General features: G+C 34.2%; 1 protein-coding gene and 5 pseudogenes across 3 annotated transcripts; 4 read left to right on the top strand and 2 right to left on the bottom strand.

The window, feature by feature from the left end:
- Window positions 1–55,208: 55,208 nt before the first annotated feature.
- Window positions 55,209–56,188, bottom strand: LOC149527917 (formate--tetrahydrofolate ligase pseudogene; annotated as a pseudogene).
- An 11,752-nt stretch (window positions 56,189–67,940) lies between these two features.
- On the bottom strand, window positions 67,941–70,038 carry LOC149527916 (formate--tetrahydrofolate ligase pseudogene; annotated as a pseudogene).
- On the top strand, window positions 69,907–82,597 carry LOC149527914 (uncharacterized). Of its 2 annotated transcripts, none has more exons than XM_089812020.1 (4): window positions 69,907–70,331; window positions 70,464–70,774; window positions 70,879–71,054; window positions 82,501–82,597. In XM_089812020.1, the coding sequence occupies exons 2-4, from the start codon at window positions 70,638–70,640 to the stop codon at window positions 82,533–82,535; spliced, it is 348 nt and encodes a 115-aa protein (XP_089668146.1). In that variant the 5' UTR covers window positions 69,907–70,331; window positions 70,464–70,637; the 3' UTR covers window positions 82,536–82,597. The 2 variants fall into 2 exon arrangements, with proteins under 2 accessions (XP_089668146.1, XP_089668145.1); XM_089812019.1 differs by lacking the exon at window positions 82,501–82,597 and adding an exon at window positions 71,363–72,064 and having other exon boundaries at window positions 69,912–70,331.
- LOC149527915 (uncharacterized) lies at window positions 72,214–75,883 on the top strand (annotated as a pseudogene). The gene is made up of 4 exons (XR_016359613.1): window positions 72,214–72,945; window positions 73,069–73,356; window positions 73,473–75,045; window positions 75,153–75,883. The product of XR_016359613.1 is annotated as an uncharacterized LOC149527915 (transcript).
- Window positions 82,598–102,227: 19,630 nt separating the features above from the next.
- On the top strand, window positions 102,228–106,913 carry LOC149527913 (uncharacterized; annotated as a pseudogene).
- A 983-nt stretch (window positions 106,914–107,896) lies between these two features.
- Window positions 107,897–138,746, top strand: LOC149527912 (uncharacterized; annotated as a pseudogene).
- The last annotated feature ends 5,433 nt before the right edge of the window (window positions 138,747–144,179 follow it).

The following is a 144,179-nucleotide window of genomic DNA, read 5'->3' as shown; positions in this document are numbered from 1 at the left end:
AGCACCCTCTTGTTGCTTTTTAAATTCAAAAATGTCATGGGACCCTTAAGAGATGAAATCTATTTACGATGGTTGTATGTATGTGAGTCATTGTTTCCTCTGTATTATCTATTGTTGTTTTTTATCTTTAAGAAAAAATGCTAGACAAACTTAGTGAAACTTTAGGTTAATTTCTTTTGCCCCCTAGTGGGGCATTACAATGAAAGCTTTTGGAAACATTTTCCACAACCACTTCTAGCAAAGAAATCTCTAGGCTAGAGTCCCCATGCAGGATAGTAGGGATAACCTTCAGGGTGGATTTGAAGTTTGTTCTGCCCACCAACATGCCTTTCCAGCTCAGTTTAGGGTCAACCATGCCTGGATCTAACTCAGGAGCCTTGGGCCTAGAAGATTGCAAAAATTTCAGATCCTCTGGCAGATTTGATTAAATTGAAAATATCAACTCCTTCCCACCTAAGGTACCCCTAGTATCGAAGACTTTTCCATTTGAAAAAACTAGCTATAAGTCTGGGAAAACCTTCTAGGTAGGAGGGGCCATGTTTTCTCATGTAGTAACAACCATTAACCACCATTAATGAGCAGAGCGGAGTTGCAGAGTTGTGTAGTGTGCCACTTGCATTGCAAAGTCTGGTAATGTAAAGATGTTATCGTTGATATCCTTTTGTGTTTATATATAATATATTATTTCTTCTATTTTTATCAACCATGACCTTTCTAAGTACATTAGATCCTTTCCTATAATCAAATCCTCCTTTTCATTAACAAATTTTATATTATGAAAACAAAATGTAAATGAAAATACATGAGTAATTAGAACTTTAAAACACAAATACTATTGAAAGTTTTCTAGAGACATTTTTCTCAAAACACTAAGCCTACTTACTTATTCTTTGATTAATTCTTCAACTGCAATTATTAGAAACCCAAATTAAAAATGATACTTATGTGGCACTCTTATAATAGGCCTGATATCTATCCCATCAAATAATAGAAGCACAAAAATAAATATTTATAAATTAAAGGAAAAAACCATTATAGGGTGATAAAAAACAAATCTACAATAATGAAACCCTATAAATCTAAGAATCATAATATATTCCAGGTAAGTGTTATGTAAGAGTGTAAAGGAAAGCTACAACCCTATGGCACCCTCCTTTTAATTTGTGAATGTTTTCAGCATTTTTTTTAAAAATGCAATGTTTTGATAGCTTGTGGACAAAATTAAAACATTTCTTGATTAAATATTTAAATTAAGAATGTTAGTAAAACTAATGTTAGAAAGTGACATTAGAGTTAATACATCTCTATGAGACCCTATTTTTATCATTAAAATTTTAATAGTGTTAGTCGTCTAATGAAATAAATTAAATAATTATAGAGACTAAATGAAATCTCATCAATAGTTTATTAAATATCTCACATTTTATAAGAAATAACATATTATTCTATTTGGATATTTCTTATTGTATTTATTGTATTTGTATAGTTATTAAACATTACTTATGTTATCGTAATTAATGTAACCCTAAACAGGGCTTCTTACATGTGAGCATTTCTCATTATTTCTCTTTAATTTTTGGTGCAAGATGGTGGGTGATGAAAAGAAAATTATTCATTTTTTCTTTTACCAATATGTAGTGAGTTTACAATTAATTATTCTTAACATGTAAAGTAATATCAATTAAATTGGTTTAAAGATAATATATTTACAATAGATTCTAATTTATACTTAGTTTTCTTTAAACCACGGATATTAGTAGTTTAATTTCTCCAAAATGCTAAAACATTTGGTAATTGATCTTAATATAAAAATAACTAGTTGCATGTTTTTGTATGTGCAACAATAAGTCGATAGGAGTGATATGTTTGGTGAGAAAAAAAAGTTGACATAACTTAAAATTAGATTTTGATTAAAAAATAAAAATAGACTTGATATAATAATTTGAATGAAAAAGAATAAAATTATATAGCACACATCTTTAGATCTCATTTGAATATTATTTGGAATGTCATTTGTAACAACTTTATTTTAGAATTCATTGTAGAAAATGCAAAAAACAATTTTCATTCCATGTTACAAAAACATAGTGATAAATGGTATGTCATATGTTTTAAAAATTGCAAGGTTCTTTGAAATTTATTTAAATTGAAAAAAAATAATTTGAAAACATAGTGAAAGTTCTTTAGTTAATTTTGATGACACATCAATCCATATTACTTTCTCCTCTATAGAAAATATGGCTAAAGGAAGACATAAAAATAGATCTTACATCTTCCTTAATGTGGAAAAGTTGGCTTTGAAGAATTGAGAAAATGAAAAAATTCAATCTAACAATTGAACTTGTGTATAATTGATAAATAAGCAAAGATGAATGTAATCCATTTTTCTTTAGAAGATGAAGGTACATGAAAAACTTTTGTTCAAGAGCTTCAACCCACAAATTTGTTGATCATTAAAAGTAAATAATTGTATAAATTCTCCATATAATTTGGACATTAAATTCTTCATATTCATCTTCTTCAAAATCACATTCTTCATGATCTCCCTAGTTATGATGAAGATCTTCTTTACCATTTATATTTTCAATGACCATCACAAATTAATCATAACTTCATCAACACTATAAAAGCAGAGACACAAATTAAATATTATGCATCAATTTATAGATAAAGACCAAATTTTATTGCATAATTTCAATTAGATGTTCTATTCTATTTTTAGTAAAATATCAACTTCAATGCTTGAAACTTTTGAAACATCATATATAGTAAAAATTTCAAGCATGAACTACTTTAATAACTAAATTTAAGTAAATATTATAAAAAAATCTAATCTTAAATTATATTAAAATATTATGTTCTTAACAATGAACTAATAGTTGCATAGTAAGGAAACTATTTATAAAAGAAATTTCTTTTATGTAGCATTTAATAATAAAAAATTAGTATATCAAATAAAATATCATTAGTCATTGGATAAGAATGAATAATCAATAAATGATAATTTAAAAAATATATATATATTAAGCTTGAAGTTATTAAATATTTGATACAAGATTTGTATAAGATATTTTTTATTTGCATTATGATATTTTGTACTTTTAATCTTACACAATAACATCAAATTCATAGAGAGATATTTGAGAAAATAATTTAACATAGAAAGATAAAATAAAAATTAACAATAGATCTTATATAATATTTTACTTATCATAGAAAACAAGATTAAAGACTTTAACTTTGAAACCAATTTTAGAGTCATTAAATTATAACCTAGACATTGGCAAAATTACTTCCAAAGATGTGTCTTGATCTTGTATTATAAACAAATTTTTGAGTCAAACCAAGCAACATAATCATTACATAGAGAAGCATACTAATAATTAAATTTGTAAATAAAAAATAATTCTTATTTACAAAATAAATCTCATAAAAAAATAGAAATTTCTATTAAAAAATACAAGTAAAAAGTTAGAACTTTCTATTAAAAAAAATTCAAAATTTATATTTTGAATAAAAAAAATTAGTTAGAACTTCTTATTCAAAAGAGAATGACATTAACAATAATTTTTCTCACCACAAACTGTAATATAGCTATGATATTGCTATCAATATTTAAATGTTTGATTTTGAGTCAAACTCATTGACCCATGTTTCATGAGTAGTGATTCAACATGAATTCTCTATGAGAATAAATGGAACACTTAGCAATATCATAATTTGACTTGGTGTGGAAATTATCTCCTCCTAATATAGTGTTTTGGTATTATTTGGAATAAAGTTGGAAAAAAGAAAACTTTATATTTCTTATTTTAGAATAGTTCATTAATTTTAAGTTTCCAACAAAACTCAAAACATTTAGAAAAGCTTGAAAGAAAAATTATAAAATCTACATATAAGCCTATCGGCTTAATCATATATATATATATATATTCTACAATGTTTGGATACATAATTATTTTTTTAGAGACAAGTAACATATCATGAGAGTGAAGATAGATCAAATTGTTTAATAGAGGTTTTAAATCAAGTAATTTGTGCATGCATAAAAGTAGCTAAAAAGATAGAAGATACTTTTCAAGTGGTAGTACATTTTCAAAGTATTTTTTATTTTTTCATTGTAAGTGTTTCCAATGCATTTTGTAACTTTGTTAGCATTTTCATTGTGTATTGTGTCTCTCAAAGATCTATGCACAACTTGTCTACGCTATCTAAACTATTTTATTTTTCACATTTAATACACAAACAACTTTTAAGATACCACCACCTTCTTTTTTCCAATAGAAGATACGTTGCTGGGGTTGAAGAGATTTGGTCTCGACATAAGATTTTGAAAAATACACTTTTAAAAAGGCAGATGATTCACATAATCCACCGGAACGGCTAGATCCTAGTCAATAGTAAAAGAAGGAATCCATTTGAAACGAGGAATCCATTTGAAAGGGATTCAATTATTTTGTCTGTGGATGGGATTCAAGGAAACCTATTTTTGTGTTGACGATGTAAACAAGATGAAAAAACTTACGAACCTCCGAATAACTTATATTTTAATATAACGGCTCTCTTCCCCATTAAAGACACGAGATCTCCCACAATTTTTCTTACATTCATTAATACTACGCGACAAACAAATAGTGGAAATGCAGTTCAACGGCCACTGGTGCAGAACACTGTACCGATTTATATGGCAAGTTGCAGAAGATGCTTTTCGCACATGCTTTTGTGCACATGCTTTTGTGCACATACACTTGTTTAACCCTAAGTCATATCTTGTTCAAATCTCATTTACACAACTTCCCTCTTTCATAAATTCAGTGAGATTAAAATGTGCAACACTTGCTGCTGCTGTTCATGCCCTGCCCTTTGTCAAGTAGATTATCAAGATTTTTTTGATAATCAAACTTGAAGATATGAGTCACATTGATGAACTTATTTCTTACATAGACCAGCTCTTAACTGTCATTGATCAGGAAAACCTTCAATCAAATATTGCCGGCCTTGCCAAGACCAATCGGATGACTGCTTCCCTCAATTCGAGCGGCGGTTTACTGGAGAAGATATTGAAGGAGAAGATATTGAAGCGATCTGAACACATATGCAAGGTATGAAGCTATTCTAATTCATAAAATTCATTTCCTTATCATAGTTAAGCTTCTTGATGTACACAATTGAATGTATTGACGTACAGAGAAATTACAATTTAGTTTTTTAATATCTTTTTGGGTGCAGAAGAGTATGTTTCCAGTTTGGAAAGTCTTGCAGACAGTTTTGGTAGTTTGTCTTGTTTACAACGTTTGGATTTCTGTTCTTGTTCCAACTTGAAGAGCCTTCCAGACAGTTTTGGTAGTTTATATAAATTGTTGAAACTATCTTTGCTTCCCAAAAGTTTTGGAGATCTTGCTTCCCTAAAACGATTGGAGTTGCAAGACTGTGAGAAGCTTATGACCTAGAAATTTTGGTCAGCTGAAGTATTTAGGGAGACTAAAGTTTTTACTTTCTTACTTTCTATTAATTCATGTTTCCAAAAGAGTACAAAATCATTTTAATCTATGTTTATTACAAATTCTACGATTAAAATTGCATTTTTGACATTTATTCCCATTTTGTAACTAGTTGCTCCAATTTTTCCGTAGACTTTTTCATTTTCCAATTTACAAAAATTAGTAAATCAACCACAATCTGCAACATTTTTATGACATATTTTTTGTGAGAAATATATTAAAATTAAACTTAAACTCACAACCTTAAACCTAAAATTTTACTCGGCACTTAAAAGTTGCTCTACACATGAAGGTGCCGAGTGCCAGTTTTACTCGGCACTTGAAGTTGCCGAGTGACAGGCAACAGGTGCCGAGTTAGCTCAACACTCAAAGAAATAATACTCGGCAACAATGGATGCCGAGTAAGCTCAGTAAATGAAAAACTCGGTAGACACTAGATACCGAGTGAGCTCGGTAGTGCGGATGCCGAGTGAACTTGGTAGCCACAAGAAGGTGGAGCTCGGTAGATGAAGATACGGAGTGAACTCGGTAGACACTACAGAGAAAGGCTTTAACAAGACTTGACCGAGTGGAAATATATAACGTGAACAACTTCCACCATTAAAACCAGAGAGCCAGTATTTGAAGCTTCCAAATAAAACTTTTCAAATGCAATGAATAAAGAAAGAGCAATGGATTCAAATATGTATGCTTGCTTTCTATTCAACTTGGATTTAAAACATTACAAAATCTGGGAGCATTTGCTTCAACCAAAAAATCCTAAAACTTCAAACTAGAAAAACTTCAAACTTAGAAACTTTAATCTTGCAGCTTTAATGGTTGCATACAATAATGCTTGGAGCAATCACTATTTCAATAAGATGAATAAAACAATAAACTATGAACTTACAAAACAACAAGAAGAAGCACGTGCAATTGCAAGCACGACAACGATTCCTTCTGTCTCTACAACAACTGATCTGCTGATCACCTTTTTCTTTCTACCTTCTCTACTCTGCAACTTTTGAGCTTTTCTTCTTTTTCTCCTTCTACCCGTCGAATGAATCTAATCATTCCTTTTGTTATACTTGCAAAATTTTTTCCCCATCATTTCTGAATTCAAAAAAAATTCACCTACCATGCAATAAATTTATTTGATCAATCTGCAAGCCATCAGGGAGGTAGGTGGGCATTTGGCTCCAAGAAGAGACGACCAACCACAATTAATATTCCAACACTCCCCTTTTATCACGAGCCAAACAAACAAAGATCACTACTGATCCAAATCAACTACACCAAGACAATCTTTTAGATGTACAAAAGTTCCAATGCCTAATGGCTTGGTAAAAATGTCTGCTAGCTGCTGCTCAGACTTACAAAATTCTATCTTGATATCCCCATTCTCCACCAACTCTCTGATGACGTGATATCTAATCTCTATATGTTTGCTTCTCCCATGGAAGACTGGATTCTTAGACAATGCAATTGATGAGATGTCACAATAAATTGTGGTTCCAACGTCTTGCCTTTCATTCAAATTTGTCAAGTTCCTTCTTAACCAAATAGCTTGACATGCTACTGCATTTGCTACTATGTATTCAGCCTCTGCTGTAGATTGAGCAACAATAAGTTGCTTCTTGGATGCCCATGAAATTGCACCCAATCTCATATGAAACATATATCCGGAAGTGCTCTTCCTATCATCTAAACTTCCAGGCCAATCACTGTCAATGTATCCAACCAACTTGAATTCATTATTTGCAGTATACAAAATTCTAAATCCCTTGGTGCCTTTCACATACCTTAAGATCCTCTTTCTCATTTGCCAATGGGAATTCTTTGGTGTTTCCATAAATTTAGAAATTAGACTTATTGCATGCATTAGGTCTGGTCGAGTTGCAGTCAAATACATTAGACTTCCAACCATACTCTTGTATAATGTTGGATCCACTCTCTTGCTAGAGTCTTCCTTGCTCAACTTCAGACCTACTGTTGTTGGTGTGGGGGCTGCCTTACTGTTTTGCATTTTGAATCTCTCCAAGATCTGCCCTACATATTTTTCTTGAGAGATGAAAATGCCATTATGCATTTGTTTTACTTCTATTCCTAGAAAGTATTTCAAGAGACCTAGGTCTATCATTTCAAATTCACTTTTCATGGCCTCTTTGAACTCACCAATTAGAACCTTGTCATTACCAATAAAAATTAAATCATCTACATACAAGACAACAATCAATACATTACTATCTACTGCCTTGATGTAAAGAGTGGGCTCACCATTACTTTTGCTAAAGCCATTGCTCATAAAATATGAGTCAATCCTACTGTACCATGCCCTTGGAGCTTGCTTGAGCTCATAAAGCGCTCTCTTCAATCTATATACTTTGTTCTCTTCACCTGCAACTTCATAACCAGGTGGCTGCTCCACATATACTTCTTCTTTCAATACACCATTTAGGAAGGTGGATTTCACATCTATTTGAAATACCTTCCACTTGTGCTGAGCTGCAATTGCTATGACAACATGCACGGTTTCCATTCTTGCAACAGGGGCATATGTCTCATCATAGTCTCTTCCATACTGCTATTTGTAGCACTTGACTACTAGTCTTGCCTTATGCCTATCAATCTTGCCTTCAGCATTGCATTTGGTCTTATGGACCCATTTCACTCCAATCACTTGCTTCTTGGGAGGCAATTCAGTTAGGTCCCATGTCTCATTCCTTTCTATAGCATCTATCTCCTCATCCATGGCCTTACATCATTTCTTCTCCTTAATAGCTTCTTCAAAATATATTGGATCACGATGAGAAAATAATGCAAAATTAACACTCTCATCATAATCTTCATACCTGTCATGTCTTGGTATATCTCCCTAAGACTCTTGGTCTTTCTTGATAACAGGGAGGAGAGTGTGGGATCAGAATCTTCACCGGTACTGCTTGACATTAACACTAGGTCATGCCTAGAGGAGCTCGACAATGTCTGAATCTGCTTGCCTTTTCTTCTATCTGCTCCTTCTTCTTGTTGTTCATCAACATCCTCTTCACTCATAATTGGCACTTTACTTGAAGTGCTTGGTGACTCATCAATTTGTCCATACCAAGACTGATTTTCAAGAGATTTCACATCTCTTGAAAGCATCATCTTGTTGTTCAATGGGTTATACAATCTGTATGCCTTTGATTTTGAGTTGTACTTTGTGAAGATGCATTTCACACCTTTGTCATCAAATTTTTGCCTTTGCTCTTCAGGCACATGTGTATATTCAACACATCCAAACACCCTTAGGTGTTCAATTGTCCATCTTCCTCGTGACCATGCTTCCATTAGAATTCTATCACAGACTGCCTTTGTAGGACACATATTAATTAGGTAAATTGTTGTTGCCATAGCCTCTCCCAAAAATTCAATTGGGAGACCTTTCTCTTTCATCGTGCTCCTTGCCATTTCAACAATAGTCCTGTTCTTTCTTTCAACCACTCCATTCTGCTGTGGTGTATAGCTGGTTGTGAGCTCTTTCTTTATGCCATGTTTCCTGCAAAAATTTACAAAAGAATTGGAGGTATACTCCCCTCCTCTATCTGATCTGAGGACCTTGATATAGTGTCTACATTCTCTTTCAGCCTGGACTTTAAATTCTACAAATTTATCAAATGCTTCAATTTTTTTTTTAAGAAATACACCCATGTTCTATGACTGAAATCATCAATGAATGTCATGAAATAAGTACTCCCCCCAATGGAAGTAACTTGCATAGGACCGACTAGGTTGTTATGCACTAACTCTAATGGATATCTAGCCCTCCTAGAATTTTTAAAATTAAAGAGAAGCCTATGTTGCTTACCCAAAATACAAGCCTCACACTTGTCACAAGAATTTCTTACACGTGGCAAACCATCTACCATTCTTTTATTTGACAATAAATTTAAACCAGCATAGCTAAGATGACCATACCTAAGATGCCATAGCCATGAGGGGTCTTCAATCACACTCCTTAGAGCTGATTGTGTGGGAGGTGCAGCACCAATTTGAGATGAGAAACATGTCTCAATTCTCAAGGGAAACATTCTATTCTTTGTCATTTGAACTGTTGCAAGTAAGTTTTTGCTTCCATCCTTTTCTTGAATGACACACCTGTCATTCTCCATCAACACTTTGTATCTATTTTGAATGAGCTGACCAATGCTCATCAAATTGTCGTTCATACCAAGGGCGAAATACACATTTTGTATTTCTTTCTTCTTACCTTTTTTGGTACGGACCATAATAGATCATTTGCCCACAACTGGTAGGGTTCCATTGTTACCCATCTTAATCTCAAATTTGAAACTCTTGTCAATGAATGAAAACAAGGTTTCATTACCACTCATGTGGTTTCTACATCCACTGTCGAGATACCAAACCTCAGGGCTTTCTTCTTCATCAACATTACACATGATGAAGGCAGTGTTTTCACTTCCCATATTCACATCAACCACATTTTCTTGTCCTGACTGATCTTTCTTCTTATTCCAGCATTCATTTGCATAATGCCCATATTTATGATAGTAGTAGCATTCTACATTACTCTTATTACAGTAGTAGCATTCTACATTACTCTTATTTGAGTTGTAGTTTTTTTACCTCTTCTTGAAGTATTTTGTGAGCCACTTGCTCCATCTGCTCTTCCTAAGCTTTCTGCTGCAGCATTTCTTTGTCCTCCATTACTTCGGCCTCTACTTCTGGAGTTTCTGCCTGAGCCATTTCTTCCTCTCCCCCTTCCTTTTGGATTTGACTAAGCTTTGAATGCTTGCTCTTGGGAAGATGAAGAAGTAGATCTATTGATCCTATGCTCATGGGTTTGAAGAGTACCCATCAACTCATCCATTGTCAAAACAGTGAGGTCTTTTGCCTCTTCTATGGTCATGACCAAATTGTCATATTTATGAGGTAAACTCCTCAATATCTTTTCCACTATCCTATGCTCTTGATAGTCTTCTCCATTTGACTTCAGTTGGTTAATCGCATTGGAGGTTCTTGAACTGAAATCTACAATTGATTCATTTTCCTTCATCTGAAGGTTCTCAAACTCCCTCCCGATGTTCTATAGTTTTACAATACGAACTTTATCAGTCCCTTTGAAGTTCGTCTCAAGGATATCCCATGTTTCCTTTGCATAATTTTCTACTGCAATATTTGGGAATACTGTCTCTGTCATTGCTACTTCAATAAGACTTAATGTCTTAGCATCCATCCTCCTTGACTCTTTCAAATGAGTCTTCTGTGCATTTTGTGAGAGTAGCATACTGAGTTGGGTCTATCACATTATTGAACTCATTAACAACAAACTCTCACAAATCGTTTGCAACCATAATGGTCTTCATCTTCTTTGCCCATGTATCATAATGTTGTCCATTAAAAGATGATGGCTGCTGCCATATCTTTCCTGCATCTCCTGCCATGATAAATATTCTAAAATAAATAAATGTCCTAACTCACTGTGGATGTGGGGCCTCAAAGCTCTGATACCATATGAGAAATATATTAAAATTAAACTTAAACTCACAACCTTAAACCTAAAATTTTACTTGGCACTTAAAAGTTGCTCAGCACATGAAGGTGTCGAGTGTCAATTTTACTCGGCACTTGCCGAGTGACAAGCAACAGATGCCGAGTTAGCTCGACACTCAAAGAAATAATACTTGGCAACAATGGATGCCAAGTAAGCTCGATAAATGAACTCAGTAGACACTAGATACCGAGTGAGCTCGGTAGTGCAGATACCGAGTGAACTCGTTAGCCACAAGAAGGTGGAGCTCGGTAGATGAAGATACCAAGTGAACTCGGTAGACACTGCAGAGAAAGACTTTAACAAGACTTGACCGAGTGGAAATATATAACGTGAACAACTTCCACCATTAAAACCAGAGAGCCAGTATTTGAAGCTTCCAAATAAAACTTTTCAAATGCAATGAATAAAGAAAGAGCAATGGATTCAAATATGCCTGCTTGCTTTCTATTCAACTTGGACTGAAAACATTACAAAATCTGGGAGCATCTACCTAGAAAACCCTAAAACTTCAAACTGGAAAAACTTCAAACTTAGAAACTTTAATCTTGCAGCTTTAATGGCTACATACAATAATGCCTAGAGCAATCACTGCTTCAACAAGATGAATGAAACAATAAACTATGAACTTACAAAATGACAAGAAGAAGCACGTGCAACTGCAAGCACGACAAGGATTCTTTCTGTCTCTGCAACAACTGATCTACTGATCACCTTTTTCTTTCTACCTTCCCTGCTCTATAACTTCTGAGCTCTTCTTCTTTTTCTCCTTCTACCCGTCGAATGAATCTAATCATTCCTTTTGTTATATTTGCAAAATGTTTTCTCCCTCATTTCTGAATTCAAAAAATTTTCACCTACCATGCAATAAATTCATTTGATCGTTCTGCAAGCCGTCAGGGAGGTAGGTGGACATTTGGCTCCAGAAAGAAATGACCAACCACAATTAATGTTCCAACATTTTTTTGTTCTTTAGAGTTTTATTCTTATCAATGAAATTACTGCCAACATGATTGTTGTGAGAGTAAATAAAGCTCTGGATACACCAAGTGTTTCATTAGACTCTTTTGAAGAAACCAAGGTGGACCATAGTGCTTCATATATGATTTTTATTTATTTCTGGATGCAAATCATATTTATTCAGCACATTCATTATTGAATATTGTATTGCCATGATTTAAATTAACTATGTTTTTACTTCTGATTTTTATTTTCTCTGCAACAATAGTTACTAGTGTTTCTTACACTCCTCCCGATTTTTATAGAAATGGTCTAGTTGTCAATTAAAAAAACTTCAGAATTTGTAGATCTAGATGTGGAAAGGTAACCAGACGGATAGTGCCTATCTTTATTGAAAATAAATGCACCAATCAAAAGTCAGAGGATATCGCCAATGACACCAATTGGTATAATCTCTTGCCTAATACATTTTACATAATTTTTTTGTTTTGTTTTATTTTCTTCTAGAAAACTTATGGTTCACATTCTGTTCATAAGCTCTCCAATTCGTTATGCCTTTTTTTTTTTCTGGAGGTTGGCTTGTTCTTTGATGCATTCTTTCTTCTAAGCAGTTGGCCATGCAATTGTTAGCAACAAGATTTGTAGGTGAAAATCATATTGTTTTCTAGAGTTTGATTTTGAGAATGAAACGTGAAATCTATACAAATCATCAATTTTTTTCAATATATGCATATGGCCACTATTATATTCTGCGGATTAATTGGATAATTCACACTAAACCAAGATCCGCCCATAGCTTTGGAAGATACGCCCATGGCAGAAGCATGCCAATTGTTGCCAAACAAAAATGCTCCTTGCCCACCAACTGCAGATCGAGGAAGTGAACAAAGAAGGCGGTGGGAACAGCGGGGAATGCGGTGGCTGACATCTCTGCTTCCTCATGTCAGATGATTCATGGAAATAATGACGACAACAGTAGTATTTATTTAGAAAATAGAGAGCTGTAGATGCAGAGGAGTTGTAGACTTTGCAGGTAAGAATGCTGTATGGCTGTTAATTACATCTGGGTATGGCTGTCTACTCACCCTACTCCTACATAACCTTGAAAACTCTCTCAATCTGCATTGCTTATTTGCCCCTGAACATATCAAGTTCACTTTACTTACTCCATTTGACATTTGATTGTGAATAATCCCAACTTGAGCACTTCTAGTTATGGCTCCTTCTACATTCACAGTACCTAACTTGTGTGCAGTGAAGTCTATAGACATGTCCTCTTAGCTCTCCTAGACATCCACCTCATGGTGGATTTTTGGAAAGGACTCTTTGGTTATTGTTTCCCCAAAATGTAAATCCCAAAACCATAAACATAGGGGCTCATCTCGCATACAATAATACCATTGGAGAAGTTGTTAAAAAAGTCATTAAGGCCACTGTGGAAGATGTGAATCAAAGGCTTCTCAATTTGGATTAAATTGATTATCAAATTGATGATCTTTGTCTAATGATGGTCAATGTGAAAACTTATAGAGAGACCTGAAACACTGAAACCTGCACAACATATCAAGCATTACCTAAAAGAGTGTTCCAATTTTTTTTCTTTGTTGGCGATATTGCTTATTTTCAAATTTTTTAATTTTTACATATCTGTTCCCCACTCTTGGTGCAGCTTGGTATGGATGTTACCGTGGATGTATTGTGTTTAACATCATTCAGGTTGTAGAAATTATAAAAGATTTCACATTTTTGTTTCAGTATTGCTGATAAATGGGTATAGTGACTACATTCTCTATCCGTAATGTAGGAACTGCAACTGTTGAGATTTTATATAGGCAGGTTGCCTAATTTGCATCAAAATTATTGCAGATGATGCTCCAACTAGCCTAGATTGATTTTTGCTCTATCATATAATTTTGTGATGGAAGATGACAATCTTGTGGAAGGTAAATTGAGATCACATTGAGATTTGAGTTCTCAGCACATTGAGATCTTACTTGTACTATTCACTGATTTTCATACCCCATCTTATAAGGAAAATCTAGGCATGCCAAAGTCAAGTTATGTAATAGGATAAATGTTTCAAAGTGGATATTTGATTTGATAATGCGAAGGTGAAAACTCTATAATTCATATTGTTGAACTTATAAATATGGAGGCAGGGAGGAATCTTCTGAGAAATCTGCGGCAAATGAATTGTTATAACTTATCTCAAATATTTTGGAAGTCGGACTAATTTGTTCTGAATGAAAGTGACTAGAAATGACTCAGCCATGGAGTGTCCTTGAAGTACTTTTTACACTGTATGTATCATCTGCCACATTTCGAAAAGAACCACAATGGTAGTAAAGTCATAAGTTACTATCATTTTGTAGACATAATTTGTTGAAATATATTCTCACAATCAAAGTCAATTTCATTCATATTCAACACCACAACTCATCACAATTCTTTGAAGGTATCTAATTAGGATTTGTTCTTTAATATGAAGTTCAAATCAATTAGTATTTCCCAATAAGGCTTTGAAAAGGTTGGGCACACATGAAATTTCAAGTGATAGGGTTTTTACACGGGGAAGTTATCCTTCTATTGTAAGTGAGTTTCCTCATTGTGAGACATGTCTCTGTTAGAAAAGTAAATCAATTATGTTAGTGATGTCTACACAAACCAACCAATTGGTCAAGTAGGTCTACCTCCAGCTCAGTCTTATCTTCTTTATCAGCTCAACCTTATCTCCAACTGTATGTCATGAACCTCATGACCAGTATTTATTATGTAATTGGCTATAAATTGAATTCTAAGAACCTGTGTTCATTAGTACTCCTTTTCGAGTATCTCGGCCAGTCCATGTTTTAACAGTCTCATCAATTTTTACATGTCTTATCAGTTTATATGTCTATATATTATGGTTAATTGATTGTTTCTTGGATAATAGGGGTTTTAGTGAGGTTAATGGCTTTACCAATGAAACTTGGTCTTGCATATCTTGCAATATCTTATGAGCTTTTTTATGAGGGGGTTACAGATAATTAGAGTTGTGCATTCTACATTTTGGCTACTAATACAGAGTAAGCCCCTTGAAAAACAAATCAATAGGACTTGCCAATCCATCATACACCACTCAATAGGTATGTTAGTCCATATGTCAAAAACAAGTGGTATACCAGAAACTATATCACTTTCTACATCACTTTCTTGTCGAAAACAAATTGAGTTGAACACTGTTTGGGCCTGGTACTAAATAAGGGATGCCCAATGTTATGGTGACTCTCAGTCTCTCCATGTTTGGTAGATACAAAAGCTCCCCCTCTCTTTGTCTCATCTGCTATATGTGCATCTCTTGTTGTTCGAATAATGAATATCTCCACCTCATGCTGCAGCTGAACTGTTGTTCTATTCAATGATTGTTGTTGACTAAGTAGATTTGTTGGGCAAATTCCCTATTCTTCAGCAAAAGGTTGATTACAACTTCAGTGCTATCAGCAAGATTGGATAGACAACTTCCTCTTAAGCTTCTTTCTATCCACGTGGATGGAAGATAGTTAACTATTTGTTTTAGTCAACAATCTAGAAATCTCTGCTAGTATAGAGGCAGTGAGAGCTCTCTATAAATAGAGAGAAATTGTAAAAAATTGTGTGCAACCATATCTATATGAATATTAAAGATTAATAAAATACTTTATTATTTGTTTTCACCACTTTCTTTCTTAGTTCTATATTTTGTAACACTTATTATCGTACTTGCCCAGAATCTCCCATAGTGAAGCAGCCTGCCTTTCAAAGCATCCACTTCCCATATGACATCATCGCTTCCATTTTACTCAACTCGGACCCGTGATTACACATGAATTGCAAGCCTTTATAATAGTATTGCCCAACTATTGGGGAAAAGGCTGATCAAAATGTCCATTGCATGGAACCCTTCATTTGCTAAAGAAATCATCTAAGAACACCATGAATACTAAATTTCAATAAAGCTATTAAGTAGTCGTACATCTGGCCCTGTAATAAATCTCATTAAGACATGAACATTCATTAATAGAACAACAAGCTAAAAGCAAGTTTAGAGACCCTCAACTAAGTATGAGAAACACTTGCTACATCTAATTTTAGTTCACCAACATCAATATGCTTGTGTTGATTTTCTCAAAAAAAAATGTTCCAAGTGAAGAAAGTCCTTTATTGGAAGCATGCTTAAAGATTTTATTAGTAATCGTCAAAACATGAGCATTGGTTTAAAAATAAAAGGGAAAGTCCACAAATAATATAGATTCGCCTGAAATGCATTTTGAATAGTTTTAAATAGTGTTACATGAGTAAGAATAAAAAATGATGTCTTTGAGAAGATTTAAAATAGGATTCTATCTAGTGTGTGGAGGGATATGGTATGAGTTCCTGAGAGGTGATGGGGAGAGATGGATAGAGAAAAACTAATTAAAGAAGATTCATTTTGGCAAAAAGATCTAATATGGCTAGGAACCCTTCTCACATGTCTTACAACTAAGATCTATTAATGCTATGTGCTACTTTAGAAGCATATATATGGACAATAAATCAACAATTTTAAAAAGAAAAGAATGAATCATATAATAATATTGAGAAACTATTTCTTTTCTAATGAAATAATCATTATAATAGTTCACTATGCTCTCTGTAGATTATACTTCTTTGGAGAATGAACCGTTTGATATTCTCTGGAGGAAAAATCATTGAATATCATTTCAACTAGATCATGAATATTGAATCAAATTTTTTGGAAATAAAAAATTATTAAACATGCCACAAACAAATTGCATCACATGTTAATTTTTTTTATGAAGCTATGGATGGCCCACACAGAAACTATGCTAGAAATTTAAATCTCTATTGTGTGTCTTAATTTTGTGCAAGGCTTTTATGTCCAATACTAAGTAATGTTTGTAAATTATAGACATGCATCTTATTATCATTTTTAAAGCTATATTTTTAGAATATATTTTTAAAACTATTTTTAGAATATTTTTTAAGGAATTGGAGTTTCCATAAAAGAACAAAAGTCATGAAATGAAGTCAAGTTTTATATCCTTCCATCTATCCTTGTACACTCTTTCTCTCTTCCATCCCACCTCTTTCACCCCACTTTTTACCCATAATCTTATTCCTCTAGGAAGGTCAAGTTTTATATCCTTCCATCTATCCTTGCATGTTCTCTCTCTCTCTCTCTCTCTCTCTCTCTCTCTCTCTCTCTCTCTCTCTCTCTCTCTCTCTCATCCCACCTCTTTCACCCCACTTTTTACCCATAATCTTATTCTTCCAGATAGGACTTGAGCTGCAATGCAACTCTTGTTTAAGACATAACTAGTCTGTTGAGCATGGAAATTGAAGAGTCAAATAAACCACTTAAATCAAGTTTAATAAAAATAAAATATAGGAGCATTTAGTAGGGTCAAAGGACATTTTTACCTTTGCGACAACTTATTTAAGTTTTCTAACTATCTAGCATATAATTTAATAACTTTGTCATCTATATCAAATTAGTTATTGTCAATGTTTTAGATTTCATTTATATCTTATTGGGAAAAAGTGTATTGCTAAGTCTTCTTTAGATTTCTTTTGTTTAAATATTTTTTCCGACCTATCATATCCAAATGTATACTATTTTCCTAATATCACTTTTTGTAAAAAAAATTTCCATCATTTCCATTTCCTCAAAGATGGTGAACGTTGGGAGAGTTTGTGGATTACAATTGTTATTTAAAAATAAATAAAACTAGTTAATTAAAATTATGTTATTTTTTATATAATCTTTCTAAAATTTAACAAAAGTATACATAAAATTTATTTAATAAAAAATGTTTACAAAATTAATAGTTTTCATTTGATTGGCTACAAATTTCCAACCATAGATGTGGTTTTTGTAAGTAATTAGTTATCACAACTTAATATGCAAATATGAATTTTGAATTTAATGTTTATGCTGACATGTATTTATAAATTGACACAACATTTCAATTTCAATTTCAATTTAAATGAATTATAGAAATTATTACAACAATACTAGAAAATATTGAGCTCAACTCTGATCCCAATGATATTTACCCTTTATTTCCTAGGCAGGGACTCAAGCTCGTCATGGGGACCTCGTTCTTTATATTTTTCAAATTCTAGCATTAACATGTTATTCTACTACTTTAACACCCTTCAATTCCTATAGTAAAATGTGTGTTTGTGTAAGGATTTCTTATTATATATACCTACAAGTGATGGAATAGTTGCAATGCCATTAGGAGCGTAATGACGTCTTAAGTTGCATTTGCACAAGATCTTGAAAATGTTATTTTATGTTCATGTTCAAGAAATATGAAGGATGGATGGATAGAAGATGAATGTAATCAAGCTAGATCCTTACTGTTATACTTTTCCATATGTAATCTAGCAACATAAAATTCTAAGAATAGATATCTTTTGGTCAATTTTTAAATATGACTTTGTCACTTGTAATTAGGAAGTAAATATTTGTAAGAGGTACAAGTGTTGTCATTATGGATATTACTACTATATTATTTTCTAAATTTTTTTTTTAAAAAAGGTTTTGTTGATTAGTCTTGTATTATGAAGGAATACATAGAATAATCTTTTAGTCAAATTATTATTTTCTTTTGCATGGATGCATCTTTTGCGTTGTTACGAGAGGAGTGCTAAATATGTAATATCATAAAAGGGTAGAATCTAAAATGATGTGATTGATTGATGTATGGTTCAAAGGTTTTTATCCATATATGTTGATGGGGTGTCCATGTAGGATATTATGTAACTTCAAGTTTGGTGATAATTAAGAAAAGGTTGATCATGTTATCTTGTTGAGAACACTTGTGTATTCTTGACATTATTTTACTCCACAATTTCATTACTCCTCTTAGTTTTGATTATTTAGACTTTTGCATGTCCTTCACGTCTTGAAAGATTTCGGAGAATCATAACAACTTTGTGGTAGGGTAGAAAAGAACTCCTATAATATTCTCACCATTGGTGTTTCTTCAGTAGTTTTTGAGCTCCTATTAGAAAATTTATCATGCTCAGAAGATTTCAGTATAATTAAGCCAATAGGCTTCTCCTATGGAGCGAACACTCCAAAATAAATTAATTTATTGTCTCACACATAGTCAATTGTCTCACACAATAATTAGAATGTATTTGTTTCTATCAACACATTTTCCCTCGTAATTGCATTCCTCATCATTTACAAATAACTATTTAAGACTAAGTCTGCTAATGACTCAATGTTACAAATGTCGAGTGGGATTCTCCACATCATGTGCAATTCTCCACTGTCTCACAAAGGGAGTTGGATTTAGACATCTGCTCAATGACACGCCTTTTGACAGTTAAGTTAGTTGACTGAATGTAATGTACTATGATTTCTCACCTTATTTTTCTCCTCTACAATTAAAATCACATTGCAATAGCCGAAGTTATGGTTATTATTCTACTCATTCAAATATTCTACAAATGGCTCAGGAAGTTGTTCTGAATAGTCTTGTTGCAAATGTACCCATAGTAAGAACATTATAATCATTCTTGCATTAAAGCAGTGCAGAAACATGTTTTCTTCTATACAGTGTCATTACCATTAACTTGCCCTTTAATGATTGACAAGTTGTGGTGCTCTGCCCTATTGAGAAAGCCAAAGAGGAAATGCTGACTCAACCTTATAGTTTTGTCAGGTGGCTAACATGGTCAATAGTAGCTAGATGCCTCTAACCATGCTCATACCATAGCATCATCCAACCTATGTTTTTTGTACTTTCTGTCACTTCAATAAATAACATTGTCAAATCCTTACATATTTTTAAAAATATTTGAGTAATGGCTATAGTTTATGAATTTTTGTACTCAATATATATATATATATATATATATATATATAGGTCATTTCAAAAATTCTTTGGCATCTTAAAATTTATTTAGTTTAAAATATTTTTAATATTTATAGTATATTTTTGGAAAATGCATTGTAAAGTAAAGTATTGAATGAAAATAAGAAATTGTTAAGTAAGTTATTGAATAAAAATAAAAAATTACACTAAAGTAAACTATTAGATTAAAGTAAATAATTAAGTAAAAATAAAAAATTGTTAAAATAAATTATTAAATAAAACTAAAAATAGTTAAAGAAATTATTTAAAATTACATATATGTTTTTACTTAGATTTGAATTGTTCATGACAAATTCTTTTTATAATATATTTTTTACATATACTTAAACTTTTCCATCTTTTTATTATTTTTTAAGATTTTTTTTATGAATAAATTAAATTAGATTTATGAATATTATAAATTTTGACATTTCTTAAATTTTTTTAGCTTAAATTATAAATTTTCTAATTTATATTTTACATAACTATAATTTTGTTTTGTAAAGTAACTTTTAACAAGGTTTTTTAACATATAAAAATAAAAATAAAAGAAAATAAAGTGAAAATGTCATTATGCAGATACAGGTGCAAGCTAATAAACTTGCCCTGAAAGTTTCGCACTTACAAGAATTGTTAAATCATTGGGGCAATGCTCCATGCACCATTGCCAGAGTGCCTCTGGATGCCTCGACCAATGCCTCTTCATCTCGTGGTCATCGTTCCCGACACCAGTCCTCTAGCTGCCATTCACACACACCGCACTCCCAGGGTCCCCGCCACCGCTCTCCTAGTGGTGGACATGGCGGTTGGAGGCGCTGCTCCGCTTCCCCACCGCGTGGTAGTTTTGGCTGGTCCCCGGCTCCTCCCCTTGGGCGGGCTTCTGGCTGGTCCCTGGCTCCTCCCCTTGGACAGGCGCACTTTGGCAAGCTTCCTCGGTTGGCCTTGGCAATTTCTCCTCCACAGCCAGACAAGAAGGATGCGGAGACTGCGACTACCCCAGATCCTGCTGATGCTGTTGATGGCTGGACTATTCCCAGTCCGCCCCACAATCCCATTGATGTGTGGGGATTTCTTGATAAAGATGATCCTCCGTCTGCTGGTACTACCTTGGCAACTTGAGGTTGTTAAAAGTTTTTTTTTGATGAATAGTGAATAGTTTTTGACTGAGGCCATGTTGTTAATTCTAGCTTCGGCCATGTGAACTCATTCGCGGGGTGATCTTGTATCCCCCGGCCCCTTTTTTGTGAATTGTAAACTTAGTAAATTTTATTAATTGAAAAGGACTATTCATCAAAAAAAATATTAACTAATTTAACATACAAATTTTTAAAATATATTTTAAATTAATTAATGTATTAATTTTATAGTACTAAATTATTGATAATCAATTAAATAAATTAATATGAAAATATAATTAACTTTGTTCTATAGTTTTTTCTAATATAGATCATATATAAATAGTAATCAAATTGCTTAACAATATTTCTTACTATAATATAAATATATATATATATATAAGTGAATGTATTTTTTACTATTAAATTTAAATAGATCTATGAATATAACGAATTTTATCATTTTATAACTTTTTTAATCTTTATTTTCTATAAACATTCTAAATATTATAGGGATTTTATTGTTTTTATAAGAAATATTTTTTAATTTAATAAGTTTAATTAATAATCTAAATATATTTAATTAATAACTATGAAATACTAGCATATATTAAAAATAAGAGAGATGTTCAGTCTAGATCAAGTTTGTGACGTTGTGGAAAAATCAGTTTCTAAGATGATCAATGCATATACATCCAGATCTGAGTCACTATCTTCACTTTTCTCCTCTCATGATTCCAAGGTGCTAAATTGGTGGCCACTCATTTATATCCCCTTCAAAGGAGTGTTAATTGGAAAACAAAATAAGATGGAGAGAAGAAAGGACATTAAGTGCAATTTTCCTGATAATTTTTTTGTTAAACTAAACTTTGATGAAGCTTCAAAAGGAAACCCTAGGATTATAGGGGCAAGTTATGTCTTATGAGATTCTAATTCCCAAATTATTTAGGAAACATGTTCTAGGATTCCAATTGGTTCTAATAACATTGCCGAGGCAATGGCTTTACATTTGGGAATGGGTCTTGCAATTTCTAATGGCATTCGAAGAATCCACATAGAAGGGGATTCTCAAATTATAACTTCAGGCATTACATTAGGACACTCTACTAGTTGGGAGATCCACTACATTGTCTAAGAGGTGAGGGCATTACTTTCTAAATTTTTAGAATTCAGAATTTCACATTGCTTTAGGGAGGCTAATAGGTTAGCTGATTGGCTAGCCAATTAAGGGGTTGCTTTGGATAAGGGTCGATTGATTGGTATTCAACATCATTAGCCAGTTCATTGATAGTTGATAAAGGTTTAGAATGGGTTTGGGTGAAGTCTCTTCATTTAGTATCTGATAGATTGCTAAGGGGTTTTACGCTACTCACATAGTATTTTGGTTTTGAATCTACTCCCAATTTGTTTTTTGGGCAAATTCTAGTTGTTTCTCATTGAATATATATTGTTCATTCAACTGTCAGGTGAGGTTTTCTTCACTACTTCTTTCCTCCTAGAGCCTCTTGAAGTAGTTTATAATAAAATATAATGGCTTCATCCATTTTTATCAAAAAATAATAATTTATTTTAAAATCTAAAAATTTATATTAACTTATTTAAAATATTCAAATTTAATAAAATATCAAAAAAAATGTTACAATTTATATAAATTTAAAATTTAAATGAAACTGACTAAAAAAAAAATACTAGAAATAATTAAAATAATTAAAATATTTTAAATTAAATAAATTTTAACATATGATAGGTTATTAAATTTGATTCATTAAATTTATCTCTAGTCCCATTAATTTTGGAGTAAAAACTTTATAATAACAATCATCAGTGAAACATTTTTCAAAATTATGTCATGATTTGACATCTATTATTAATTATATTGACAGAAGTGACCAAGAGATGGACTAATAATGCTATGGTATGAGCATGGGGCATGGGGCATCTAGCCACAATGAATTTCATGGCTAGATTAATGCTTCCAACATGGTCATGGTATTAGTTATATTTAAAAAACTTTACATTCCTACTCGAGACACCAAAGTGGAAGCACCATAGGACACATGGAGAGCTATAAATGGAGGAAGTGAATTTAAGCAAGTTGGATCAATACAATTTTCCTTTCTTCAGTTCATTAAACTAAGAATGTCGTTTGTTTTTTGACAATTTTATATACTTCTCTTTTACAGGTTCACTAGTTGGAGCAAAGAGATGAACAAAGTCATTTTGACTTGTCATACACAAGATTTACTAATGAACTCTAAATACTTGCACTTCTCAAATTTTATGGGAAATCCTACAAGTTTTACCCATACAAAAATATTGTACTATCAAATTTGGCACACTTACCTTTACTTACATACAATGCTTCTATCAAACATTATGCATGCTTCTAATGGCAATTTACAATTATATTGATAAACTCCTATTCAGCTTCAAAATACCTTTGTTGTTAAGCACTTTTGGACCACCCTAGCCATTATTGTTTCATGACCAAAAATCTTATATATCATAATAAAATTATGTTTAACCCTTTAGTGACCTATGCAATTTCGTACAATGATAATATTCCTAATATACTCTACCGGTTTATCCCTTGAACTTCTTACATGTATAAGTACTAGTTTTAGAGTCTCTTACATATAGTGGTTAGTCGGTTGTTAGATCTTGCTAAAAATTGTTATTTCTAAATATAGAATATGTTGTTTTTTTCTTTTTCCATGCTTGTATATATTCTATTAATTAAATAGAAATTGTATTTATTGACTGAGAAATCTCTATAATGACCTTGACTCTTATAGAGTTTTCCACTTTTTACGAAGATTATTGATGTCGCTCTTATTTTGTAATTGCAATCATTGCATAGAATTGGTAATCTAAATTTAGTTATATATCTTTAGTCCATTGATATTGATGATTAGTTCTATAGTATTTATCAAAAATATCTAATGATATAGCTCTAAAATATATTTAGAAAAGGTAGTCATCCACAAAATATTTTTAAAAAATCTAGATGTTTGCACTCATAAAACATGTCACTTACCGATAGTAGAAACAACCCTTTATTAAACCCCATCTTAATATAAAAATTAATAGGAAAATATGCCTTCCAATGGATCTATCTTGACACTGTGGATATTCATCAATTGATTAAGTACCAGGACATTATTGAAAATTTTAATTTATTTATGTTTACTTGTGTAGATACGTTTTCTTTCAACTAATTTTAACTATTAACTACTTGCTTCCCTCGATAGTGCATTACCAACTTTGTCTTCCCTATTAAGTTTATTGAATCATATTGCTGATTGTGGTAACAAAAGGTTTTATACGATTTCTTTATTTGTGAGTACAGGTGGTTGAAATGTTATGAATTTCATTAAGTTTCTCGGAAGCATGCATGAAATTACAAGCTTCATCAACCCATTAACTATTTAAATTTAAAACATTTGTAATCTTCTTTCCTTGTGTTTACACTTCAAAGGAGCCAAGCTTTCACAATTTCAAGGGTTGAGGAGCCAAATTTTATACTGTTGAGGAGAGTAGCTTAGAATAGTTTTCTAGAAAAGGTCTTGTAGAATCTTTTGGTGAGTAGTAATGTGCTTATTGTTATATTCTTCTGAGTTATTGTTAGTTCCAAACTTAAATAATTATATGAAAGATCTTAGATAATAATTCTAAAATTGATTGAAATTGATGTCATTATTAATTATTTTATACAAACTATTTTATTTATTCAATATCTACCAAAAAACATTTTATTTATTCAGCATCTACCACTCACACTTCAAATTTTGATTCCTTGCTGGTTGCAGGGAGTCCTAAAATAGAGTTTCGAGAGAAAAAATCTCGTGCCTAGAGATTACACCATGGGAAAAAGATAAAATTTGGTGAAAAGAAAGGGAGAGGATTTTTATTTTGAGTATATGGGTCTCATAATAGGAAGCAAAAGATGTTGGGAGAAAACACTAAACCCTCTAGACATGCATCTAAATGTGGGTGTCTAGATTTGGGTTTTTGAGGCACAACTTAGCCTAGGGGTGTAATAGAACCATAAAAACTTGGACTTAGGTGTTTTGACATGTCCCTAATGTATTCCAATGGGATTGGTTAGAAGATGTTTTGAATTTCTTGTACTTTCTTTGGAAAAGATACCTAATTTTCACTATTAGGCCTTGGAGAGTTTTGCAAACAACTTGAGTTGGGAGATTGGTCAAGATGTTCGAACTTGGCATAGGTTGTTGATTTAAGGATTGGAGAGTTAAAGGTGTTTAATACTTTCTATGGTGGAGTTAAAATAAGGTTTCCTTCACAAATCCTTAGTTTCTCCTTCTAGCCCTACTTGGTGTTTTATGTGAGTAAATTGATTTTTGAAGTTCATGGTTGACTTTTGAAGTTCATGGTTGACTTTTGTAGTTCATAATTGATTTTCTGAAGTACATATTGGCGGGATTTGTGTATGAGAACATTTGGAACTACATATAAGGTTGGAAGAAGACCTTTTTCATCCCTAAAAAACTTAGCTTAAAGTTTGTGTCTTATTAGGCCTCAAGGAGGTGTCTTAGACTTTGAGTTTGATCTAGTCTAAGGAGTGTGGGTATTGGGAATCACATAGTGGAGTCCAGTCTTGTATGGTTGTGAAATATTTGTACAAATATAAGGGGCACACCTTGGGTATATAGAAGGGGACTCTTCTCCAGGTGGTATCATAGCAACTTAATAGATCTTTGGAGAAAAAAAATTTGCAACCATGTTAGATGGTGCAGAAGAAAATGAAAATGAACTTCCCACCAGAATGAAAAATGTTGAACTAATGAGGGCGGTGAAAGAGCATGATGTTGAGAGGAATCAAATGAAGAGAGAAATGGAAAAATTAAAAGAACAAGTCAAGAAAGGATTCAGTGGTAACTCTAAGAATGAGGAGGAGGGGAGTGATGAAGAAACCCCTTGGCAAGAGGAAGAAGAAGAGATCCTTGAAGAATAGAGGTTGTTCCTTATGAAGTTTGAAATCCATGGAGAGAAGAACCATGGACACTAAACTTGATCTTCTAGTCTACAAAGGGAAGACAGATCTAGAAGAAATGATGAATTGGATTGATGCATTCACTAGTTTCTTTGACTGTGAAGATATACTAGAGCATCAAAAGGTGAAAATAGAAAAATCCAAGTTGAAGGGGTCTACTTTAACTTGGTGGAACTTCACTCAAGTAGAATGGGTGAAGATGTACAAAAACCAGATCAGCACATGGAAGAAGATAGTGAACTTGATAAAGGAAGCCTATGTGCCAAAGGACTATGAGATTCTACTTCAAAAAAAGAGGCAAAGTCTAAGACAAAAGGAGATGGATGTCTCTAGTTACACTGAAGAGTTCTAAAAACTCACAATGAAGTCCAAATTGGTGGAACCAGAGTGTGTCAAACTTTCTAGATATATGCAAGGGTTGATGATGAACATCCAAGATGAAATGAGTCTTTGTTCTCCTAACACAGTCCAAAAATGATTTGAAATTGCATCGAAGGTAGAGGAATTGATTAAGAGAAAAAAAGACCAAGGAGGGAAAGGAAGATATCTGAGAGATTTTGGCAATAGAGGAAGAGGAACGAGTGGTGGCAGAGGACAAACTGCCTTAGAGGAAGAATTTGTTTAGAACCACATGCAAGTGTGGGGAAAAACTTTGCAAGATGCTGATTGACAATGGATCTACTGATAACTTAGTATCTAAGGAGGTAGTAGAGAAGTTAAAATTGAGGAGATTACCACATCCAAACCCTTATAATGTGTCTTGGCTAAAAAAGAAGAAGTATACCATCATAGAGGAACAAGCTTGGGTAAAATTCTAGATTGGAAAGTGCAAGGACAAAGTTCTCTATGATATTGTACCAATGGATGCCTCTCATTTTCTATTAAGGAGACCATGGAAATATGATGTGGAGACACATCATGATGGTAAGTTGAACACTTACACCATCAACCATAGAGGTGAAAAGGTAACTCTCTTACCCTTACCAGATTCTACAAAAGAGCATAAAAATTCTAAATTTTTGTTTTTAGATGGAAAATAATTTCTAAAAGATATGAAATAGGAAAAAGCTCCATGCTATGCCCTAGTCATTTTGCCTAAGGATGATAGACCTAAGAAGGTTGTGAAGGAAGTGAAACTCTTGAGACATGTAGGTCCTAAGGAGGTTGTAGACCTATTGGACCAATACAAAGACATTGTCACCAAAGAATTTCCAAGTGAGTTTCCCCTAATCCGAGATATAAGTCATAACATAGATCTAATCCCAGGAATAACCTTGCCTAAAAAAGCATCATATAAGTTAATCCTAGAGAAAAATCAGGAGATGGCCAGATAGAAACAAAAACTCCTTGATAAGGGATTGATCTCAAAGAGCCTCAATCCTTGTACAGTTATTGCATTGTTGGAACCCAAGAAAGAAGGCACATGGAGATTGTGCACTAATTCTAGAGCAATAAATAGAATCACTATTAGGTATAGATTCCCTATGCCCAGGATAGAAGATCTATTGGAAAAACTTAGGGGAGCAAGGTACTATTCCAAGATAGGCCTAAAAAGTGATTATCACCAAATAAGGATTAGGGATGGTGATGAATGGAAAATTTCCTTTAAAACAAATGAAGGCTTATATGAATGGAGAGTGATGCCTTTTGGCTTGTCTAATGCTCCGAGCACATTCATGAGATTAATGAATGAGGTGCTGAACCATTCCTTGGAATTTTTTTCATAGTATACCTTGATGATGTCCTTATTTTCAGTAGAAGTAAGAAGGAACATATAGAACATCTTAACTTGGTGTTGAAGAGATTACATGAAGAAAAGCTTTTTATAAACTTAGACAAGTGTGTTCTTATGCAAGGAGAAATTGTTTATTTGGGATTTGTGAACTCTGAAGGTAACATAAAATGGATCTTGAGAAGGTGGAAACCATCATGAGTTGGCCTTCCCCTAGGACCATGATAGAAGTTAGAAGCTTTCATGGGCTTGCTTCTTTCTATAGAAGGTTCATCAGAGGTTTCAGTCAGTTGTGTGCTCCTATCCTTGAGATAATCAAGGGTGGGCAAAAGTGCAAGTTTGTGTGGAACAAGGATGTAGAGGAGGCCTTCAAAATGCTAAAGAAGAAGGTAATGGAGAAACCTATCCTAGTGTTCCCTAATTTTTAGAAAATCTTTACTGTTGAATGTGATGCTCCTAATTTGGATATAGGGGCTATCTTGAGTCAAGAAGGGGCGCTAATAGCCTTTTTCAATGAGAAACTGAATGAAGCCAAGAAGAAATATTCCTCTTATGACTTGGACCTATATGCTTTAGTATAGTCATTGAAGAAATGGAGGCACTACCTCTTTCCAAAAGAATTTGTTGTTTTCATAGACAACCAAGCCTTAAGTTTCTTGAATAGCCAGAAGAAACTAAGCCACAAACACATGAAATGGGTAGAAACCATTCAAGCCTACACCTTTTCAATAAAACACAAGAAGGGAGTTGCCAATAAGGTGGCAAATGCACTAAGCAGGATAAATCTAGTTGTGCAAGAAATCCAACTCCAAAGTGTAGGGGTCAATGACTTAAAAGGTATGTATAAAGATGATAGTGACTTTAAAAACATCTATAAGGTGTGCTTTAACTTCTTTGAGGCTTATCACATTGAATATGTTGACTACTTGATTCAAAATGGACTACTATTCAAGGGGCATCAACTTTGCATTCCCCAATGTTCTATGAGAGAGAACATCATTAGAGAAAAGCATGTGGGTAGCATGGGAGGACATTTTGGATTGGACAAGACCTTGGAATAGGTGAGAAGGTTCTAATTTGGCCAAAAATTTAGACTGAAGTGAGGAAGATTGTGGAGACATGTACAATCTATCAGAGGGCCAAGGGTACATCCACTAATGCAGCACTATACCAACCTTTGCCTATTCCTACAAGGCCTTGGGAGAGTTGCAACATGGACTTTGTGATGGGATTGTCTAGATTATAGAAGGAAAATTATATCATATATGTTGTAGTGGAGAAATTTAGTAAAATGGCCCACGTCATCCCTTGTAAAATCACCAATGATGCATCAACAATTGCAAATTTTTTCTTTTATGAGATTGTCATAATTCATGGTTTACCTTTAACCATACTATCAAACAGAGATGTGAAATTTATTGGTCACTTTTGGAGGACCTTATGGAAGAAATTGGGAACTAATATGTTTTTTTAGCTTTGCTTACTATCCACAAATAGATGGATAGAAAAAGGTGGTCAACAAGTCTCTTGGAAACCTACTTAGATGCTTCACAAAGCAGTATGGAGACAAATGGAAGTCAGTCCTACCACAAGCATAGTTTACATTTAATGAATCTATCAATAGAAGCATAGGGAAGAGCCTTTTTCAAATAATGTATGGGTAGAATCCAAGAGGTATCCTAGAACTTAGGGAACTACCTTCCAATGCTCCAGTCAGTGCTCATGGAGAGGAGTTTGTAGAAAGCATGAAGGAGATTCATGACTTAGTAAGGTTGGCACTTGAGAAGAGTATAGAGAATTATAAGCAGGATAAGGAAAAACATAGCGAGCCCAGAAATATTATTTGGCCAATTTACAAATAGAAATCCATTTTGAAATATAGCAAAAAAATAAATCTTGAAATTACCTTGAATTCTAATATATAACCCACCATACTAGATTATGAGTCAATGGCAAACTAAGATATAAAACCTTTTACTTCTTAGTAACATGTCTAAAGAAAAAGAAAATAAATCTCATACCAAGTACATACTAAATTGTACAAAATAATATCTCAAGGAGTTTGCAGGAACATGAAATTTTTTTCTAACTATTATGTTTTTATAATTGTTGACTTAACAATCATATTTATTACTATCTTCCTCGTGCTTTTTACCTCTCAATGCACATATCTTATCAATATCATCATTTCCGGTCTTTTTTTTTCTCACCTTCTATTATGGTTTTGGGAATCTCTCTCATTAAATTTAGTCTTACAAACATTCCCACCACTCTCTTCTTCATATCTTTTTGTACCATCATGAGAAGTTCAAGGTCTATGATCCACATGCCTACAATCTATACTATAATTTCACCTCTCACCCTTAGCATCTCTACCCCAACTACTTCTTTCTCCCACTGTCTCAACCCTTCTAGGCACTGCATCATCTTGACTTTTTACAAAGGTACAATGCTTACTAGTTCTATGATTAGAAAAATTCTTTTCAATATCTATGTTCTTGTATTTTTCCATTGCATCATATACAATATCATCATTTTTGGTACCTCCATAAATCTCATTCCTCTGATTAGAACCGTTCACAGACTTTCTATTATATTTCTTTGAATTTATGCTAGTATGTACATAGTTTTAATTTTCACTATCGTGGTCATGATCATATCTTCTCCTTTTTCCCTTTTTTCCTGGTAGCCTCTCAAATGATTCATTATTTGAATCTCTTTTCTTATGGATTGAATCTCTTTCCCCTACATACATAAATTATATATATATATATATATATATAGCCCATTAACTCTGCATTATTTGTGTGCAAGATTTTGAGGTAAGTCACTTAGAATGGGTTGAGTGAGTTTTATTATTTTATTATTTGGATTCTAGAATATGTATATAGATAGATCAATTTTTCTATTGTGCTAAGATGTAATAAGCACCTTAATAAAGATCTCTTTGTATACATACATACATACATACATGTGTATGTATGTATGTATATATGTATGTATATATGTATGTATGTATGTATATGTATGTATACATGTATAGGTCTATATGTAGATATATATGTATGTATGTATCTCATTCTTTTTATTGTACCTAATCTGATGACAATTCTATAGGAATTTGTAATCAGCCTAGTAGTTAATCAACAACTAGACCCATTTAAATGGGTTATGGCTTGTTTCTTTCTAAAAATATCTGCTATGATCTATTTTTGTGAAATTTCTTGCAAGCTCTGCCCATTTTTCCTATTTTGCATTATTTGTGTGCAGGATCTTGAGGTAAGTCACTTAGCACCTTAAAACAATCTCTCTGTATATATGTATGTATCTGCCCTTGTGATCACTACATTTTATTGTTGTGCCCTTGTGATCTATGTATATGTATGTATATATGTTTGTATGTATACATATGTATGTATGTATATATATATATATATATATATATATATAGATACATACATACATACATACATACATACATACATACATATATATGTCTATATGCATTTATGTATGTATATAAAAAAAGAGATCTTGGCACAACAAAAAAATAATAAAACTCACCAACATGTACCATGTCCACAGATGCGAGGGCAACGGCTATTAGTAAGTATATTCCTTTTTTTCTCTCTCATTTTTCATGTGTTTATTTCACTTAAACTATTATTTCTTTGGGGGCATTTTATAAAATTCGATTCATTTTATGCAGGAGGCTATGAGGACATTCCTAGATGTACTTGTGTTATGAATTGTTTGTGAGAAATGAATATGGACTTGTTAGAAATAGAGATTACTGAGAGAGGGGGGTGAATCAATAATGTAAAAACTTTAGTCATCAAATGGATGTTATTGTTTACTTTAAACCATACATAACAAATTAATAAGGTAATGCTAAATAGTAATAGTAACCATGCACAAACATAACTCATAACACCATATTTTGTTAACTAGGGAAACCCTTGCCAAGGGAAAACCTCGGTGGGGATGATACCCACTAGATAATATACTGATATATAAGTTCCTTGTTAGAGGATGGACCCTATTAGGAGTCAATGAAAAAATTCAGTATAAGGAGTCCTTTTTAGGAGACTTTGAATCCCTGTGAGGAGATTCCAACCCTATTAGGAGTTGCAGTATAGTAGATGCATGATGAGCCCATTGCCCAAAAATGCCCTTCCAATTACAAGAAGAGTTCACTGCCCAAACAAGTAATCATACTTCTAAAATATAGATTCTTTCTCAATTCGATCTCAGATCTTGAAATAGCTTCACAAACTTTGCATATATCACTTTCACAAAAGTTCACACACTATTGCTCAACACAACTTACATTTTATGCATTTACACTATAAATTGCTACTAGGTTAGCTAAGACCATAATACTCTTTTCTAACTTAGAGTTAACATCCAGGATGTCATCACTAATTGCACAAGTAATTATTTTGTAAACAAAATAATTCCTTTCCTTTAATTCCATTGTCTTGTTACATTAAAACATGGATAACTCTTTTTGTATAGTCTGTACTAACTTCCAAGGTTATACACATCATCATCAACATGTATACAATCTCCATTTAACTTTGCTAGTCATAATATGATGTCAACAACAAGTTACATATAAAACAATACACTGTTGTATACCAAATTCATACTTAGACAATTTTCTTGATGCCAAAAGCTAAGTATCTTTATTTTTGAGGTTTCTTGTAAGAATGTACATCATGTGTTGCTATAAATGATAACAATTACAAATTTTCATTAGCCAATTGTCAACAATCCCCCCTTTGGATTTGATGGCAACAAAATAAGAAAAATTGGCTAAGTGAAAAAAATTAACAAAAATAATATAGTAACATTACATCTATTACAACTTGTTCATTTTACATATGCTTCCACTTAAAATATGATTTTGTACTTTACAATATTGTCTTCTCTTTACCTTATTTACGATTTTATCATGCATTTTCCAATTTTTTGCAACTTCTCCCCCTTTGACATCAAGGACAAAGGTTAAAATGTCAAAAATTGCTATCAAAATGTTGTACTTCTACTTTAAGCTAATAAAATCTTCATGCAATCATCAAAATTTTCTTTTAGACTGTCCATACCTTTAGTCCATATATCCTTTGTTGATTCAGTAGAGGTGAGAATTGCACATAGGGCATATGATGCAATCTCAACTGTAATAAGGTTTGAATACAAAAAGTTAGAATAAGTGTCCTTGGTCTTGACACATTCCTCCAATTGTTTCTCTATCATAGATATTTTCAGAGAAATAAAGTCTCTGAAATCCAATATTCTCTTCAAAAAAATTCCTTCCAAAGTTCCAATTTCCTAATATCATTATGATTATTTGCCACTTGTCTTTCAAAATCATCAATTTTACAAGAAGGATGTTGAATTTGGCTAGCTAGAGCTTCTAGCTCAGTCATCTTTCCCTCAATCTGACTATCAATATCTTTAGTTAGTTTGTGAGATAGAGTACACTTAATGTACAATATCTTACCATCCTATTGACATTTCCAAAGTTCCTTGATACAATTATCAAGACTTATCAAATCATTCTTAATATTCTGACAAATGGTGCTAAACAAATTAGCATCATGTGAGATTTGTACCTTAGATTTTGCAACACTCAACAAATTAGTAAATTCTTCATCAAATGACTTGGCTTGTGCCCTCTATTTTGGATCTGACTCTATGTGTTGTACTACTAGAGTACTATGTAGTCTATCGGTAACCTCCATCAAGATTTTTTGCAGGCTCTTCACTATTTTGTTCTTCTGAATGATTTTTCACAAAGATGAGATCAAATCAATTTGATCATCATTGTTAATTGTTAGGCTAGCAAGTGAAAGCAGAGTAGATGAACTAGAAGGTTTAGTGTCATCCTCCCTTTGCTTCTTGGCTATCTCTTTGACTCTTCTTTCTTCTTTTTCTTCTATTTCCTTCCTTTCTTTTTCTCTCTTCTCTTCCTCCTCCAATATCTTCTTCTTGTCTTCCTCTATTTTCCTTTTCATTTCTTCTTCAATTAATATTTTCTTTTCTTCCTCTTCTTTTCTTTCCTTCTCATCTTTAAGTAATTTATGCTTGGCTTCTTCAATTTTCCTTTTCTCTTCCTCTAATAGCCTTTTCTCTTCTTCAATTTGCCTCAGCTTGTCTTCAATATCTTTGGAATGAGATTCAATGATTTTGAACTCTCAAATAGATTAGTATCATTAATGTTAATGGTAACATTGGTCTAATCTATCTACATAGTGTCACCGCTCACCGTTCACTGACACTTTTGAGGTTCTAGGTGTTGGTGAAGATACTGCTTTGGACTTAGCCATCACCTAACTTATAGTTGCCATAGTTTCACTTCTTAACTTGTCTTTCTCACCTACCATAAACAAAAATGGTCTTACCTTGTTCCTCAAATATAGTGCTAGATTTTTCAACAATCTCTTGAGTTCTTCTTTGTCATCAGTCTTGCAAATAGTCCTTAGCATAGACTTTGAAAGTTATAAATCTTCTTCTCTAGCTAGTGCCTTTTTCTCAATAATTCTATCATAGACCTTCTGGTTCACCATGCCTTCAATGTCCTTGAGCTTCAGACTATTAGCTATTATGTATCTCATGATAGAGATATCTATCTAATCTTTCTCAAAGTTATTATACAAACCATAGAATTTTTTCATCTAAATAAAGTTTTCTTCATTAGCAATAGCTGAATTTATTTTCTCTATCTTCGACTTCTAGGGTTGTCAAGATTTTCCTATTGATTGCTTAGAAGTGGTTACCTTCTCTATTTGTTTAACTTCCTTTTCTTGTTCTTCTTCTTCTTAGCTAGACTCAACAATTGTCAACAATTTCTTTCGTCTCTTGCCTAGTCTAGTGGCTTATTGCTTGACCCTTTTAGACTTTGTGGTCACAACTCCACTAATCTCTCATATTATATCTTTGTCTCACTAGGTTTCACATTGGATATTGTTGCATAGGGAATGCTTTGTTTTGAGGATGTCTCTACAATAGACATTGATAATGGTTGCACATTCATTATACCTTGCTTCATAGTTTGTCTTACTACTTGTGACTCACTCTCAGTCATACGAGGCTCTGATAAATCTTTCCTTAGTATAGGCTCTATCTTCTTCTGTGATGCCTTTTCCAAGGATGCCTGATGAGTTGACTAGGTAATCTCATCATATGTTCCAAATCTGTACTCAGCTTGATCTTTCTCTATTTTCAACAATAAACCAATGTATCCAATTGATGTTTTATAACTCAATTCATAACCTAAGGGATCAAGAAATGTTTCCTAAGGTTCTACTACTTGTATATAAGTAAAATTTGTATCAGCCATAACACAAATTTCATCTTTAAATCTATCTACAATTGCATATGCAATTCTAAATCTATGTCTCGTTTCATTCTAAAATGTCTTTATTATCAAGTTTCTACTATCCAATATCTTATCTGTTGGATGTCTTTTGCATACTTCTATGATCTTTTCCATTGTGCATCTATCACTACTTATGATCTTTGTGACTAACAAATATGGAAATCTTTTAAGCACATTAAAGAATATGTGAATGATTAGTGACTAAAATCTAAACACACCAATCTTAGTCCAATTGATCTTTTCTAGGTTCTCAAGTAGTTGTATTCTTAGAATCTCACTAGGGTTAACTTGTTCCTTCTCTACACATATCTTGTAGGCTACATAGATGAATTTGGTTAACAATTCATCAAATTTTGAACTTGCACATAAGGAGTAGGTGATGATTCTACTCAAGAATCTTACATCATCTTGTTTAGTGGTTTTGATCACCATAGCCTTTCCATTATACACTGCTTTGGTATAACTCTCAACTTTCTTCTTGACCAATTTCTCTCCTATAGGTACATTGCCTTGTTTACTAAGACCGATTACCTCATGAATAAGGTTGGCTGAAATATCAACTACACTATCTTCCATTGATAATTTTCCATAATCTATCCTACTTAATATGATCTGTGTCCACTCATCTTTGTCCAATTCATGGTAGAAATGATATTTAAACAGGTTGAATTCCTCCAAATGTTCAAATTTGGGCTTAATATTCATATTGTGGTTAAAGATTAATTCCATATCCTTACATTCATATATTCACTTCCAATAGATTCATATTTACTGTTAAGATAACTTCCTAAATCTTCCAAATAAACTACATTGTTCAAAGTAATGGATAATGCTAAACTAGGGTTTCCTTCTATGGGTTTCACGCAAACAACCTTCAACTTAGGTCTCTCCTCATTCTCAACATTATGAACTATAAACATATCCATTCTTCTAATAAATATAAACTTTTATTGAATGAATTATGCAAATAATCGATAAAATACTTTTTCCAAAAATAGGATTTTCTTTGAAATCACCTTAATAAGTCACTTTTGTGTGCTCTCTACTTTGGATGTGATCATAATGAAGTAGTAATCAAGTCTATACTCCATTTTGTTCATCCAACTTGAACTTGCATTAATTGCATACTTTGCAAACATGAAGGAGCTATCAATTACATTTGAAATCAAATAATTGATCAAGATCTTCTATCTGATCTTTAGATGCTACCTGAAGTTTAACATAACCTCCTTCCATCATGACAACATTCCTTAAAACTTCACTCCACAAAATTCCCTATAAAAATATAGTTTTCATCTTCTACTACAGAATTAACTTTTTGTGTAATAATAGTAACTCTTAATTTCTTCATAGCTAGTTTAGATAAGCTCCAAATTACAAGAGAGCTTAGATACCATCTAAACTTATCTTGATACACTTTTTCCCAACTTCACTATCTCTAGATGAAGTTATCAAATTCTGATGTTGTAAACAAGCTTAATTCAATTTAATTGAATCAAACTCGATGGCTAACTTCAATCTTCCAATCTCATCATCTTCTACCTTTTCTTTTGAGATGTCTAATCATTTTACAAATGCCTCATTGAATTCTTCTCAAAGTTCATTGACTACATTTCTTTGTTCCTCACTATCTTTGTTTGTTCCAAAGTTCCTCTCATGGTTCCTTTTTTTTCCAAAGTTTTGTCCATTATTCCTTCTATCTTCAAAGTTTCTATCCATTGTTCAATACTTTGTTGTATGTCCAAAATTTTTACATAATTGACATATTGGAGTTCTGCTTCTAGGATTCTATTGATCATCAAGTGCATGAAAATCCCTAGCTATGTGTCCAAAGTTGTTACACTTATAACACATGATTTGTCTTCTTTCTGCATTAGGTCTTCCTTCACTTGATGTCCTTTCATTAGATCTTCTTCTATCTATAGGGTTAGTATTTCTAGACAATCTACTATTCCTTCTATCATTATCATACTTAGGTTTCCTACAATCAATTGATTTATGACCCCATACCATGAAAATTATGATAACAAAAATATTTAACATGATTAAATGACTTATTTGTAAAATTTCTTTTTATATGAACTATTGCATTACATAAAAAACACTTACCTCTAAATTCATACCTAGTTTCCTTAGGAGATTCCACTTGCTTTGTTTCATCCAAGATTCCAACTTCTTTTCCTTTTCCAACTTCTTTATGTTTATAAGAAGATTGACTAGATTCAATCTTATCATTAGATTGACTAGATTCAATCTTATCATCATATTTTTCATTTTTTTTTTTGGATCAAATCTAATCTCAAGTTTCTTCACAGACATGTTAAATAGATAACCAAGACTAGTCTTATCATAAATAGGTCTCTATATTGACATAGAATCATCAATTTTTTCTCGGCTAGAACTAAGCTTCTCAAGTTGCTGCTTGCACTGGGTTAACTCATCTTTCAAATAGTGTTGCACTTATGGGGTTCTTCATGATCTTCTTTCAATGTTTCAAACTCAGATGTTTTCTTTGCCAGATTTTCTCTAAGATTTGCATTCTCAGTCTTCAAATTAGATTCAACTTTGCTAGGATCACTCCTCAAAGTTAACTTTACATTTGTAATCTTCAATTCATACTTCAAAATTTTATACTCTATCTTCATCTTTGAATAGTCATCATCACTAATTTCATATTTAGTGGATTCAAGTTTGGATTTGAGATGTTCAATCTTTTCCTTCAATTTTTCAATATATACTTTGGAGTCTTCATATCTATCCTTCATCTTATCTCTTTCTTTGGTAAGGAAATCAATTTGTTCAAGTGCCTATTCAAGGTTCTTCATCAACTATTCCATATCCATAAGGATCTTAGTCAAGTTGTTAAGCCCCTTCTAAGAAACTGTGCTCTAATACCAATTGTTGGAAATAGGGATTACTTTGCAGGGGAAGGTGAATTAGTAATATGCAAACTTTAGTCACCAAATGGATATTATTCTTTACTTTAAACCATACATAACAAAGTAATAAAGTAATGCTAAATAGTAACAATAACCATGCATAAAGATAACTCATAACACCATATTTTCTTAACTAGGGAAACCCTCGCCAAGGGAAAACCTTAGTAGGGATGATACCCACTAGATAATATACTGATATATAAGTTCTTTGTTAGAGGATGGACCTTGTTAGGATCAATGAGAAAATTCAATATAAGGAGTCCCTGTCATGAGACTTTGAATCCCTATGAGGAGATTCCAACCCTATTAGGAGTTGTAGTACAGTAGATGCAAGATGAGCCCACTACCCAAAAATGCACTTCCAATTACAAGAAGAGATCACTGCCCAAACAAGTAATCATACTTCTCAAATATAGATTCTTTCTCAGTTTGATCTTGGATCTCAAAATAGTTTCACAAACTTCACATATATCGATTTCACAAAAGTTTGCATACAATTGCTCAACACAACTTACATCACAATTGCTTCCCAATGAATTTGTAAGATGTCCTTTGCATAAATATCATGCCTTTACACAAATTGCTAGTAGGTTAGCTAAGACCATAATACACTATTCCAACTTAGAGTAAGCATCTAAGATGTTAGCCCTAATTGGACAAGTAATTATTTTGTAAACAAAATAATTCCTTTCCTTTAATTCTATTGTTTAGTTACATTAAAACATGAATAACTCTTTCCGTACACTCCATATTGACTTCTAAGGTTATACACATCATCATCAACATGTATAAAATCCCCAACTTCACTAATCATAATATGACATGAACAATAAGTTACATATAAAATAAAACACTATTGTATACCAAATTCATATATAGATAATTTTCTTGATGCCAAAAGCTAAGTATCTTTATTTCTAAGGTTTCTTGTAAGCATGTACATCATGTGTTGCCATAAATGACAATAATTAAATATCTTCATTAGCCAATTGTCAACAAGACTTCCCTTGAGAGTAGCAGGAGGTGATGAGGTACTTTAAATATTGATCCTTTCTTAAAGATTTTAGATGTTAATGGGGAATTTAGATGTTGTGGGGGGGGGGGAGAGGGAGGAGGAATGAGCTTCCATCTTCACATGGTTGGCCCTGATTAGTAGAGAATATTAAACTATTTTTGAAACCAATTGAAGCTCAATATTAACCTATGATTGCATGACAACTAACTGTGTGTGAATCTACTATGATCTATGAGAGCATCATAGCTATTCAACTTTTTTTGCCAATTTTTTCATTCATATAAAAAGTCATCACAACTCTAATGGCTAGTCATTGGTTCCATAGCATTTTTGCCACATACCCATCGTTATTACAACAAACAAGTTTGAAAGCTAGCCGTTAGGTCCCAGAATATTGTTGTCTCATAAACATTGCACCTATGACAGCCTCTACGACGGATAGCCATTGCATTTGTAATAGTGTAAAGATGAAATCTTGGACTATCTAGCTTCAATTCATGACATCTTTAGTCATTACAATTGTGATGGAAGCCCTTATTGTCACAAGTTGCGACAATAAAAGTCTAAGGCCCATCTGACAGGAGCTAATTGTTATTGGTGCCACTTAGGCGATAGGTGGCCATTATAATTGTGACGGCCTACCATTGCAATTCAGGCCCAAATGTAGTAGTGAATGTGTAGAAATGGATTAAGTTTAGGATTACTATTTTTAATGATTACTTGGAATGAGAATTGATATAATTTTCTAATTTTTAAGGATTATTTTTTTAGTCACTAGGGAATGCTAAAAATTAGGGGTCTAGTACCCACCACAAAACTATATTTAAAAATAAACCTTTTCTCTTTAATCTTTGATTATTTAATGGATGACATTTATAGCTAGATCAATAAAAAATAAAAAATAGTTTTTGACCTTTACTTTCTCTTTTATAACAATTCAAATTTCAACTAACCTGAAATCGATATTTTTAATCTCCCACCACATTTTTCAAAACAAAAATCTTCTTACCAATTTAGAAAAATTATACATTGTGGAAGATGACCCTCTCCTCTATACATCATATGCTTCTTTAAAAAAAATTGATATAATTTACAATTTTTTCTTTCTCAAAAGCAACATCTACTAGAGTGTTAAAATACATATTTGTAGTATTTTTTTATTATGTAATATATAGATATCTAACTAAAACACATTAAACTCTATATGAGAATATTCTTGACTTTGAACTTAACAAGATGGTATTTATATGCTATTAAAAATATCATTAAAAAGAGTAAAAGTTTTTGGAATGTCACTTTTCTCAAATAATTATATTTCTTTAGGAATTAACACAAGTTAGTATAAAATACACATTTAATAGAAATTTCTAATTCGAAAAATGTGAGAACTTATATAACTTAGCTATAGTAAATTTATCTAGATTATATGTTGAACAAAATTTATTTTTAGATAGAAATACTCAATTCAATTGTTCTAATAAGTCAACCTAAAAGGTGAAACAACTATGTACTTTTACCCTATCAAGTCATTATTTTCAATCACTCAGATACCATCTATTAGCTACATAATACTTGATACCAACTTCAATATATCTAAAATATTCTTTAGCCAAGATATTTCTAGATTTTGTTTCCTTCCCAACATATTTGTTCTTTTGTATTTCCTAGTTTGTCTTTTCTTTTCTGAAGTCTTTCATGGGCTAGGATTGATCTCAATAGGTAGCTCAAAAGCCTTGAAATTTCACAATTCAAATTGATTGTCGTTCCAAAAAAATTCTTTGGAGAGGACTTCTTTTATTTTTAGTAATTACGATAGTTGAAGTGATTAAAGGCTTTGATTACAAGAATCAATTATATTGGTAACTGAAAGGTTATGGGTAGGAAAAGATGTTAAATAGGAAGTTGAATATTGGTAAAGAGGTTCTTCTTTTCTACTCTGCAAGTCTTGAGGCTACTGCAAGGAAGAAGACATTTATGTTTGTAAAGGGAATAGATGAGAGTTGTTTTATTTTCTACAAACTGATTGTAATAATAGGGATGGAATAATAGTATTATTTTTTATTATGTTTTTGGAATAAAAGGAAATATATTTGTATACCAAATCCTGAGGTTTGGATACTTATTTTTCTAGATAAAATAGATCATACAATCTTTTCTTTCCTATTTTAAAATTTAGTCCTGCTGCTCATAGTTTGTAAAAATCAAACATTTAATTTCTTACATTTCCTTCTTTACATGAAAGGTTCAGTAAATGGCCGTCTTGCTATTTCATATATAATTTCTTTCTTTGTCTCATTCTTAAAACTTGTAATCACATTTGTGCCATGTTGATGGTCGGATGTGAGAAAACCTTCATGTCTTTAGGTAAAAGACATAACAATCATTTATTTCATTATAAATATTTATAAGAGGGATTTCTACCTCTCAATTTATAGGATAGTTATCAATCAATGATAACTCATCCAAGTGTTAGTATCTTTTTATTCTTTTGATTGGGTGTTTTTCTTCATATATTGTATTTCTTTTCGAAGGAAAAATCTATTTACTAATATGCATAATGCCACTTAACATGTCTTTGTTATCAAAATGGTAGTAACCAAAACTACCATCACTCTCAAAATAATGAGAGCTTACATTGTAATCCAAAACTTTGTATACAAAACACCCCATTCATGAAGCCTTGTTTGGCCATAGGAATAGGAATTTTTTATCTCTATTTATTATTCTAGAATTTTTTATTCTTGATTTACTTGGTTCAGCTAGAATTTGATGGAGAATATGTTTATCTTGTGTTTGGTTGTCCAAAATTACAATTAGAATTACAATTTGAAATCACCTAAACATATGTTGTATTTCTTTTCGAAGGATTACTAACATGCATAATACCACTTAACCTTTCTTTGTTATCAAAATGATAGTAACTATAACTACAAGCACTCTCAACATAACAAGAGCTTACTTTGTAATCCAAAACTTTGTATACAAAAAACCCCATTCACGAAGGGTTTGTTTGGCCGCAAGAATAGGAATTGTGAATAGGAATTTTTTATGTATATTTATTAATCTATAATTTTTTATTCTTCATTTACTTATTTCAACCAAAATTTAATGGAGAATTTGTTTATCTTGTATTTGTTGTGCAAAATTACACTTAGAATTTAAATTTAAATTTAAATTTGAAATTGCGTGGACAGTTGGAACAAATAGTGTGTAAATAAACTAAGAATGCAAAAGAAAATAGAGAAAAACAAAAGCGCATAAATACAAAGTTTATCATTGTTCACCACAAATCATGGCTACGTGCACACTAAGAGTAGAGGAATTATATTAATGAGAAAACAAATTAAGTTTACAATACATGCCATCAATATTTATAGATCACAAACGATCAATTGAATAGAAAAAATAATATGGAGGGAAAAAACATGTGTTTGTTGGCCTTCACAGTTCAACAATCTCCCACCTAAAGACAATAGATACACTAGCTGATCATCCATTCCCCTGCTCTACATGCTGACTTACTTCTTTTTAACAAGGCCAAGAGAAGTCCTGGCACATTCGAACTTCTCCTTGGCAACAACCTTTGTCAACATGTCTGCCGGATTGATCTTGGTATCAATTTTGGCAACCTTTAGTTTACCTTCTGCTACAACATAACAAACATTGTGAGCATTCTTGTCAATATGTTAGGAGCATCACTAAGAGGAATGATTGTGAACCATAAAAATTGCACTCTAACTATCTGAAAATAAAACATAATCATCTTGTTGCCAATGTAAATTGTTGAATAAGCATTGCAACCAAATCGTCTCTCTAGCCCCTTTGAAAAGAGCCAAGTATTCGGATTCAGCAGAAGAAAGTGCAACACAATGTTGTAGTCTTGAGGCCCAACTAATGGCAACCCCGACAAATGTGAAAGCATAACTAGTAGTAGACCTGCACTTTTCTCGATCTCTGGCAAGATCTGAGTTGCTAAATCCTTGCAACTGAGCATGATTTCTACCAAAACATAATGCATAATCAAAAGTACCCTTGAGATATCACAATATCCATTTCACTACTTCCCAATGAGGTTTCCTAGGATTGCTCATGTATCTACTAACTACTCCCACTGCATGAACAATGTCAGGACGTGTAGAAACCATAGCGTACATTAAGCTACCAACCGCTGATTTATAAGGAACATTATTCATAAAATCCTTCTCATCTTGTGTTTTGGGACAAAAATCAAAACTTAGGTGGAAATGAGGAGCAAGAGGAATAGGAACATGTTTAGCTTCAGCCATGCCAAACTGTTCTACAACTTTGTCAATGTATGATTTTTGTGACAAAGTCAACATCTTTTTCTATCTATCTCTTGTAATAGTCATCCCAAGAATCTTTTTGGCCACCCCTAAATCTTTCATGGAAAATCGAGAAGCTAACTCTTTCTTTAGCTTGCTAATTATTTGAGGAGAAGTACTAGCAACTAGCATGTCATCAACATAAAATAAAAGAATAACAAACTCACCACTAGGAAGTCTTTTATAGTAGACGCAAGGATCTGATTCGCATCGGGTGAAGTTATGTTCAGCCATGAACCGATCAAACTTAATGTACCATTGTCTTGGAGCTTACTTGAGCCCATACAAACTCTACTTCAGCCGACAATAGAGATTTTTCTTTCGCTATCTCTGAATGTGTTGTTCAATGTATCCAAAGATGACTTTGTATATTTCATCGAAGGAAAATCTTTTTAGAACATCTTGTAAACATGATACCAAGTTCAAAAGATCTCAAATTTTGAGGTACCATGAAATTGTAGCACTCTAAGTCAGGGCGATTGGCACAAGTTTGAAACCCCTCACTTATAATTGACATTTTCGATGTGTCAATTTTGGATGCATAAAAGACGTGATACGGCTTATCGAGTTCTCTGGGTTTGAGCTCGAGTTTTACCAATATAGAGTTTTTACAGTGAAAAATCTGAAAATAAATAGAGCCTTGTAAACAGAAGTCTAGATTGCAAGTGAAAATGGAGCAAATCGACCATGTTGAAAAATGTTGTTCTTCTTTTCCTGAAAATGACTATTACAAACAATTTCTCTTCTTTCCTTGAAAAGGTCCATTTGATTAAGAGGATTTATAAATTTAATCAAATAAGAAAAATTTAAAATTTAAAATGGGACTTGGAATTGTAATTCTAATAACATTTTTTTTGGTGGAGTTGTAAATTCTCATTTGTTTTCCGTTATCAAAAGACCATTTCAAACCCCGAGGAATAAGATCTTAGTGTGACAAATGTGTTTCTACAAAGCTCAACAGCCTTCTGCAGGTCTTGTATTCATCAATAGAATGGTGATAAGTAATTTTAGTTCCTTCACTGCTTTTTGGTTTAAAACATATTATATTAATCTTAATCAATGATGATAGAATCTAAAGTTGATAAAATTTTTTTAAATGATCATTTTTTTAAGGTAACAAAATTAATGATAAATTTAAGACAAATTTTTTTGGAATCTCTAATCTAGAATTATATTAGGAAAATATCAAAAAATTATTGAGGTAATGTGATTTTTTTAAATTTTAATTGTTTAATTTCGCTGACATAAATATATGATAATAAACATTGACGAATACAAACAAGCAATTATTAGCTCAACCCACATGTGAACATGTTTTAAGACAACTGGTGCAAGCGCCAAAGTTCCTTCCTTGTATGTGGTGGATTTTCAAGTAAGAGTTTCAAAGAGTCAAGTTGTACTAATAATTGTGAATTATGAATAGAATGTTGAATGCTATGGAGAGCTTCCAATTTGTGAAGACCAAATGCATCAAATTTAATTTTATAAGTTATATTTATAGGTAGAAGTTGTGGAATCAGTTCACCTATATATGTGTATTATCTACTCATCCATATCTTACAACCAAACAAATTTCCTATAGATTGGTGTTAATATTTTCTTTTGAAATAAGTATGATTGTTATGTTTGCCTCCACAAACTTAGAAGTAATATTTTCTCTGCTCTTTACAATCTTGATTTATGTTTATTCCCTTCAAACATACAATATACATCTTTTTTTTGTTCTTCTTATACTGAATTAGCTTAAATCTATGCTAATTGAGATGTTAATATTGTTTATATACAAACATAATTTTAGTAAATCACTTGAATGATAATGCATAGAATTCACTCTTTTATTTTAGTACGTGTGGGGCTGCAGGAAAAAGCATTTATCTTGTTGCAAAGTTCTTTCTTTCATATGTTCTAAAGACATTAATAAACATTAAAATTCTATTGTGGCCTGTTATATTTATATTTTATAATGGGCTAGTATATGTGTCAATTACCATGTTAAATGCCTTTACATATAATTTATTTTCTAATTAGAATGGGTTGATTGTTGGAAGCTATGTACGTGGCATGTTGAATGCCTACATAATTTGTATGCAACAAACCTGTGTTGTCTCGACTTCAACATTTTTATTTTATGAATAAAATTCTTTACAATGTAGTTTGAAGAGAGAGTTTTTGGGGACGTGATATGCAGTTGCAAGGAACGCCAATGTTGATGATTGTGATGTAGGGGAACTCTGACATAATACAATTGGTTCCAAATTTTCAACTTATAGTTTTGAGAATGACAACATTTCTGAATATTGTGAGAGCTCTAGGCGATCTTGTGGGGATTTTTCCTCTGATAATTATGCCTTACAAAGCTCTTTGATAATCAGGACATCTAATCCTGAGTTTGACAGTACATGCTTGGTTTGAAGTTGCATGTCTTGCATATTTAAGAATAGAGTGTTTCTCCTTGTTGTTAATTATTGTTAGTTGGATAGCTATTATTTTTGACCTGGAAATAGCAGTAGTATTTATGGGTAGCTTGGACAATTGTTCGTCCTTATCTATGATTAGCAGTAGTATTTATGGGGTGGTTTGGACAGTTGTTTGTCCACTTGCCAAAAATTAGTAAATGGTTATTATTTACTAATTTTAGTGATTCCCTTTTGGACACTTTGCAACCAATTCTATTATTGGCTGTCGAGTTGTCTTAATCTCAGCCGTTGGTTTGATTTAATCTCGGTCATTGGTTTACCAACAGTAGTATAAAAAGGGGTCATTGGGTCATTTGGAAGAGGAAGTTTTGGGAGAAATGTTTGCAGTGTTAGCAAGGGTGCAGTGTTAGTGCGGGAATAGCAGTGGGGAATATCAGCAGGAGAAATTAGGAGGTTGTTGGAGTTCTGCCAGTGTGAGGCAAGGAATTTTGTATCTCTTGATTTGCTGAAGTTTAATATAATTCCTCATCTGTAGAACTGGTTTTCCCTTAGGTGTTTTTCTAGGGACAATTTGTCTGAAAATATTGTGTTCCTTGTGTTGCACATTTCTTTCCATATTTTATAAGTGAAGTTGCAGTTGTGTTATTTTTCGATATTAGCTGGGAATTTGTTTTCAGCAGTTTAATAATCATTTATGATAGGAGATTAATAATCAGTGATTGCAATAGTTATATTTTTCACATGGTATCAGAGCATTGTTAAGGGTAGAAGAGTTTTTCCCTAGGAAATAAATTTTGATCTCTTTAGATTTATTATTGCTTTAAACCCTTGAGATGGCTTCAGCTGGTTTGAGAGATCAGGATAGATTGGATGGTGCTTCAAATTTTGGTGTCTAGAAGGCCAGAATTTCTTTATTGTTGGAAGAGAATGGTATCAAGGATTATGCTACCAGTGGTGTACCTGTACCAACGGATGCAACACAACTTGCATCATATAAGAAGGACGATGCCAAAGCGAGGAGGATTATCCTTGATGGTGTCAAGGATCATATTGTTCCACATATCTCAGAGCTAGATACAGCAAAGAAGATGTGGGACGCCATTCTAAATCTGTACCAGAATGCTACCACCAACAGGAAGTTGATTCTCAGAGAGAAGCTAAAGAATACCTGGATGAATCAGGGAGAAGACGTCACAAGTTACCTCACTAGGCTCAGACTTGTCAAGGATGAGTCAGCAGCTGTTGGAGATAGCCCTAGTGATGATGAGCTAGTGAGAATAGCCCTAAATGGGTTTACTAAACAATGAAGTGTCTTTGTTCAAGTTGTTAGTGGAGGAGATACTTTACCGAGTTGGGATCGACTATGGACTGATTTCACTCAGGAGGAGTTTAGACTAAGTCTTGTCAATGGGGCCAACAAGAGTCAGAAAAATGAGGTGGAACAAGAGAACGTTGCCCTAGCGGGTAAAGGGAAAGCAAAGAAGGGATCTAGTAAAGGATCAAATTCACAAAGTGAAAAGAAGAAGAAGGACCTTTCTAAGGTCAAGTGCTTTGGATGTCACGAGTTTGGCCACTATGTCAGTGATTGCCCAAAGAGGAAAAAGGGTAAGAAGCAAGTGGCAGCTTTAGCAAGTGCAGAAGAACTCTCTAGTAGAATGGAAGATGAGTTTGCACTCATAGCTTGTATGGTTAGCTCAACCTCACAGTGTGTTTGGTATATAGATAGTGGGGCGTCATTTCATATGATAGGAGTTAGAGAGTACTTCTCCAGTTACAAGGAGGAGGACACCAACATCCAGATTTCTATGGAAAACTTGTCCAAACTCAACCCTATTGGGAAAGGGACTGTTCAGTTTCAGAGAGAGAATGGAAAGATAATTCCTCTTCATGATGTGTTATATGTGCTAGGCTTAGGTATGAATTTTATTTCTGTATCTGTTCTTCAGGATAGGGGGTATAATGTACTCTTTAGAGGGACACATGTGTTGATTAAGCACAAGGATTGGAAATCACCCATAACTATTGGAGTTAGGAGTGGTTGCCTTTATAGATTGCTGTTTGATACTCCTAAGGCACTTATGAGCAATAGTAATCCTAGAGATCTTGGAGAGCTATGGCATAGAAGGATGGGCCATATTCATCATGGAGTACTTAGATTGCTTCGTGAGATTGTGACAGGTGTTCCAAAGGTGAGCACAGAGCATGATGATGTATGTAAGGGATGTGTGTTGGGGAAGTTTGTGAAAGCATCTTTTCCAAGGAGTGACACCAGATCTAAGGGTGTTCTTGATCTAGTACATTCAGATGTTTGTGGACCAATGTCGACGAAATCTCTCAGAAAATATGAGTACTATGTTACTTTTATTGATGATTTCTCTAGAAAGACCTGGATATACTTCTTGAAAAATAAGGATGAGGTTTTTAGTCGATTCTAAGAGTTCAAGGCTCTTGTGGAGAACTCGACAGGAAAGAAGATAAAGGTTCTTTGGTCAGACAATGGAGGCGAGTACAAAGGGAATGTCTTCCAAGAGTTCTGCACCAGAGAAGGAATCAAGAGAGAATGGATTGTTCCTTACAATCCATGGAAAAATGGAGTTGCTGAGAGGAAGAACCATTCTATATCAGAGGCAGCAAGAGCTATGCTACATGGCCAAGACATGCCCCGTTACTTATGGGCAAAGGCGTGTAATACAGCAGTCTACATTCAGAATAGAGTTCCACACAAGGTGCTAGGGAAGATGACACCAGAGGAGGCTTTCACAGGGAAGAAGCCAGATGTTAGTCACTTCCGGATATTCAGGAGTTTGGCATATTGTCATATTCTTGGAGATACACGTACAAAGCTAGATCAGACTGCAGAGAGGGGGTTCTTTGTTGGGTACAGTGAGACCTCAAAGGCATATAGGATTTTCATTCTAGCGACTAAAAGAATTATTGTCAAACGGGATGTCAAGTTCATGGAGGACAAGGCATTCTAGAGATCCAGAGATTTTCCAGCAGATGATCAGAGTGAGCAGCCAACAGAAGCTCCAAGACCAAGTCAAGGGCAGCAAAGCTCAAGTACAATTACCAGTATGAGTGTAGGCTCAGTTAGTGAAGATTCACAGAGTATGGAGCAATAGGTGCAATAGGAAATGCATCTAGAAGACTTAGAGGTTGACATTTCATCCTCTACAGTTGGCAGCAGGAACCATGTGGTTCCAGATACACAAAGGGATACTCAGGAGTTTGTGGGAGCTCCTAGGAAGAGTACTAGACAGCGAAGAGAACCAGCCAAGTTCAATGACTATGTGGCATTAGTTAGTCAGTTGGTAGATAGTGAGCCTTCTAGCTATCAGGAAGCTGCAGAACATCAGGTATGGTGAGATGCTATGGTTGAGGAATATTCTTCAATAATGCAGAATGATGTGTGGGAGGTAGTACCTAGACCAATAGATAGGGCTATAGTTGGATCACGTTGGATCTATAAGATAAAGCACGGTGTAGATGGTAGCATCGAGAAATACAAGGCTAGGTTTGTGGCAAAGGGGTTCTCTTAGAAGGAGGGAATAGACTATGAGGAGAAATTTGCTCCAGTTGCAAGGTATACTTCTATACGAGCTGTAATCTCACTTGCAGCACAGATGGGATGGCTGATCCATCAAATGGATGTCAAGACAACATTCCTTAATGGTGAGTTGAAGGAGGAGGTATACATAGAACAACCAGAAGGCTTTGTAGCACACAACAAAGAGACCCACGTGTGCAGATTGAAGAAAGCATTATACGGACTCAAGAAGGCTCCTAGAGCGTGGTATGAGTGCATTGATACATACTTGCAGAAAATGGGCTTTGTGAAGAGTGAAGTAGATGCTAACCTCTACTACTTGATGGTCAGGAGTGAGATTCTCATTCTTGTTCTTTATGTGGACGACCTATTTCTTACAGGTTCACTAGGGCTCATAGTGGATTGCAAGAGGAACCTTGCAAAAGAGTTCGAGATGAAGGATTTAGGACTTATGCACTACTTTCTAGGCATGGAAGTGTGGCAGACAGATGGGGAGATTTTTCTTGGTCAAGGGAAATATTGCATTGAAATCTTGAAGAAATTCGGGATGGAGGATTGCGAAGCCATGTCTACACCCATGATCACGAATTGGAGGAAGGTAGATACAACTAAGGAGAAGGATGTAGATCCCACTTTATATAGACAGTTGATTGGTTTGCTTATGTATTTGGTCAACACTAGACCAGATATAGCATTTGTAGTAAACTCTCTTAGTCAGTTCATGGTTGAACCAAAGAGAATGCATTGGATAACGGCTAAGCATGTGCTACGTTACTTGTGTGGTACAGTCGAGTATGGGATCAGATATGTTCGAGGTGAAGGTATCAGGTTGATAGGCTATACTGACGCAGATTGGGCAGGAAGTACAACAGACAAAAGGAGCACTTCAGGGTGTGGTTTTAGCTTGGGATCAAGAGTTGTATCTTGGTTCAGCAGGAAGCAGAAGTTTGTGGCTCTAAGTTCAGCAGAAATAGAATACATAATAGCTAGCATGGCGACATGTGAAGCAATATGGCTTTGAAAGTTGTTAGTAGCCTTGTTTGGTCAGAAGGTTGAGACTACTGTGATACATTGTGACAATCAGAATTGCATCAAGTTGTCTGAGAATCCAATGTTTCATGATAGGTCTAAACATATAGATATCAGATATCATTTCATTAGAGATTGTGTACAAAGGGGAGTTGTTCGACTACAATACATACCTACAGATGAGCAGGTAGCAGAAATTCTGACGAAGGCTTTGGGAAAGGCCAAATTTATCTTCTTCAGAGATAAGATGGGTGTCATGCAGAACAACTTCCTCGCTAAGAGGGAGTGTTAATTATTGTTAGTTGGACAGCTGTCATTTATGATTCGGAAATAGCAATAGTATTTATAGGTAGCTTGGATAGCTGTTCGTCCTTATCTATGAATAGCAGTAGTATTTATGGGGTGGTTTGGACAGCTGTTTGTCCACTTGCCAAAAATTAGTAAATGGTTATTATTTACTAATTTTAGTGATTCCCTTTTGGACACTTTGCAACCAATTCTATTATTGGCTGTCGAGTTGTCTTAATCTCAGCCGTTGGTTTGATTTAATCTCGGTCATTGGTTTACCAACAGGAGTAGTATAAAAAGGGGTCATTGGGTCATTTGGAAGAGGAAGTTTTGGGAGAAACGTTTGCAGTGTTAGCAAACAGTCTTGCAGTGTTAGCAAGGGCGTAGTGTTAGCGCGGGAATAGCAGTGGGGAATATCAGCGGGAGAAATTAGGAGGTTGTCGAAGTTCTGCCAGTGTGAGGCAAGGAATTTTGTATCTCTTGATTTGCTGAAGTTTAATATAATTCCTCATCTGTAGAACAAGTTTTCCCTTAGGGTTTTTTCCAGGGACAATTTGTCTGAAAATATTGTGTTTCTTGTGTTGCGCATTTCTTTCCATATTTTATAAGTGAAGTTGTAGTTGTGTTATTTTTCGATATTAGCTGGGAATTTGTTTTCAGCAGTTTAATAATTGTTTATGATAGGAGATTAATAATCAGTGACTGCAATAGTTAGATTTTTCACACTTGTTAGTGAGAGTTGTAGTATAGCGTGTGGGTATTTTGCACACGATTATTTTGTCAAAGGCATGGGACAACCCATTTGATAAGTAATTAAAACAAAGTGCATTTATCATGTTCTCTTTGGAGGTCCCAAGTCTTTCACTTCAACATGGGCTCATTGAACACTATCTAACTCTGTTCATTCAATTGGTGGGTGGGAATTCTGAATGCTTCTTTGCAATAATAGATCACAGGTAGACTAAAAGTGGGATGGACTTTCAGGGGACAAAAAGTTCTACATCGGATTCCCATTACATTTTTGGTGTGTGTGTGTGCATATACATGGTGCATTGAATGAGCGTGTTATTCAGATGGACTTGGGGGTTTCATTTGTTATCTAGAAGTCATCCCGAATTGCAGTGTTTGATATTATTATCATCATCTTTTATTGTTGATTACTGATTGATTCTGGGGTTTGTAAGTAGTACTACTCGAGATTGGCAGGGCAGGACCCTGGAATCTCTACTTCTCATCACAGCAACCGCATCTGTTGATCCTACAGTCTGCTTCAGAGTATTTTCAAGTTCCATTGTGCTTCCGACATTCCAGCCTACTCTTTGTGCCTTCATATTTAGAGAGGACTTTAATGGAGAAGACAAATGACTTTAATGGAGTGGTCGATGGAGACTCTTAATTCATAAATTTGTGAGCTACATAGTCTGGAGAAATGCAATGTTTTATTTATGTGTAGAATAGGCAAAGTGGTTTATTTTAGACAACAAAATTACCATTACCATTTGCACTATCTTTGTTTTTTTTATCTCGAGACGATTTTCTTAGGAAATAAAATTGGAATGATATTTTAAGAAATGCTAACTGCAATGGCAAATTAAATTTAAAATTAAAATTTTAAGAACAGATTAGCCCTTCTCTGAAATTAATGAAAGGAAAATAAAAACATAAACAACTTTAAAGAATAAAATAAAAAATAACCCACTGTACAGCATCAAGTGGATCTGCATATGACTTTAATTTGTTTTGGTGAACAAAACAAATCTGCATGTCAAGAAGAATAGGAAACTTGAGGCTTCAAATCTGTACAGCTCTGGCCTCAATTTTTGTCCTAATATTCCCTAATAATGATCTTTATAGCTTTCTATGAAAAATGGAGTTACAATGATGTAAAAAATGATCTGGAACTACAATAACACTGTACACAATAAATTTGAAATAAATGAGGTCGATGAGAATGGTGCAGTGTTGCCGAATTTGAGGTGAAGCTTGAGGATGAAGCAAAGTCAGAAGCTTCGTTAATGTTTAAAAGTTTGGTATTCTTTTCAAACAAAATTTATTTTTCTGCTTGCTCCAAGGAATCAAAAATCAGAAAAGGTCATATTTTTTAATTATAAAAAATAACTATTAATTTTTAACTATATTAACTTTGTATAATAGAATTTAATACTAAAATTTCATAGGTAGTTTGAAAAGTCAAATTGAAAAAAATGGTCTTAACAATTCCGTTAATTACATAAGTATTAATTTTTAACTATAGTAACTTTGTATAATAGAATTTAATATTAAAATTTCATTGGTAGTTTGAAAAGTCAAATTGAAAAAATTGGCCAATTCCATTAATTACTTGCAAGAACTAATAATTAGAAAACAAATTAACAATTTCACTGTCTATGGAAGGAACTAATAATTACAAAACAAATTAACAATTACATTAGTTACCTGCCTAAGATAGGAACTAATAATCACAAAACAAAGGAAGGAAGGAAAGTATGGACATTGCAACTAATTTGAAAGCCCCCCTCTAGATTACTAGAGTTTTTCCTAATTTTTTAATCTCACCTAATTTTATCTTTTTAGTCTTTGGTTAATGTTTTTTGTAGAATTGTCTTATTTTACTTTACTTGTACATGTTCTTGAAGTAATAGATAGTAGTCAAAAAGACGAAGGGCTAACCTTGAAGTATAGAAATGCTGAAAAGTCAGCCAAAGGTTACCTCCCAATCCTCTAACCGATAACTGATACCAACTTTAAACTTCAAAAAACATATAGTGTCCATAGCCGAATTAACAGTATCATCAATCCTGAAACTAGTACAAAGATAAAACTGAAAAATAAACTAGAAGCACTTAAATAAATCGCTGCTATCTATCCCACATATCAACATAAGCATTGTTGGTAAATAGATTTGTCACTTAAAAATGGCCCTACAGAGTCTACGTGGCAAATTGTTCACAACAATTGGATAGGCCCTTGATATGTAGCTTTCCTTTACATTTAAAGGGACAACTCCCTCGTATGATATAATTTTGAAGTTTTTCAAATAAAAGTGAAATCAAACTTTAAAAGATAAATAGAAAGCTATTGATGACGAATACACCACATGACTTCAAAGCTTTCCTAGACTAACTCAAAACCGCTAATAACAACAATTAAGATCTATGCTTGAAAACTATTACTAGCACAATGCTAATCCAAAGATTCATAAACATCTGCACAATACCATGAGAATGCTCATTGCAAAGAGAATCAATATTTCTAACAATTTAGATTTGGAAGGAGAGAACTCAAATTGCACGTTCCTTTATTTTCTTGCACCAAGAACCTAAGAGGAATTTTTTATTACAAAGACAAAGTTCGTACACACTTTCCAAATATCATCGTCTAATCAAAATTTTAGCATAGTGTTCCCTTTTCCTAAAATCCAAAAGGTCTTATTACAAAGCCAAAATGATCCCTTTTATAGACACTAAGGTTAACAACTACCCTTTTGTGGTTAATAACTACTTCCCAAATACATGATTTGGGTGAGGTTAATTGACCTCTACAAAATTAACCCAATATGACTTGAAATTTGGATCTTACACTTTTCGAGAGGAAGATTGAATAATCAATCATTGTTGATCTCCCTTTGATATTTGAATGATTTATTCAAGTTACATCACTTATTAATGAGCATACATCCCTCTTTTCATGAAGTTTCTCTATTGCTTTTATATTCTCTCATTGTGTAGCATAATGAAGAGCTTTAAACCCTTCTCCTTTTAAGCAATTTGCTAGGGTAGCATCCAACATGACCTTCTCAAAATGGTCTCTCTTCCCAAGGGTAAGATATAAGCTAATAGTTGTTTCCCCGTTCTTATTCTTCAGCCCAAAATCAGCTCCTAAATATAACAACTCTCTGAAGCATTCTAGATGGTTAGATTTTATGCTCAACATAAGTGCAATTTCACCACTTTTTGTCCTTGCATTCAAATCACATCCATGTTCTATCAACTACTTTAAAATACTTTGATAACCCATTCTTAATGCCATGTGAATAGGTTGAAATTCATGTCCATTTGTTAATCTTACATAAAAATCAGCATTAACTCCAGCATCTAAAAGCACTTGAGTAGCCCTTGAATTACGAAAAAGGATTGCATGAAAAATTAATGTTCTTCCATTATTCTCATTATCAAGGCTTAAGTGTTTTAGTAGTAATCTGAGAATAGTGTCACTTTCTTCATAATATTCAATAGCACACCATGCTTCATTATATGGTTCTGTTAGACCTGCCCCAACATGCAACTCTTCACTTGAATTTGTATCCTAGGACCATGTGCTCCAAGGCTCACTTTACAGTCTGTATCTATGCCCACTGTCAATGCCTTGCATTGATTGAATATTCTAATAAATGTCCCTTTATTCAATTTAGCTATTGATCATACCCCTATTCATCTTAGCATTCCAATGAAATGAACTTTGAGTGTCACATACAAAGCCACAATATATTTTACACATCCCTATGATAGAGCTAGGACCCTTCCTCTTACAATGTCTACATCTATGTCAAAGAAGCAAGGTCATGTAGGCAGCCCAGGCATTGCACTCATAGTTCCTATCAAAGGATAGATGAATCCTACCCCAATACTTGCTGTTACATCTCTAATTGGTAATGTTAAACCAAAAGGAGCCCCTTTTAATGAAGCAATATGTGAAAAAGAATACTATATCTTTGGAAGTCTAGAGAACCCTTGCAAGGTGTATGTTTCAATCTACTTCTCAGCCTGCTCTAAATATGTGACTGCAACTGCTCCATATGACTTGGCAAACATATTAGTTTTTTCTTTGATACTAATGTTCAAAGGGTACAAAAACTACAAAGATCTATTGTTCTTCTCACAGGCCCTCTAAACTGAAACACCAAGATCTACCACTCCTACTGCACATGTGCTTAATGCGTACAAACAATAGCATCAAAGGCACTAGGTTCTATTACAGCATTTCTCATAGCATTGACCTCAGCCTCTATGTCAGATGCAAACATGTTGATAGAAATGACAACATTAACTCCATATGATTTGATGTTTTTTAAGTGTTTGGCTAGATTAACACAGCTTGCTTGAACTAATGCTACATTCTCTGTTACATAAGCACGATTTAGTGGCTTTCTTGCAGACACGTCTAGTCCTCCACCATGCATTTTGAGAGCTCTTACTATGGCCACTAAAGCAACACATTGAGGCTTCAAACCATTGTATCTGCACTTTATATTCATGAACTTCTCTGTACCAATATCAGCACCAAACCCTACTTCTGTCACAACAAATCCTTCTAGACCTACTAGCTTTAGCGCAATCTTGTTGATTATACCAAAAAAAAAACTTGGTTAAACAAATTATATACCTTATCTATCGTCAAATTGGCTATGGGCCTGTCAATCATGTTTTTCTCAGTTGTTCAACATTCTTTATCTATTCCCCAACATTGGCATCATGGTCATTGTTTCTTTGCATTTGGCACAAACATTTAGGACAACTTTCATGGAGGCTAATTAACCTCTTAATTTTTAACCTTTTTCAAATGGGCAACAAGGTAAGTTGATAACTATCTTTAAAATACATGTTTTGGAATCAAACATTATCCTCTTTCTAAAAAGGGTTAATGATTAATGATTTGGTTTGGAATACATGTTTTGACCCCCAAACCTTAACCTTTTGAAAGGTTAATTTTGCAAACTTATCTTAACCTTTTAATAAAGAGGTTAATGGTTAAGCTTTCAAAGTGAAATACGTGTTTTGAAAATTAAGCTTGACCTTTTTAGAGGTTAATGGTTAATGATCAAGTTGAAAATACATATTTCGGTTCCTTTCATTAACCAGTGAGAATTTTTTGACTCGAGAGCCAGATTTTAAAAATTTGAAGTGTTGTATGGAGTTGAGAACTAGTTGAAGATATTTGAAGGGCAAAATTTTTCAAAAACTCTAAGAGTAAGTGACCATTTTAATGCTTAAAATGAGGCATATTCTGAGAATAACCATAGCTCAAAAAAAAGGAGGAAATGAGGCAATTTTGAAATCCAAGCAATAGCTGGCTCTATCTGGGGACAAGGACTTTGTAAGGATGAAGCTCAAATCCAGATAAACTAGAACAATGATTTATCCATTGGGTTGTAGAGTCACACGAGGAACCACTTTGCAAAAGGGAAAACAAACACCAAAAATAGGAGAACTAAAAGGAAGACCAGGCACAACAAAAAAACACAACAAAAACTCCTATCTAGACTATATAAAAGGTAGGTTTTCCTACCTCCAGTGAGTTCAGGTATAATCATGCAAACCCATTCACTGGTTGGGGAAAATGAATACCATAGCATGCTAACATATGGAAACATTCAAGTTTCTGTGGACTCAAGTATAGGTTCACTCTTTGAATTCCAATTCTGAGATTCCTAGTATGCTTCACATCACTTGATAAAGAAATTTATCCAAATAACCATGTCTCATCAAAAATATCTAACTTTGGAATCAACTCTACTTCATGTTGCATGCCATTCACAAATTCACTTTGAAAGAGTTGAAGTATAAGGCTCTCAAGTTCCTGAATGCATCTCTAATCTTCTCCTCTATTTGGCAAGCCCTCTACTTGAATTTCTAGTGATTGGTCATCATGAATTCCTGAACTTATTTTTTTACACCAGACACTCTTTCTTTTCCACAAGAATGATTTTGTTTGTATTCTCTATGAAATTATTCCAATATGAATGCACATACTTGTCACATTGAATCTTCCCATGATGTATTTCTTCCTTTTCTCCCATCAAATTGCTCAAAGAATAAACACTCATCTTTTCCATTTTGGTGTACACATGCTCTAATGAATCTATTTGATCAGGAGAATTGATTATCAATTGATATTTATGTAAGGGAAATTCTTTTAAAAGAGCATCATCATCTATGCCTTCATCTTCACATTTTTAAATCATTAGATTACAACACATTTCTTCAAGGCTAAGTACTTCTCTAGTGCGAGATACCATCACAATGTTTTCTTCATTGTAGTTCCCACTTGTGAACTTGAATGCTTCAAATTCAGGTTTCATGCATGCGAAAGAGTGAGAAATTGAAGTGTCATCTTCTCTTATTTGAAGGCTATCTCTAATTCTTATTTCCATCGTACCTATTATTAAGTTTTCATTAATAGTTTCACAAACTTGGTTGATTGATTCTTTTTTATTACCATCTTCACAAAATGGGAAAGCTTCATATTCCACTTGCATGTAACCTTGAAAAGGATTTCTTGAAAACTCATCATATTTCTCTTGAAAATAATCTTCTACTATTTTTATGATCATACCACTTTCTAAAAACTCCTCAACATCCTCAAAAGTAAAGACTTCAATCTCAAGAGTTAACGGAGATGTCTGCAAGATTTCACTTGAGGTTATTTCTTCATCAGTGGCAATGGTAGAAGATTGTGAAAAATATTCTAAAGAATCAACTTTAGTAATAGAGTTCTCATCATTAATGATTAGGGGTGAATGAATAGGAAGGTTTTCATGTCCCCTATTCAAATAATTTTAAAAAAATAAACTTTGTTAAGGCAGGCAGGCTCCAAAAAGGTGAAATTTCAGAAAAAGGGGTTAATCTTTGGAAACCAATGGACTAATAAATAAAAATTACTATTAAATTATATTTTATTAACCCCTCTTGGACGTGAGTTAGGGTTATGCCCTCTTTAAAAGGGGTTTGGAGGCATTTTGGGCTCATTCTACATCTTGATTCTTGCTAATTTTCTTGTTGTTCTTCAGAGGCTGCCAAACCTATGGAGAAGGAGACCCAAGAACGGGAGTTTGTAGGTTTTCAGGAAGGCTAAGGATGGGATTTTGAAGCCATTCCATGTGCATGCTCATACAGAGTTTGCCTTTGTGCTGAATAGTGCCGATTTGGGTGTTTTCGGGGTTGTTTTTGGTTTGAGTTTGGGTTTTCAGTTGAGTGTTTCATATCAGTTTGGTTTGCTTCTGTATTTCAGACTTTATGATGTTAAAATAGAGCTAAATATATGTATTGGGTCGTGATTAAACTTTTGAGATATTTTATGAGTGTTTTGTGGTGTTTCCGGACATTTTTGTGTTAATTTCGGGAGCCCGATTGAGCATAGTTTTGCCCTACATTTGTGAGTTGTTGTGTAAAGGCTATACAAATCTGAAAATGTCATTTTGTAAGCTGCTATGCTGCTGAAAATTCTGTAAAAATGTCCATTTTCAGATTTATTAATAATTTGTGAAGTTGTGAAGTTTTTGGCACTAATTTGGACATACCCGATTTGGGTTTTATTGAGAAATTGGCAGATCTTTGTAATATTGGTTGTTTGATTTTAAAGTTCTGATTTGTGGCTGGAAATATCAATAAAAATCAGTAAAGGGACATTTCAGTGGTATCAGAGCCGTGATCTTGCCAGCCTGAGGGTTTGTAGAAGTTGCATGTCAGTTTTAACAACTACCTAGATCTTGCATATCAAGTTTTGATAACTACCCAGATCTTGCATGTCATATTTTATGATTGCATGCAACTAAGTGAAAGAGAAAAAAGATATTTTCAGCGAGAAAAGAATAAAAAAAATTTGATCAAACCCCCAGTTGAAAGCAAAAGTACAAAATCCAAGGAAGAAAAAAGTATGGCTGATCCAGATGAGATGGCAAAGAAATTCTTCCAAGACATCCAAAATACTCAGAAGCAAATAGTGAATGGTTTGGCGGAAACTAGAGAGGCTTTGCGAATATTGACAGAAAAATTACAAGGAATTGCATCTATTAATGAGAAAGGGAGCACTTCAGAGGAGCCGAGAAATGGGAGATCCACACCATCTAAATCAACCAAATCTATTTTCTTGCCTACAGATGAGCCACCAGTACCAAATTCAGCCATTAATCTAGTGGAAGAGGTTACAGGTAATTTGATTACATTAAGAGCTACTTACAATGGCTTAGATGATGACTTTCGTAGTTCAGTTCCTTTTAGAGAATATGTGGATATGATGAACGCTTTGATGCCCAAGAAAGAGAACAGGAGGGAGCATGACACAAGTGGAAGAGAGCTCAAAAATAAAATAAGCAAGTTTACAGCACCTACTTTTGATGGAACAAATAAAATTTCAGCTAGAGCATGGCTACAAAAATTACAAACTTTCTTCACACTTAACCCCATGAAAGAGAGTGATGCTATTCAATTTGCAAGTCTACACTTGGAAGATGCAGCCTATGATTGGTGGTATCATGGAATGACTACTCAAGGTCACGATCAGGTAACTACATTTGAATATTTCAGTCAAAGGGTGATAGATAGATTTGACCTCAAGGATGATGAAGAGTACTTTAAAGAATTGTCAAAGTTGAAGCAAACCAAATCAGTTAATGAGTATATAGAAGAATTTCAAAAAGTGGCTGTTATGGTACCTGATATGAGTGAAAAGAGGATCGTTTATCTTTTTCTTGATGGTTTAGAAGATTCTGTTAAGGGTTTGGTTAAGGCTTTCTCACCCTCAACCTTACAGGAAGCTATCAAAAGAAGCTTGCAACTTGAAACTTGCGTGCCTATGAAATCAATCACTAATCAAAAACCCCCAAATCTTTGGCAACATAAGGGAAATTTTTAGAAAAAGACTTTCCCAACACTACCACCAAAAGATGTGACAAATGTGGCAAAAAGAAGGTAGATGAAGAGACTAGGAGTGAATTACGAAGGAAAAAGCTTTGTTTTACTTGTAGAGAACCATGGGTTCCAGGACACAGATGTTTGGGGAAAGGTCAAGTGCACTATATTGAAGTTGCTTCAGAATCTGATTCAGATGAGCATGATGAATTTCATGATACTAAGGAGGAGGTAGAAGAAGAGAAAGTAAAAGAAATCAGAAAGGATGGCACTTTAGCAGCATTATCAGGAGTCCCAAGATACCATCCCTTCCGAATTCGAGGGGTACTAGCAGGGCAAAGGTTGACTGTTCTTCTTGATAGTGGGGCAACTCACAATTTTATTGATGAGGGATTTGTCATGAAAAGAGGGCTTAAAGCAGAAGATTTTGAGGGATTCAATGTTACTGTAGCTGATGGATTCACTATGCCTTGCACACGGGTGGTGAAACAACTCAAGATGACCTTAGGAGATTATGAGTTATGTGATGACTTCTATGTGGTTGGTATTGGGGAGACAGATCTTGTATTGGGTGTTCAATGGTTGCACTCTATCGGAGGCTATTACATGAACCATCAAACTATGGAGTTTAAATTTCATTCCAATGGGAAAGAAGTCATATTGAGAGGGTTATCAAATGAAGCACCTAAGGCGGTCTCTGCAAAGAGAATGGAGAGGACTTTTCGAAGAGGACAAGTAACATGGGCAGCAGGAGTCATAATCCAACCAACAAGCTCTCCAAAGAATCAAGGTAATTTCCATTTTGAAATTCAAAATATTCTTGATAAGCATAGTATAGTTTTCAATGATTTGCCTCCAGGATTACCACCAGATAGAGGTTTTAAGCATGTTATAGAGTTAGAATAGGGTGCCAAACCAGTTATAACAACCCCATACCGCCATCCAAGAGGTTATAAGGAAGAAATTGAAAAAACTATTAAAGAACTCTTGGACATGGGATTCATAAGGCCTAGCTCTAGTCCATTTGCATCATCTGTGGTACTTGTCAAGAAAAAGGATGGTACAATGAGAATGTGTATAGACTACAGGGCTCTAAACAAGAAGACCATAAAAAATAGGTATCCCATACCATGCATAGATGAACTCATTGATGAGTTACATGGTGTTGTATACTTCTCAAAAATTGACTTAAGATCAGGCTACCATCAAATCCGAATGAGGAGTGAAGATGTGGAAAAGACTTCTTTCAGATGTCACTATGGGCACTTTGAATTTCTTGTTATGCCATTTGGACTCACTAATGCACCTGCAACATTCCAATCTTGTATGGATAAGGTATTTAGTCAGCATCTTCGAAAATTTGTTTTGGTATTTTTTGATGATATCTTGATATACAATAAAACATGGGAAGAGCATCTAAAGCACATAGACACTGTTTTGGGAATCTTGGAGCAGCAATCCTTCTATGCTAAGCTATCTAAATGTGAGTTTGGTTTGACAGAGATCCTATATTTGGGACATATTATAAGCTCTAAAGGAGTAGAGGTTGATCAACAAAAAATCCAGGCAATTTTGGATTGGCCTCCACCCACTAATCTTACACAGTTGAGAGGTTTCTTCGAGTTGTGTAGCTACTATAGAAGATTTGCCAAGGGTTTTTCTCAGCTTGCTGCCCCTTTGACTGATTTGACAAAGAAAGGAGCTTTTGTTTGGACAGAAGAGGCACAAAAAACATTTGATAAGCTTAAGGAGGTAATGAGTTCATGCCCTGTGCTTGCAATTCCAGATTTCTCTTTACCTTTTGTTGTTGAATGTGATGCTTCGGGAGAAGGTATAGGGGCTGTCCTAACTCAAAGGGGACATCCAATAGCATTTGAGAGTCAAAAATTAAATCAATCAGAGAAAGGGTACTCCATCTATGATAAGAAAATGTTGGCAATCATGCATGCACTTCATAAGTTTAGTCAATATTTGGTATGTGGGAGATTCATTGTAAAGATAGACCATAATAGCCTCAGGTTCTTCTTGAACAAAAGGGATTTGAATGATCGTCAACAAAAATGGGTAAGAAAATTGCAAGCTTATGATTTTGATATTGAATACATGAAAGGAAAGAATAATGTGGTTGTTGATGCTCTCTCAAGAAAGCCCACTTTGTGTTCCTTATCATCTATCTCTGCTGATTGGAAAGTCTCCATAATTTTAGAGTATGCTAAAGATTCATTTGCCACCAAGATTTTGGATAAGTTAGTGGATGATAACAGGTACAAGGTTGTTGATGAATTGATTTATTACAAGAACAGGATCTTCTTAGTGCCAGGGTCAAAAACTAAGGAGAGGATATTGAGGGCCTTTCATGACACACCTTTGGCTGGTCACCAAGGATACTTCAAGACATACAAGAAAATTCGAGAGCGGTTTTCATGGAAGGGTATGAAGGAGGATGTCCTTAAACACATTAAGGAATGTATGGTATGCCAACAAAGCAAGAGTGAGCAAAATTTTTCTGCAGGGTTGTTGCAGCCATTTCCTATTCCCGAACAAAAATGGGAAAGTATTTCCATGGATTTCATCATTGGGTTGCCCAAGGTTCAAGGTAAGGATTGCATATATGTGGTGGTAGATAGACTAACTAAGTATGCACATTTCTTTCCTATCACATCTAATTTCAAGGCATCACAAGTGGCCGAATTGTTCTTCAAGGAAATTTTTAGATTACATGGTTTTCCTAGAAACATTGTTAGTGACCGGGACAGTAGATTCCTCAGCTCTTTTTGGAAGGAGCTCTTTCATTTGGCAGGAACTGAACTCACTCCCAGTACTAGCTATCACCCTCAAATAGATGGACAAACAGAGATAGTTAATAAATGGATAGAAGGATATTTGAGTAACTATGTTTCAAATCAACAACATGCTTGGGTGAAATGGTTACACCTAGGGGAGTATTGTTACAATGCATCTCATCACATGTCTATTGGTATGCCTCCTTTTCGTGCTCTTTATGGTTATGATGCCCTTTCCTTTGTTGATCTAATACTTTTCGATAGCAGAGTACCCACAGCAAGTGATTTCATCAAGCAAAGCCAAGACATAATAAGGTCCCTCAAGGATAATCTACAACATGCACAAAACCAACAAAAGATATATGCTGACAGGAAAAGGATTGAAAGATCTTTTGAGGTGGGAGATTTGGTATTTGTCAGGTTGCAGCCATATAAGCAAAGCACCTTGAAGAGAAGTGGGGCAGAGAAACTCAAGCCAAGGTTCTATGGGCCTTATAAAATCATCAAGAAGGTAGGAGAGGTAGCTTATGAATTGGAGCTCCCACCAAACAGCAAAATACATAATATTTTTCATGTATCTTGCTTAAAGAAGGTTCTAGACCAGTAAACCATAGTATCTACAGAATTGCCACCTCTTGATGATGAAGGGAAATTAGTTTTGATACCAGAAGAGATTTTGGATACAAGAGAGAAAAGGTTGAGAAATAGGAGCATCATAGAGCATTTGGTCAAATGGAAAGGATTACCACTAGAGGATGCAACTTGGGAAGGAGAACATATTCTTGAGAATTCCAACCTTCATTGCTTGAGGACAAGCAATATTTGGGAGGGGAGGACTTGTCATGTCCCCTATTCAAATAATTAAAAAAAAAAAAACTTTGTTAAGGCAGGCAGGCTCCAAAAAGGTGAAATTTCGGAAAAAGGGGTTAATCTTTGGAAACCAATGGACTAATAAATAAAAATTATTATTAAATTATATTTTATTAACCCCTCTTGGACGTGAGTTAGGGTTATGCCCTCTTTAAAAGGGGTTTGGAGGCATTTTGGGCTCATTCTACATCTTGATTCTTGCTAATTTTCTTGTTGTTCTTCAGAGGCTGCCAAACCTGTGGAGAAGGAGACCCAAGAATGGGAGTTTGTAGGTTTCCAGGAAGGCTAAGGATGGGAGTTTGAAGCCATTCCATGTGCATGCTCATACAGAGTTTGCCTTTGTGCTGAATACTGCCGATTTGGGTGTTTTCGGGGTTGTTTTTGGTTTGAGTTTGGGTTTTCAGTTGAGTGTTTCATATCAGTTTGGTTTGCTTCTCTATTTCAGACTTTATGATGTTAAAATAGAGCTAAATATATGTATTGGGTCATGATTAAACTTATGAGATAGTTTATGAGTGTTTTGTGGTGTTTCCGGGCATTTTTGTGTTAATTTCGGGAGCCCGATTGAGCATAGTTTTGCCCTACATTTGTGAGCTGTTGTGTAAAGGCTATAAAAATCTGGAAATGTCATTTTGTAGGCTGTTATGCTGCTGAAAATTCTGTAAAAATGTCTATTTTTAGATTTATTAATAATTTGTGAAGTTGTGAAGTTTTTGGCACTAATTTGGACATACCCGATTTGGGTTTTATTGGGAAATTGGCAGATCTTTGTAATATTGGTTGTTTGATTTTAAAGTTCTGATTTGTGGCTGGAAATATCAATAAAAATTAGTAAAGGGACATTTCAAAGGTTTTCTCCATTGAGGAAGTCATCATCTAAAGCATTGAGGCACCAAGTAAGAATAAAAGTAGTATTCAATTCACCTTGATCCTTATTTCTCTCATCTTTAACCAAATGTTGTGTAGTTCCTTGAGCAACATTTGGTATTTCTTTTTCTTTCTCATTAGGATTGAGAAGGTTGAATATGTTCTCCTGGATTTTGAAATTTTCACAGTCATGCCTTGATACATTAGCAGATGCTTCTTCTTTTATAGACTTCATTTCCTTACCATCTTCTTGATTAGACATAAAATCCCCATCTTCTTTCATGCATGTAGATCTAGATGACTCCTTTCTAATATTTGGATCAGGAGATGTTCTATTACCAAGGAAATAATTATGGCATGGGTTTTCTTTCTCAAGTTCTTGTAGTGTTTAAAGTAAAGAAGGATGAACTTTGTTAGGATCTAGGCATGCATTGCAATAGAAGCTTTTTAAAAACTCAACCTGATTGGGATCAACATAAGTATGATTTTGATGAGAAATAGGTGTAGGCATGGGGACACCTTTTTTACCACCATTATCCATCCTCAATTCACATGAATCATTTTTCTGATCAAGTTCTTCATTATGCTCACATGTGGAACTTCTTTTTAAAAATGATTTTGGCTTGTGAGAGAAAAACTGATTATCTTTACCATCTTCTTCATCTATCTTTTGCAAAGTTTGGAGCAAGGATGGATGGATAATTTCTAGGTCTATTTTTAGCCCACCATAGAAACTCTTCAAGAAGCTAGCCTGCTTAGGATCAATAAAAATCTGATTTTGTTTAGACAAAGGTGCATGAGAGATACATTTATTATTCTTCATTGTTGATTTAGATGAAGTGCATTTTTTAGCAAGGATGAACCATTCTAGGATCTAGCCTCCTGCCACCATAGAAATTCTTCAAGAAATTTACCTATAGAGGTGCATTAGGGATTTGTTTCTTTGAGTATGAGAAGTATTCCTCATCACTGTCACTATCACTATAACTTTCCCCTTTCCCTTTGTACCAAACCATGTTTTGAACTTGAACCTCAAATAGAGTCGCCAATATTCACTCTTCTAAATAGAGTCACCAACCTTCATTCAAGGGAAGGTACCTTTCATCAACCATGTTACTGGTTGTTGTTCACTTGATCTTTGATGTGACCAAGATTTTGCCTATTTCTTCTTGGAATAGCAACTATTCTTTCAATGGCTACAAAATTTTCACCAATAGGAGCTCTTCGCAAGATTTTTTTGAATTCTTCTTCTTCTTCTAGAACTTGATTTACTTGATGATATTGTTGCGTACTTTGTCTACACCTTGAGGCTAAAGTGTTCAAATCTAAAATAATATCTTCTTGCGCATCTTGGAAACCAAGATTCAGCTAGAGAACTAGAAGCACATTCTCATGCGGCAATACCATGTTGTTTCATCATAGGTGACTGATTAATCTTTCCTGTTTCACTCCCCAACAGAGTCACCAAAAGTTTGTTGGTAAACAGATTTGTCACTTGAAAATGGCCCAATGGAGTCTACATGGCAAATTGTTCATGATAGTTGGATAGGCCCTTGATATGCAACCTTCCTCTACGTTTAGAGGGGTAGCTCCCTTGTTTTATATAATTTTGAGGTTTTTCAAATAAAAGTGAAATCAAACTTTAAAAGATCAATAGAAAGCCATTGATGACGAGTGCACCATATGACTTCAAAGCTTTCGTAGACTAACTTAAAACCATTAATAAGAACAATCAAGATCTGCGCTTGAAAACTATTACTAGCACAATGTTGATCCAAAGATTCATAAACATCTGCACAATACCATTAGAATGCTCACTGCAAAGAGAATCAATATTTCTAACAATTTAGATTTGGAAGGAGAGAACTCAAATTGCACATTCCTTTATTTTCTTGCACCAAGAACCTAAGAGCAATTTCTGATTACAAAGACAAAATTTGTACACACTTTCCAAATATCATCTTCTGATCAAAATTTTAGCATAGTGTTCCCTTTTTCTAAAATCCAAAAAGTCTTATTACAAAGCCAAAATGATCCCTTTTATAGACACTAAGGTTAACAACTACTCTTTTGTGGTTAAAAACTACTTCCCAAATACATGATTTGGGTGAGGTTAATTGACCTCTACAAAATTAACCCAATATGACTTGAAATTTGGATCTTACATATTTCGAGAGGAAGATTGAATAATAAATCATTGTTGATCTCCCTTTGATATTTGAATGATTTATTCAAGTTACATCACTTATTAATGAGCATACATCCCCCTTTTCATCAAGTTTCTCTATTGCTTTTATATTCTCTCATCATGTAGCATAATGAAGAGCTTTAAACCCTTCTCCTTTTAAGCAATTTGCTAGGGTAGCATCCAACATGACCTTCTCAAAATGGTCTCTCTTCCCAAGGGTAAGATATAAGCTAATAGTTGTTTCCCCCTTCTTATTCTTAAGCCCCAAATCAGCTCCTAAATATAACAACTCTCTGAAGCATTCTAGGTGGTTAGATTTTATGCTCAACATAAGTGCAATCTCACCACTTTTTGTCCATGCATTCAAATCACATCCATGTTCTATCAACTACTTTAAAATACTTTGATAACCCATTCTTAATGCCATGTGAATAGGTTGAAATTCATGTCCATTTGTTAATCTTACGTAAAAATCAGCATTAGCTCCAGCATCTAAAAGCACCTAAGTAGCCCTTGAATTACGGAATAGTATTGCATGACAAATTAATGTTCTTCCTCTATGCTCGCTATCAGGGCTTAAGTGTTGCAGTAACAATCTGAGAATAGTGCCACTTGCTTCATAATATTCAACAACACACCATGCTTCATTATATGGTTCTATTAGACCTACCTCAACGCGCAACTCTTCACTTGAATTTGTATCCTATGACCATGTGCTCCAAGGCTCACTTTACAATCTGTCTCTACACCCACTGTCAGTGCTTGGCATTGATTGAATATTCTAATAAATGGCCCTTTATTCAATTTAGCTATTGATCATACCCTAGTTCATCTTAGCGTTCCAATGAAATGAACTTCGAGTGTCACATACAAAGCCATAATATATTTTACACATCCCTAGGATAGACCTTAGACCCTTCCTATTGCAGTGTCTACATCTATGTCAAAGAAGCAAGGTCATGTAGGCAGCCCAGACATTGTGCTCATAGTTCCTATCAAAGGATAGACGAATCCTGCCCCAACACTAGCTCTTACATCTCTAATTGGTAATGTAAAACCAGAAGGAGCCCCTTTTAATGAAGTAATATGTGAAAAAGAATATTGTGTCTTTGGAAGTCCAGACAACCCTTGCAGGGTGTATGTTTCAATCTGATTCTCAACCTGCTCTGAATATGCGACTACAGTTGCTCCATATGACTTGGCAATCAAATTAATTTTGTCTTTGATACTAATGTTCAAAGGGTACAAAAATTGCAAAGATCTATTGTGCTTCTCATAGGCCCTCTGAACTAAAACACCAAGCTCTGCTGCTCCTGCTCCACATGTGCATAATGTGTACAAACAATAGCATCAAAAGCACTATATTCTATTACAGCATTTCTCATAGCATTGACCTCAGCCTCTATGTTAGAGGTGAACATGTTGATAGCAACAACAACATTAACTCCATATGATTTGATGTTTTCCAAGTGCTTGGCTAGATTAACACAGCCTGCCTGAACCAATGCTACATTCTCTATTACATAAGCACGATCTTGTGGCTTTCCTCCAGACACGTTTGGTCCTCCACCATGCATTTGAGAGCTCTTATTGTGGCCACTAAAGCAACACATTGAGGCTTCAAACCATTGTATCTGCACTTTATATTCATGAACTTCTCTATACCAATATCAGCACCAAACCCTGCTTCTATCACAACATATCCTTTTGGACCTAGTAGCTTAGCGCAATCTTGTTGGCGAAACAAAAAAAAAAACTTGGTTAAGCAAATTACATGCTTTATCCATGGTCAAATTGGCTATGGGCCCGTCAATCATGTTTTTCTCGGTTGTTCAACATTCTTTATCTATTCCCCAGCATTGGCATTGTGGCCATTGCTTCTTTTCATTTGGCACGAACATTTAGAACAACTTTCATGAAGGTTAATTAACCTCTTAATTTTTAACATTTTTCAAATGGGCAAGGAGGTAGGTTGATAACTATCTTTAAAATATGTGTTTTGGACTCAAACATTAACCTCTTTTTAAAAAAGGTTAATGGTTAATGATTTGGTTCGGAATAGTGTTTTGACCCCCAAACCTTAACCTTTTGAAAGGTTAATTTTGCAAACTTATCTTAACCTTTTCATAAAGAGGTTAATGGTTAATCTTTTAAAGTGAAATACGTGTTTTGACAATTAACCTTAACCTTTTTAGAGGTTAATGGTTAATGATCAACTTGAAAATATGTATTTTGATTCCTTCTATTAACCAGTGAGAATTTTCAACTCGGGAGCCAGATTTTAAAAATTTAAGTGTTGGACGGAGCTGAGAATGAGCCGAAGATATTTGAAGGGCGAAATTTCTCAAAAACTTTGAGAGTAAGTCACCATTTTAATGCTTAAAATGAGGCATATTCTAAGAATAACCATAGCTCAAAAAAAAGGAGGAAATGAGACAATTTTGATATCCGGACAACAAGCATATAATGTAAAATCCCATAGAATGACCAGTTCATAGTAACCAACAACATAAAAACAAAAAGAAAAAACCAGAGTCATGACTAGCTACCCTCCAATAATTAATTTCAATAGTTACCCTCCACTAATTAATTTCAATAGTTTAGATAAAGAACGCAGCGTTTCGCTAGAAAATATATATGTTAATCTTTCAAGATTCCCAAAGACTTATTATTTAATCAATATTAGTTTGTTATTTCAATTGATTATAGTTTTCTAAACTCATAATCAAGCGAGGAATTCGTTGAGGAAGGCAGTCACAATATGAACGACTTCATGACGGAGTCTTGTCCCACACAATATGTTGTTAGTGAGAAACAAATTTTAATAAAAAGACGTAGTAGCTGGCACAACCGTGGTTAAACATAATATGAAGCCCGTCGGATGCAATCAATTTTTAAATTGCAAAGACTTTTGTCGGCCAGTTGTAGGAAGATGCTCTTTGTACAGACCACAGAGAAAATAATCTCTAAAAGCCTGTCCATCTCCTCTGACCATTTCAGTTATATCTTGTCCAATTTTGTCACTCGCATTCCTCTTTCAAAAATTAGAGCAAGAGGAAAATGGGCAACAGCTCCTGCTCATGCTGCTCGTCCTCTGCTCCCGGGCAACATTATCAAGATGTTATCGAGAATCTGATCAAAGTAGAAGATCCGATTCTCTTAAATGTCTTTGACAAGGGAAGCACTAATTCAATTGCCTCTCTTTCCAAGACGAATCGAGTGGCTGATTCCATTACTTCTGCTGGTACTCTGTTGAAGAATATAATGCAGAGATCTAATGGGCATAAGGTATTTAACCAATTTTCCTTTTTGGGGAAAAAGATTTCGATGCATGCAGTCCATTTCCTCATCGTTAAACTTTTTGATCCGATGCATGCTAGGAATGAAGTATTGACTTTTTATCGATTTTTGTGACTGCAGGACAACATTGTACCAATTCTGAACCGGGAAACTCGGAAATTAATAATTGATGTCTCAAAGCAAGCAGCGCAGATTCAGTGGGTGGGGATAGCGCTTTCAGTTCTAAGTTCTGTGTTGGAAAGAATAGAGCAAGTTTCTTCCAACAGAGAGCAATGTATTCAACTTCTTAAATAGATGTGTAACCTTGCAAAACACATCAAGAAGTTGGATCATCATTTGGATGATAGAGAGAAGCTGAATAGGGTCATCCAGTTCATTGTAGAAGCCTCCCTCCTCTGCATATCTCAAATGCAATCTCATCCTCTTTCCAAGTAAAATCAATTTCATGCATTTCTAATTTTCCTTTCTCATGTGATGTTTGTATTTGGACTCTTCTATGACAATAAATCTTTATTTACTTTTGACCGGTAAGTAGGTTTTTCGCTGCTCCGGTTGCGGCTGATGATTTGTGGAGTTTACAAGCACAGATTGGGCATGAGTACTCGGAGCTCTCACTGGGAGCGATAATGACTGTGCTGGAAAAGACTGAAGAAGTTTTGAGTAGAATTCCAGAGACATTGCCTCCCTCCCAGGGAAGATCTCATAAAGCAGGTACTCATTTCTCTCTTATTTGGGTTTTTGTGGTTATGCTCAATTAATCTAAATAAGAAACAAAATTTATAATAAGAAAATAATCTTTTGGCGAACCTAAACCTTCAAATTGATTCAATTGACTTGTTCTAGAAATTCTTTTGTTTATGGAAAATGTTCCACTGGTGATCTGACGAGTGAAGAACTAATCTTTGAAGTATTATCTATTTGTATTTTTTCGTTTTTCCAAAATTAAGTTATGCAGATGTGTAAGTAGTTTGTTTCTTAATTTAAGCATAACTCCTAATCAATTAATATTGGGTTTATAGTTGGAATTGAAGAAGCGAGAAATTATGTTACTGAGCTCCTAGATATGAAAGGTAAATCAGTTAAAGTGGTGGTTATTTATGGCCAAGGTGGAATGGGAAAGACTACTTTAGCCAGTACAGTTTTCAGCAATCTTGATCTTACAAACTACAAACATTGTTGAGTTGATATGCAACAGAATAGTTCAGAGGCTGATCTCAAAACTCTACAACAACAAATTTTAGAAGACCTTTATGACCGTAAACTTAACTTGAGGAACTTGAATGAAGGTCAGGAGTAATTGTCCACATGTTTTACAGAGCGCTCTTCTGAGCCTGTCTTCATTTTTATTGACAATGCATTGAAGCAAACTGATCTGGAAAGACCCCTACCTATTCGTGACCTTGCGTCACTTCCAGCACAGAGTAGGATAGAGTGGATCAAAGACAAACACAAAGACATTAAGTTGTGCTACAGCACTTCATACTCATTAACATATCTGAAATCTATTACAAATCCATAGAATGCTACAGCATTCCATCCACTCATGATCCACCATGAGAAACCCAAAATGGGCTCTACTGATCCACCATGATCAGATAAACATCTGATACTAAAATCCTTACATAATGCCTCTATTTATAGAGGTCTGAGAACTCTCTAGAATATCAAACACATGTATTGCATGACATATAATATTAATCTATATCAATTAATATATGCAACTACTTGTAGTTGAAGACTGATTCTGAAATGAACTTGGGCGGCTGTATGCTGCTGTTTGTCTGCTTTTAATGTGGACGGTGCTGGTTTGGGCTGCCGACAATAGTTGTCGGATAGAAATTAATTCTTCCAACAAGGTCAGGAATAATTGTCCACATGTTTTACAGAGCGCTCTTCTGAGCCTGTCTTCATTTTTATTGACAATGCATTGAAGCAAACTGATCTGGAAAGACTCCTGCCTATTCGTGACCTTGCGTCACTTCCAGCACAGAGCAGGACTCTTCTTACCACAAGGAATCTGAATGAGACTCGTATACTTTTACAGCAAGGAGTTGAACGATGTCCTTATCTGATATCTTGTCTTCCACAAGAAAAGGCACAAGAACTCTTGTGTGAGTTGGCTTTAGATAGTGCCCACACAAGTTTTGATCCCACAATAGATATTAGTGGCCTCCTCAAAATATGCCAGGGAATTCCACTGGTATTGACAATGGCAGGGCCGAGATTACGTGAGCATGCAAAAAGTGTTAAAGCTTGTAAGGATGTAGTAAAAAATCTCAAGGCAGAGCTGCTAGAGGGAGAGGAGGATGAGTTGAGTGAGCGTATGGTGGATTTTGTATTTAGCCGATTGAAAGCCTCGTGTAAAGAGGGATTTCTTGACATTGTATTCTTCTTTTGTAACCGGTGCCTGCCACTGGTGGTCTCTAGTGTTGGAGCGGCTGAATTTGAAGAGCTTGAAAGAGCTACTCTTGTTAACAGGACAGATGAAGGGAGGGTGAATGTTCACGATATTGTGAAAGCGCGAGGAAAAAAGCTACAGCCAACAGATGGGGAGAAAATCACTGATTTAGAATCTCTCATTTATGTTCTGCAAGATGAAGAAGTAAGTGCATTTTGTTTTAGTCATCACCAGATTTCTAGATTTTGTCTCTCTCTCTCTCTCTACATTTTCGGATGTAAAAATTAGTTTTCTATTATTTGAATTCACAAACATTTTAATTTGCAGAGGATAAAGAAAACGAAGGGAATTTATCTTCAAGGGGATGTAGAATCGGAGATGGAAGCATTACATCTGGAAGCATTCGAGATAGAAGCAGATAATCTCAACAAGATGGGATCCTTAAGAGTTTTGAGCTTGATCGAATTCACAAGAATAGTAAATGGAAAATGCAAAGGAACATTTGGAAATCTAAGGTTTCTCGAGCTCAACATTGATAATTATTCATTGATGGATGTCAGTAAACATCCGAAATTAGCAGCATTCCTTTTGCTCGCTGGCGACAAATTTTGTGAGGCAAACTCTACAGTCCTTGCCTAATTCTCTATTTTCCTTTTTCGAAAATGAAAAATTCCTTTAGTTTATTTATATAAATTAAATTGATATGTCGAAAATGTGTAATTGTTTTGCAGATGCCGGACGTCATCCCACCTTTGTTGAAATATATCTACATATTTCAAGCTGAATCTGTTAATCTCACAACTGCTTTTCCCCAAATTCAATCTTTGTCTTCTCTAATATTGAATTGCTGTGGTGGGTTCGATAGCCCGACTGAAACCATTAGCAATCTACTTGCTTTGGAAGAGTTGGATCTTGGCTCTTGTTCTAGCTTGGTGAGGCTTCCAGACACTGTGGGTAATTTACCCTTTTTAAAGAAGTTGGATTTAAGTGGTTATTCCAGCTTGACAAGCCTTCCTGACAGTGTGTAACTTATCTTCTTTAAGGAAATTAAACTTATACTCTTGTTCCAGCTTGTTGAACATTTCAGATAGTGTGAGTAATTTATCTTCTTTAAATAAATTGAATATAAATTATTATCTTAGCTTGGTGAGCCTTCCAAACAGTGTAGGTAACTTATTTTCTTTGAAAGTGTTGGTCTTGTTTGATTATTCCAGTTTAGTGAGCCTCCCAGACAATATGGGTAATTTATCGTCTTTAAAGGAGTTGAATTTAAGGGAGCGTTCAAGTTTACTGAGTATTCCACATGCTGTGGATAATTTATCCTTTTTGAAAGAGTTAGATTTAAGTGGTTGTTCCAGCTTGGCAAGCCTTCCAGACAGAGTTGAATTTAGGCTCTTGTTCTAGTTTGGCTAGACTTCCAGACAGTGTAGGTAACTTATCTTTCCCAGCTTGCAATGCCTTCCTAGTAGTGTCGGTAATTTATCTTCTTTAAAGGAGTTAGAGGTTAGGAAGTGTTCAAATTTGCTGAGCATTCCAGACACTGTGGATAATTTATCTTTATTGGAGTTAGATTTAAGCGATTGTTTCAGCTTGGTGACTCTTCCAGATAGTGTGGGTAATTTATCTTCTTTAGAGGAGTTGAATTTAAAGTCTTGTTTTGGCTCAGTGAACCTTCCAGCCAGTGTGGGTGATTTATCTATTTTAAAGGAGTTGAATTTAAAGTGTTGTTCCAATTTGGAGAGTCTTCCAGACAGTGTGGGTAATTTATCTTCTTTAGAGATATTGAATTTAAAGTGTTGTTCCAGTTTGGTGAGCCTTCCAGACACTGTGGGTAATTTATCTTCTTTAAAGAATTTAGATTTAAGATATTGTTCTAGCTTAATGAGCCTTCCACACAGATGTGGTGATTTACATAGTTTGATATATCTATATTTAGTTGGATGTGCACAACTATCTTTGTTGCCAGAAAGTATTGAAAGCCTAGCTTCTCTCGAGCATTTGGAGATGCAAGACTGTGAGAAGCTCATGAACCTACCCCAAAATTTTGGTCAGCTAAAGAGTTTAAAATATGTGAGCATACATGGATGCAGTGCATTACAGAGCCTCTCTGGTGATTTCACTAGTTGCTGTGAAGGCTTCAGAGTGTTGTCAATTGGAGGAAGATACAATGGAGAAGTTAGCCAAGATGAAGGGACTGATGATGGTGGACATGCACAAGAGCCCTATGTTGAAAAAGCGGTGGGAACAAGCGAAGTGGCAATACTCCTTAGCGGTAGTGGAGTAAGGACCAAGACTGGTAATTTCGTTGTTATATATTCCCTTGTGCTCGAATTCGAACTAAGAAATTTATTTCTCTGTTTATCATTTCTCATCGTTGCTTTTAATTTGAGTTTCTTCGTTGCATTGCAGAGTTATTTGTACCCATGCGCGGATGTGATGAGTAGAGTATTTTTTTCACAGCGAGTCAAAATTGGTGCATATTGATGAGAATGGGCAGCTCGGGGAATCGCCCAGTCCGGCAGGTCGGGGAAAAATGTGGATGTTGTTAAAGGAGAGGGATGTGAGATATTCAGCTTCAGCAAATAGCAGATGTTGGGAAGCGGTGAAGAAGAAGTGGATGGAGGTGGTTGCTTGGGAGGGTGGGCAGATGATATTTGTGGACGTGGGAGGGTCGTGGGAGGAAAGAGAGAGGCGTGTGAGGGAAGCTCTCCCACATCTGCCCAGCGGCAGTGTTGCTTGGATGGCTCCTGACAACAGGGCGAGGCTATCCTTCGCCTATTCCGTGTGGAGAGATTACAGCAGAGCTTTCAGAGATGACCGTTATGGTCTTGGAAATTTTATTGTGATCACGTCAGCCCATGTGAATAAACAGGGAAGGAGGCGGCTTCAGCATCAATGTCATTTCCACGATTACATTTTCCCCGACATCAAACTTGCAGAATCCGAGTACGAAAACATTTCTGAGCAATTAGGCTGAGGTCCTATGGGCACCCGCTTGCTTAAAAATAGAGTGGGTGCTGCTGAGCTTTTTTAAGAACATTTAAAGGGGAGTGGTCCTATGGGCATTACATATAAATCTGCTTAAAAAAATTAGCTCTTAAATTGAAGGAAATATTAAAAATATAAATTGTTGTTTTTAGAATTTTTGGTAAGATGATTTCAATTTGGAGGGAAAATGAAGGGTAGGTTCTTGCCAAGTGGCAGAGTTCTTCCCTAAACAGTAGGGGCTATTTCCAGCCGCCTTTTTTGTGTCCGCTCAACTAAAAAGTAGGAGCTCCTAGTTAATAGGAAAAGATTCCAAATGAAGCTTTAGCTCCACAAAAATATTATCATGGGACCTCCAGCTCCTTAAATATAGAGCCCAAGTCCCCCCATGGGACACCAGATTACTCACCCCTAACAAAGCATTAAATCTCTTGCGTGACTATTAGTAGTGTACTAGAATCCAATACAATACCTCATTTTGAAGCAAATTCAAAATAGACACATGTGCCAGACTAAATTAGAGGATCCATCTTTTCTTAGATCAAAAGTTAAAGGTATAGTTTTCCAAATAGTATTCACTCCATTTATATTACATCTCTATTTAATAGTGTTTTTGTCAGAATTTATTAAAATTAGATCTTTCTTTGATACTATGATATTTAATTAGATTCACATGTTCGTCTAAAATGATTTTGTAGTATAAATGTCTCTAGCATATTGAAAAGCATCTCAAAGTTTGAACAATGAGACGACTCTTTGGCAGTTCCCTAAATCTTCACTACACATTATTTATGAATTGTTAAAAATAAAGGAAAAGAAAATTTGTTTATAGATTGGTGTTTCTTGATTTTAAAATTGGTTTTTGAATATTTTAATAGTAACATTGATATCGGAATTGAGATAATGTATTTAATTCAGAACAAGTATATTAATAGCTGAATTCTTTCACTTTTACATTTACCTTCCATACTTTTTAGTTTGTTTCTACTTTATAAGTGAGATATTAAAACTATTTTTCAAACAAGCACATTAATGGTTAGATTTTTCCTAATAGATTTTCCTTTCTTGTTATGATCAATTGCATTTCACTTTTAAATTTACCATGTGTTTCTATTTTATGAATGCGATATTAAAAATATTGTTTAGTTCTTACCTATAAATAAATTGATCATAAATATATTTTTACCATTGCAAAGTGTAGATAGTAAAGATGATCATATTAATTGTATATGAAAAATAGACACAAACTATTTGTGCATGTATGCAATGCTATTCCTTCTGTTGGTATTTTTCTTTGCTGCGTCATTTTGCAATGTCTTCCATTACTTGAGATATGGTAATGATGATTGCTCCAAACATGAATGTCTAAACACGAATGCCATTTGTTGTGGCTAAGCACTTCAGATTTATTTTTAAAATAGCCTTGTATAGAAGGTGGTTAAATGCTAGTGACTTCACATGTGCCTTTCCTATTACTAGTGGGATGCACTTTGGTTATTTAAGATTGTGCTCATTTGTGCAATTTAGAATGTTTACACCTCTAAAGAAAATGAGAAAAATTACATTGATGGATATGATAAATAACCAGATGTACCAGTACTATGAGCATTTCTGAATTTAGAATAGTATGCATAGACAAAGCCTATCCTACATTGGTAAATTTTTAGGTATTATTTGTTTACAAATATTTATGTTTGGCAATCAACAACTTTCACCATGTAATCAGTTTGTAGTAAAATTAGGGTTTTATGGGATCTAAATTTTTAAAATATGTAAAATCATTTGTTTGCATATATTGCACTTTGATTTGATTATTAGAAATCAGGAAAACTCTTGGTAGAAACATTAGAATTAGAATTGTATTTGATTATTATTGATCTTTATTTTTTTTTGTGATTTGATCTTTGGATTTTTTTGAAGTTTTTTCGTATAATCATACAGTACAGAAGTGATTTGATATTGTAATTTCAGATTCTTCATTGGGAAATTTAAAGTTCCAGTTCACTAGAATATGACTGCATTTTATGACCCTATACCACTATTTCATGTTTAGTTCAATGCACTCTTGTTTTGGAAACCTTATTATTTTCATCCACAATAGAAGAATTTGCCGAGTAATTACATTTAGATCGAGAACAATTGGATTCCTCAACTACGATATTTAAGACTATAATTGATATACAATCTAGATGAATTATTTAATGTTAATACTACTTATTCTAGTTAATTTTTTGAACTTGTGTCAAAAAAGTATGCTTTGCTAATGAAAAAAAAGTTAAAAACTCTTTTTCTTTGAGAAACAATACATATGATGTTCAAAAATTGAAGTTATCAAAATTACAAAAATAAAATCATGTAAGGGATAACAAAAACAATAGTTGGCTACCCCAAAATGAGTAGTAGAAAGAAGATAGTGGAGAACACACTTGTACAAAATATGCTGCATTTGAAAGGAACTTTGTTTATTGAAGTTTGAAGTACTACATTAGCATTAATAGCTTTAATCAATCTTCATTCCTACTCTATTCCCTTTGCCAACCTAGAATTCCTCCTTTGGACATGATTATATTAGACTATCAAGATTCAAACCACCCATATTCCTAGCAAGTCTCTCAATACTTTTAAAAGTTGTACTATTTATTAGGAAAGTGGTAGTATAAATTATAACTTACATTTGATACTATTTTTTATTCCTTAGATACTAAAGAATGGACATTGGAATTGGATTGCAACATCAGACACTATAATTTGGAGGTTTTTGTTACTACTTATCTCATGTCCCATCTGATGATCTCTCATTAGTTAAAGTTAGTTAGTTCCAACCTGGCAATAATAACACCAAGTGTAATGGAAACATACCTACAACAAAGTTACAACAGCTCTAGATTCTTCCCCATTGCACTTTGTGTCATTCTAAGAACTGATATCATCAAAAGGAAACAACATTTATTACATGCCCAACTCCCACTATAAACTCCACCATTCCATGCTATCATATTTCTAATTTCCTTTCTTTGTTTTTCTTTATTAATCACCTGTAGTGCTTCCACCAAATAACTTAAAAGATATAGATATTATGAATGCAAAATGTGGAAGCATATCCAACCACGTTATTTTGAGGTTTACATCTACCCAATATTGAAGCACACCTAGCCACATGAATTATTTTAAGCTTTCCACCTGTTTATGATTTTAGGCACGTGGACTCTTGATATTTTTTTCAATTTTGTTAAACTTAAAACAAAAAAAACTACCAACAAAACTAGCCATAGACAATCATAAAACAAAAATAAATACATAAAATTATGTTTTAATAGAATTATTTTAGGAGACCTTAGGTTAAATGATTTGATCACAATTTTCAAAATATTGATTAATTGTAAAGAAGCATATGAAAACTATAGTCTCCCTATAAATAGACAAAACTAATAAAACTATTTAATTGTGTAAACATTTCTATTAACAATTATATATATATATATATATATATATATATATATATATATATATATATATATATATATATATATATATAATATTTATTTTGTTAAAACTTAAAATATTTATATGGTATAAATAGGTATTTTTATTTAAAATATTTAAAAGATGTTATTATATAATATATATCATATAATAGTAATATATTATATTATAAATAAGTTACAATATTACTTGTCATAGGTAATATGGTAATTTTATCTAAAGCGAGTATTTATATTAAATTATTTATTTATTTTATATGTGATTGGCTGAGCTTTTTTTATTGTTATAGGACTCCTTTTTTACAAACTCGCACTAAATTTCCATTAGAAAGTGCTACTAATATAGTTTAGAAAGTATATATAAGTACACTTCTTTGTTAGGAATATCATTTGTCCATTTATAATTATAGAAATTATCTATCTATAATTATAGAATATGATTTAGGTTTTACATACCTAATAATAAGTATTATTAATTTCTAAGGGATCAATCAGTGACAAAAGAGGATGCAACTAAATAAACAAAGGTGCCTTGTTGCAATTGGACTACTCTTCTTTATTAAGAATATCATTTATCAAACTATGTAACATAATGTTTATTTGATTTAAGACAAGAACTACTAAGAACTACTATTTAACTCTTTTCATGGGTATGACAATTATCAACCAAGAAGGACTCATATGAAAAATGTGGAATTAATTAAGTTGACATGTTAATTCCTTATAGAATTCAATAATCTACTAGCCTAATTTGTGCACTACTTGTACGTGTTAGATAGCCTCAATTATAAGATTCATAGAATTCAACCAATGTTGTCAAAGATGGAATAATGAAATATATTTGTGAAAAATAGATAGGCTAAGATTCTACCATATAGTTGGTAGTTGAATTTAATATTTACATATTTCCCTTGTTATTGTTGAAGATTCTAGCTATTTCCACTTTTCCAATATTATACTTAGACGCGCCCATCTACAATTAACTGAAATATGAATGAAAGGGATACTTCCATTCTCTCTTGATTAGTATATTTTGATCTATTCTAATATTTCCTTCCCTAAGAATATGAGGATTTGAAACACCGAATGTTCTTAGTGAAAATTAGAAGAGAAGCCTAATCAACCCCAAAAAAAATCATTTATCAAGATTTTTATTCCTTTTTGTAGCACTGCAGACAAGTTAAATCCGACAGAAAATCTATCTTGTACGGTACCCAAAAAAATATGTTAGTTATCATTTCCAAGAAACTCCTAATGATAATCCCTGTGGCAAAAATCTCAGAAAGCTTCCATAGGTCTGGCAGGGGTTATGCTCGATTTCCCACAATGCGCAATGATATAATGTGAAATGATTGAAGATTTTCTTATTATTAGTTCCTACCATGGCAGTTACTATTGCAGATAGACCAATTACCATTCTGCTTTCTTAACAAATCTATTTTATACTATGTTCAATCAATCAAATATGTTCAATCAATCAAATTTGCTCATTAGTTAATGCTAACAGTTGTTAAAAATATTTTTCAACAATTTCATTGGCTGATGGTAGATTGACAGAGAAAAAATACAACCTACGAGGCTAGAGAAGGCACATACAATGAGATTAGAGGAGGTGGATAAAACAATCTGACAATCCTTGTAGGTATAGATCATTTAATTTTAGAAAGTGTCGTCTCCTGGGAATTGTTGTACCTGTAGGTCCGACAAAACACTTGGCATCTACAGAACATTTTCCCTTGGATTGCCTTGGAAGATTTTACGGCATGATTTCTTTGTTGGCGATTGCATTTTTAATCAATGCTCTAGCAAGGAAAAAGCTCAAAGGAAAGTAGCATTTTGTAGTGTGGCTTAATGTTAAATTGGCAGATTGCATGGCTCTATTAATACCAGATCTTTTTATTCAATCTACAAGTCTATCAACATCTCAAATCAAAACTAATGTGAACCAGAGATGACCATGCTTAGTCAAATGTATACTATCTTAAATGTATCCATTTCTTTGAAGATAGATGGGTGTGCGGAGCTGAGCTAATTAGTGGTCAAATTCAGCTGATAATTTGCAGGTATGGGCATGGCCTCCGTATATGTTTTTCCTACCTTGATTTTATCTTTACAAAATTGAGTAAAATGCACAGTTTTATCTTGGATTTCAAGACGATTTTGCAAAAGGCTCAAAAATTATATATGTTTATTAAGGAGCCAATTTGAGCTATGGCATTGAAAAATTCCCAATTCTTTAGAAGCAGTCTATTGTTTTCATGGGAAATTGATTATTTAGGGTATGCATTTTTATCTAGCTTTAATTTGTGTAAGAGGATCATTTATTGAATGAATCCCTAATGAAGATGGCATAGGTATGAAAAGAGAATAGTGTTCTAGACGTTGGTACATCAAAATGATTAGAATAGCCTTGGCCTTACTTTTTACATACTTGAAAAACATAATATATCTAATAGTGATTCAAAATAGACTGACCAAAAAAAGAGTTTGGGCACAATGTCCTGACCCAATTTTCTTAGCAAAATTTCTAAGAAGCGCTTTCATCTCTGACTGCATTTGTCAGTAATGCAGTCTAGTTGAGTTAGGTCAACATTTCACAATGCTTAGATGATCCTAGATTACATCATCCATTTAAATTATCACTTATTCATAATCCTATATTACTTGATTCATTATTCATTTAAATTATCACTTATTCATAATCCTAGATTACCTGATTCATTGAGGAACCCTAGATCTATTAGGATTTTGATACTTACGTAGGGAAATGGCTTTCTATACTTTGTATTCATGACAGACCATCGTTACTCTCAAAATGGATCTCAGTTGGAATGGTAGGGTATGAGGAAAGAGTGCAAAAAATAATAATTTGTTTTTCCATCTGAACCATAGTGGGAAGTAGAGAAACACAAATTCTTGACTCAACCATGGTATTGAGCGAAAACTTAATGCATCACTTTCATTGAGATTTGTATCCAACAATATATTTCATAAATTTTATGTATATGAAAACTTTAAGAGGCATGTGCCTATGGAACATCAAACATCTATTGCAATGAAGCTTGCTTGTCACACCTTCTCAGGTTTGTGGTGAGCAGATGTTGTCAGATGGTAAATGCAGGTACATTTTGATGATTTTATTTGATTCTCTATGTAAAGAATATAGATGGTTTGACATCAAAATTCAACAATATTTTTTTTCAAATTTTAAATCTAGAATAATGATCTTTATCGAAAGACATAAAGTGTATAGCCCTTGTGAATCATGTTATTTCCACTTTTCTTTTGCTAGGTCATGCTCAGGTACAAAGAATGCTAGTTAGTTAAGGCCATACAACTTCTCTTTAGTTAGTAGAACCCCAAATAAATGGAATGTTGAAAGAGTTGGCTATCATTATTCGAGTACAAGGTTGGAGACAGATGTTTGCAGGTCTGAGCATCAACTACTTTAATGAAGGTAATATTACTTTTCGTATTGATATTAGCAATTAGCAATTTACTATATGCAACTGCAATAGTGTTTTAGCACTTTTCTTATATTTGTATAATGCATGTTACATTACTGATCAAGCATTCATATTTTGACCGCGGGACATCATTTACCTAAATGACACCACTCTAGATTTGAACGTCTCAGGTAAATGTACAAACATTATATGACATATATTACAATTTGACTCTACACTATTAATTCAAAAAATTATTTCATGTTCCTAATTGTTGATTCTATAGAATGAGTGAAGTGCAAGTATTGATTTTTTGATTCTATAGAATGAGTGAAGTGCAAATATTGATTTTTTCCATTATAAGTTCTTGTAGTTGGATAAAACTATCCTCATTAAATGTAGAAAAGACTTATCATAATTTTTTCCCATTTGTACTTGTTTTGGTAGTTGTGTAAAAGTCTTTCAGAAATCAATTACAATTTAACTTTGATTTTAGGACTATGTTTTTATTGTTATATGTACCTCTTTAGACATTTAGGTTTTAACAAAATTATAAATCATTAAAGTCTGATCCAACCTATCAATAAAATTTTAGTTTCTAAAGGGAAATGAGAGCACCCAAAAAAGTCATCTGAGATCAATATGCACATCCTGTATACAATAGTTCCTTGTACAACTTCTAATATGAAAATTTAAGTGCATACTACTATGTCATAAAAGCGAAAATAGACATAGTTGATTTCCCACAATTAAAACTTAAAGGAAAGTGATTGCAATTTACCAACTTAAATAAATTTCAGCAGCATTATGACATACAGATTATTATTCTACAATCATAAAACTAGAAGAATGAGATAGAATAGAGAACACAGATATGCGCGGGGAAAACCTTTCTAGGTAAAAAACCCCACCCTCCAAACCATCAAGCTAATGTATTATTCAGCAACAAGTTACGATACATTTTTAGCCTTCACATGAAGATTTACATCTTGCTCCATTCTAGAGAAAATCTGGCAGCATAACCCTATGCAAATAACTTCTCATCTCTCTCTCAATTCTCTACAACAATGCTTTGTACTTACAGAGTTTTCATAAAAGAGGAAACAATTTCTAAAGTGTCTACATTAATGCATCTACAAATTATTTTAGAAACTTCATTATCAACAACCTTTGCATAAAACAAAACATAAGAGAATAAAATACCAAAAAATAGAAGCTTTCTATTTTTCTACTCCAAGTCTTTTCTTGCGGAAGAATCCAACTTCATTTAGCAACTTTCCAAGAAAGCACAAATAAAGCAATAAATCGTGGTAAGGCTGAGTCACCTTATCCCAACAATCTCCCACTTGAAAAAGATCTTACAAGATTCAAACTGATGAAATTATATCATCATAGCCATCCATGAAACAACATAAATCATAATATATGCTCTCGTGCTCCTACTAGATAGTTGTCCAAATAACACAAGCATAAGATCCATGTGATAACAAAGTATACACACATTGCCACCACTCCACTATGCTCATGAGCTACACAGAAACATCAAAAACAACAACTTCTTAGCCCAACAAAATTGTGAAGTCATCCTCTAGAAAATAGGATAAAACATCAACCAGAACAACAACCAAATTGATTGGCCCAATCCAATTGATAAACCCACAAGACTGAAAATAATATCCATAGTAAATGCTAACTCATCCAATCACCCATACCTCGAAGGTATCCAACACCAAAAAACTCATGCCAGCAACATAACCAATCCATAAACTACAACCTCAAGCTCTATGTGCAAACCAATCGATGAAGATCAAACACATACGAGAACTCCCACTGCATGGGTAATGTCGAATCTAAAAAATCAAAAGCATATTGAGTCGACTAATAAAAACACAAAGAAAGTGTAACCATGTAGTACCAAAGACCATCCACAAAGATATTCAAATCCTGTAGCAAAAAAACTGCAAGAAACATCTATTTCATCGAGTCTCCACAACTCTCCCATGTTCTCCACATCCAACAAAGAAAAGAGATAAAGGAACCACAAAAGAGCAACCACCATAGCTCCAAACAGATCTCAAAAACAATGTTATGTAAACCAGAACATCCAAGAAGATAACCAAGAGCAAAGAAAGAAACTACAAATCATAAGCATGTAACATGTCCTTCTAAATGTCAGCTATACCAAGTATGATCTCCTTCACAACCCCAAGAGAAAATCCACAACAACATCCAAAACCATTCAACCTCAAGAGATCAAACATAACATGATATCATGAATCTACATGGATGTAAGCCTCTAAACGAAGATCAAACAACCCAATTTCCCATTTTAGGAAATTAGCCCACTACCATCTCATATTGTCATCATAAATGAAAGTACACCTCAAGGAGATAATAATGTTATCCATCTCTCACAATGAATCCTCCAAAACCATCTAACTACAACTCAAGATCCACGAATATGAAAGAAGAGATAAAGCACCTAAAAGTAACATTGAGTAGTACCTTTCAAGTGATAAATTGTCGAGTAGACCAAGAGCGGGGAATGAGAATTCTCATCCAAGATATGCAAGTCACCCTGTGACTTATCCAAGAACAATCTCGTCATAGGTCTATATTGAACTCGCATCCAACAAAGGTGTAGGCTCCTTAGACTTTTTGTTGAAATCTCATCAAGAGTATACATCTCAACAACATGTCTCTCATCTCAAGAGAACTCTAGCCTCACCTAAGTCTTCAAGTATCCACAAGAACTTGTAATCAATCACTCCATGCAAAACTCCACAGAAAACATCATGATCTAAACCATCTCCTCCAAAGAGATAACATGTTTCATGTGATCATATCAAATAACCGTATCGTGTCACAACTCTAAATTGGTAATAAAGAGAGAACCATAACATAAAAGCCACAATGATAACATATCAAATAAAAGAATAAAAAAAATCTCTACCAAGGACCCCTTGAATCCTAAAGATGTCAACATCTCCAATCACATGAAGATACCATCTCCATCTAGTGAACCAACAAATGTGAAAGATCCTTCTGCAACAACAAGATCTAAGGCATCCTCCAACATCTACAACACTAAAGAAGATCATCCATCACCATATGATGGAAAAATACAACCACTGCTAAAGCTCCCACTGAAGCATGATACCAAGCTCTCCAAACATATGACACACCACCCTCCAAATCTGAAAATCATCCAGGTCCACACATCACACTAGGTGAAACCAAGATCTCCACACTAAGAAAATTCACTATGCTTTAGAACTCCATAACTAACTATCCAAGTACTCAAATATCATCCATCCTCTCATCTCAAAGCAACCACACAAATGCACAAGTGACCGCAAACAAGGCTAGCTAACAAGTTTGCATGAACACTTAATCAAATTTGGTGGATATAGATAGTCCGAATCCAAGTTATTCCACTACAATTAAATGGGTTGCCTACCCACCTGACTGCATAACTTCTAGATCCAATCATTGCAACATGCAAACCCACTATCACATTAGTGGCATATGCAAATGAGATCAAATAGAATAATCATGTAGACAACATGACTCAAACACCAGATCAAGCACAAATCTGATTTGTCAATTATGTCCACATCAAGCACCATAGTCTAAGAATCCAACAAAGCATCACCATAGAAATGCTAAGTGACTGATCACATACCAATATCTCCATGTAGAGAACGAAAAACACTTCCTCTCACCATGCACAAAGAATGCATGCATGTAGAACTACAACTATCTCATTTGGTAGCACTCTAAAGGAACAAAAGTCCAGAAAATTGCTCTTCAGTAGATCCACAAAAATCTACAAATTTTTATTTCAGCATGCAAAACCTACAAAAATATTATGTTTAACAACACCCATGCACAACCACACCCACTTCTCATCTAGAAGACTCAAAATCTGAATAAAATACCAAAGAACTGAACCCAGAATAATAGATTATCATAGATGAACATCACCATAGATTTTTTATGAAAATCTATAAACCCCTCAAATCCAAAGAACATGAATCCAAGCCATGCATGTATAAACATCAAAGAGAAAAACATAGTACTAGAACTCTAGGCCCACTTGTAGACCAATCCCACAATCACTACTAGTACATGCATCTAAGAGAGATAGGTTATCCAAAAGCTTCCAGATCATCCAATGATCAACTCCATAGCCTCTATGCATTCCAGGTAACAAAAGAGACACCTTCAAATACCCATGCATTAAGAGTTATTATGTTGTCAACAAGAGCTCTAGATCAATGTCATTTCAACATGACCAACTCTATTTTCTCTATCTTCACCATCCTTCAAGAAATGTCTGTTGTCTCCTAAAAGAATAAATCAACTACAAGACTTCTGCTCATCAAAGGATTAATTATTAGTCAATTTCTTCAAAACAAACTTCTTCAAGCTCTACAAGCTAAGAAATCTTAATAGAAGAAATACCCAGAACTAGAAACTCTGTGAATCTTCACATGCAAGAAACATGCAATTCACAAAACTTGGCTCTAATACCAATTGAAGGGAAATGAGAGCACCCCAGAAAATCATTTGAGATCAATATGCACATCCTGTATACAATAGTTCCTTGTACAACTTCTAATAAGAAAATACAAGTGCATACTACTATATCATAAAAGTGGAAACAGACAGTTGATTTCCAACAATTAAAACCTTAAAGGAAAGCGATTGCAATTTACCGATGTAAATAAATTTTAGTAGCCTTATGACATACAGATTATTATTCTACAATAATAAAACTAGAAGAATGAGATAGAATAGAGAACACATATATACATGGGAAAAACCTCTCTAGGTACAAAACCCCACCCTCCAAACCATCAAGCTAATGTATTATTCAGCAACAAGTTACAATACATTTTCAGCCTTCACGTGGAGATTTACATCTTGCTCCATTCTAGAGAAGATACAGTAGCATAACCCTGTACAAATAACTTCTCATCTCTCTCTCAATTCTCTAAAACAATGCTTTGTACTTATAGAGTTTTCATACAAGAGGGAACAATTTCTAAAGTGTCTACATTTAATGCATCTACAAATTATTTTAGAAACTTCCTTATGCACAACCTTTGCATAAAACAAAACATAAGAGAATAAATCACCAAAAAACATAAGCTTTCTGTTTTTCTACTCCAAGTCTTGTGGAATAATCTAGCTTCATTTAAAAAATTTTACAAGAAAGCACAAATAAAGCAATAAATCTTGGTAGGGTTGAATCACCTTATCCCAATAGTTTCTATGTCTAATTAAAGATTTAAATTATTTTAGTCTAATTTGAATTAAATAAATCTGCCCCATCTAATTTTAGCAAGAACTATGCTGCCCTCTAGCTCTTGTCTAATATTACCAATATAGCATGATATCTTTACTCACCTCACCACAATGTGCATTGATGTGGATACAACATATATATCTGCATGACATGAGAAGTTACACTTAATTAAATATTCAAAATTCTGACATTTGTGATTCTTACATGCTAAGGCAGTGACTTTTACTAATTTGAAAATTTAATAATAGATTATAAAGCTAATTTATTCTACAACAAATGCAACTAAAATAATATTTTACTACAACATAATTCTTCATTTGTTGAAAGATTGAATGACTTGTTAGCACCACACTAACTATAATAATTAATCATGGCTCTATGAGAACATTGTCAGAACAACTTGAGGTTGCATGCATAGCATTTATCACAACAATTCCAATATTTACCATTTTACATTTTGGTGCATTATTCACACTATCCCCAGTTATTCCTCATATATGCTTTCTTTCTTGCGATCATCTTACTATCTCATATTTGTGCTAAGATTGATGATGAAAGAAAAATAATTTTAGTAAGACTTAAGATAAACCGTAAAAACTTCATATAGGAAGCATGCAAATTATGCTATTTTAACTTTGGCATTATTATAAATCTTAAACTTTTTTTTTTAATGCAATTTATATGATGCTTTGTTTCATAAAAGTTGCAAATTAAACAAACTTAAATTGTCAAAACATAATACTTCAAATTTCTTTCACATCCTTGATGTAAGCACCTAGTTTTTTGGGAGGCATTCCAAGAAATAAGTGTAAATTATGCATCTTTGCATTAAGTCTAAAGAACTAGGTGCTTCTTAATGAAGCTATACCGAAAAGAAGTACTTGGTCAAGTTAAATGGATCAAAATTAAAAATTAAAAAAAAATGGAAGCAACCAAATGAATATTTGGGAAGACACAATAAAAGCCATCGGCCTCTCCAATCAAATCATAAACTACTAAAGCTTCAACGTGCACTCTTTAGACTGGCCCAACAAAGATGAAGATGTATACATATTTTTACCCATGTCCAATCGTTGCCATGTTTCCTTGCCTATAGCTGATCTCTTGCTGAACTTTTGAAATAAAAAATAAATCATATCATTTTTACATGTTGAAAGAATCACTAAACTCCCATTCACACGAATAAATTTACGACGTTATCAGGAAACCAACCATACCTAAATTATTTTAACACGGACACCCAGGTTATGAGACCTTTTGATCGTGTTTGCACTATCATGGCATGAAGGATCAAAGACGGGCATAAGGTCAACAAATTGCCAAGGTCCTCTTCTTTGTTTAAATTAATCCCACCCACCCCAGCTACTTCTCTGTAGACCACATTTCTTCTCGCCATTTCTGTCCCATCATGTTGTTTGAATAAGTTCTACATTAAAGAATATTACTATTATAATATTTTCTACAAACTTCTAATGGTATAATTGAAGCAATATATTAAATATATTTTAACTTGTTGACTGGTTATTTTTGGTGCATATGTTGGAGTTATAAAAAGACAAAAATGAAGACAGAGATGAAGAAATATGTTTAAAATAGGGGCTTTCTCTATCAGGCAACAGTTTGAAAAATAAGTGAAAGATAACTTTTGTAATGCTATTGGAATAGCAAAGATACTATGAATTAATAAACCAAACATTGATAATCTTTTGTGAGAGTATGCTCTATGAGCAGTAGCTCTGAATTGGTGTTTTTATGTAGTATATATATATATATATATATATATATATATATATATATATATAGGTATTTTTTTGTTTTGAATGCAATCTAGTTTTATCTTTATTTTGATTCTTTTGTGAGCTTCATTTCATTTTTTACATCTCCTCTATCTCTTTCCATCAGTGGTATCTGAGCTAAAGGTTTAAAGATTATTGGGTGAAGATTTTTTTTGGGGAAGCTCTCAAGATTAGGATGTGTGGCTACAAGCACAAGATTAACAAATTTGATCCCACAGTTCAATGGGGAAAATTATGAGTATTGGTCAGTGAGAACAAGAGCATTATTTTTTTCACAAGATTTATGGGACCTTGTTGAAAATGGATACCTAGAATCAAACCAGCCAATGTAGCAGCATACAATGCATTTTCTCAAGAAGATAAGGATTTATTGAAGGATAATAGCAAGAAAGATTCAAAAGCTTTATTTTTTATCTTTCAAGGGTGGATGAAAGTAAATTTCCAAGGATTTCAGCAACAACAAATTCCAAGCAAGCATGGGATATTCTTCAAACAGTATACCAAGGAATGGCAAAAGTGAAGACAACCAAACTACACACAATAAGAAGGGATTTTGAGTCTATTGACATGAAACAATCAGATACAATAGATTCATTCTTCACTCAGCTTCTTGAATTGGTAAACCAAATTAGATCTCATGGTGAGATACTTGAAGAAAAGAGAGTAGTAGAAAAGATATTAAGATTTTGCCTTAAAGATTTGGCAATATTTTGGTAGCCATACAAGAGTCAAAAGATCTCTCACAGATATCAGTCGATGAGATACATGCATCCCTCATTTCTCATGAGCATAGACTAAATAGAAGAACACACAAAAGTTTGGAGCATGCCTTCAAGACACAAATTTCAATTAGCCATGGTAGATGTAGGGGAAGAACAAATTTCAAAGCTAGAGGAAAGAACTCATATAGAGGTGGAAGAAGCAACTCATCAAGTGGAAGAAGTAGGGTAAAAGCACAAACCTATGTCACCTTTTATGAAGAAATTTGATATCAGAATGTGATAGTTCAACATTAATAACAAAAAAATTGTATTTGTGTTTAGAATTTGAAAATGATGTAAATTGATAAAATGTGGAGAATTGGATGAAATTTATGCCTATCATTTTTAAAAAAAATTTTGAGTAAGAATTTATTCATTTCTTTTATTTTGAAGTCCCTTTTTTAACTATTAAAAATATAGGGTGTAGTTCCCATAAAAAAAAAATGCAAATCATCTTTTTTTGTTTTGATTTGAAAATATCTTATAGACGACATGTATATCTAGTGCACAAAAAAAGAAATAATTATTTTTGATCTATATTTTCTTTGTTATAAGTACTCAAGCTCGACCTTCTCAAAAGCCAACAATTTTTTCCTCCCGTCAAAACTTCCCAATCAAATCTACACATTCTTGAGAAAAAAATACATATTCATGAAGAGGACTCTCTCCTTTAGAGATAAATATAATTTTTAAAATTTTTTTGGTATGATTTACTATTTTTTTCTCTTTTTTAAGTGAGCATCTTCTGAAATGTTAAAATATTGACTTATAATATTTTCAAATTCTAACATATTATAACTAATCAAAACACTCAAAAATTTATATAACGATAATATTGAATCTAACATTTATAAAAGGGTATTTTTAGTTTGAATAAAATTGAGTTTTGATAAAGAAATGAAATTTGACCAAAATAGGTTTTGATATCACAAACAGTGACACAGATCTGTGCTTTTACCCAGTAGCAGTTGTAACCCGATACAAAATGCATTTCAAAATTAGCCTCAAGGGAAAACATATGATAGATCCTCAATGCAATGTCATTATTGCAAGAAATTTTGACATTATCTTAATGAATCTAGAAAGAAACAATCTGATTCTAAACAACAAAGTGAAAAATTCTCCAAAGAAAATCAAACTTAGGATACCATGTTATTAGCTTGTAATGTTTCACAAGAAAGTCAAATAAATGTATGGTTTTTAGATTCAAGGTGCAATAATCATTTGACAAGAAATTTAGAAATATTTTCTAGTTTGGATGAAAGTATGAAATCTTATGTAACTTTGGACAATTACAACAAAGTAGAAATCAAAGGAAAAGGCAATATCAACATTCTAACCAAGAAGGGGGTGAAGAAACATATATCTAATGTCTATTTTGTTTCTCGGTTTAAAACATAATTCAATGAGCATTGAATAACTTGTTCAAAAATATTATAGAGTATCTTTTAAAAATGGAGTGTGCATAATCTTAAACAAATTTTCATGTAATCAGCTCATTGGCAAAGTCCAAATGACAAAAAATAGGATGTTTCCCTTAAAGATTAATCCTAACTTTAATTTTGAAAATGCTCAAGCACTATACATATATATATATATATATATATATATATATATATATATATATATTCCCCCTTCCTCTCTCTCTCTCCATCATATCTCCTAATCTGTCTCTCCTATGTCCCTCTCTATCCATCACGTCATCTCTCACACTCTCTTTTATCATATTCTCTCTCTCTCTCTCTCTCTCTCTCTCTCTCGTAATCACTTTATCTTTCTTTCTCCCATCACTTCATCTCTTGCTCACTCCCTCCACCTTTATTTCACTCTCTCTTATCCTCTCTCTCCCCTATCCCTTAATCTCTCTCTCTCTCTCTTATGTCCCTCTCTCTCTCTCTCTCTCTCTCTCTCTCTCTCTCTCACTCTCACTCACTCACTCACTCATATCTCCTAATATCTCTCTCCTATATCCCTCTCTCTCTATCAATTTATCTCTCTAACTCTCTCTATCCTATTCCCTAATCTCTCTCTCCTATGTCCTCTCTCTATCACTTCATCTCTCTCTCACTCTCTCCATCTCTCTCTCACTCTCTCTTATCCTATCTCCTCTCCCTCTTCATATCCCCTACTCTCTTTCTCTCTCTATACATGAAGTTCCCATTTCAAAGATCAAAGTTCAGGGAGAGAGGGGGGGTTATGGACTAGGGGTTAGAGAGAGGGAGAGGGAGAGGGAGAGGAGAGAGTAGGGGATATGAAGAAAGAGAGGAGATAGGATAAGAGAGAGTGAGAGAGATAGAGAGAGATAGAGAGATAGCAAGTGATAATAGGATAGGATGGAGTGAGTGAGAAATATGGAGATAATGGGTTAGGATGGGGGGGGGGGAGAGAGAGAGAGAGAGAGAGAGAGAGAGAGAGAGAGAGAGAGAGAGATAGGGGATATGATAGAGAGAGTGAAAAATATGGAGAGAGAGGGGGGGAATAGGATAGAGAGTAAGAGAGACAAGGGAATGTGTGTGAGAGAGAGAGAGGGGGGGGGGAGGGGGATAAGATAGAGAGAGTGAGAGGGAAGAGGATATGAGAGAGAGAGAGAGAGAGAGAGAGAGAGAGAGAGAGAGAGAGAGAGAGAGAGAAGGGTTAGGAGTTGGTGTGAGAATGAGAGAAGCTAAGAGTTAGAGAGAGATTAGGAGTTAGTGAGTGAATGAGTGAGTGATTTTGTTTGTAAGAAAAGGATAGAGGGAGTGAGAGAGATGATATAAAAATAAAAACTATCATAATACTCTTATCTACCTATTCGTCCCATGTTTGGAAAATAAAGACTACTTATTTTAGAACATGATTAATTATAAGGGATCGCTATCATGTCCCCAACTTTTTTAATGTAATAATTTGATTTAATTAATTAATTAACTGGTCCCAAAATTTAAATAATATAAAAGGACATTTATTTAGTTACTCTAATTAATCAATATGGGCCCTAGTTAATTTTTATATTTGTGGTTTCCATTGATATAATAACTCTGACCTATTTTAATTTTTAGTTTCCATTGGTAAGTGTTGTCATTGGCTATTTTTGTACACCTTCGGAAAGGTTTCTTTGATGGGCATTTAAGCACGACTTGTAGATAGTAGTTGGTATGTGATTTGGATTATTTTCTTTGTATTGAGAATTCCTATTGGAGTTCTCTTTTGTTCACCATTCTAGAAGTGAAAGATCTTCCCTACTTGGCTTTTCAGTTTCAGTGGGATTCAATCCTCACTCTATTCTGTCGACTATAATACTTTGCTCAAATTTGGAAAATCGAAGCACCATCTTTGTTTGTGAGTATTAATTGAAGAATATTGATATTCAATATATATTCATTCTTTACCTTTACTTGATGGTGTTGTATTCTAATATTACTTGTATATGATTTTTTATTCTCTTTCCAATAAAAGACGCTGCGTACTCTTCCTCTGTACTCATCCATTTAGGTCTCTCTACACTCCTCTATCCACCCCTCTGTACTTCTTCCTCCATCACTCTATTATCCTTGTACTCCTTCCACCATCGTCCATCTTACAAGTTCCATCTCTATTTTCTATCTGCTATCTTCCATCCGTCATCTTCCATCTGCCAACTTCCATTTGTCAACTTCCATCTACTAACCTCCATCCATACTCCTCCCTCCATCTATGATTCTACCTTCCTCCATCTTTACTCTTCCCTCCATCTATCATACTACCTCCCTCCATCCGTACTCCTCCCTCCATCTTCCATACTACCTCCCTCCATTCGTACTCCTCCCTCCATCTGTCATACTACTTCCCTCCATCCATACTCCTCCTCCATCTACTGTACTACCTCTCTCCATCTGCACTCCATCTATCCATACTTCCCCCCAACATCTTCTATACTACCTCCTTCCATCCATACTCCTCCCCCCATCTGTACCTCCCCCTCTATCTACCATACTACCTCCTCTATTTTTACTCCTCCCTCCATCTATTACATGTACTACCCACCCCCTTGTACTCCTCCATACACTTGCATATTCCACATTTCATAATTCATACATTTCCATTCCCTTCATACTTTAATTTTGATATTCCACTACCAACCACCATACTATGGTCCTCTTCGCCATATATACACCCTAGTTCATATATTCCCCCGTATTCACTAAATGTTTGACATACCATCATGTATCCACTACCTCTTTTTTCTGAGAAAGGGACATTAAAATGGCAAATAAAGTATTGATTTCCTACTATTATTTTAGTATCATAATGTTGATCTCTTCAATATCTTTCCAATGCATTTTGAATGGAGTCAATTGGAGTATGGATGTGAAAGTTATGGCTTCCAGAGTGGAGCCTATTTTTATTTCTTCAAAATAATCATATAATCAAAATAAAATAAAATAAGATCAATCTGATTCTAAGAATGCACAACAGGGTAAAAGCGCTACAAAAAGCCTCAAAAGTGTTAAAGAAAGGGGTATAAGCACTACAAAAAAGAGTAAAAGCATTGAAATAAAGTGCAAATACATATAAATACAATGCATAAGTGTTTCAAAATGATGAGAAAGTTTCCTAAACATTTCTATGCAAATGCACTATAGAAATAGATAAGAGTGCTACGAAAAGCCTCAAAAGCATTGTAGAAAGTAGAAAAAGGCACTACAAGAAGAACCAAAAGTGCTCAAATAGAGTGCAAATGCACTAAAACAAAGAGCAAAAGTGCCATAAAATATGCAAAATGATAAGAAAGTTGATTAAAATACTTATGTGCAAATGTGTTATAGAAATATGCAAATGCACTATAGAAAGATGCAAATGTGCTATAGGAACATGCAAATGCACTGCAAGAGATGAAAAACATGCAACACAAATTTGCAAATGTGCTAATACACCTATAAAAACACCAAAACACCTTGCAAAGGAAAGAGGGCAATATGCAAAGTAAATACATTATAGAAATAAGAAAATGTGCTACAATAATATTCAAATGTACTGGAGAAATAAGAAAATGTGCTACTACTAAAATGCTAAAATGCACTACAAAAGTGCTCAAATGCACTACATAAATGATCAAATGCATTGTAGGAACCTATGAATGTGCTAAAACCATACAAACAAAAAAATCGTCAGAGTAATAAAGAAGAAAACTAGAAATTATGCAAAAGTGCTATAGAACTAATTAAATGTGCTAAAAGACTAATCAAAAGCATTATTTTAGTATTCAAACACACAGTAGAAACTTGCCTAAGTGTTGAAACAGAGTGAGGAATTTTTGAAATGATATGCAAAAGAATTATTTCATCTGTAAACAAAAAAAAAAGAAAAATATGGTTAATCAAAATTGTAGAGCTAGAAGTTGGTTTGAGCCCCATGATGGGTGCCAAAAATGTATCTCAAAAGTGTGCACACACTTCTATAGACCCTTATACTTGAGAATACCCATGATGAAGATTGTTTCAAGAGGCATCCTATAGCTTCCTTTCTATGATGTATAAGAGCTATGATATTGTGGCTATCAAATGAACCTAGCTATGGCATTCCTTGCAAGGTGCACCACAAAATGGGAGATTTAAAGAGTAGAGGCAAGAATGCCAATATATAAGAATCAATGAAGTGTAATGCAAATGTAAGCTATTCTAAATGACATGCAAGAGTAATCTAACAAGTATGAAGAGTTACAATACCACTCGGTTAAGCTATGTGATCTAAGCTAGAGCATAAAGGAAATCTACGCTACAAAGTATGCTATGCTACAAGCAAAATGAAGACTAAGATAGAATGCAAGAATGCTCCAAATGCTCAAAAATCACCAAGAAAACCCACAACATAAGAATAAAATAAGTGTGTAAGAGATTAGAGAGTGAGGAGAGAGCATCTTTTTAAAGAGAAATGGATGGTAGCGATTAAGAGGCAAAATCAAGGGTAGAGAATGAGTCTTGAGTGATCCATGTGCACAAGAATCTCACCTACGCAATGACAATGCATATGTTTAACAAGGAAAAGGTATGCAGAGAAAACTAAAGATTTCACCCACCTTGGAAAGTCTACACCTCATGTGAGACAAAAATGTCTTTTCTTTTATTTTTAAAATATGAATAATGTTTGTCATACACAAACCTAGGATAAGTGGGATTTTGGGGATTTTATTTAATTAAAAGGGAGCAAGTTCCTCCAATTAAATAAAAGACTTAAGATAAGGTGGCCAAACCATAAGTTATAATTGAATAAATAGCAAAGTAATGGATAAATTAAGATAAAAAAAACTAGATAGGGGGCTTGTAGTCTAGATGACCATTTTTGGGTGATTTGTACAACACTTGTTTGAGAAATTTATTGAATAAAGGTTCACACGTGAAGGAAGAGAAATTAAATTATTAATACCATATATTAGAAGTTACCTAATTGTCATTGTCATCAGTGCATGATTTGTGGGATTGTAATTAAGTGACAGAAAATAAGCAAATAACATCTCACTTCAAATATAAATGGTTGTCAAGATTCAAATGCCCCATTTAAAAAAAAAAAACCTTACATCAAGTTTTTAGTTTAAAAATGAAAAAATGAAAAATCTAATATTTTAAGCAAGAAAGTAAGATTCAAATACCTCATTTAGAAATTTAAAAAAAAAATTATAACAAGTTTTTAGCTTTAAAATAGAAAAATAAAATTCTAATAGTTTAAGTAAAGAGAGTATATCATATGCAATCTTATGTGTGTGTGATGATCAAGGTCACCCACATGCAAGAAGTTGTATAAACAATACACATTGACCTTAGTAAATTGATAGAATTTCCTTCTTTTTTTGTGTGGAGAAAAGAAAATTGAAAAAAATAAAAAAATACTACATGAAGTTCTAATTTTATGTAGCTATCTTACAATATATTCCTCTTCCAATTATATTCATTCATTTTGTTTAACCTAGATGCTAATAGTCAATCATCAATAGTCAATCATATATAACAAGTAAATTATTTGAATCTTAATCTCCACTGTTGATGAAAAATTAGATTAATAATGAATTACACATTTTACCTTTCTAAGTGTCTTTTAATACATCAAAAAAAGATTTATTACACGACTAAACTTGTTGTTAAGTTGGAGAGGTCATTGTAATGTTCCTTTTACGAACCTTACTATTTGTCCAAGTCTAAAGGGGGAAATGTTTAATCCATATGGTGGAGTAGGATGTCATAGGGTGGAATGGATATTCTTGTACAAAGGAATGGAATGTCGTACAGGAATTGGGTAGGATGGAAGATGGTGTGGGAAGATGGTGAATGGAAGTTTGAAGATGGAAGATGGAAGTTTGAGAGATGGAAGATGGTAGATGGAAGTTGGTGGATGGAAGTTCACAGATGGAAGATGATGGATGGAAGATGGAAAATGGGAGATGGATATGGAAGATGGTAGATGGAAGTTGGCAGATGGAAGTTGGAAGTTGAAATGCAAAATATGGAAGTGTATGGAGGAGTATGGAGGGGGGTGGTGTGAATGAAAAATAGAGGGAAGGGTACAAATGGTGGGGGTAGTATGAATGATAGATGGAGGGAGGAGTACAAATGGAGGGGGTAGTATGGTAGATGGAGGGTGAGGTACAAAAGGATGGAAGGAAGTAGCATGACAGATGTTGAGGAAGTATGGATGGATGGAGGAGTACGGATAGAGGGAGGTAGTATGGTAGAAGGAGGGAGGAGTACGAATGGAGGGAGGAGTATGGATGGAGGGAAGTAGTACATCAAATGGATGGAGGAGTATGTAGGGTATTATATTGGAAAGAGAATAAAAACTCCTATACAAGTAATATTAGAATACAATACCATCAAGTAAATGACAAGCATGAATAGATATTGAATACCAATATTCTCTAATTTATACTCACAGACAAAGATGGTGCTCCAATTTGCCAGATCCAAGCAAACTATTATAGGCCACGAAATAGGGTGAGGGTTGAATCCCACCAAAACCACACAAGTCAAGTAGGGAAGATCTTTCACTTTCGAAATGATGAAGAACAGAGAATCCCAATGAGAATTCATAGTGCAAAGAAGATAATCCAAAATGCATCCACCTACTACCTGCAAGTTGTGCTTAAATACCCATCAGGGAAACCTTTATGAGGGTGTACAAAGATAGCCAACGACAACACTTACCAATGGAAACTAAAAATTAAAATAGGTCTGAGATATAGTAAATCAATTGGAACCACAAATACAAATATTAACTTGGGCTCATTTTAATTAATTAAAGTAACTAATTAAATGTCCTTTTATATTATTTAAATTATGGTACCAATTAATTAATTAATTAAATTTAATTATTACATTAAAAAATTGGACACATGACAAATCCTTGCTAGCCAAAGATTTCTTGCCCTCAAGCAATCTGTAATCTAACGAAACACCAAAAGCTCTAGGGTCCCAAATCAAATGAGCAGGCAAGACAAGCGAAATGACATCAATTCTTTGTAGCTCCACATTGCTATCAAACTTTCACTGTGCCACTCTGATATAAACATTGTCATATCCTGAGTCACCAAGATCCCAAACCAAATACATAGGCAAAATGAGTGAATTTTCATCAAACCTCCCTTGCACCCCACTGTCATTTAAAATATATATATTGGGGACATGACAAATCCTCGTTGCCCAAAGATTTCTTGCCCTCAAGCAATCTGTAATCTGACAAAAAACCAATAGCTCCAGGGTCCCAAATCAAATGTGTAGGCAAGACAAGTGAAATGACATCAACTCTTCGTAGCTCCACATTTATATCAAAATTTCACTATGCCACTCTAATATAAACATTACCGTATCCTAAGTCACCAAGATCCCAAACCAAACCAAACCAAACCAAACACATAGGTGAAATGAGTGAATTGTCATCAAACCTCCCTTGCACACCACTATCATTAAGCATCTATTGTGCCACTTTTATATAAATATTGTCATAGTTTTCACCAGGATTCCAATGACACTAATTCATGAAATCTTTCATGTCATTGTGTTCAAAAATATCCTTGGGTATGGTCATACACACAGACATTGATGCTAGCACAAACTTACCCACTGACACAACCACAACAATCACTATCAGGGAGCTTCAGTGGTGAGAATGCTGATGAAGGGGGCTCGACTATGAGAACCTTGGTGACATGAGCTTTGGTGAAGGGTGTCACAATGATAGTAGCCTCAGAAAAGAGTACCTCAATAAAGGGAACCTTGGCACAAAAAACCTTAATAGAGAGTACCTCAGCAGAAAAAAATCATTTAGTTGCAGATAAAACCTCAATGGCACACAAAACCTCGGTTGAAGCCTTGATGATGGATGGAGCCTTGATAGTGAAAAATGTCTCAATGGAAACAAACTTAGCTTTTATGACTGATGCAACCATAATGATGGACACACAATGATGAAAGACACAACCACGATATCATCGATGGATACAACTATAGTGATGGATACACCCTTGATGATGGACATAGACTTGACATGGGTGATAGACATAATGAGGTTGATAGATGCAACGATGATGATGAACATGATGATTGACTTAGCAATAGACAAGGCTATAATGATGAAAATAAACACAATGAAAATAACACTCATGAAAATGACGACGATGTTAGACATGGCAACTAATACAATGACAATGACAGATATGAAAATGGTGACAACAATAGGCACAATGATGGTGACAGACATAAACTCAACAATGGACACAGACTTGGTGTTATTGACGGACACATTGGATAAAAACTTGACGAGGGATATGAACTTAGCACCAATGATGGACATAGCTATAACAGACATGAACTTGATGATGGACATGAACTCGATGATGGATATGGACTTGGTGTTAGTAATAGACATGGTGGTGATGGATACAAACTTAATGAGGGACACAAACTTGGTGTTATTGATGGATACGATGATAATATACACAAACTCAATGATAGACATGAACTCAATGTCGGTAACAGACATGACAACAGTGACAGATATGAACTTGACGAGGGACACAAACTTGGCATTGGTAATGAACATGACAGTAATGGACATGAACTCGATGTTGGTGACAGATACAATGGTGACAAACACAACAAAAGTGATAGACATGAACTGGATGATGGACTCGGTGTTGGTGATAGACACAAATTCAATGACTGACACAAATTTGATGTTGGTGATGAACATGATGGTGACAGACACAATGAGGGAAACAAACTCAGTGTCAATTGTGGACACAATGGTAATAGACATAAACTTGATGTCGGTGACATATACGATAGTGATAGACATGACAATAGTGATAGACACAAACTTGATGTTAGTGACAGACAAAAACTTGATGATAGACACAATTTTGACATTGGTGATGGACATGATAGTGATGGACACAATGGTGACAAACACAATGAGGGTGATAGACACAAACTTGATGATGAACACAGACTCAATATCAGTGATGGACATGACGATGATGAACACAATGGTGAAAGACACAACGAAGATGATAGACATACAACCTCAATGATGGACAAGACCACAATGATGGACATAGCTTCTATGATAGACACAGAGCCTCGAAAATAGTTATAACTTCTATGATGGACACAACTTTGATGATGGGCACAAGTTGATCTGACCATGTCTTCACAAGTTTTGTGCAAGCAACCTCTTCATTTTTTTGGTGTTGTCCCCATGTTGGTGTAGTAGAAATATTTAACAAATCCTTTTGGAGTGGCCCTATAATCCTATCTTCATTCTCCTCGTGTAAAGCATCACCCTTATCATTATCATTCATTTTCTCCCACTTGTGCAAATGAGATATTAGTTTTTCTTCACAATGCTTGAAAACATTACTAACCAATCTATATGCTGCTATAGAGGGGATACATTTTATATTATGAATAGCCCATAACATAGATGTGATGGGTTGGGATATCTCATCCATCTTTTCAATCCACGAAATCATAAGACTCTCCATAGAAACTGAAATCTTAGTATCATGATCTTCCTTGATGGTGACCAAGAAGTGATGAAACATATTATGGACCAAAATTTTAAATTCAAGATCTAAGAGAAGGTTACTTTGACATTTTCACAATTCTCCAATATTGTAGATCTCCTACCAAAAGGGTCACTACTGAAGTCATTGAGACTCTGAAAGCTATCAACTATCAATTGCAATATCTTTATCATGGTGTTATCATCATACAATGCTTTAAGAGCCAAAATTATCAAGACCTCACTAAGACATGCTGCAGCTACCAATCTTTTATCCTTGTCATGATGTCTCAAAAGTCTAGGTTGGCTTAAGGCCTCCTTAATCAACAAGAGGATTCTTTGTATAAATCTTGAAGGTAATTGGTTCACTTGATACAAACAAACTTCCAATATATCTAATGGAAGATCAATACCCTTGTTGAGCTCTTTACTAATATTTTTTAGTGTTTTCAACCACCACTCTCCATCGCTATCTAGCACCATAGTGTGATCCAAATACCAAAATCTCTCAATCATCACAATAGGCTAACAAGATCACAAACTCTAATATCATTATAATGTTCCTTTTACAAACTTTACCATTTGTCCAAGTCTAAAGGGGGAAATGTTTAATCTGTATGGTGGAGTAGGATGTCATAGGGTGGAATGGATATGCCTGTACAAAGGAATGGAATGTTGTATAGGAATTGGGCAGGATGGAAGATGGTGTGGGAAGGTGGAAAATGGAAGTTTGCAAATGGAACATGGAAGTTTGGGAGATGGAAGCTGGTAGATGGAAGTTGGTGAATGGAAGTTCACAGATGGAAGATGACAGATGGAAGATGGCAGATGGGAGATGGATATGGAAGATGGCAGATTGAAGTTGGCAAATGGAAGATGGAAGTTGGGAGACAGAAATTGGAAGATCAAAGTTAGAAGTAAGGTGGCAAATGGAAGCTAGAAGATGGAATTTGCAAGATGATAGTTGGAAGTTGAAATGCAGAATATAGAAGTGTATGGAGTAGTATGGAGGGGGTAGTATGAATGATGGATGGAGGGAGGAGTACAAATGGTGGGGGTATTATGAATGATAGATGGAGGGAGGAGTACAAATGGAAGGGGTGGTATGACAAATGGAGGGGGAGGTACAAATGGAGGGAGGAGTACGCATGGAAGGAGGTAGTACTATAGATGTTTAGGAAGTATGGATGGAGGGTGGTAGTACATTAGATGGATCGAGGAGTACAAATGGATGGAGGAGTATGCAAGGTATTGTATTGGAAAGAGAATACAAACTCATATACATGTAATATTATAATACAACACCATCAAGTAAATTACAAGCATGAATAGATATTGAATATCAATATTCTCTAATTTATACTCACATACAAAGATGGTTCTCCAATTTTCTAGATCCAAGCAAAATATTATAGACAATAGAATAGGGTGAGGGTTTATTCCCATCGAAACTACAAAAGTCAAGTAGGGAAGATCTCTCACATCCAAAATGACAAAGAATAGATAATCCTAACTAGAATTTGGAGTACAAAGAAAATAATCCAAAATGGCTCCAACTACTACCTACAAGCTGTGCTTAAATAATTGTTGGGGAAACCTTTATGAGGTTATACAAAGATAGCTGACGACAACAATTACCAATGGAAACTAAAAATTAAAATAAGTCTAAGATATATTAAATCAATTAGAACCACAAATACAAACATTAACTTGGGCCCATATTAATTAATTAAAGTAACTAATTAAAGGTCCTTTTATATTATTTAAATTTTGGGGCGTGTTATTTAATTAATTCAATTAAATTATTACATTAAATAAATTGGGGACATGACAATCATTATCCATTTTTTGATGAAATTTTTTCTTAATCATAACTCTAAGAATCTATTTTAATTTGGGAGACACAAAACTGGTTGGATATGCTTATGTTATTCTAGATTGTATCACTAATGTTCTATGATAGTCCCCTAACCTAATACCACATTTTTTTATTGAGATATGTTGATGGCATTAAAAATATTTGAACTAGAAATAAGATCCCAAAAATACACATTTAAAAAGTTTGATGACTCAAATGTATCCACTAGAACACTTGGATGTATGCAACTATAAGGGATGTTGTCCTCATCAATAATAAAAGAAGGAATCAAGAGCCAAAGGAGGTAACATAAGACGAGGAGAGGAGAATGAGGACTGACATGTCAACAACCCATTTGAAAGGAAGCATCGATAATAATAATGAGCTTCAATTATTTTTAGTCTATGTGTGGAATTTTCTTACATTGTCTAATTTTTTTATTTTTCGAAAGAAGGTTTTTTTTTTATGAATAGTCCTTTTCTATTAATAAGTAATATACTAAGTTTACAATTCACAAAAAAGGGCCCAGGGATACAAGATCACCCTATGAGAGTTCACACGAGCGAAGCTAGAATCATAAACTATTCATCAAAAAAAAAATATAAAGCACAACCTCGGACAGCTAAAGTAGTGCCTACTGAGGTAGGTGGCTTGTCACGATCATGAAAACCACAATCATCTTTGGGATTGGGGGTGGGCTGGGAACAGTCCAACCATCATCAGCAGTAGTAGTAGTAGGATCAGTGGCCTAGTCAGTATCCTTTACATCTAGCCATAGAGGTGAAATCCCCAGATCTAGGATGTTTGTTTAATTATCCAACACAATCCATTTTGTTGATGACAATGTGAATGAGAGAAAAAAATTATGAATTTTTGAATAACTTATATTTTAATCTAAATGATTCTCTTCTATTCCATGATTTTTCTTATATTTGTTATTAGTACGGGACAAACAAATGTGGAAGCGCAGGTCAATGCCCTTATTCTTTTGCCTTTGTAACTTGAGTACATACATCTATTAAAGACCGTGGATCTCCTCTTTTCTGCACATAGATATGTTTTACTTGAAGTCATATCTTGTTCAAATCTCATTTACACAGCTTCCCTCAGGTCATATCTTAGAAACTGAAATTGGAAGATAGTGGTCAACAGTACTAGTAAATGTCACTTGTCCTGAGATAGAGCTAAGTGTAATTTCTAGAAGAAAACACCTATTTATTCATGCAAATACATAGCTTCCCTCAGGTCATATCTTGGAAACTGAAACTAGAAGATAGTGGTCAACAGTACTAGTAAATGTCACTTGCTCTGATATAGAGCTAAGTGTAATTTCTAGAAGAAAACACCTATTTATTCATGCAAAACTAGAAAAAAATCCCATTGTCATACTTGTGTTCTGTAAAAATTGAAAGAGATCGACACATACAAGAGTGCCCATAGAGAATGCTGATACAAAATCTTAATAAGCTCATAGAGAATGCTACAAAAAATGTTAATGCAAGTCTTTTGTGGTCATAGAGATTGTAATTGCAATTGTAAAATATCTCTTTCACTAGATGCTATATTAATAGATTTGAATTTGAATTTTGCAAAGTGCTTTCTTTGGTGTCTTTTTTCTAAAAATATACATTATGATTTGGATTTTGGAAATTGGTTGATCTGTGGCATTCTCTATCTACATTTTGATTGGTTATCAATTGATGTAGTGGTTTCAATGTGTTAAATTTGGTTGATCCATGGCACCCGTAGTATGCATTTTGATTGAATGTCAATTGATGTAGTGGTTTCAATGAGTTAAATATGAATTTGTTGCATTAGTTGTTTGATATGATTGAGTAAAAAATTTAATATGTTGCATTTGATATTTGATTTTAGTAGATTGATGAGCTCACACCACTCCATATTTTTAATGCATGTACTTCAAGTTTACTTGTGGAAGACTAATAGTTGAACATTGATTTATATAATTATATCTGTAATGGTATTGGAAGTTACAAAAGGACACATCAGTTAATACTTATAAAAGAAAATTATGAGTTCTCTCTTGTCCATATGTTTCAATATTTGTTTTGTAAAAGTGATCACATATAATATTTTCTACTTGTCTCTTTATATTGTGTAAGGAGTAATTTTATTTTTGAAAACTAACATTTTATATTGTTTGATGTGAAGTACATAAATAATGTACCCTATGGATAACTTCTCATTGATTTAGTAAATCAATGATATATGCTTCATAAATTTGTAATGATTTAATGTCTCTTAAATATTGATAAATAAATACATAAAAGTCAATATTTTTTTGCTCGATCAATAGGTTGTATTGTAACAATAATTACATCAAAGGATCATAACAACAATCACAAAAATTGGTACACAATCAAATATTACATCCTCTCACCTATGAAAAATGGGCAACACTTGCTGCTGCTATTCATGCTTTGCTCCTGATCAAGTACACTATCAAGCTATAGTTGATAAAGTGATCCAAGTGGAAGATATGGATAACATTAATGAACTTATTTCTTACATATTTGATAGAGTAGCTCTTAATTTCCATTGACAAGGAAAACATGCAATCAATCGCTCGTCTTGCCAAGACAAATCAGGTGGCAACTTCTCTCAATTCTAGTGTTGGTTTACTATAGAAGATATTGAAGCAATTTAGCACACACATATGCAGGATATCTGGTTATTCTAATTCAAAAAACTATTTTCTTTATCAAATTTGAGCTTCTTGATGTACAGTTACACAATTGAAGTAGAAAATACAAAGAGGATTTGGGCAGGAGTACAATGAGACATTTCTTGACATTGTTTATAATCGCTTGGATGCCTCTTGGAAAGAGGAATTTATTGACATTGTCTTCTTCTTTTTGAATTGGGGGCAATAGTAGGTGGTCTTTAGTGTTGGGGCAACAGAGTTTGATGAGCTAGAAAGGGTTGCGCTTGTAAACGTCACAAACTATGATGAGGTGAATGTTCATGATATAGTGAAAGCACGAGGGAGAATGTTGTCAAGAGATGGGGAGAGAATCACTGACTTACAACCTCTCATTGATGCTCTCCAAGATGTAGAGGTATTTATTTTGGCATATAACTTTATAAAATAGTTATGGGAAATATTTTAAAGATCAATTAGTGCTCTACATTTGATTGTACTTTTGAGTTGCAGAGCATAAAGAAAATAAAGGGGATCGCTCTTCATGAATCATTTGAGCTGGAAGCACATCATTTGAATATAATGAAGAGATCTTTAAGAATTTTGATCTTGACAAGATATACAAGAATACTAAATAGAGAATGCAGAGGAGCCTTTGAAAATCTAAGACTGTTTAACATCTAGAATCATAATAATTACCCATGGATGGATGCAAGTAAACATCCAAGATTATTAGCAATCATTTTGAGAAATCAAAAAGGTTCCTACTTCTCTAAAATAGGCTCTGAGGATTCCAATGTCCCTAACATAGACTCCAAAGATTTTGACATCCTTGAGGCAAGATCTACAACTTCTACCTGATTTATCATATTATTTCTAGAAAAACAAAATAATTTTAATAAATTTTTCAAAACATTGCTAACTTGAAACAATGAAATATTTTTTGTAGTTTGTAGCCACCATCTCGTATTCATTGAGATATGTATATATAGAAGGTGTTAGATTAACTAATCTTATCACTGCACTTTACCAAGGTCAATTTTTGAATTGTCTAACATTGCAACACTGTAGTGGGTTTAATAGCCTTCCTAAAAGCATTAGTAATCTATTTTTTTTAAAGAGTTGAATTTAAGGTCTTGTTCCAGCTTGGGGAGCCTTCCAAATAGTTTTGATAGTTTGTCTTGTTTATAAAATTTGGATATAAGCTATTGTTCTTGCTGCAGTGGCAGAGAAGAGAAACGCTATAGGAGGCAACATTGTTGAAAATGTAATAGGAAATTTAATGTTATGTTTTAAATGCTTTTAGTTTTTGAAGTTTGTAATAACGTCCTACATGTGGTGGCATACCTAGAGTAGCAGTTCGATAAGCTCTCCAGATATAGCCACCTAGGACCAGGTGTGTGGATCTTAAATTAGAATAGTTTTTAATTCGTAGGTGGAGTGTTTAATGATTTTCAGAATCCAATAATAGGTAGTAGGCAATTTTTTGGAATATTCCTGATTTAGACTGTCTAATATTGGTAGGAAAAGAACGTTTCAGATTCTTATCCTTTTTTTGGATAGAAGACGTTTTTCTTTTCTAGATAGAAAGAAAACGTTTCACATCCTTTAATTAGAAAAAGAGAGTCAATTTTAAATAAAGCCAGTTGGCTATGTAAGAGAAGTAATCGAATTTGGAGAGATATGGAATTTTTTTTCATTTTTTCTTTGTGCAAGTTTTCGATGGTCTAAGTTTTGAATGGCTTTTTCTTATCTTCTCACTAGAAACAAGTTGATAGTTTGCAGAAAATTAAAAAGTTTTAGTTTTGGGTCGAATTCGGTATGTTTGCAGAAAATTAATCTCAATGCGTGGGTAATATTTCCCAAATGCACCGTTGGATTTTCATGAGCTTTGGATATGTTATTATAGGCCTAATTATGCCCATCTTCACCAGAGGGATCGAAGATTTTTGATCTGGTTAAAAAGTTATACATGTTTGTTCACAGGTCTATCTAGAGACAGCAAGAAGCAATATTTTGCAGAAAAATGTACTCTGATGCGGGGTCAATATCTTAGGTTTGAACTGTTGGATTTCTCTCAAATTTTTATATGTTTTTTGAAACCTAGTTACACAAAATATCAATGGTTGGATTGAGAAAATATTGTCTGGTTCAAAAGTTATACATGTTTGTTCACAGGTCTATCTAGAGACAGCAAGAAGCAATGTTTTGCAAACAAATGTACTCTGATGCGGGGTCAATATCTCGAGTTTGAACCGTTGGATTTCTCTAAAAATTTTATATGTTGTATGAAACTTAGTTATACCAAATCTCAATGGTTAGATTGAGTAAATATTTTTTGGTTCGAAAGTTATTCATGTCTGAGTGCAGGTCTATCCGGAGGTAGCAAGAAGAAATTTTGGGAGATTTATTTTCAAAGTTTTGTTTATTGAATCTAGTGGATGGTTATAGGTGTCTTATGAGTTGAGTCTAGGGTATCTCTAGTTGTGTTTTCATAATAATAATAATGATAAGAACAGTTGGTTGAAATCACAATGGGTGGTTATAATATATCGTGTGTGATTCTAAAGGTTGTAGATGCCCCTTGAAGCAACTCAGTTGAGTGAGTTTTTTCCTCCTGAGTTTTCCAAGGTGTGGCTCTGCATCAGTTCTAGCTTGGGGAGCCTTCTAGAAAGTTTTGGTAGCTTATCTTTTCTAAAATATTTGTATTTAATCTGTTGTTCCAACTTGGGGAGCCTTCTAGAAAGTTTTGGTAGTTTGTCTTGTTTAGAAAATTTGTATTTAAGCTCTTTTTACAGCTTGAGGAGTCTTCCAAATAATTTTGTACATTTGGACCTTCTTTAGGATATTTGGATTTAAATTCTTATTCTAGCTTGGGAAGCCTTCCAAATAGTTTTGGTAATTTTTCCTCTTTATAAAAATTAGATTTAAAATTGTGTTGCAACTTAAAGAGCCTTCCACACAATTTTGACAATTTAGATGGATTGTTGAAACTATATTTAGTGAAATGTACACAATTATCTTTGTTACCGGAAATTTTGGGAAGCCTCACTTCTCTAAAACTTTTGGTATTGCGAGAGTGTAAGAAGCTCATGAATCTACCTCAAAATTTTGGTCATTTGAAGCATTTAGAATATGTGAGCATGCATGGATGCAATGCATTAAAGAGCTTATCTAGTGATTTCAAATGTTTGAGTTCACTAATTGCTATGAGGGCTTCAAAATGTTCTCAATTAGAGGAAAATATCATTGATACATTAGCCAAGGTGAAGGGATTGATGGTGGTGGATAGAGACAAAATCCCTAAGTTGAAAGAGTGATGGGAACATGTGAAGGAGCATTACTCCTTAGCACTTATGGACTATAGAAGAGAGGTAATTTTCCTGTTATTCACATTCTCTTGTGGTTAACTGAGGAGTTTATTTTAGAGGTTATGCTCATCGTGTTCTTAATTTGAGTGTCTTTCTTACATTGTAGAGAATGAGAGATGAAATTTACCTAGATGTAGAGGTGATGAGTAGAGTATTTTTTAGAGTGAGTCAAAATTTGTGCATGTGGATGAGAATGGGCAGCTCAAGGAGTGACCCAGTCTGGCAGGTGGGGTAAAGCTATGGGTGTTGTTAAAGGAGAGGGATGTCACATCATCAACATCATCATATAACAGATGGTGGGAAGGGATGAAGAAGAAGATGGAGGTGGTTTCTTTGAAGGGTGGGCAAATGATATTTGTGGATGTGGGAGGGTCATGGGAGGAAAGAGAGAGGTGTGTTGAGGAAGCTCTACCACATTTTCCTAGCAACACAGTTGCCTAGATGGCTCCTAAAAATAGGTCAAGGATACTCTTTGGCCATTTTGTGCGGCATTATTATAGGGTATGTGCACCAAGTTGTGGTGCCAAAAACATGATACATGATGTTTTTTTAAAATTTTTTTCCAAAGTGTGTATGTGCTATAGCACGTACATGCTTTGGAAAAGTAAAAAAATTGAAGAATTTTGTCACATGCCTCTTCAAAATGCCTCCTCATCATCAAAGATCAAGATTGAGACCACGTAGTATGTTTTCTACTCTTGTTTTTGCATTGTTTTATATGTTTTTACATTGTTTTGTAGGTTTTCAATTTTGCTTTAAATTTGTTTATTTATTTAGATTGTAATTGTTTTCTTATCAAGAAATGTGAATAATGAACTACCAAATCCCCAGCTAGATCAATAAAATCAAAATGAAAACCCTCCATAAGATCCAAATCAAAATCCTCCACAAGATGAGAATCAAAACTCTTCAAAATAGGAATGAGAAATTCTGCAACCTCCACTAATTGGAAGACCTGCTCTTGGCACCCAAGACAACATAATGAATAAAATAGAAAGAGGGAAAAATGAATTAGAAGCACTCATTGGTAGGTTGAAAGCTTGTGGGCAAACCAATCCAATGAGAGCACAATTGGCATCCTCCCTTGAGTCCATTATGACCCATGTAGCTTCTATTAGTAGTCAGTTGGATATTTGGCATGTTAAGAAGGATGAACGGAGAAAATATTATGCAAAAAAATTATCATATAAAGATGTTAAAAAAAAAGAAATAGAAAAAGATAGAATTTGTGCACTATTTAAAAAGCTTGGAGAGCAAGATATTGTTAAACATACAACTAAAAGGTTTCCCATCCATTGGTGCATACATGATGGCATTAGAAATAACTTTTGGGATAGATGGTGGATGGTCTTTGATGCCTCTCCCTACAATAATCATGAGGTTTGTTTTGATATATTAGAATATCAGGATAGTTGTGGGGGGTCATCATTTGAGAGGTTGAGGGCACATCATGACTCTAATATAGTTAGGGCACCTATTGTCAAGCCACAGGATGGGCATGTGATTATTCCTTCAATTGTGAAGGAACATGTAGAGACTAGCACTATGGGGACAATCAATGCTTTAAGGTAGACCCTCATTCGTTGCACCAATCCATTAGTTGAGGAGGAGCCTTCTGTGTGTTGTGGTCACATGTGCACATCATGTGGATCCTTATGCACATTTGGTAGTCATGCTAGAGACTGTATGGATGATGGGCTAGTCATTGATGAGTTCCTAACTAACACATTTGGCATTGACAGACAGGTGAATTACAATTATAATAAACCATTTTGATCACATTTCATATGTATACTGAATGACTAATTATTAGCATGTACTGACATTGTTCAAAATTCAGGGTAAGAGTGTTGCTAGCCTTAATATAGATTTCTTAGCCCCATTTTTGGTCCCCTCAAGATGTATGTGTCAATTTAATCATTTAAATTAATATATATTTATTAAGTAATCATATGAAGGATTGACAAAAAAAATTTATGCATGTGCATGAATTCTCCACTAGACCATTGACATTCACAAGGGACTTTGAGCCTAGGCATGATATGAGCTTCGTAGAGGTATATTTGTTTCATGATAATTTAATTTATTTGATTATATTTGTTCCATGTTTCATGTTACATGTAAATTGTATTATATGGCATGTAATTGTTGACATTTGAGACTCCTCATCTTCGCCAATCCATCGATTGTGGAGTTGCTATAGTGATGGCTAGTACAAAGCCATTGACCGAGGTATGAAATAATTTTCTTGGTTTTAGTTGTTGTTTAAAATAGTTAATATTGAAATTTTAAATTTTATTTATAAGTGATTATATTGATTGAATTGTAATAGGGCCTTATTACAGTCGATCATCTGCGAGCCTTTGAGGTGGATGTACAAAGTGAATATTTGATGGTGGTAAGAAAATAAATAATTATATGTGTATATTTATTTGATTTTAATGTATAATAATTATTGATTCATATCTACTTTTTTTGTATCAGCTCGAGTTAGAGAAGAGCCTAAACAAGAGGATAAGTGAGTGTGTGAGGAAGACCCCATCATCCCCATTATCTCCCTCCACACGACGACTGAAGACCTCTAGGGATTTTTTTCCTTCTCCTCATGGGAAGGAGAAGATATAAAGATAGATACACATGTATAGGCATTAGTGGACATATACATTGGATTTTATGTTAGTAGACAAATTTGATATACATTTGATGTATATATGATATTTTATATTTGATGTATGCCATATATTTGATGCATGACATTATTAGACTTATGACATTATTGGTTAATATATGATATGTCTATTCATGTATGACATTGTTGGTAATCATAATATATTATATGTTTGTTAATGTATGACATTATTGGTTATCATAATATATTATATGTTTGTTCATATATGACATTATTGGTAATTATAATATATATCTTGTTTTTTATTTTTTATGTTTTAAGTACATTAAATGTGTATTTCATTTTAATGTAATTTACATCCAAATTTATGCAGAGTGCTCACGCTAAAAGCTAGTGAATTCCCAACAAGAACACATTTAAGGAAAAATTAACTTTCCCACCTTTCTAAGTGTCTACAAAGACTCTTTCCAACTTGGTTACAACATTGAACAAACTTCTACCCAACTTCAAAAAACTACTTGATCACTTTCCCTATTCAAGACTTCGAAAGCAACAAGGGAAAAATGAGCAAATTTGAGAAATGGATCATAATCAACTTCTTGCTTCAAACTAACACCTTAGACACTTCAAGGAACACCTAATACATATCTCACAAACTTCAATTTGTCATCTATTCCATCCTTCCAAGAGATTCTTCAACATCCTATGAGTGAAAACAATCTTCCAACATTCTATGACTATATTTTCTTTGAAACAACATGTAATTTGCTGATTTTTGGACAACTCTTCACAAAGGGAAGTGATTATGTTTCAAACCCATGAAATGGCTATTAAGACACCCAAGAAGATTCTTGACATCTTCCATTAACTCCATTAAGTGATAACATGTAGCTAAAGTGGTGTTTCATTCTAACAAAGTACGAGTTTTTTGTTCCAACTAGGAAGTAATGATATTTGACAATAACTAAATGATCCTATATAAAAGTTTAACATCAGCAGTGATTCCTTACCATATTAAAAAAATTTAATATCACCAACACTTTATGCCTCCTCTAAATTCATAGAGATTATTTTCATCATCTTACATCCATTCCAACCAATTACCAATTGGATTGATTGGTTACAAGGTTAATTTCAATATTTTTTTAAAAAATGCTAAAATTATCAAAAAGTTTTTAGCAACTTTTATTGCAAAATGCAATTTTTGCACTAATTCTTCCTAGAACTTAACCAAGTAGTTTTGGTAACACATAGGATCTATATAAGTTGTAATGCCTCTCAAAACACTTATTGAGTCAACTTATTAACAAAAATAACAAAAAAAAAAAAAATCATTAGGACTAAGGCAACTTGGGTTTATAGGTGACCTCAATTTCCTTGACCTTACAAAAGAGGATTTTCTTATTACCATAAAAAAATAACATGTTAAAAATTAGGTGTATGATCACCCCTTTACCTTCTATGATGAGTCTCCATCATTGGATGAGATGACATATCCAGTTGCCACTGTCAAAGATCACTACCCTATGGCATCTAGTGACTCTTAGAAATGATTCAGTCTGGCATGCCTGAGAATGTTCAAGTTCTCAAAAGTATGGGAAGATCTTGGGCCTAGTTTTTACCTATCCACCCAAAGCTAAAAAAATTGACAATTCGATCCCAAGATGAAAGGTGGGAGAGACTCGGCAGTTGGCAACTTTGTACTAGCCAACATTACAAATTTTAGCATCACCCAAGATGGGGTCTCAAAATTAAAAGGAAATAAGATCTCCAAAAAGTGAGCGAGGTTACTATAGGTCTTTGCAACATAGTCCTATAGCAAATAGAATCACATCCATACTTTGCACAAGCTCCAAGATATGCTCCATCAAAGATAGCTACCCTATGACATTTAGCAACTCTTAGGGATGATTTGGTTCGGCATGCCCAAGAACATTCAAGCCCTCAATAGGATAGGAGGAGCTTGGGGATAAGGTCTACCTAGCCACCCAAAGCTAATAAAATAGATATTTTGATCCCACAAGGAACGGTAAGGGAGATTCAACAGTTGACAACTTTGTACTAGCCAACACTACAAGTTTTAGCATCACCCGAGATGGGGTTACAAAATCAAAATAAAATAAGATCCCCAAAAAGAAAGATAGGTTATTATAGGTCTCTATAACATGGTCCTATAGCACCTAGAATTCTATCCATACTTTGCACGAGCTTCAAGATATGCTTGATCAAAGATCGTTGCCCTATGGAATTGAGTGACTCTTAGAGACAATTTGGTTTGATGTGCCTAAGAATGCTTGAGTGATCAATGGGATGGGAGGAGCTTGGGGCTAAGGTTTACCTAACCAACCACTCAAAGCTAAAAAAATAGATAGTTTGATCCCATGAGGAGTAGTGAGGGAGATTTTATAGTTAACAACATTGTACTAGCCAATACTACGAGTTTCAGCATCACCCGAGATTGGGTCACAAAATCAAAATGGAATAAGATCTATAAAAAGAGAGAGAGGTTATTGTAGGTCTTCACTACATGATCCTATAGCACCTAGAATCACATCCATACATTGCATGAGCTCCGAGATATGCCCTATCAAAGATCGCTGCCCTATGGCATTTAGTGACTCTTAGGGACGATTCAGTTCAGGGTGTTCGAGAATGTTTGAGCACTCAACAAGATGGGAGGACCTTGGAGATAGGTTTACCTAGCCATCTAGAACTAATAGAATAGATAGTTCAATCGAATGAGGAATGATGAGGGAGATTTGGCAGTTGGCAACTTTGTATTGGTCAACACTACAAGTTTTAGCATCACCCAAGATGAGGTCACAAAATCAAAATAGAATAAGATCTTAAAAAAGAAAAAAAGGTTATTTTAGGTCTCCATAACACAATCCTATAGCACCTAGAATTGTATCCATACCTCACACAAGCTCTAAGATATGCCTCATCAAAGATCACTGCCTTATGGCATTTAGTGACTCTTAGGGATGATTTGGTTTGACATGCCCAAGAACGTTTGAGTGCTCAACAAGATGGGAGGAGCTTGAGGCTAGGGTTTACCTAGCCACCCAGAGCTAATGAAATAGAAAGTTTGATTCCATGAGGAATAGTGAGGGAGATTCGATAGTTTGTGACTTTGTACTGGCCAACACTACAAATTTTAGTATCACCCGAGATGGGGTCACAAAATCAAAACAAAATAAGATCTCCAAAAAGAGAGAGACGTTATTGCAGGTCTCTACAACATAGTCCTATAGCACCTAGAATCACATCCATATTTTGCATCAGCTTTGAGATATGCCCCATCAAAGATCGCTACCCTATGGTATTTAGAGACTCTTAGGGATGATTTGGTTAGGTGTGCCTGAGAATGTTCAAGCACTCAATGAGATGGGAGGAGCTTGTGGCTAGGGTTTACTTGGTCATTTGTAGCTAACAAAATAGACAGTTTGATCCCATGAGGAATGATGAGGGAGATTCGGTAGTTGGTAACTTTGTACTAGCCAACACTACAAGTTTTAGCATCACTTAAGATGGGGTCACAAAATCAAAATGGAATAAGATCTCCTAAAAGTGAGAGAGGTTATTATAGGTCTCCACAACAAGGTCCTATAGCACTAAAATTGCATCCATATCTCACACAAGCTTCGAGATATGCCCCGTCAAAGATTGTTTCCCTATGGCATTTAGTGACTCTTAGGGATGATTGGGTTCAGCAAGCCCAAGAGCATTTGAGCGCTCAATGGAATGAGAGGAGCTTGGGGCTATGATTTACCTAGCCACTTAGAGCTAACAAAATAGACAGTTTGATTACATGAGGAATGATGAGGGAGATTTGATAGTTGACAACTTTGTATTGGCTAATACTAAAAGTTTTAGCATCACCCAAGATGGGGTTGCAAAATCAAAATAGAATAAAATCTCCAAAAAGAGTGAGAGTTTACTGTAGGTCTCTATAACATGGTCCTATGGCACCTAGAATCACATCAATACCTCACACAAGCTCCGAGATATGCCCCATCAAAGATCACTTCCCTATGGCATTTAGTGACTCTTAGGGACGATTGGGTTCAACATGCCTGAGAACATTTGAGAACTCAACAAGATGCCAGTAGCTTGGGGATAGGGTTTACCTAGCCACCCAAAGCTAATAGAATAGATAGTTCAATCCCACAACAAAAGGTGAGAGAGGTTCGATAGTTCGTAACTTTGTAATGTTCAACACTAGAAGTTTCAACATCACTCAAGATGGGGTTGCAAAATCAAAATGGAATAAAATCTCCAAAAAGTGAGAGAGATCATTGCAATTATTTGGAACATGGTCTTATAGCACCTAGAATTGCATCCATACCTTTCACAAACTTTGAGATATGCCTCGTCAAAGATTGTTGCCCTATGACATTTACTGACTCTTAAAGACAATTGGGTTTGGCCTGCCTGAGAATGTTTGAGCACTCAACAGGATGGAAGGAGCCTGGGGATAGGGTTTACCTAACCACCTAGAGCTAATGGAATAGATAGTTTGATTCCATGAGGAATGGTGAGGGAGATTCGACAGTTGGCAACTTTGTACTAGCCAATAGTACAAGTTTTAGTATCACCCAAGATGGGTCACAAAATCAAAATGGAATAAGGTCTCCAAAAAGTGAGAGAATTTATTGTAGGTCTCTATAATAGGGTCCAATAGTACCTTTAATTGCATACATACCTCAGATGAACTTTGAGATATGTCCTGTCAAAGATCTCTACCCTATGGCATTTAGTGACTCTTAGGGATGATTTGGTTTAGCGTGCCTGAGAATGTTTGAATGCTCAACAGGATGAGAGGAGCTTGGGGCTAGGGTTTACCTATCCACCTGGAGCTAATGGAATAGACATTTTTATCCAATGAAAAAAGGTGAGAGAGATTTGACAGTTGGCAACTTTGTATTGGTCAACACTACAAGTTTCAGCATCACCAGAGATGGGGTCACAAAATCAAAATGGAATATGATTTTCAAAAAGAAAGAGAGGTTATTGTAGGTCTTTGCAACATGGTCATATAGCACCTAGAATCACATCCATACCTCACATGATCTCTGAGACATACCCCATCAAATATCGCTGCCCTATGGCATTTAGTGACTCTTAGGGATGATTTGGTTCAGCATGCCTGAGAACGTTCAAGTGCTCAATGGGATGGGAGGAGCTTGGGGATAGGGTTTAGCTAGCCACCTAGAGCTAATAGAATAGATAGTTTGATCCCATGACACATGGGGAGAGAGATATGAGCAAGATATGTATGCCTAGGCCTCTTTGTGCAAAATATGAGCAAAAGTTGCTAATTAGGAAAAATTGGGTCTTTTGAGTTTTCGGTCAAGATAGCCTAGGATTAGATGTTTTTACTTTATTTTTAATAGTTTGGAACCTTTTCCAAGTCCTACAAGTGAAATCTGGTGACTATATTTTAAATATAGTGACCAATAGTTGTCCTAACTTCCCATGCCTTCTCATTCCTACGAAGGAAAACTTAATAAATAGAGGAACATATATAGAGGAATTGCAATTAAATCTATTAAATATATAGAGGAAGATATATAAAACTTTCTTAATAAAGAGATTAATCTAAGAGAAAAGGACATTTTAGAATAAAATTGTTATCTTGGTGCCATCCAAGGTATGTCAATTACTTAAGATGAATAGAAAAAACCTACAACTATTAAGAAAGAGTGCACATGTACATAGACACAAAAATTTTAGATAAAGAAGTAACAAGTGCTATAGAATTATCCACGGAGCAATGTGAAGTGAAGCCTCAAATTGGCTCATTAGTAGCCAAAAAATTTGGTCACACACTTCATTCCAGCACCAAAAATGTTTCAATTAGAAATTTCTATTCATCAATGGCCTTGCATTTATAGGACTTGGGAAGCTAGGATACTCAAACTAGGCATGTGGTGGGGAAGCTTGGGATAGACTAGCCAATCTATGCTCTTGCTCCTCAACTAGATCTAAGTTTTTTTCTGACATCTCTAATGGTCTCTAGGATTCCTTCATAGTCAAGGATCCCCTAACCTACCCAAACCTACCCATCAAGTCAAGAATTTAAACTTCTTAGCATTGCTAGTTTTCTCTTTAGCATTGCTAGTTTTCTCTTTAGCAATCAACTGTCTATAGGCTTATAAGGGTTATTTATGGTTTTTCACCAAAAAAAGCTCTAACAAGGACTTTGAGGATTTTTATAGAGTTTTTACAACCTATTCACATGATCAAAGTGATAGTCAAGTTGGGTTGATAACCGATTGAATAGTTCCTTCATAAATAGGGCTACTAGAGGAGCCCTAATTAGGCCTCCTTGTAGATTTCTAGGGCCTTTACCAAATTTTCCTTAAGGTTTCATAAAATTTGGTAATAATAAGAATTGTTTCCAATGAACAACCCTAAAGCATTTTTGGGTTCTTGAGCCACCAAAAAGTTGTATAACAATTATACTAAAATTAAGTGTTTTTGAGGGTTTTGAGGGTTCCCTGTTGTCCTCACTTCTTAAACCCCTTCCCAAGCTTATCAAAACTTCTCCTTCAAAAAATAAAACCTCCTAATAGTCCTCTTTAATCCCTCAAAAGGGATTAGCTTAAAAATCACTCTTCTAGATTCTAGAGCCAATTTGTTGTTGTCCACTCCTAGCTGGATACTATTGTATTCGCCTAGGTCAAGCTCAAAAAAATGTTGCATGTGCATCCAAGGGCCCTGCAATTTTTTGCAAACAAAATGGGGTCTACACTTCAAGATTCCAAGGTTCCATGGTTTTCCCATGGTGGAAACCAAAGATACAACCCCTAATTTACATGGTATGCCAAAACTAGTAGCACACTGTACAGTTTGAAAAGAATTTTATAAAATAGTACCAAAAATATAAGAATCTAAACATTAATGCATTGAAAATTTACACAAAACTCCAGTCTATTCACAAGAAATCAGTCATGAAAGTGAGTATTCCTCAAAGATTGCTGCATATAGTCTACTATTCTGAACTTTAGCCATACAATGACTTTTACCAAATCTTGATTTAGGGTTTCTCATCACCTTTATATTCTTCTCATCAGTATTTGTATTTGGTTAGGAATTTTTAGCCTCTTAGTAAAGTTGGAAAAACAAAAAAAAGTAAGAAAAGTTGCTAAGTAACCTTTAAAAAGTTGTTAGCAACTTTTGCTCATACATTGCCAATGACCATTTTAGACCCTCCTAAAGCACAAATGTACTTAAAATCAAACCAAACACCTATCCTTAAGCTTATAACCAATCAATGAACTCCTTATGCATTCATCAAAATATATTAATGATCTTAACAAAATAACAAAAAGCTCATTGCCACCTTTAAATGGAGATTGTCAGTTCCCAAACATGTCCTAGTCAAGCAGATGACCAAGATGTTGCTTGAGTAAAAAGGATACTAGTTTATTAAGGTATCTTTATGATCCCACTTGCATTTAGTTACTATTTTTTGAGTGGCTAGCCAACTGCTTTAGTGTGGGATTTCTTTAATATATAATGTCCTCATACAAGTACATGCCATTTTTTGTAAACATTTTCTATTGTAAAGTATTAATGAGAAATATTTGTAATGTCCATTTTCGAGACTAAAAGAATATAACTATTAAAATCACAAAGCTTCCATGAGCTATTGTAATGGATATTATGTGCAATATTATTTTGCAAATTCTAATTTGGTCAATAATACTATATACATATGTAAGAATAATCATGTTCATATTTATATCAGGTTCTTAATTGTCTAACTATTATGAATGACTTATTGCATCTAGTTTGGAAAAATCTTTGTTGTATACAATACTCAATATCTATATTCCTTTATATTTTTATTGGTTAATGTTCATATATGCATATAGATCCTTCAATGATGTTCCTTTTCTTTATTAGATACACTTTCTTTAGATTCTTAGAATAACTATTTATTACCTATTGGAGGGTTGTGTCTCTTTGGCTTAGAGATATATATCTCTCTCTCTCTCCCTCCCTTCCTATTCAATCTAATGAACCAATTGGATCTGCTCTACATTTTAATGTCTCAAGTATTGCCTCATAGTCTGACTCAAAAACTTTCCAAAGAGTCTTATTATGTGGTTTTCCACCATATTTTATCAAGTGGACATTTGATGCGACAATAAGGTTTGAATAATGAAGAATCTTCCTCTCTATTTTCCAATCCTTTAATAACCACAAGTTAGGATTCTTCATAGAATATTGTCTAAGCCATGTGTTGATTACAACCACCACACCAATATGTTACTCTAAACCTTCACCATCTATAACTGAGTGATCCAATTTTTGTTTGGCTTGGATAGAATGACACAAATATTAATCTATCCCTTCTTCATTGTCTTCAGGTGCAATACTAGCAAAAACATGGCCTGCAGTGATAAATGTACAAAATGTGGTCATTAATTCAAAAAATACTTAGGTAAAAGTTATAAAGTTACATATTGAAATATATATATATATATATATATATATATATATATATATATATATTACTAGCTTGCACTAGATCAGAGAAGTAGTCAAAGTCAATGGATAAATCTATCTCTACCAGTTCTAGTGCTTATGGGGGGTGATGGGTGTCAAATGGGCCCAAAACCCATATATCCCATTTGTCCACCCATTCGATCAACTCACGCTCATCCCGATTTTCTTCTACACATGATGGACAATAGCATGTCATTTTTCATGTATGGATACTCCATGAACCTGCATCAAAGCTTCTAAAAGAGTGCAACTCACTTGATCCTGTTACCATGCAACAACCTTCATATGGTGCAATGTTAGTATTATCTATCAACCAAAAAAAATCTATGAACCATAGGCTCACCTTGCTTACCTAGACTCATTGTAGTGTTACACCACTAGATGAAAGATTTTGCATCTATCAATATTGCTCTATCTTTGTACTTTAGTTCTTCACGATCTAAGACTCTTTTGATGCATGCGCCTGCACCATCGTGCTCTCCCTTTCCATGACTAACCTTTGTGAAATTCCACATATATTGAATTCTAGACAACCTATGCATCCTACTCAACCAATAGAACATCTGTGAATTCTTGAATTGAGATGCACAATTTTCTGACCAAATAATCTGCTAACAATATGGTATGCCCTTGTTAGCCAAATCTTCATAAAATAGTTGAAAAAAATCATGTACAAACTTTGTAGAATGTGATCAATCATTGCTGATGTAAAAATAGTACTCCCTCAAAATATTTTTGTTATCCTCTGTACTTATGGGTGAATGCATGAATGTTATGTGAACAAATATAGAAACCTATTTAGAAGTATAATACTTTTCATGCACCTCATTTTGTGGTTGTAGTGTGTAGTTCTCTATGAAGTCTACAACAAAAAAAATTGTATCGAGTAGAGATGTATCCTTGCATAATTTGAATTGCAAATCTAGCCATCGAGCTCTATGTGTATGCGTTGCATACTTGTAAATAATATTTTTACAAAAAATCTTCATGAACTCATACACTACAATCTTTTCAATGACATCTTTTACCATGTTTCCCATCTTTTAGAGCATATGTCATTGTCTTATATTTTCCATAATCTACTATTTCATTTCCAATTTCATGTGTACTATCCTTATGTTCACAAGTTGATAAAAGTTGCAAAGAACCACAAAAGAAGCATGTACCATACAAGCATGATGTCCTATAAAAATTTTGGTCATCCCCTATTTCACATAAAATGTTGGATATGAATTCCCTTGAAGATCTAGATAGCTCATTTGTGTCACAATCCTGAAAAACAAACTTAGAATGCAAAACCACACATATATGCCTAAAAACACCATTATGGTTAGAAAATTCAATATGTATCCTACAATAAGAAGTTGTGCATGTGTGATTTATCTTCACATAAAAAGGTCTACCGATCTCAAAAATATTTGACTTGAGGATACATACCAATAAATTTTATAAAAAATTGTGTTTGAGTTGAGTACAAAAAATATTTCACATGTGGATCACAATTTTGGCTACCAATCCTCCTTCTTACAACATCTCTTTGATTAGGGGAAACATGCTTGTTATTTGTCCAAAAATTTTTGATCAATGATTTTAAAGCTTCACTAATTCCTTTATCCTTTTGTAGTAGTCTATCACTAAATGTCCATAACTCATTTTTTGTTGGATCTTCCAATCTCTCACGCCTCACTATGGCACTCCTTAGAGTTCCTCTACCGATTTTCAATGTTTTGCTTGTCTTTCTCATAAGTTGAGTTTTCTTCATTTGGGTACTTACTATTGTTGATGTAAGTACTCGTCTTGTGATATTACTATCTATAGTGTGTGATTTAGAACCCATTTTGTCATAAGCACTCATTAGATTCTTTACTATGCTTTTTTCATTTGAATTGTCCATCGTTCTTAGACCAAGAATCTTCATGATAGGCCTAAATTTTAAATTCCTCATCATTTCAACAAATAATTGGCATTGACCTATAATATATAATTTTTCAAAGAATAATCTCCACATATGATTAACTTTTCTTTGACAAGTACGCTTGCTAATCTTATAAGGCATTAATTTCAAAATCTTAGTATCAATATTAATCAAATATTTTGATCTTCTAAAATGACTTCTAGAAGGTGTTATATTATCTTCCATTCCTTCAACATTTTGAACATCAACATAAGGTTGAGTGTTTTTCGTACCTTGAACTGAAGATGATGTGCCTTGGTAATAAGATGCAAAAGATGGAATATCACCTACTTGACATGTTGATGTTGTACCTTCAACATGACATGATGGAGTGTGTACATTGTCAGATCTACAAATTAGCATCTCTTCAACATGAAATGATGATATGACTCTAACATTAGAAGATGGTGTAGCTTCACAATTCAATTGTCTTCTTGAGCATAACAGTCTCATTCATTCTCTTTGTCTTTCCAATTCTTCCTCTTTGTTTTTTTGTATTGGTGGTTCTTGTTCCTCTTCGAAAGACAATTCTTCTTTACTGCTTTGCGATTTTCTTTGTTCATATAGTAGTTTCATTTTAATTCTTTTAATTTCCAAATATCTCTCCCTCTCTTCCATTGTTTGGGTTTTTATTTCTTCCTTGGCATGATGATGATTTCTATATGTCAAATTATTCAAACATCTGAATTAATTACATTTTGTAAATTAAAAATCATTCAAATACATATGAAAATTACAATTATTTCAATAAATACACAATATATATTAAACAACTTGTCAAGTTTCTAACCATTTCCAAATAACAATTCATTTAAACATACAAATTTCAATGAATTCACTATATATTAAACAACATGTGAAATTATAATCAAATTTGTCTCTATATAATAAAAAAGAATATTTAAAAAGGACTGCACTAACCTTTTTATAGAAAGAATATTCAAAAAGCCTTCAAAAAGTGTATCCAATTATTGAATTTGGTGTTTGATAGCTTCAAATAGAATTTAAAAATGTTCAAAAAGCCCTCAAATAGTGTTTGCTAGCTTCCAACAGTATGAAACTTGAGTTTTCTGTCAAAATAATAGAATACGCAACAAAAAAAATGTAAAATATGGATTAGTTGGGATCCAAACTTTCATTATGACCATTTTTGGATGTTTTCATATAGTTTGTACACACTACAACATGTACACACTATAAAGTGTGTACACACCATAATGTGCATGCACTATAAAATGCGTATGCACTATAAAGCGTGTATGCAATATATTGTGTACACACTATGTGAAAAATAATCTCTCCATATCCCAACATCCCCATCCCCTACTCTCTCTCTCCCTATACCCTCTCTCACTCTCTCTCCTCTCCCATCCCCTACTCTCTCTCTATCTATCTATCTCCCTCTCTCATTGCCTACTCTCTCTCTCTCACTCTCTCTTCCATCCTATATTATCTCTCTCACTCTCCCTCTCCTACTGCCTACTCTCTCTCTCACTCTCTCTCTCCCATCCCCTACACACTCTCTCTCTCTCGCTCTCCCTCTCCCACCACTTACTCTCTCCATCTCACTCACTCTCTCATCCCCTACTCTCTCTCTCTCTCATTCACTCAACCCCCTTGTCTCTCTCTCAATCTCTCTCTCCCATCCCCTACTCTCTTTCTATCTATCTCCTTCTCCCACTCCCTCTCCCACCACCTACCCTCTCTCTCTCTCCAATCACCTACTCTCTCACTCCTTCTCCCACTCCCTCTCCAACCACCTACTCTCTTTCACTCTCTTTCTTCCATCTTGTACTCTCTCTCTCTCCCATCACCTACTCTCTCTCTCACTCTCTCTCCCATCCCCTACTCTCTCTCATTCTCCCACTCCCTACTCTTTCTCTCTATCTCTATCTCTCCCATCCCCTCCTATCCCTCTCTCTCTCTCTCTCTCGGGCTACTCTTTCTCTTGCTCGCTATCTCCTCTCCCATCCCTTAATCTCTCTCTTATAGACACACACTTCCATCCCCCCTCTCTCTCTTGCTCTCCCTCTTCCACTCCCTCTTTCACCACCTACTCTCTCTCACTCTCTCTCCCATCCCCTACTCTCTCTCAATCTACCATCCCCCTAATCTCTCTCCCCAATCCCCTATCTCTCTCTCTTGCTCTCCCTCTCCCACCACCTATACTCTCTCCCATCCCCTACTCTCTCTCTCATTCTTCGAACCCCTACTCTCTCAATCTCTCTCTCCCATCCCCCCTCTCTCTCAAGCTACTCTCTCTCACTCTCTCTCTCCTCTTCCATCCCCCACTCTCTCTCATAGAAACACACTCCATCCCCCCTCTCTCTCCCTCTCCCTCTCCCTCTCCCACCCCCTTCTCTCTCTCTCTCTCCCATCCCCTACTCTCTCTCACACACTCTCTCTCCCATCCCCTACTCTCTCTCTTACACACACACACCCATGCCCTCTCTCCCTCCCTCTCCCTCTCTCACTCCATCTCCCACCACATACTCTCTCACACTTTATCCCCTACTCTCCCTCTTTCTCTTTCTCTGGCTACTCTCTCTCACTCTCTCTCCTCTCCTCTCCTATCCCCTACTTTCTCTCTCCTCTCCCATCCCCTACTCTCTCTCTTGGGATACTCTCTCTATCTATCTCCCTTGACTCCTACTGCCTACTCTCTCTGCCATCCCCTACTCTCTCTCTCCCTCTCCCATTCCCTCTCCCACCACCTACTCTCTCTCACTTTCTCTCACTCTCTCACTCCCTCCCCCATTGGATACTCTCTCGCTCTCTACTCTCTCCCTCCCATCCCCTACTCTCACTCTCTCTCTCCCCCATCGTATGCTCTCCCTACCACCCCCACTCTCTCTCACACACTCTCTCCCATCCCCTACTCTCTCTCTTACACACACTCCCATACCCCTCTCTCTCTCTTCCTCTCCCAATCCCTCTCCCACCACCTACTCTCTCTCTCTCCCCCATCCCCTACTCTCTCACTCTCTCTCTCTCTCCCATCCCCTACTCTCTCTTACACACACTCCCATCCCCCTCCTCTCTCTCTCTCTCTCTTCAACCCCTCTGTCCCTCTCCCACTCCCTCTCCCACCACCTTCTCTCTCTCACACTCTATCCCCTACTCTCTCTCCCTCTCTCTCCATCTCTCAAGCTACTCTCTCCCCCCTCTCCCATCCCCTACTCTCTCTCTCTCTCTCACTCTCCCTCTCCCACTCCCTCTCCCACCACCTACTCTATCTCTCATTGTCTAGACCTCTCCCATCCCCTAATCTATCTCTCTCTCTTAGGCTACTCTCTCTTGCTCTCTCTCTCTCTCCTCTCCCATCCCCTGCTCTCTCTCTTGGGCTACTCTCTCTCTTGGACTACTCTCTCTCTATCTCTATCCCTCTCCCACTCCCTCTCTCACTGCCTACTATCTCTCTCTCTCTCTCTCTCTCTCTCTCTCTCTCTCTCTCTCTCTCTCTCCCACATCCCCTCCTCTCTCTCTCTCTCCCTCTCCCACCACCTACTCTCCCTCTCACTCTCTCTCCCATCCCCTACTCTCTCTCACTCTCCCTCTCCCACTCCCTCTCCCACCACCTACTCTCTCTCACTCTATCTCCCATCCCCTACTCTCTCTCTCTCTCACTCTCCCTCTCCCACTCCCTCTCTCACTACCTACTCTCTCTCTCACTTTCTCTCCCTCTCCTACTCCCTCTCCCACTGCCTACTCTCTCTCACTCTCTCTCTCCCATCCCCTACTCTCTCTCTCTCTCTCTCTCTATCAACCCCTACTCTCTCTCTCTCACTCACACTCTCCCCCATCCCCTACTCTCTCTATCTTACATAAACTCCCATCCCCCCTCTCTCTCCCTCTCCCACTCCCTCTCCCACTTCCTACTCTCTCTCTCACACTCTCTCTCCCATCCCCTACTCTGTCCATCTTACATAAACTCTCATCCCCCCCCCTCTCTCTCTCCCATTCCCTACTCTCTCTCTCAGGCTACTCTCTCCCCTTTCTCATCCCCTACTCTCTCTTTCACACACACACACACACTCCCATCCCCTACTCTCTCTCTCACACACACTCCCATCCCCCCTCTCTCTCCCCCACTCTCTCTCCCTCTCCCACTACCTACTCTCTCTCTCTCACTCTCTACTATCTCTCCCATCCCCTACTCTCTCTCTTGATCTTTCTCTCGCCTCTCCCATCCCCTACTCTCTCTCTCTCTTTCACACACACACACACACACACACACACACACACACACACACACACACACACACACTCCCATCCCACCTCTTCTCTCTCTCTCACACACACACACACACACACACACACACACACACACACACACACACTCTCCCACTCCCTCTCATACCACCTACTCTCTCTCACTCTCTCTCCCCATACTCTCTCTCCCATCCCCTACTATCTCTCTCCCCCACCCCTTACTCTCTCTCTCTCTCTCTCTCTCCCACCCCCTTCTCTCTCTCACTCTCTCCCCCTCCGTCTCCCATCTCCTACTCTCTCTCTCTCTCATCCCCTATTCTCTCTATCTCTCTCTCTCTCTCTTATTACCCCCCTCTCTCGCTCTCCCTCTCCCACTGCCTACTCTCTCTCTCTCTCCCATCCCCTACTCTATCTCTCTTTCTCTCCCATCCCCTACTCTCTCTTTCTCTCTCTTCATCCCTCTCTCCCTATACCACCTTCTCTACTCCCCTACTCTCTCTCTCTCTCTCTCTCTCTCTCTCTCTCTCTCTCTCTCTCTCACTCTCTCTCCCTATCCCACCACCTACTCTCTTCCCATCTTCTAATCTCTCTCATTCTCTACCCTCTATGCTTCTCTCCTTCCCTCTCTATTGAAATTTAGGTCTCAATAATGTGTGTGGACTAAAGCATGTATGCACTATTAAGACCCACATTTTAAAAACCTTTAAATAGCTATAGTGCACACACACTATTCAAAGCTTTGCATTCTACCAAGATTAAGCCTTGGTTTTTCCTTGGGGATCTAACCCAAAGGTTTGGAGTCTTTGAATTGGTCTGAGACATGTTTTGCTACAAACATAAAAAAAATGATTATTTGACTTGTGTACTCTCCTTCAATTTTCCTCATGGTTAACCATCAATAAAATCAAGTTACATGACATTGTAGGCCTATGTGTTAGCTATATAACCATATAATTTATTTTTTATTTGAACTATTTCAAACCTTTCAACTCTAATTTCTTTTGAATGTATGTCTATTTTTATGTCAAAAACCAACATGTACTAATTGGGCTATATATTTTAGCTCGTTCCTCAAATTTTGTAACAACTTAGTTTTTTAGAAACTAGACTCCATTCTACACACTTTGAAAAAAGGAAGTTTTGATTTTAGATTAGTTTTCAATCATTTCTAGGGGGAGCACACATATATTTCACATTTTTGGGATGTGTCCAATTAAAAATTCATTAAAAAAATAAACATTATAAAATTACTCAAAAAATTAGGGATAAACTACATAGTGTTAGGTAACTTTTGACTAGAGAGATTAAATAATTTCAATAAAAAAGTTAAAATTTTAGGGTGGCCACACTTTATACTATGTTATTTTTTTTGAATAAATAGTACCACTTTCTGTGGCCCACTTTTTTGAGGACCTAAAACTAAAGCATTTTGGGAAAAAATTAGTAGTTTAGAAACTAGATTCAATGGAATACTACTTTTGTTTTTGTTAGATCTTAAAATTTTGAGAGTAACTATCTTCAAATTCTTCTTGAAGTTCAAAAATTTCTAATTTCAGAAAAAAAGTGTCCATTTGTAACCCCCCTTTTGGCACAACAACTTGGTGCACTTACCCTACAATAGGCATATTGTTGAATAGGATGATGATTTAGGGGTTGGGAATTGCATTTTGAGCACATCAATGTGGGTAGATGAAGAGGGGAGGAGGATACTTGATCTTGATCACCTCCAATTCATACTACCTGACTTTGGAACACTTCCTCTTGGTGAATCTGAGTATGAAAATGTTTCTAAACAATTGTTGTCCCCTATTTGGTATATAATTGAGTTTTTTCAAACCTAGTATGAATATAGTCTTATATAGTATTCATCTAAAGCATTACGTCCTCTTCTTTCTAGTAGGCAACCATTAGTAGTGAACCAAAATCCAATCATTTCAAAGCAATTCAAGAAAAGCAATTGTGTCAAATTATACATCTCCCTTGTTTACTATTAGATCCAAAAATCTTATATAATGGAAAATAATCAGAACATAATAAAAACTATCTATTCATCAAGATTCATTGCATAAATAAGGTAGTCATATAGCAGTTTAATATTTGCTATAAAATAACTACTATAACTAAAATATCTAACCTAACTTTTAAACCCTAGTGATTAATAAGTTAACATCTCCCCCTTAAATGGAAAGGGTTACATGAAATTAGGAGTATTTTGAACTCCTCAGCCTATTGCTTTGATAGGTATCAGTTTGAGACTTATTTTGTCCCTTTTGAATTAGCACTCTTTGGGTGCATAATTACTAAAAATAGCACATATTGTGTGCAATGAACTTATATTGTTCATGTTACAATTTGATAAAAGTACACATTGGGTGCAATAGAATAACACACAATGGGTGTTATAGACTTTTTTGTTTGTATTATAATTTGATAAGAGCACACATTGGGTGCTATGAAATAACACACATTGGGTGTTATGAATTTTTATTTTCATATGACATTTATATAATAGCACACATTAGGTGCAATAAACCTATTTGAAAATGGAATAAACTTGTAATTGTAATGTTATACAATGAGTCATTGTAATTCCCCTTCATTTAAACTTGAACCTAGTACTCACTTGAACTTGAATCTGAAATTCCATTCACTTGAAGTTAAATCTAACATATACAAAATATCCTCCCCTTGGAAAATGAGAGAAAATGATTTTAATAACATGAGTTCATGTGATAAGCCATTGGATAAGATACCAGATATTTATCTTCATTGCTAGGTTTGTTAGATGGAGTGCATCAGTAGACCACAAATTCTATCTCCAACTTTAAAAAAAAAATCTCATCAATCTGAATGAAATGCATACTACTTATTTCAAGAATGAGATGAAGAAAATATACCTATCCTTGTTCCTTGATCACTAACAAGTAGATAATAAACCATGTATCCAACGCATCAAGACACCATCAAACACATTAAGATAATGTATTTTCCTTCTCTATAATTTTAGTTGTCCTTCCAAGGCTTTGCACTTATAAAATCTTTGAGTTCTCCACACTAGAAATCTATCAAATCTTCTACTATATATTCTTGACATTGTTACCCCACCATCTTGTAGATTGTGAGAATACACACACACACACACACACACACACACACACACACACACACACACACACACACACACACACACACACACACACACACATGCACGCACGCACCCACACACACACACATATAAAATAAACATTGGTTGAGTTTATTCAAACATTTAATAGGTGCTTTCAATAGTGGCAGGACCAATATATTCTCTATGTCCAAAAGCACATAAATCTTCTTAAAGTTTTAGATGTTTCCAAGGGACTTTACCAAGATTGGAGGAAACCAAAAATTATCACTAGTCTATCAACATTTAATGATCAATATATATCAATCCATTCCATCTACTAATAAAATAATAGACTATGAAAGAAAACATAATATGTCATCTAGCCAAAGATTTAATCACATTACCATTCAATTTATGAACCCAAACCAAATCTGTACGTCTACATACAACTTTTATTTTGTGCCCAAAAATATCTTACAAGTGTAGGTAATCTTTGATCCTCTTCACACCATTTATGCCAATCTACTTATGCTGACTGCATAGTTCTTGATTGTAGAACAAGATCTTAGTGTGCAAGGAACATTAACATTAAAGAAAGCATTCACAAACCAAAACTAAGTTCACATATATGCTTAGACAAAGAAAAAAAAACAAGAGATACAAACCTCAAAGGATGAAGCACTTCATTGCTTTCTTGATTTTGTAGATGTGTCCTTTGATGTGGATGTATGCTCAAATGGTCAAAGTTGCTTCAATGGTGGAGATGGATAATAGAAAATTGGTAGCTTTGTGAGCTCTCAATTTGACATTATAAGGGTATGGGTATGGCTTTTGGCTCTCAAAAGGGCATGGTAACTTTAGCTCTAAGATTGTTGATTGAAATGGCTTGGGATGGGATTCAATTTATAGGCCAAGGGGTAGAGGGATGGAGGGATTAGATGCAAGGATGGGGAGATGGTTAAGGAGGGCTAAGATGCACTCAAAGGGGAGCACATGGATTGTGCTTGTTTAGCACCAATGGGAAGGTGACACTTGTCACAAGGAGGATGAGTGTGAGAGGGTAGAGTAAAGGGTTGGTTAAAGGCATGATGAGTGGGGTTGAGTATGTAAGAGAGATGTAAGAGGAATGAGTGTAGAAGAGGGAAGAGTGTGGAAGATGGATGTAAGAGTCATGAGTGGGCTTGTAAGAGTCTTTTATGGTTTGTAAGAGCACTCATGACTTGGTGGTTGGGATTTTTGAGGGGAGACTTTGATTTGGTTTAAGAAAGTCTTAAACTTGTTTAGGGAATGTGACAACATTAGGGAGTGGATTAGGCTTGGGTTTAGGATTAGATTAGGAATGTTAGAGATGTGCAAGTGGATGGCATTAATGAGGTTGGGTGAGTTAGTGGCTAAGCTAGTTTTAGTATGGGTGGATGGGGTGGATTAGGCTAAATGGAGGATTAGGGATAGGTTAGGGGTTTTTGGATTTGAGGATTTTATTTATCAAATAGATTTATTTAATAAATGGGGATTTTTGGAATTAGATAGAAGAATAGGATTTAATTGATAAATAATGGGTTTATTTAATTTATCAATTATGACTATAGATGATTAATTAAATTAATCAGCTAGGGATGGCAAAGGATTAAATAAATAAGAATTTAATTAATGATGCCTTTAGAGATAACTAAATAGGATTACTAAAGCGGTGTAATCAAATTTAGGTGTCTACATTGGTAACTCAAACCGAAAAGGTTCCAATAAAGATATCGTTGAAATCTGATCGATCAACAATTCAAATTGAAAACTCATAGAATTTTTTCCCAAAACTAATTGTTAAATGAAAAATGTCCTTTCTCCATTAAAACCAATTAACATGCAATTCAAAATATGTGATTTGCAATTCCCAATTTTTGTGACAGCAAACCCAATAATATTGATATATGACAGTAGTTGAAATGAAACAAAAAGGAAATAAAATAGTGATTCAAACAAGACTTTATTGTTGATCAATTATGATATAAAATTTGTAACATAAACTCATAAATCTAAACCTACAGTCATCATTCATTTTCTATGTATTCATATTGATGGAAATGGCTGCCAACAACAAGAGAGCCCGTAATATTTCACATTCTTTCTTCACTATTGGGTGCTTAATTACTGAAAATAGCACACATTGGGTGCAATGAACTTGTATTGTTCATGTTACAATTTGATAAGAGCACACATTGGGTGCAATAGAATAATACACATTGGGTGTTACAAACTTGTTTATTTGTATTGTAATTTGATAAGAGCACACATTTTGTGCTATGAAATAACACATGTTGGGTGTTATGAATTGTTTTGTCCATACAACAACATTTTGATAATAACACACATTAGGTGTAATAAAATTGTTTGAAAATGGTATAAACTTGTAATTGTTATAGTATGCAATGAGTCATTGTAATTACTCTTCATTTGAACCTAAACCTGGAACTCACTTGAACTTGAATCTGACATATACAAAATATCCTCCCCTTGGTAGAATATCCTACTTTGATACCACTATTAGGCCTAGAAACCTAATGTAATGGAAAAATAATAATAAAACAATAAAAAATCTACTGTATCTATTCATCAACATTCATTACATAAATAAGGTAGTCATATACTAGTTTAATAATTGCTATAAAATAACTGCTACAACTAAAATATCTAACCTAACTTTTAAACCCTAATGATTAATATGTTAACACTTTACAAATTATTTAGGTACCTATTGGATGTTCTCCTATTGAATATTGAATAAGAACAAATAATCTCCCTTGTTTTCATAGTGAAGAACCCCCAAATGAATAAAATTGGATTCTTTAATTTTATAAATTTATATATTTGTAAAAATTGTCAACCTTGATAACAATTCCTGAAAGTAAAATAAATTTTTAAAAAAGATCTCGAGTTTAGATTACAGGTAGATGATCAACTTGTCTAAATTAGAATTTAAAGATATTTGATCTATTAGAATACCTTTTTCAATAAAATTAGTCAATTATTATTATTATTTTTCTAACTTTTTTTAATCACAGTAATTAGAATTAGATCATTTTTATCATTTTTTAATAGAAAATCTATTAGAATATCTATAATTTCCATTTTAATCATATGTCTTTCTCATTTGCTATATTTATTTGTGCTATTTTTGAGATTTTGAAATCTATATTAGAATACCTATAATTTTCATTTTAATCATATTTCTTTCTTATTTGCTATATTTATTTGGGATATTTTTAGAATTTTGAAATCTACCATATTTTTCTATTGAATCTTTTAGAATGATATATGTATGGTGTTCATATGAAAATGTATTATTTTCCTTAATGTGAATGTATTTTAACTTTTACGTTTTAAAGTGAACTTACATTTTTAATTTTTTTTCCAATTTAAAAATTTGTATATTTTTCTATATTGAAATAATAATCAATTTTATTTATTTCTTATATAGATACAATACATTATTTAATTTTATTTTGTAGGCAAGAGCCTGCAACACAATGGTAAATTGTGAGCCTCTTATTGAAGAGGTCTTGAGTTCAAATCTACTCGTGCTTAATAAAATAATAATTAATAATAGTACATAATAATTAATCTTGGCTTTAGCCTCTTACCTATAAAAATAAAATAAAATTTATTTTATTTTGTCCAAGTGTTGTATACAAGTTTGTATTAACTTTGAGGAGGTGCAAGCATCAAACTGAAAATATATTCATGGTAGGAAAGAAATATTTAAGGACTATTTCCATCTCACCAAGAAGGGCATTGACTCAACCATATTCATTTAATCTCACATGACTAGGTATAATTGGATCTAGTTTTAAAAAAAATGTTTTCCATCCAAAGTTTTTGAATGTCAAAATTTATAAATTGTTAAAAAATTGATTTTGGGCCTCATAAATAGTAAAAATAGGAACATGAATATAGGGCTTTTTTGTCATTAAGAGCATATGGAAAGCTTGGGATGCTATCAAGCCTTGACTTCATTGGTCTGGTGATGAGTTTCGCAATGGACTCTTTTTGAATCAATAGAACATTTGGTGGTCTCCCCTGTTTGCTATCCAAGGTACCCCTCTTGCCAAGACTCAAGGTGCTAGTGCTCTATTTTTTTCAAACAAGGCATCAAGAATCCTAAAGATCTTTTCTCTTGGGTTTCTATGAGTTTCAAATCGTGGGAAGATATGCAAGTCTAGTATCATCTTGCCCATTCAAATCGATAGACTTTTGACTTATTGCTCTCTTCAATTCTAGTACACTTAATTCATAAAGTGGGTATTCAATTAGTTCGACCTTAGTGGCATGATTCAAAGTGGTATCTTACCACTCCTTTCATCAATTCCAAAACAAGTCTGCGTCATAGATGACTTTCTCCCTATCTACCGATGGTGGACACACTCAACTAGAGATGGCATTTGTAATCTTCTCTTTCTCAATGGATAAAGCGTTTTGACACTATTTGGAGTGCTATTACAGAACTCAAGATTGCCCATTTTTCTTGGTACTTGGCCTTTCAAGGTCATCCCCCAAAAGCTTAGCTCAATCATATTGGGGTTCCAGATCCTAGATGCCCTTTTTCTGGGCAACTAGAGTCTTTCTTGCATATTTTCTAGTTTTTTTGATGTGCTCAAAATTACTAGTATTAGATTCATGAATTTTTAAAGCCACTTAAGCTTGAATCCTTTTCTTGGCACATGGTTATTTTGGGTGATTCCCCTAGAATCCATTAGAAATTTACCTAGCTTTGGCATACCTTTAGGATGGAGATTTTGTTCACTCTATGGAAAGATAAAAATGTTTTTCTTTTCACTCATAATTTTCTTGATATTAATATTGTTATGTACACTAAGGCACACATTTGTAATAATGTAACTATGTAGATTTAAGTTCAAGAAAAAAAAGTGGCCTTGGAGGTGACTCACCTACAAGAGCTACTTAACCACTAGGGCAATGCCCCTTGCACTATTGCCAGAGTTCCTCCAAATGCCTTGGTTGATACTTTGATGCCTAGAGGCCACTGCCAGCAGTGCCAATCCTCAATCCACTATTCGCATACCCCATGCTCCTAGGTTTCCTGCCATAGCTCTCCCAGAGGTGGCAATGGTGGATGGAGGCATCATTCAACTTCCTTGCCCCATGGTGGCACTGGCTCCTCCTCCTAGTGCTCAAAAGGTGCTCTCTGGGAAATGGCCTCACCTAGATCTAGCAATTTTACCTCTGTAGCTAGAGACAAAAGATTCTAACTAGGCCACTGATCCTTCTACTACTATTGTTGATGACAGTTGGACTATTCCAAGCCTGCCCCCCAATCCCAAACATGATTAGTGTTTTCGTGATCATGATGAGCCACCTCCCTCAACAAGCATTTTCTTAGCTACCTAAGGTTTCTTAATATGTTATTTTTTGATGAATATTTTATCACTCTGGCTTTAGCCATGTGAACTCTCGTGGGGTGAGCTTATATCCCCCAACCCTTTTTTGTGAATTGTAATCTTAGTATATTATTTATTAATAGAAAAGGACTATTCATCAAAAAATGAATAAATGTGGAAATTAGAAAGCTTTAAATATGAAATTCCTTTTAGTTAAAGAGATGTTGTGAAACATGGAAGGGAAGGAGGGGATAAGGGGAAAAAATGAATTATCCAAACTGATGGGTATATAGTTGCAAATCACATGAGATACTAGAAAAACTTTTTTAAAGGCTTATAAGTCTACCTCAAGAGCCGCAAACATAGGTGATTATGAGAAAATATATACATTTATAGATGAGAAAAAATACAAAATCCATGCCTGATAGCAAAAAAAAAAGGCCAAGGGGCATCCTACAGAGGCGTAAAGCATGCCTAGCAATGTGTTCCATTTGGTTTAATCTAGTAACTATGTAGATTCCTAAAGGTACAATTCTTTGTCCTATCATTAGTATATAATTGAAACATGACTTTTCTTATTCATTAGAAATAAAAAGGATTTTTTTCTTTATTGTACACATCTATTCGAATAACTAATTTGTTGAAGTATGAAAATTGAAGAGTCAAATAAACCATTTAAATCAAGTTTAATAAAAAAAATAGGATTTTATATGTATATATATATATATGAGCATTTATTAGGGTCAAAGGACATTTTTACAACTTATTAGTCTCACCCATCTCTTGGGGGAGACTATAGTTTTCACTTGCTTCTTTACAATTGATTTGTGTTTTGAAAACTGTGCCCAAATCATTTAACCTATGGTTTGATGAAATAGTTCTATTAAAATGGATTTTATGTATTTATTACTATTTTATGATTGGCTATAGTTCTTTTTGCTAGTAGTCTTTTCTATTTTTAGCTTTAAAAAATTAGGAAAAATGTTAATGGTCCACCTTATTAGAGAACTATCTTTGGTAGCTGGAAACCTTCAAATAATTCATGTGGCTCCATATACTTTAACATTTTTCATGCATGCTAATAATTTTATTTATGTTTTTTCTTAGGTTATTTGGTGGGGAGTGTTGGGACTTAAAATTGAAGCCCTGATTTTGAGTAACATTGAAAACTAATGCCCTATAAATACTTTCTAATGCATGTGTTCCCAACTATACTTGTGAGGCTTAAGAGGTGTTTAATGTTTCTAACACCTTTCATTTAGTACATATATGTGTTCCATGAAGATAAATTTCTATTTTGAGCCACTTCGTGAAGTCTTGTTTTGAGCAATGTCCAATTCTGCATTTTTGTCAAAGTGTCAAACAACAATAGGAGGTTGTGTTTGCAATTGAATATATTGCACATAGTAATGTTTCATGACTCACCACTTTGGGAGTTTTTAGTGTCCATACTAGAGAACCTATGTTTCATATTTCAAGTTGTTTTGAATCCTTTTGACTAGGTTTTGAATCCCTCAAAGTTGGTAATTTATTGTTGTCATGCTAATGGGAATTGTTTAGAATTCTAGGAGGCCCAATTTGAGTTCTTGTAACTTTGACCCAATTGACCAAAATAAGAAAATTACCTTTTCAATACATCTTATAGGTCAAATACTTACTATGTTTCAATTTTGAGCTTATGAAAACTCCATTTGATAAGTTTTCAAATGAAATTTGTGCTGTTGTACTGGTGTCAACAATTGTTGATTGGTCATTACCCCTGTTCATGATGTCATTTCTTAAAATTTTTGATAGATGAATAAAATGGATTGTACCACTATGTTCTCCTTTGAAAATACTTTAAGTGTTCCAATTTTCAAATCTTGACGAATCTGTGTCCACATTTTCCCAGGTCCATTCCATTTGCAAAAAATGTTTTTTTGCCATTGTTTCCAGCTCTGCAAATTTGAGTAGCTTACTTTGACCACTCTCCAAATGTGCCCAATTATTCATTATGAGCCCTAATCTAGGATTTATTTTTTCCTCATGAAAGTGAACCAATTTCCTAGTTTTTGTTTCCCTAAGTGTCGGTTTACCTAGTTTTCAAAGCCAAAACATAATGTGACTTATTGTTTTCTAACATGTTTTCTTGCAGGTAGTTCTAAGAGGGCAACTTCAAATGTCACTATCTTTTGACTGAAATTTCATCATGAGATGAGTTTTGACATGGTACAACTGTGTGAAATAGAGAATTAGTTTGTCTAATTTTAGAGCCCAGTTATTTGATTGGGTCAAATTTTAAAGCTAACTGATAGGCCCTGTTAGTCAAAAGTCACACTTTTTGGTAGATTAATGATAAAATGAGTTTTATTATATTATTTAGTGGTCAAACTTGATTATAATAAAAAATACATGTTAAATGGGTCAATTTGAAATATTAGTTGTTTGAAAATGAATTTTTTTTTCAGCTGGATCCATTTAGGGCCTGACTGATTCCATGAGATGAATGTAACAATTGGGAATTGAAAATGTCCAATAAAAACTCTACTCATGGAAGAGATATCAAATGATTTGCATACCTCCACCACTTTTCACATCATGAAGTTGACAATTTGTAGACAGGAATTGGGTCTCACTTGTGAACAACTTCCAACTCTTAGAGTTCTTGATATAAGTGACCGTCATATAAAGATTGGGTTAGATCTTTTGCCTATGTTTTCCAATCTGCACATATTGGTGCATAACAACTGTGGCATAACGTGGGAGTAGGTTGAGAAGCTAAATAGATCACTCCCTAGTATTGAAGAACTACATCTCGGTGGAAATAAACTATGAACTATTGAAACTTCACTTAAAGATTCATCCTTTCCTGTAGTTTCCACTCCATCTACATTTGTTCATGGTTTTGATTTCTTGTGGCTTTTGAGAAGTAAGGAAATTGCAAAATTGGCACATGACTAAGAATAAGAATGTTTACAATAAACCTTCAATAAAGGATTCAAGATTTTAAGATGACATTCACATGAAAAGAGAAAAAAATGCGTGGAATAGGGGCAGCTTATAAGGAAAGGGCTACAGACTCATGCAATGGAAGATGATCTCAAGGAGGCTCTAGAAGTTTCAAATTGGTTGTTTTGCCACTTCTTAACATAAGACCATATAGTTGAGAAGGAGGACAAGGTTTTTAAACTAGGTCAATAAGTTCTCTGTCTTACTTCAAGAGTACAACCAAAGGGCAATGTGTAGATATAATTATAAAAAAAATTCATTAAGATAGAAATTAATGTTCTTCAATTGCATTTTATGAATACAACTGGAGAAAGTATATGGGTGAAGTTATCGGATATGATTCTACATTTTAGCGGTTTAAGGTTTTATATGAAGATGATGATATTCTAATATTGCATAAGGAAGAGGCATCTGCTCATTGTAAAAGGAAATTATCTTCTACTAATATGGATCATGAGGAATCCAATAGATCAGAGAAGAAGTCTAGGAAGGTTGATAAAGATGAGACTCCTGGTTCTTATTGATTGTCAAATAAAATAATCTAATGTAGCAGAATCTAGAATTTGGCATAACTACTTCATTCGACACAATATTATAAAATTCCTATGATATCAAATTTTTCTAGCCACAACATTTCAAGAGCTCTTTGTTTTCTTCAATTGACCCATTGGAAGGGCGTGTTCTTTTTTGCCTTACTCTTTAGCCAAGTTTTTATCACTAATATCCTTTGTCTTCAACTCTTCACATCCATGGATAGAGAGATGGAAGCATTGAGTCTCAACTTATGAATGATTAGGAATCAACGGATCATTAGTTTGGGACCAAATGCACCAAGGTATTCATGCATTATCTACCAGGGCTTGCCCACCTAGATTTTCTCTCTATGCCCTTGCCCTTAGTGCTTATAATTGCCTAGGGTATGGAGGTGTGAATTGAGGTGAAGATTGCTACTAGACTAAGGCAAGCAAGGTGTAATGGTGTCCACCAAATTGACAAGTACCCCTCTAGTATTATGGGCTGATCATCATGCTCAAGCCTCTAATGAGCTCTGCAATCAGTAGGGATATGCAAAAAGCATCAATAGTTTGGGAAGGGGAGTGCCCTTTTCAAATTTCATGCCTAGTCCACTCATAGATGAATGCAATAATGAAGAAATGTTGGAAGGTAGGAGAAAGCAATCAAAACGAGTAGGCAATTTGCACAAAGCAACTAGCATAGGAAAGAGAAATCCCATTCATCATTTTAGTCCCACATCTTGCAGCCAGAAATATTGTTATGTTTTTATATACTCCAATGCATAGATGATAAGTGTCTTCAAGACATGAGCCTTTTTAAAGGCAAAGTAAATGCATGGTGGGCCCAACTTGAATGACTTAATTTAAATTTTGAACCAAATTACACAAATCAAAGATGCTCATGTGGCAAAGAAAAAAGTGCGAGAAAATGTGCTAGAATCCAGTGGTCACTGTGTCGCCACTGGAAAATGGGAGGTTTTCTAGCAAGAAACATGGCGACCTATTGAAAATTCAGAAATCTAGCTAGAAGTGTGGACCCAATTAGAGATTAAGGTGACCAATAGCATGATGACAAGTGGAAATACATGGCAATGAGTTAGCATTGATGTGTCGAGCTGAGGTGGACAGGTGACGCATTGCACATGGCTGACTCATCACATAACATGGTGACCCAACAGACAAGTGACATGTGGTAGGCATGTGGCGGCCACATGGTGAATGTCAGAAGCTGTGTAGGATTTAGCCAATCAAAACATGACATGTGGTGAGGGTGGTCAATGAAGTTTGACCCAAATTGAAAAGTGAGCAAAAATTGAGACAAGTTTTTTAAAAATATATTTTTAAATTTTCTCCCAAAAAGTACATATAAAATCGGATTCAAATAAGATTGGAATTTTAAGATATAGTTTTAATTGTCGAAAAAGTTAAATATTTGTGCAAGTGCAATTTTGAAGCTTAGCAGGAGCCCAATTTTCAAATCAAGATTTTGGGAGTTCCCAATAAGTAGATATAGGCATATTATATATCATTGAAACTGGACGAAGACAAAATTTTTGATTATGGAGTTTTTATTTGTACAGGTGTTCACTAGTTCAAGTTACAGGCAAAAATGTAAAATTTGGGCCTTCTTAGTGAAATGGGAAAAAAATGAAAATATGGTTATAGGCTTGGTAAAAACATATGGTAAAAGGTCTGTTGGGTTAATCTTGAGAATATAATGCAAATCTGGTATAATTTGGCTCCAATTTTTAGTTATGATGGATATTTGTTTTTCCAGTTGAGCTGAATTTTGGGATTTGAAGTTGGAGACATGATTAAAGAATCAGATCTTTTGTGGAATGAAAGAGGAAATGAAAATATCTCTAGGTTAGGATTGAATTCTTTCATCCTATATATGATCTTCCTTTCTTTCATTTGGGGTTCTAATTTTTTCACTGTGAGACCATTGTAGGTTGGAAAATGTTGGAAAGGTCAAGAGTTGGAAATTGAAGTAGAAATGGTTTCTAGAATCAACGAAGTCTGAGTGGAAAGATTTGGGATGTACTGGTTCCAAACCATGAATCTATTCTTTGGCTATGATACCCCCTTCCCATCTCATCAATTTCTCATTCCCACCATTTTCTCTCTTGTATGACAGCATATGTTTATTGTACAATCTAGTTTATTTGGTATTTTGTGAGTCAATTGTATGAATTTTCATGTATTATTTCAAGGAAATCAATACAAAGAACAAAAAGTGTTGAGTTTCATTTTAGATCTTGTCTCCTTTCTTAGTGATTTGCAACATTTTATGATCTTTGAATAAAGAGCGTAGGTCATAGTTGCAGTCCCTTAAGACTGTATGGTGTTTCATTGTTGCTTATAATTTAAGGAGTTATGTAAATGCTTCAAGGAAATGAATAGGGTTGCAAGTTTATTAAAGAGGATATCAGGTAAAAATGAGATTTAGATTGAACATTGATGTCCAATTTACAAGGTAAATGGATAGATCTAGAGTCATGGCATAAGATATGTATCTTAGATATAAAAAATGCATGAGAAAGATTTGTGAATTGCCCAATGGATGAGGCACCAATCAACTAAAAGATCATTAGCTTGTTGTCCATACTTGGTTTTCATCCAACTTTCCCCACTCACATAAAATCAAATAAAAATCAAATCATCTTTATATTTTATGTTGAAGAGCTAAAATAGAATGCCCTTACTCAGCTTATGAATTGCATTGTCTTGCATCTAGCTAATGCTAATCTATGTTATTGCATGAGTCAATAGGAGAAATAAGGGTTTCATCTGCTGTTAATAGATTCAAGAATATGTTTAGCACTGGTACCATATAAATTGAATTTGAGGTTCACCCGCCTAAGTTTTGTAGAGCATGAAGTAGAAGAAGGGTCTAGCCTTATAGGGGTCTAGTTTCTTGGTTAATTTTAAAACTATTAAATCAAGAGCCAACAGGGAGAATTGGTGCTAGTGCATGAATACATAAAAATGATGGAGGTGATAAACAAGGTCAGTTTAAATACATACTTTCGAGGAGCAGAATTGCAAGAGTATGGAATGAAGTTTCTAGCTGGAGTAGGAAATGTACTAAATGTTGTTTTCTTTTGATGCTATTTGTTCTCAAAATGAGATAGAGTGGGAGTCGACTAATTCTAGAGTTATGTTCTCATCTTACTTAGTCTTAGTATTGATGGATTGGAAGTTATTAACAACACAAAGTAGAGGAATCATGTGATACTTGGAAGATTATTTCATCTTATTCCTGAATCTTGCTTCTTTTAATAACAATCAACAAATATAATAAACTAATTTTCTTGCTTTCAATTGTGTTTTATCTACAAATTGTTTGAAGTAGAATTTATTTAGAATTTTGGTGATTTTGAACGAAGATGATTAAAATTGACCCCAATGCAAAGTGTGAACACTGCAAATATTTGTACAAGTCAAATAAGTTTCTATATGCTTAAATTTTCCAAACAATTAGAGTAGACTATGAATGCATAAAATAAACAAGATAGCTTAGCTTATTGTAGCAAGCAAATATACAAAGGAGAGATTTTTTTTAGTCCCACCTAGTCATTGGTGAAGACTAAAGTGTTCACTTTCTTACTTCCTATTAATTCATGTTTCCAAAAGAGTATAAAATCATTTTAACCTATGTTTATTAGAAATTCCTCTATTAAAATTACATTTTTGACATTTATTCTCATTTTGTAACTAGTTGCTCCAGTTTTTCCGGTAGACTTTTTCATTTTTCAATTTACAAAAATTAGTATCTCCAGTTAACACAACTTTTCATGTGTTTGTATCTTGTAGCCATGCGAGCAGGCAGATGTTCAAAAATGCAACATTCTTATGACACATATTTATTGTTCTTTAGAGTTTTATTCTTATCAATGAAATTACTACATGACATGATTGTTGTGAGAGTAAGTAAAGCTCTTGATACATTTTATATATATTTTGTTTTGTTTTGTTTTCTTCCAGAGAACTTATGGTTACCACATTCTGTGATTATATGGTATGGGTATGTGCAGGATCATGGTCAACCAAACTATGGCCTTAAGTGGTAGTGAAAAACCAACAAATCAGGGGTATCTCAACTTGACACATAATTTTAAAGTGGTTCTAGACTTTATATCAAAAAGTTGTAAGAAAATAATCTATAGGAAATTGAATTTAGATTCTAAACCACTAGGCCTTATCTAGAGAAAAAAATATTTTATTGGTCAAAAGTTTGGATTTTAATGTACTACTACGAAAATTTTAGGGTGAAAATAAAAAGTAGGTGTATGTCTAACCACCTTAATCAAAATTAAATGATAATATTTTTTAATATAATTGTAGATATAAAAAGTAGACTCATGCCCAAATGTGACATATAATTTTGGGTATTTTTATTCCAAATAAATATTTAAATATGATTTTTTTACTAAAAATTTTTTAGAAAAAAAAAACTCTCATGTCTGACCACCTTAACTAATTGAAAACTTCACCAAATTATTATTTTTCTCCTTATACTATGCAAAGCATAGAATGTGATGCAACTTTTAGATTTAAAAAATTTTATACCCTTTGAAAGTTATAGCTATTTTTTAATCAGTATGTCAATCAACACTTTACAATCATCTTCATTGAAAATTAATTAATAAATACTTATCAAACTTAGAATTTGATAGAAATTATATCAATGGAATCTCGAGAGTGTTATAAAAACCTCTTTTCATTTCATTCAATTTTGATGAAAATAACATTGTTAGATGGCTACCTGAAGTCTGAGCGTCAGTGAAACCCTTCTTAGACATTTTTTTTGGGTTGACCAAATAGGTTTGGTAAATACCAAGCCTAATCAAATACTCAAAGTCAAATTAGGTATGTAATTATAGATTAGATACCTGATATGAAATCGGGTATCCGATTACTGCAAATTTTCCAATAGCAAGGGAAACCACCCACATTGGAAATTTTGGAGGGAAATTTTAGACTCTACTTTTAGAGGGAAACATTAGAGGGTTTTAGATGGAAATTTATTTTTAGGAAGTGCGAACATTAATATTATTATTAATTATTATTATTATATGTGATTATAATTATTATTATAAATAGTAATATGTATGATTATTATGATTATTATTATTAAATATAATATAGATATAAATATAATCAATATTATAACTATAAATAATATATATGATAAATATTATTATTATTAAATATAAATAGAAATATTATAGGAATATTATTATATATAATAATATATATTGTTATTATTATTAAATATAATATTGTCATGAAATGCATCAAAAGGTGTCATAGGTTAACCTATGACCCCTCTCAATGCATTTCATGACAACTTATGTCCCTTGGGCTCCTAGTGACCCATTTTGATGCATTCTTAATTGGTCCCTAGGGGTTGTAGGTCCCTTAGGGACTTATGTTGCA

This window comes from Cupressus sempervirens, unplaced genomic scaffold (assembly GCF_028749045.1).
Source record: "Cupressus sempervirens isolate cs-2001-9-10 unplaced genomic scaffold, ASM2874904v1 CseChr00c100005_01, whole genome shotgun sequence".
Classification (NCBI taxonomy): Eukaryota; Viridiplantae; Streptophyta; class Pinopsida; order Cupressales; family Cupressaceae; genus Cupressus; species Cupressus sempervirens.
This window is presented reverse-complemented; position numbering and strand designations above follow the sequence as displayed.

Coding starts and splice junctions, on each gene's coding strand:
- LOC149527914 (XM_089812019.1), top strand. CDS start 70,638: ATGTGTAACCTTGCAAAACACATCAAGAAGTTGGATCATCATTTGGAT. Junction 70,775..70,878: donor CAATCTCATCCTCTTTCCAA/GTAAAATCAATT, acceptor ACCGGTAAGTAG/GTTTTTCGCTGCTCCGGTTG. Junction 71,055..71,362: donor GGGAAGATCTCATAAAGCAG/GTACTCATTTCT, acceptor TTGGGTTTATAG/TTGGAATTGAAGAAGCGAGA.